The sequence below is a fragment of the Heptranchias perlo genome, chromosome 11 (assembly GCF_035084215.1).
Source record: "Heptranchias perlo isolate sHepPer1 chromosome 11, sHepPer1.hap1, whole genome shotgun sequence".
NCBI classification, from domain to species: Eukaryota; Metazoa; Chordata; class Chondrichthyes; order Hexanchiformes; family Hexanchidae; genus Heptranchias; species Heptranchias perlo.
Genome location: NC_090335.1, coordinates 34,116,343 through 34,260,521, shown reverse-complemented (window position 1 = coordinate 34,260,521; position 144,179 = coordinate 34,116,343). Strand labels below are relative to the sequence as shown.

Here is a 144,179-nt window from a genome sequence, read left to right as displayed (position 1 = left end):
CCGAGTGCAGGTATACTGTTGCTGTTGGATGGTAAAGGCAAACCACGGTTGGACCTCAGGTGCCAATGGCACCGACCAAAATCTGTTGCCCTATCTATAACCGAGAAGCATTTATGTTCCGGCGTGAGGGCATTAAAAATGGTGGAGGGATCCACGACCAACGGGGCCTTCTGATCCATACACTGGTTGGCTTTTCTATACTCAACAGTCAGGCGCCATGTGCCGTTGGGTTTCCGTACTGGCCATACCGGGCTATTGGACGAACTATGGGTTTTGACCAGCACCCCTCGCTTTTCCAGTTTTTGGATGACCGGTAAGATTCCTGCAATGGAGGTGGGATTAATGGGGTATTGTTTAGTGCACGGTGGGGTAATCCCGGTAAATGAGGCGGGTTCCATCTGGAGTAAGCCACAATCGTTCTTATCTTTGGCCCGTATCGGGTGTTCTTTCTACTCCTCTTTCTTCAAAAGTCTAATAGACCATGTCACCCAACCATCCTTAAAATGCAACGAGGAATCCAGTTGAGTCAGAACATCCATTCCCAAAAGGGCTTAGTCCACTGGACCTATCCAGACCGATGTAGTTAATTCGTGTGGGCCAAGTCCAATGAGCACAGGTTGAGTTCTTCTGATTACCAAACCGTGACCCCCAGCCCCACGGGCTGTTCGTGTCCTTCCATCCAGGGGTAAAGATTTTCCATAGCATAGAGGTAAACATGTTAATTCTGCTCCCATATCCAGGAGACAGTCTATATCCTGATCGCCCACCCTCATGATTATATATATCCCATCTCCTCTCTGTTGTATCAATGCCAGGAGGGGTGCTGAGAGGGCGAGGGCGGGCTCTTCTAGTTTTTTACCACAGGTACTTTGAGTAACTCCTCTTGTTGCTCGTGTGTGAGCTGCTTAAATCTCCAAGAGGTCGTCACCATCTGATGATGGGCCGGGCTTCCAATTTGGATGGTATCCCCGCCGTCCTTTCCCTTGTTGTTTTGCCCTGCACGTTTTGGCCCAATGACCTTCCTTTCCACAGTAGTGGCACTTTCCAGGTTTCCTTCCCCAACCCCAGTATATCCTTGACTAGATCCTGGGGTCTTCGATCCGTTGCCTGCAGGGTTCGGACATTAGCTCCCATGTCCCTGTCTAGTTGGTTGCATTATCTACTATTGCTGCGTACTTTGTTCCTGGGCCCTCCCACTCCGGTAGAGTAATTTTCAGCATCTTTGACAATTCCAGTTTTAGACCGGCGACAAAGGCAGCCTTCAAGGGTCCAAGGTTGCTATCATCTATTCCCTCACGTCCATCCTCGGTGTTCATTCCCGAGTATTCCAACCAGACAGTTTTAAATCGTTCGTCGTACTCTAGCACTTCTTCCGTCCCTTTTTGCTGACAGGCTGTAATCTTTCCCCAATCCGTTTTTGCAGGGCTGAATACCTGCAACCAATGTTTGATCGCGTCCCATCCGGTGGCCAAGTTTTGTTCGTCGTCGCCAAGAGCATTTCCCACCTTCTTATCCAGTTTCTTTCCCTCCCGTCTGGGTACCATCACGGTCAGAATTTGGACCCCATCCCATGGGTGGAGATGGTAAATGCCTTTTGGACGTTCCAGCTGTTCCCATGTCTTCATCCCCCCTCTCTTGGGGTGTGGCAGTTCTTTCGACCACTTGTCAATTTTTTCCGGGTCCGCCGGGTTGTGGTATTGATTTTGGGCGTATTGGTTTGTTTTTGTCTTTGTACCGTTCTCGGCGGTCTTTTCTTCAGATTTAATCTTAACTCGCTTTTTCTTCGGTGGGGCGAGCCGCGCCCGAGGAGGTTCCTCATCAGTACAACTTTCCCCACTAGAGTCTCTAAACCAGCTTTGCGCCTCTGCGTTTTCCTTTGTTCTTTTTCTATCTGACTCAGACTGGGATACCCCAGCCAGGACCCTGCACTTTTTCCTTTGGATTCTTCTGACTGTGCTACCGGTTTTTCATGCAACTGTTTTTTCAATTCCTTAATTTTAGTTTGCAGCTCCTTATTTTTAGTTTCTAACTTTTCCGATTTAACTTTTTCCTTTTTCAACTGTTCATAAATCGCATTTTTTTGTTCTTTTGCATTGGTCAAATCACGGTGATGTTGGGAGTGCATCATAGTTTCACTTCGCTGTCGGATCTGGCCCATGACTGCTAGGGACTAGCGGGTTCGTTTTTATCCTTCATATGGGTCATTTTTCCACAGACCCTTTTTATATCTTCCAAGGACCACTGTCCCTTGGAGGTACCATATTTTTGTTCGATCTCGGTAAAGGTTTTGGGGAAGTCAAATTGTTGCTCTATATATTCTTTCAACTGTCGGAGAATTTCACCTTCCAAAACCGTAGGTGGGGCCCGCCCGCCTTGTAGGCAATTCTTTGCTCTTATCTTCTACCATAGTACTGATTTCTTTACTGGGGTCGGTAATTAGTTAAATAATACCGCTAAATTTAGAGCTCTATATGGGACCTCGAGCCGTCTACCAACCGGAGAGATTCGGAATCGAGTGGAGGAAAGACAAATGTAGACAACCAACCGCGGACTTTTTTTTATAAAAGAGGATTCCTTACCTCCGTAGGCCGATGTAGGGCTTAATCTTTTATTCCTTCAGCGATCCTGCCGACTACGCCAAATTGTAAGACCTCATAAAAAAGGCTCTGAGTCCGGTGGTAACTTCAGGTGAACTTTATTACAGTACTTCAGTCATGGTGGCAGTCATCAACAAACGAACAAAAGAAAAGTTTTTAATACAGTATTCACATACCATTGGCTTACCGACATCAGGTGATCTGAGTTGTAATGCTGTGATTGGTCCCCTGGGTTTTACAACAGCTGAGTCATTCGCTATCGCTTCCTGATTGGACGAAGGGCAGACTTTTGCCGAAGCAAGAGGGTCCTGCACATATATAGCTTGACTGCTGACAGTGGTTTCTCCCACTGCTGCACCCTGGCACCATATTAGCCTAACATCTCGTCTAGCAACAATTAGCTTTATTACACATCTCTATCAGTCCCAGTGCAGCTAATGATTCTCCATCACACCACCATAAGCAGTGCTTTCCCAGTTTTGGTTGAAGTTTGAAGTCTGACCAATTTCTGCGCTCTAACATGCTCTGAGTCTATGACTGCAGAAGGCGGCAAAGTTCTGAGGCCGTTTCTCTGATGAAATGCAGGCACCAGTGACAGATCTCCTTAGAGTAATCCGAGTAACTGTGGCAGGATCTGTAGACCTGCTTTCCTGGGTAAGAGCAAATTAATTCTTGTGCTGCTGCATGTATGGCATTGGTGAAGACCAAGTTCTCACACTATTTAGTATTCCATACAGCTACCTGACAACACCACTGAATCCCTAATTCATAGCTAACTGTATCTTGTCTCCAAACTCATTAAAGGTAAGCACCAGCGCATCTTAGAGTTTGTCTTACAGCACTTCAAAAGTAGGGAAAACATCCATGACAGCGATCCCTTTTGTGGTACTTATGTGCATAACAGATTTCCACCTGCAAGTGCCACTAGCATTGTCAGATAATTAATGACAGTGCGCAGGGCAGACAACTGTTTGATCAAGGTCCCACCCTTATTGTTTATCGTAGAACTGATATGACTGGCAGACCCCTCCACACTATCCAGACAAGCTTGCAATAATTGGTGAATGGAGACAAGTGATTATTCCACCTGTCTGATGCCTTAAGTTCCTTTGCTGCGCCAGGCACCATGCAGAACCTCCTTATCAAGACAGCTGACCCTCCCTCAACCTCTGACACTACTCCTTCATCACTGATGTCCAATATAACACTCGATGACCCGAATTCAATATCATGACCAACAACCTCTGGGGTGCATGTCTCTGTGCTGATGCTCGTAGGATATAATACGGTTGCAGCATTGGAAGATCACACTACAACAGCCCTGGATTCAGGCATTTCTGTACGTAAAAAAAAACTCACAGTAACAGTACAAAGGCAGGATAATCTAAATGGCTGCAGTTTAAACAGTGTTTGCAATCATCGTCACTGTTGCTCAGCATATGTACATGCTCACAATATTCCTCCGTTTGTAGCTGTACATTACATTATGTGTAGAAAGCCAGAGGCTGGGAATGTACCGTATGTTATTAAGTTCAGTTAGTAAACTAAAAAAGGCTTCGGAGCTTCAAAGCGTGGTTAACATTGATCAGCTATTTCGGTAGACTGCATGCAGCTGTGAATCATACAGCAGTTTCAGGATCGGATGCAGCAGTCAGGAACTTCCTGTACTTAACTATGTTGCACCAGTGTTGATGCAAGAATCTATCCGCCAACCTTTGCCACACCTCACTGCCAAGAATGTCCATCATTTCCTCCTCATTGTAGGTTAGTGAACACTATTACACCAGGCTACCCCATTGTGTTGGTGCTTCTTCATGTTATCACTTCGATTAGCACTTGGATCCTGTGTAATTTGTCCCCAGCCTCTTGGAACTACATTCAAACATCCCTCCACACGCATCCTAACATGTCACAAGAGCCCGACCTTTGTTGTCTCCATTCCACAAGGTAGGTTATCACGAAATTATACCATTTGCTGTACAATGACCTGCAGACAACATCTAGATGAGAGACGGCTCTCTCTATAGAAGTGAAGTTACCACAGCATGAAGTTTTCATATTAACAGATCCTTCCAAACCACCCCGAGCAACATTCGCCACTTCAAGCAGTCGGCATTTCACACGTGTATCAAGCATATGTCAAATATTATACTTGCAAGAGGCAACACGTGCATCATTTCCTCTGTAGAAAAGAGCCAATGGTTACATCGAGTTACATTGAAACTACAGCACGGAAATAGGCTGTTCGGCCCAACTGGTCTATGCAGGTGTTTATGCTCCACACGAACCTTCTCCCTCCTTACTTCATCTCACACTATCAGCATACCCTTCTATTCCTTTCTCCTTCATGTGCTTATCTAGCTTCCCCTTAAATGTATCTATGCTATTTGCCTCAACTACTCCTTGTGGTAGCATGTTCCACATTCTTACCACTCTTTGGGTAATAACGTTTCTCCTGAATTCCCTATTGGATTTATTAGCGACTATTTTATATTTATGACCTCTAGTTTTGGACTCCCCTACAAGTGGAAACATTTTCTCTACATCTACCCTTTCAAACCCTTTCATTATCTTAAAGACCTCTATCAGGCCACCCTTCAGCCTTCTCTTTTTTCGAGAAAAGAGCCCCAACCTGTTCAGCCTTTCCTGATAAGTATATCCTCTCAGTTCTGGTGTCATCCTTGTGAATCTTTTTTGCACCCTCAGCAGTGCCTCTATGTCCTATCTATAATATGAAGACCGGAACTGTGCGCAGTTATCCAAGTGTTGTTTAACCAAGGTTCTATACAAGCTAAACATACGTTCTCTGCTTTTCAATTCTATCCCTCTCGAAATGAACCCCAGTGCTTGATTTGCATTTTTTATGGCCTCATTAACCTGTATCACTACTTTTAGTGATTTGTGTATCTGTACCCCTAGATTTCTTTGCTCCTCTATCCCATTCAGACTTTTATTATTCAAGCAGCATGTGGTCTCCTTATTCTTCCTACCAAAATGCACCACCTTACACTTACCTATATTGAAATTCATTTGCCAATTACACACCCATTCTGCAAGATTATTAATGTCCTCTTGCATTTTGACGCATTCCTCCTTTGTATTAACTACAACCCCCAATTTGGTGTTGTCCGCAAATTTTGAAATTGTACTTCCAATTCCCGAATCCAAATTGTTCATGTAAATTGTGAACAGTGGTCCCAGCACCAATCCCTGTGGAACACCACTTCCCACCTTTTGCCAATCTGAGTAGTTACTCTTAACCCCTAATCTCGGTTTTCTGTTTTGTAGCCAACTTGTTTTCCATTCTGCTACGAGTACCCTGACTCCACATGCTCTGGCCTTAGTCATGAGTCTACAATGCGGTACCTTATCGAAGGCCTTTTGAAAATCCAAATACATTACATCTACTACATTACCCTTGTTTATAAAGGTGGCAGAAAACACCACTACAATAAACATGGTGGTTTTGAGTCCAGAATGGTGTCCGAGAAGTGGGAGAGAATTAGGAAGGTCAAAGGCCACTCAGTGTAGTGATCCATCAACACTGTTTTGGCAATATTTTGTTATATCACCCGATGACCTGAATTCAATCCGATGTGGGCATACTTGAAATTTTCACCATTGTTCAGCTCACTAATTCCAGCTCTGCCCAGATATAAAATATACATTTTTGATTTCTTTGTGCAGCTATATAATGGTGTGTCAGTTCCTCAGTAATGATCTTAACAAGGAAACATTGGCTTTTTTTCTCACCTTTTCCCATTTTCATAAATCTATTTTTATAGAGGGTGGGAACAGTGACAGCATTGCTAAAGTCAGACGGATAGTCCATGTGTGCTTTCTACCTCTATTCCATTACATTTTGCTCTCACCTTTTTTGCTACAATTAGCAAAGGCAGGAATTTTGGCTCCAAAAGCTCCATCTTTGAATTTTGTTTGATTGCTTAGTGATTTTGTAATATCTTAGAAAAACCAGTGTAAGCATCATGTGAAAAATAATTTACAGTTTATTTTTGGCTGATTCTGAAATGCAAATTCAATTATTTTTATTTCAATTATTGTAACATTTTAACATTTCACACCTGATGCAGGTCAGGTATTACAAGTGCTGCTGATCACTTTTAAAAACATTAACATTGACAGATTAATCGAGCAGCTCAATAGAAAATCCTGTGATTTTCCTAGGATGCTTTAGGAAATAGTTAATGAAACTAGATATGTCCCAGTGGATATCTTTAAGGAATCCTTGGAAACAGGGTCTGTGCCTGAGGATTGGGGGGAAAAGAATGTGACCCCAATCAATGTAAAGGAACAAAAGAGATAATTCCAGGAACTACAGGTCAGTCAGCCTGATAATCCATTGTAGGGAATGTGCTGAAGGATGTCATGAGGAATGAATGATGAGCCACCTGAACAAATGCATAACTATTGCTTTATGAGAAATCATGCTGGAGAATCTCTTGAGTTTTTGAGGAGATAACAAATCTTGTAGTCAGGGGAAATCTCAGTAAACGTATATTTATATTTCAGCAAAGATTTTGATCCAGTCCCACATAGGATTTTTGTCCACAAAGTTAGAAGGTACTGCATTTGGTGTCATTGTGCTTTCTCTTGCAATTTATGGCACATTAGCTGGCTGAATTGAAAGTTGGTTTGACAGTAGAACGCTAAAGGTAATGATAAATGGAAAAATCTGTCTAGGCACAGTGACTGGTGGATTCTACAGGGAGATAGTCCAGTAACTCTGCTGTTCAGACTGTTCATAAATTATGTAGAGGAGGATACTTCTCGAATATTCAAACTATCTGACCACATAACTATGGAAGACGGATTGATTATAAAAGGATCTGACCAAAAAGATGGAATAAGGAATAGCATGTGAATTTTAATGTCGATAAGTATAATATGTATCAGAACAAAAAATACATAAATAATAATCGGCCTCCGTTACTAAAGGTGGAAAAGGAAAGGACTTTGGGTGAGATTATTGACTATTCACTGAGAGCATCCACTCTATTTGAACTGTTATCAACAAAGTTAGGCAAATACTGGGATAGATCTTTAGGGGAATTGATTATAATTCCACATTGCTACACTCCCAGCAAGGACCCATGCTCAAAGGGCGTATGGGTTTTCATTGCATCAAAAAGATCAAGAGACAACATCAACCAGGTTTTTAAAATGCTGAAAGGCAAGGACAATGTAGGTATAACCAAGTGTTATTGTACAAATATAAACCTGGCAAATGTAAGAGGTGCTCAGAATGAAGGGTTAATTCTTACATTACTCCCTAATGCTTTAGTCCTGCCATTGTTCTCCATTACTATGCTGTAACAGGAGGTTGGGTCTGCCATGATCAAAAGAACAAAGGTAGATGTATGTTCCATGGCCCTTGATCTGATACCAAAGCGAACCAGGGGCCTTGAGAGAAGGTTAAGAGTGTTGCATTCCTTCCTGGTGATTTACACACTGGGAGAAAATAAAAAGGAATAAAATAATTGGAAGGGAGATTTTTGTAAAACTAAATCAAATCTGGCAATTGCTGAACTGCTAATTAGAATTGGTCTGATCACCAGAAGTGAGGTTTTCTGCAGTCGTTTAAAATGTTTAAGCTCACCTAAATCAAAAAATGTTTAATGGTGTAAATTTAGAAGGTTTTAGAAAGGTTAGGTTATTTCAGATTAAAGTAGAAGTCATCTATTCTGGCTTCTCTAGAATTTAGAGAAAGTGATCTGAATTTCCTTTCTGAAATTACCATGAAAATGATGTAATATGAGTGAGTAAGGATGGCACTTATATCAGCTTTCTGCCCCTTCTTCCAGCTCTCAACATTTTTTCCATAAGTGGTATAATGCGCCAGTCTATGTATTTCCCGTTATTTGTAGCCCAGCAATGCTTGGCACAAGAGATACCTGTGCCCCTCTGGCATCCAGATTTGCTAAGGGTCTTGGGTGGAATTCAAAATTTAAAAGGCTGTTTTCAGCAATACAATCGATCAAATGGCAATTGATTGCATTACTGGAACCGGCAAAGTAGAGAACTGCAATGTTATCCAATATTTTTTAAAAATTCCCACAAATCATTGAGGCCCACTTATGCCATGGCAAAGTGCTGCAGCAAGTTCTCTTCACTGACCTTAGGTGGGGGTTGAGCGAGCCCTTGGCTTAATGGTAGCATTCCCAACTCTGAGTCAGAAGGCCCTGAACCCAGACAGTCCCAGCGAGTGGAGACCAGAGTTCTGGCTCTGAATTCTGGGTCACTCGAGTCCAGTAGGTGTGGGTGGCCCCCTTCATCGTATGGGTTATGGGAGCCTATGAAATCTTTCCACTGTATAGGACTAACCACCTTATCAGCTGGTATAAAGATGGTTATGGCTATGGAAGGAGCGTTCACATCGCAGCCTGTCAGACTGTTAATCAGCCTGCGAGTCCTTCCACCACTTTACACTTTTCTCCAAGGGAAGAGTGTGCAGATATGAAAACAATAACAACCTGAGATGGGCATCGCAGTGTGCTGTAAATCGTTGCCAGAGCCTATCCTAATGCTCCTGACCCCGAGAAGTGAACCAGGGTTGGGAATGCAAACAAAAAGCATATGGAAGTCTTGCTCCACTACACTTCCTCTGATGGAACTGGAATGTAGGAAATTTGGCCCAAATGTATTCCAACAGTTAATTCAATAGCCTAAGTTTCTATGCGCAGAGAGGAAGTGCAGCATAACAGACAACAGAGAAAGTAAAGTATGTGCAAGAGTAGCTAAAGGAAGATATGGAAGATGAACGAAGAAAGAAGACGATGATCATGTACGTTGACTTATCCCAGAGGCAAAACCAAAGCATCACAGAATAAAGCACAACTGCCCAATGTCGCTACCAGCCTGCTGCCCTAGGAAAGAGGTTGTATAATTTTATGATAATATTATCCAAGGGACAACATTAACACTGGAAGTCAATGGGGGTGATTTTAAACCCCAAGAACAGGTGGGTTGGGGGTGGGTAGGAGTTGAAAATAGTTGTTTTTTTGGGTCGCAACGGCAAAATTTTCAGACTTTGCATTCCCAATGTGAAGCCTGTACTTTTACGCGCCAACGTTAAACCCGGAAATAAAGCTGGGTTGCAGTCACAGCCCAAAAACAACTATTTTCAATTCTCACCACCCCCAACCTACCCGTTCTTGGGGTTTAAAATCACCCCCAATGTAATCTTGGACAGTGAATATTATTGGGCCTGATTTTGCTGTGAAAATAACGATGAGGCTAACGACACTCACTGTTATTTATTCGCAAATCGGATAGCAACTTCTGGCGAGCGCATATGTGCAGTTAAACACGAAAATCCGGAAGTTGCTGTCCGAGATGGGCTGCCCCTCCGTAAGCTGCACCCCGTCTGGTTCCCCATTCAAATGTATTGAACGGTGTGAAGTTCCTGTACTCATATCATAGATACGGACTAAACTCGCCACAAAAAGTTAGGGCTTGTCCATTCCAGTCTAAGTACCCTTTTAACAGCCAAACAACCTCTCTGGCACTGAAAATTAACTTTTACAAGTGTGGAATTTCACTCCTTTAGCATTTAATTATTGTTGGGAGATTTAAAAAAATAAAGAAAATTCTTCCAATCTCACATCTTGCTTGAGTCCTGTGTAGAAAATATGAACACTAGATCCTGCACAAATGTTAAGAAATTCTGTCTATTTTATCTCTCTCTCTCTTAACCCAAACTTTCTTTCCCTCTCTTTATTTCACTTGCTGTATCTGATTTAACACTGAAATCACTATTCGAACTTACACTTCCTGGTTCAGTCCTTGTGCTGCTCATTAACGATTTTTCAATTTGGTTGGTTAAGGAGATACACAGAGTTGCTTGCCTTGTTCACACAGGTCCCAGGTGCCCTGTAGAGGGTGCCACACCATTTGGATGTCTCGTTGACATCAACTTGCGTTCAAAACCCCATAGAAAGTCTATGGGCAAGTGCAAGTCTAATGAACGTCCCAAGCTGTTCGTTCACTGCTCACAGCAAAAACCGGACCATTATGTTTTAATGTGATTGCGATACCCAGCTAAGTGAGACATGGTGATACTTACAATTAAATTTGCTGTTATCAAGATAATTTAGATTATGTTGATTAATGTTAAGCATTAGCTTACTTTTACTATCTGCTACTGAATTTTATGATGGTATTAATTGTATATCACAGATGAGGTCAAATAAAGTAGCATTAGTAATACACCTATGTGTCTGACTCAGTCTTTGATGCTTCTAGCAAATAAGACTTGTAATTCACTTAGTTTTGTACCATGGTCCTGCTATTGACGTTCCTGGCTTAGTCAATAATCATTGGACATTTTCAAATTCACTGCCTGGGCAGTAAGCTGATTGAGCAGATCACCTGCCTATTTTATGGCTCACCCAGTTCTCATCCCATTGATTTCAATAGGATAAAAATCAGGCAGGTTCTACAAAGGGCTGGTGATCCGCTTCACCAGATTACTGCTCAGGCGGCGAATATAATCCCCATTATCTTTTAGACTGCGTAATGTAGGACATTTTGAAGCAAGAGAATTTACATATTGTATCTGAAACAGTAGACATAAATAGTAAATCCCAATTTAATTTTCTAATTTATATTTTGAGAAAATGGGACGTTTCATCTAATTAAGGCTACATTGTGGAATCTTTCATTACAACATTTTTAAAAATTTATGCAGGATCTAGTGTTCAAATTTTCTATACAGGTCTTAAGCAAGACATGAGATTGGAAGAATTTTCTTCTCTAACAGAGCAGTAAGATAGATTCGCAGCAAAAGTATTCAATGATTTCTCAATTAACGCTTTAAAAACAATGGGATTGACGGTTACATCGATAAATATAGACAGAAATCTTCAAATATTCTGTTCAAGCTAAAGTGCTGGGACCATAGAACATCTGTGGGATAAAACCAGTCAAGATTAAATGCTGCAGTTCAAAAAGCTAAAATGATGGGCCGTGGAGTTTCACCAGATTACTTTTGGGAGTCAGGGAGAAATTTCACAAAGCATTAGATGCATGGAGGTTTTACTTACGATTGGTAAATCTCCTTCGGGAGATTGGTAGGGCATGATAGATAAATTGTACATGGCCTGTGGAAGGAACATGTTTGATTAGCCAAATGGTTTATCCCCATGCCATTCTTTCTTATGTCCTTAGAAACAGACCAGTGATTTCATGTTTGGGCACAAGTCCTATAGATATGCACTGCCATGCATTAGAAGAACTGCAATTGAGGCTGAAAAACCGCAACTTGAAAAAATTGCTTGTTTGATTTGCCCACACGTAGCATTGTGGTTCTCTATCGCTATTATTTTCTTTCTGTTACTGAAAGATTATCAAACCCGAAGGGATCAGAATCCTTCAAGCCATATATGTTCTTTCTTTCTCTCAAAACGAACAGAAAAATATTGGAAAACATAATATCAGGGTAATGGCCCTATAACTTATTGGCGCAGTGTGCAGCCGCTCTCCCACAACTCCGCTCTCCGAAATGGAAATTTCAGCATATGAGTCTGGTGGAGGTCAAGTTATCAGCAAAATGAAATATCAAAATGACGTTGCTTAACAGCATGGTGCAAAATAATATCAAATAATACTTTTGTGTCAAGTTAGCACTTGTGCTCAACATTCAAATTAAGTTTGCTGATTTTGAATTACTTGTAGGGATTAAAAAGATTACATTAAAACTATGCATTACTTTGTGCATTGTGGCACAGCACCTGACAAAATCCCTTGAGATCTTTAGATACACCAGCAAATGATGGAAATAGCCAAGATCTGACAGTGGGAATAATGGTAAGATGGTAATAAAAAAATTATATTAAAACAGTTATAATTACCTTCAAAACTTTGTGTATCAGGGAACACAGTGGAAATCAAGATTAGTATCATTTAGCAAACAAATTGTGTAGGAAGGGAGCAGCTACAATATATAGGTGTGGTCGGATATTACATGAATGCTAACTACTGTAGGAGCATGAGATCACTGAAACAAATATAAGTGTTGTATAAGAATATTTCTGTTGCTTCTTATATTTTAGGACTGTCCATAATATATGTATGACAGTAAAAAGAAAGGAGTGTTGAAAATGCATACCAAAGTGTCTGGGGAGAATAGATTGAATGAAAATCCTCTTGTCTCAACCTCTTGCTTATTCTCATAATTAAATAAAGAACATTGACTAGTAAATATCTGTTTATGGCTGACTACCAAGGCTGTTTGGCTGAAGTGTTTAATAAACTAATAAAGTTTTGCTGAAAAAAACATACTACGTTCTCATAGAATAGGACCTGAAAGCTATACTGGAATTGTGAATGTCTTAATGCCATTGTGAAGAAAGGAAAAACTGCATTGATAACTTCTGGTCAAAGCTTCAAGCAAAATCAACTATAGAGCAAATGAGACTGATGTTAAACAGTGAAATTCAAGTTGATGTCAATAAATGAAGGAGAAATGGTGACTGGTCAGGGAGCGTCTGTAAATGAAGGAGAAACGGTGATGGGTCAGGGAGCATCTGTAAATGAAGGACAAGTAATGGCCGGTCCGGGAACATCGGTAAATGAAGGAGAAATAGTGACTGGTCAGGGAGCATCTGTAAATGTAGGAGAAAGATTGACTGGTCAGGGAGCGTCTGTAAATTAAAGGGAAATGGTGACAGGTTAGGGAGCGTCTGTAAATGAAGGAGTGGCATTCCCCAGCAGGTGCTGGGACCACTGCTTTTCTTGATATATATTAATGACTTGGACTTGGGTGTACAGGGCATAATTTCAAAATTTGTAGATGACACAAAACTTGGAAGTGTAGTAAACAGTGAGGAGGATAGTGATAGACTTCAAGAGGATATAGACAGGCTGGTGGCACGGGCGGGCACGTGGCAGAGGAAATTTAAAGCAGAAAAATGCAAAATGTTAAATTTCGGTAGGAAGATTGAGGAGAGGCAATATAAATTAGAGGGCACAACACTAAAAGGGGTACAGGAATAGAGAGATCTGGGGGCATATGTGTGCAAATCATTGAAGGTGGCAGGGCAGGTTGAGAAAGTGGTTAAAAAAGCATACGGGATCCTGGGCTTTATAAATAGAGGCATAGAGTACAAAAGCATGGAAGTCATGATGAATCTTTATAAAACATTGGATCGGCCACAACTGGTGTATTGTGTCCAATTCTGGGCACCGCACTTTAGGAAAGATGTGAAGGCCTTAGAGAGGGTGCAGAAGAGATTTACTAGATTGATTCCAGGGATGAGGGACTTTAGTTACGTGGATAGACTGGAGAAGCTGGGGTTGTTCTTCTTGGAACAGAGAAGGTTGCAAGGAGATTTGATAGAGGTATACAAAATCATGAAGGGTCTAGACAGAATGGATAGAGAGAAACTGTTCCCATTGGCAGAAGGGTCAACAACCAGAGGGCATAGATTTAAGTTGATTGGCAAAAGAACCAAAGGTGACATGAGGAAAAACCTTTTTACACAGCGAGTGGTTAGGATCTGGAATGCACTGCCCGAGGGTGTGATGGAGGCAGATTCAATCATGGCCTTCAAAAGAGAACTGGATAAATACTTGAAAGGAAAAAATTTGCAGGATTACAGGGATCGGGCAGGGGAGTGGGACTAGCTGGATTGCTCTTGCATAGAGCTGGCGCGGACTCGATGGGCCGAATGACCTCCTTCCATTCTGTAACCTTTCTATGATTCTATGGGAGTGATTTTAAACCCCAAGAATGGGTGGGTTGGGGGCGGGTGGGAGTTGAAAATAGTTGTTTTATGAGTTGTGACCGCAACCCGGCTTTATTTCCGGATTTAACGTTGGCGCGTAAAAGTATAGGCTTCCCAATGGGAATGCAAAGTCCGAAAATTTTGCTGTTGCGACCCAAAAAAACAACTATTTTCACCTCCTAACTGCCCCCAAACCACCCGTTCTTTGGGTTTAAAATCACCCCCTATGATTCTATGAAATTGCATGAGAATGGAGTAAAGGCAACAGAAAGCAGCAAAATGACAAAGAAAGTGAAAGCATCGAAGATTGCCATCCAACTACCAAGCAAGCTCAGGTGTCACAAAAGATGAGAACCTAATGTCAAGCTTACTCTAAAAGTACCTGAACGAAAGAGTTGCTGCTTACCTAATGAAGAAAGTAGAAAGAAATTAGTTCTGATCAAAGGTTATCAACTTGAACTGTTAACTCTGTTTCTCTCTTCATTGGTGCTGTCTGACCTGCTGAGTGTTTTCAACATTTTCTCTTTTTATTTTGGAAAGAAAATGAGGTTCAGCAAAAAAAAATGAAACAGAAGAAACTGAAGGGATTGAAGAAAAGACAAAGATTTTAATGATTCATAAATGCAAGTTTAATGAAGTTGCTTGTGAAAATCCTGAAGCTGCAACCAAACTGAAAGCAGTTAAATTGCACCTGAACCTGGCCTGCTTTAGGCTGTCAGCCTTGGCTCAGTGTTAGCACTCTTGCCTCTACATCAAAAGTTTATGAATTCAAAGCTCCACTCCAGAGACTTGAGCACATAATCGAGGCTGACACCTCAGTGTAGTACTGAGGCAGGGCTGCGCTGTCGGAGATGTTAGCCTAGAAATTCGATTGCGTCTGAAAACGATGCACGTGCCTATACGTGTGGTCACAGGGACCACGTGAAATTCATACTGGGTGGCCATGAGGCAGGCGTGCAGCGAGCACTACCTCTACTGCATATTGGGGGGTGGGGGGAGGCAGAAATTTGGCCTTCACTGATGTCTCTTGAAGACATCCTCCACCTCAGCAAATGTGGAAAACTGGCAGACATGGCTGCAAGAGCTGCAGATAGGGCACCCAATTTCTCTGATGCAGCTTTGGAGGCCCTTGTGCAGATGGTTGACAGGAGGAGGGAGACCCTGATCCCTCCGGGGGCAAAAAGCTCTCCAGGCAATAGCTCCAAAGACAGTGGGAATAGGTGGCTGAAGAAATGAATGCCAGGAGCTTAGCTCCCAGGAGCAGGCTGCAGTGGTGAAAGAAGTTTAATGACCTCACCAGGGTTGTCAAGGTAAGAATCCTAGCTCTCAGCTCAATTACTCTTTGCTCACCGACACCACCTGCAACTCATTGAAATCAATGGAAAGTAAAATTGAGATTGAAAGCATGTGTGCTTTGGTGGGGGACGGCATGGAATAGTATCCCATTGGCATGGGAAAGGTAAGTAAATGAAGTTGTAATTTTTGGTGTACATGGTTCATGAGCAGGACTTTATTCAGTTAATACTGAAACGTATCCTCCTAGGTTATTGTTGCATTTAGAATTATGACTGAAATGCTTCAGATCTCTAGGGATCTAATCAGGAAGAAAGGCTTGCGTAATACTGACTTGTAAGATACATTTATCGAAATGAGACATTGAAAGTTATTTTGTAAATTCCATGTGCACCAAATATTGAACTCCTGCAGGGTGCACTGTCAGCATAGGCCAGGCATACAATAGGAGGAACAATATTACTTTGTTTTGAGAAACATTTGAGAAAATCGCTTAATGAAACTTTAATTAAAACTGGAGAGATCTACTTGAGCTGGCAAAATGAAGTGCCTTTTGAGTCATCTTACACTTACAGGGTTTAGATCAGCTACACTTATCACACACGTGTATAGTTGACAAGAATTAGTGAGGAGTAACAGATCATAAAACTGAGGCAAAAATTAATATACTATTACTTTGCTGAAATGTGAATGATAAGGTTAATATCAGGTGAGTGAGTGGGGATCATAATGCATTTGTTTAATTTCTACATTGAGAATCCAAGGAAAATGTTTTCCTCGTTTTCTCGAGAAATAGCTAATACTGTTTTTGGTTGCCTAGTGTAAGAAAAGCACAAAAAAAGCTTTCTATATTATTATAAACCTAAGTTACATTATTATAAATCTTATGTTAAAGTAGAATACATGTTAAGTCAGCTGTGAACAAAGGGCTTGCTGTCTGTATCAAAATAAGTTTCTCACGACCTTGTGAGAAACCAAAAGCCCTTTTGGTTAACTAGCACCTGGGCCATCTTAATGGTGGGATCACTGAAGGAATGCAAAAGGGAGTTAGGATAGGGCTGTGAGAATTAATGTTGGGAATATGGGAGTGGGACTGATAGCTTCCCTTTTGAGACAGAGGAGATGATTGATGGGAAGCACAGACATACAGGCCCCGATAATACCAGGGAGGCGGGATGGCAGCGGGGGAGGGCGACTGGGCGCGTGGGTAACCCACCCAGTAAAATCTGTCCGTTCCCTACACGATCGCGGGTAAATTGAAGGCACTTACTGTGGCTTCCTGCTTTCCCGTCGTCAATCTGTACAGCGGGCGGACTGCGCACCCGCATCAGAGGCTGTCAGCTGGAGGAGCCCGATTTAAAGGTGTTGCAGCCAAAACTTTGTCTGAATTGACAAAGTGCCCTGCTGCAATAAATGAGGTTTTCCCCCCACCTGTCAAATAATCCTTTGCATCTCCCACTGGCTGCTGGCTGAAACACGTCTGCTCCAACAGGGTGTGTTTTCCACAGCATGGGAAACACGCTGAGGATCCTTCAAAATTGCACCCCTGCCAAAATCTCGACTCAATGAGGTCTGTCAAGTACCTCAAGTATCCACCTAACTATGTAAAGTAGCATCCCGCTGTCTTTAATTGCCGGTGGGAGTCCCGCATACGGGAGCTGCGCACGCACCCGAACGCGTCACTGGGGAACCCGGAAGTCAGCAGGTTGGAGCCGGGCTCTGAGCCCGTTCCAGGATTCCGCCATTTAAGGAGCCCCCCCGCCCCCAACGCACCCGCTCGGCCGTCCGAAAATCAGCCCCACAGAGTTGTTTGTCTTTAAGACAAATATAAGTGAGATGCTTTTCGGTAACTAGCTAGAATGTTCTCGGGGCATGGCTGGACTGCTCATAGATCAGGCTGCCAAAGAAGCATTTTGGGGGTCTGCTGTTTTGTGAACAATTAACCAGGTTGTATCAATCTAACCAGCATACTTAATTGTACTATTGTATTTTAAACATCTCTGCTGATTGTTATAAGGCACCAACAGCCTCATGGCCTTTATTCAAGGACAAGAACAGTATAAGTAAAAGGCATATTGGTATATGTATTTTCACTTACACCTAGCAATCAAAATGGTGGGTGCTGCCAATTTTACTTCTGCCATTTTCGTGCAACACAAATTCATTAACATCAACACCAAATAATGGGCCCGATTTTAGCAGGCCTGCGGGTTCCCAGCGGGTGGTCCTTCGGGAGCGTGGAAAACGCGGACGGCTAATTGAGTGCGCCCCCCGCGCGATCGCGGGATAATTGATCACATTAAGCCGTGGTTCATGGTTCTCCGCTCCCAAGCTGCGTGCCGGCGGGCTGCGCATGCGCACTACCGTTTTCGCGATGGAGAAGCTCCACTTAAAGGGGCAGTCCCCCAAAGCCCCTCCTGCTGCAAGCAAGAGGCAACACAGGATGGCACAACCCAGGGGCAAGGCTGCGCCACGCTTCTCCGACCTCGCGCTGCAGCTGGTGCTGGAGGGTGTGAGGAGGAGGAGGGACACGCTGTTCCCGGCGGACGGACACAAGTGCCCTGGCTCCGTCACCAGGAAGGCATGGGCAGAGGTGGCGGCGGAGGTCAGCAGCAGGGCCAACACCCCCAGGACATGGGAGCAGTGCCGCAAGCGGTTCAATGACCTCACTAGGTCCGGCAAGGTGAGTACACCAACGCACCCTCCCACAACCCGTCCCCACCATCACGCCAAACATATTACAACCCCTCCTGCACAGCCACCACAGCGCTCCCGCAGCAATCCTCACAGCCACTCACTCACCATCCTCGCCGTGCCCGCAAGTACCCACCGTCCCTGTCCCCACCCGAACACTACCACACACCCCAATCCCCATGCAATGGGATGGGCATGTGGCACACGCATCCTCCCATCCATCTGCCCCACGCTCAACCCACCCACACCGATGCTTGATGCGTCTCACTATGCAATATGCACTCACTCACGCATCTGTGTTTTGCCTTGACAGGAGAAGAGATGCAAGAATGACCGAGAAAGGGCCCGCACCGGAGGGGGCCCGCCACACGTGGTCAAACTGACGGATGCAGAGGTGGAGGCGCTCGACCTCGTCGGCACGCAACATTGCCTCTCTGTTGCGGATGGCGAGTCTGGCGCTGCAGAAACGGCCGGTAAGGGAAAGCTGACACTCAACACTCATGATCGCGAGTGACCGTATCATCACCTGGCATCAGGCGCACCGTAACGTTTGTGCACATGCCTCATAGTGCCCTCTGTTCTCTTGCAGGGCCGTCTGCGAGCGCTGTGTGTGAGGAGGGCGATTCCTCAGAGGACATGCCGGTCTCTGAGGGTGCATCGTCACATATCAGCCAACCATCCACCAGCGCAGAGACACGCACCTCGGTGGGTCCCCCTCGCCAACTAGTTGGGCTTGCACATGGTGATTCACCGCGCACGTGTGAGCATGAGCAGACCCTGGTGGCAGGGGCAGCCGCGGAGGGTCCACGTCGGTGGGTGCACTCATCTCCAGGCTCTGCTCAGCCGGACCCAGATGCTGAACCCCGGGGGCCACCAGTCAAAAGGAGAGTCGTCGAGGGGCACCAGCACATTGCCGAGGTACTGGGAGAGGTGCCACGCGCATTGTCCACGATCGCGCAGGTGATGGAGGAGTCCAACTCCTGCATGCGGGCATTGGTGGCGCAGGTACAGGAGGGTACCGGCGACACAGTGTCGCGGGTAGGTGCGGGAACGCCTCCGGTGGAGGACAGGCTGGCCTCCCTCGAGCGTCACGCACAGCTGAACATCGAGTCCATGCAGGCCCTGACAACGGCTGTACGGATTCAGGCTGAGCAACATTCCGCCGCCATAAACAGGCTGACGGATACACTAGGGGTGGCGTTGCAAGGCCTCACACATGCCATCCAAACTGTGGTCCAGCAGGGTGGAAGGGGTGATGTAGGCTGAGGCCACGAGAGGGATGATGGTGAACGGGGACATGGAAGCGGGGACGCTACTCAAGGTGCCCCCACGTCCCACCCGTTGCCCCCCTCTCAACCAGTACCCGCAATGGTGCCTCCTCTCCAGGTGGCCGAGTCTGCCCCTGCACAGGTGCAGGAGGAGCAGTCTGTGGAGGTGCCCTCACGGGCACTGAAACCCAGGGGCCGTCGGCCCAAAGCATCTACCCGGTCAGGGCAAGAACAGGAGCAACCTGCCACTACCTCTGCTGGAGCCACAGGGGTAGCACCACGTAGGGGTTCCCGTAAACGAAAGCCAAGGGCGTTATAAGCACAAAGGGAATGCACCAGGGTGTCTGTTCATTTATACACATTTTGTTTATAGTCGTTCACCATGTACATATTAAACACAATCGTTCTCACCACTCCTGCCACCTCTCGTCCATTCTTCTGCGGCCTGTGCAATAGGTGCGTTCCGTGCAGCCCATCATGACGACGAACACCTGCTGGCGCCCATTGGCCACACTACTGTGGGTGCAGGAGTACTGGCGAGACTCTTCTGTGGAGGGGGCTGGTATGGCCCCTCGTATGTGCAGGTGATGAGATGTGAACGCCTCAGACTGTCTGACTCTAGGAGAACCGTTGACGTATGAGTGCCTCCCTGGCCTGGCGACCATCCCGGTGAGCCGGTGTTCGGCGCATGGGTCGTATATCCTCCTCTCGCGTGGCCTCCTCCTCATCCCCCTCCTCCTCCACCTCCTCCTCCTCCTCCACCTCCTCCTCCTCCTCATCGTCGTCCTCAATGTGGGTGGCGGGTGTGGATGGGGCCTCCTCCAGCGGCACCCCTCTCTGTTGGGCCATGTTGTGCAGGGCACAGCCGACAACTATGATTCGTCCCACTCTGAATGGCGTGTATTGGAGCGCTCCCCCAGAACGATCGAGGCACCTGAAGCGCATCTTGAGCAGCCCTATGGTCTGCTCAATTGTAGACCTGGTAGCAGTGTGGCTGTCATTGTATCGACGCTGCGGCTCGGTGATGGGGTTCCTCAGAGGTGTCATGAGCCACGTGTGGAGGGGATACCCCTTGTCGCCGAGGAGCCAGCTGTTGCCGGTGTTGGGTGCGTGGAAGAGGGGCGGGACGGTGGACTCCCTGAGGACGAAGGCATCGTGGCAGCTGCCGGGGTATCTGGCGCACACGTGTAGGAATCTCTGGCGGTGGTCACAGATGAGCTGGGCGTTCATGGAGTGATACCCCTTCCTGTTGATGAACAGCCCTGGCTCATGCGGAGGTACCCGTATTGCGATGTGGGTGCAGTCGATTACGCCCTGCACCCGTGGGAAGCCAGCCATGGCATGGAATCCAACCGCCCTCTCCATCTGGCTGCGTTCGTCCATGGCGAAGTTGATGTAGTGCGAGGCCCTGCGGAGCAACCCATCGGTGACTTGCCTTATGCACTTGTGTGCAGAGGACTGGCAGACCCCGGTGATGTCCCCGGTGGCACCTGGAAGGATCCGGATGCGAGGAAGTTGAGGGCAGTGGTGACCTTGACGGCGACGGGTAGGAAGATGCTGCTTGGTCCATCCGGGAGTAGCTCGTCATTAAGGAGGCTGCAGATGTCGGCGACTACCTGGCGATTGACTCTGAGCCGCCGTATGCACTGCTCCTCGGAGAGATCCATGAAGCTGAGCCTCGGTCTGTACACCCTGTGTGGAGGGTAGTGCCTCCTGCGACGCAGCTCTCTCTGCGGTTGCCCTCCCTCCTGCTGTGCAGGTAGGTGTGCCGCAGCAACGTGTTGGGGGGCTCTATGTCGATGAGGCGGACGGCGTGGACTGCGAGGCTGCTGGGGCTGGTGATGCTGTTCGTCCTCCGAGGATGTCGAAGCGGCCCCCATCTGGCAGGTGTTGGTCTGAGGGGTTGTGCACGGTAGGTAGGTGTTCCCTCGCACTGGGGCTGCGGTTCCACGTCGGGGTTTCCTCTGGCTTGGAGGGGGGTGGTGGAGGGCAGGCGTTGCCCTATGTGACGGAGTGGCCTCCTGCGTGGGTGAGGGGTCTCCCCCCCACTGTGGAGTGCACCTTGGCAGCTGCCACAGGCTGCTGGCTGCAACACGTCCGGTTGGAGTGAGACTGTTTCCCCCAGTATGTGAAACAGTCTGAGTTGAAGGTAAAATCCCACACTTCCTAATAAGACAGCTGAATCAGGTCATTTAATGACCTCAACAAGCAAGGTAAATACACTCAAGTGGCATCCCGCTGGCTTTAATTGCCTGCGGGATTCCCACCAGCAGGGCCTGCGCACGCAGCCCCGCACGTCAGCACGGAACCCGGAAGTGGCCGGGATCGCGGCGCGTTCCGGTCCCGCACCTGGGGATCGGGATTATCGAGGCCCCCCCGCCGAGAACACATACGAAACCCGATGCTAAAATCGGGCCCAATGACCAAACAATAATAATACTCTTCTCACATCTCTCAAGCAGCAAGAGAGTTGTTTCACTAATATAAAAAAGAATGAAAATCTAGTTAATTCAGCTGTGGAGAGCTCAAATGTGACAGTATTTAAAGTGGCTGTCTAAAATATTCATAAACTTGAGTTCACTGAGCAGAATTTGGATGTCTCACTGGACTCCATTATTGAAAAGTGAAATAATTTTTTGGGCCTGAGGAGACAATTCAAAAAACATGCATCGCAGTAGCAGATTAAGCCAAAAGGCAGAGGATGATATCACTCCCAAACTCAACCCAACCCCTGCTGCTGGATCTGACCTGACCCCCTCTGTTAGACCAGGTGTATATCCCTGCTGGCAGATCTGATCTGATTGCCATTGTCAGACCATACCTGATTCTACTTCCCCCCTGACCTTACCTGAATTGGCAGACCCGATCTGACTCAACCCAACCAATCTGATTACTGCTGTTACAATTTTAGCTGGTCTGTCCCAACCCAATTCCTGCTGAATCTAAAGCGTATCAGGTACTGTAATTATTATTCTAGCTCAAATGTCCACCCTCAGAATATAACTCGGATAATGATAATAAACAAACTACTTTCCTTCATCCTGGTATGTGAGTATAACTAGTTAATAAATTCAAGTCAGCCATTCATAATTTGGAGAGGTTAAATTTATATAGCAGATGGTGTTATAAGTGTCAAATTTTTAAAATTGTGAACAAAATACTTACTGACTCAAATGAATCAAACTACTTCATTCATTCATTTATTATCAGAGGAACATATCCCCTTAACAAAAGTACACAAGAGAAGTAACCACAGAATTTGAATTACCTTTTTGCTTCTGTCTGAACTATGTGCGATATAGTCAAATTTAAATATAGTTACAAACCCCCTATGGTCTGGTAGCTCTAATAGTAGAAAATTGTATCATGAATCACAGGGTCCAAAAGTGAACCTGAATCTTGACTCTCATTTTAACACAAGTTCTGCCAGTCAGCAAGTTTGCTAAACAAAACTCAACACTTCACAATTACTAGCACTCGATCTCTGGAAGAACAAACACCAGCAAGAACTAATTCCATAAAAGAAAGGCAGATTTATTGTTAACTGATGGGGATCAAATATTGCCAATGGCCGTGGGATGCCCACATCTCACCTGAAATAGTATCAGATTGCAGTGGTGGAGAACTAATGAGGGTAAAGGAAAGGACAAAATAAATAAATGGAACTAGTGTGTTAAAGCAAAGTTCAACTGCAAATAATATGGGCATCCAGAGATGAACACAGTCCAGTGGCTGGGTGAACTCACTGAACACCTGTCTCGCAACCTGCTGCCTAGATCTTGAAGGAAATATTACACAAGCTTAGGTATTCTCTGTTACTCTATTTATATTGACAAACAGAATGATTGTGGCATAGTTGGTATTCAGAGTAAATTTGGTATTGTAAATCCTCTATACTAGTATAAAAAGTAACGCCCCTGATTATAGCGACATAATACCTGTGTTGACAGAATGTAAATGACTGGCTGACAAGTGTGCACCAAAATATGTGATTGATTTTGCTAAATTCATTGTTCCACGGCTGCACAATTGGAATGAAAAGGTTCAAGGTTTTGGGGTAACAAAAGAGACTCCATCTAATAACTAATGCGAGCTCATTAGAATGATGGAGGTACCTCTACTCTATGTGTATATGTTTAATAATTTTAATTTGATTAAATGCCTATACAACATTACCATGTGCATCAGATTCAGCTCATCATGTTATGTAGGGTATATTTGGAATAATTTTAACATGTGTCCAAACCCTAAGGTAAAATGAAGACTGATTGAGGGCCAGTAAAAAATAGTACTGTATTTGTCCTCTTTCTGTGCTGCAATAATAAGACAGACAAAATGTAAATTGATTGTAACATATTTTAATAGAAAAATGTCCCTCTGTGCACACACAGCACCATTGTCTCTGCCCTGTTATTAGTTTCCCACTATCATCACAGCTGGTGAGCAATGACTGCAGCTTGAGTGTTGTTCAAGATGAAGAGGGAAATGCAAATTTTAAAAAAGGGTCAAATAGGAGAAGGAAGTTATTGAAGAATTAACTAAATGTTTTTATAGCAATGCAAGGAGCATTGGGAATAAACGTTTGGAATTTGAAGTATATGCAGCCATTGAAAATCTTGACATTGAAATTGTTGAAATATGGCTGTGAGTGGAAGATGGGAGAAGATGGAGTTGAAACTGTTTCGCTCCAATAGACCTGGGAAATTACGTGGATAAAGTTATCTGATTTGCAAACTCGGTTTTCCTTGTGTTTCTATGAATCTACCATTTTTAAAATCAATTTTAACTCCTCTTTTCTTCACCCAAAAGTGTTGACTCCTGTTGTGAGGGCAAATTCAGTAATGTTGTGCTGCCGATATGGAGCCTCACTCAATGAGAACTTGGGTCACAGATGGGTCTCTTATCATTATTGCGACAATTCTGTTACACATGTTCTTGTCGAGCAATGCTCGATGCTGGGAGCACTGCACCGCTCAATTAACCCCATGGTTAGCAGGCACTGGAAGCCCTCTTGTACCTCACTCAAATGTCCATTCTTCACATGTGAGCCTAGGTAATGTCAGTAGATATTTGTCTAAGGAGGTCAACCCATCAAAGCTGGACCCTAATTTCATCTGATGTTGAAATAGCTGAGGATGAAAGAGAATGTTGAACTACATAGCCAGACCAGTAAAATATAAATCTGAGGAAGTCATGCTCAAACAGTACAGTGCTCTGGTCAGACTACACAATGAATACCGCGTCCAGTTCTGGTCACCGAGACACAGGAATAATTGAAGTGCTGGAGGCACAGCAGAGAACAGCCACGATGCTGATCCACTGTGATAGGAGCAGATGAAGAAATGGCAGGAAGGAAGCATCGAGGGTACAGCACCAGTGCCAAGACCTATCTGAAACAATTCCAAGCCAGGCACAGCTAAAGACATTGTCCAAGGAGCAGTTCTCGAAGAGGCTCAGGAAAATACAGTCACCAAGTTATAAACGGACATATGAAAAGAAAAAAAATCCAGTCCATCAAAACTGCCCCATCTAGACATGGTGTAAGCATGTACACCATTTATCTAAACCTTCTCCTCTATCAGGCAATCTCCTGGCAGAGGCAAAAAAAATGAGGCTAATTTATTAAAAACTGGGAAGTTCCTCTCTGATTCCCTAAGGCAATCAAGCAAAGCTCCAGGAGACCACGACAATTTATAAATCTTTTTAACCCCAAATAACCAACAACTTAATCTCTATGACTGGAAATGTCCTCCTCTCTCAGGAATCTGTCCAGCTTCATTTTGTAAGGATTCTATACTCACCATGTGCCTTTGTAATTTGTTCTCGAGGGTGATAATGCTCAGCAAAAAGAATTTCTTCCTAACATCTAACCTGACTCTTTGTCTAAGTATTTTATATGCATGCCCTAGTCCTTCCATCCATGTCCATCTCAAACTAGCCTACCCAACTAGACAGAATCAAACCCCTTCATCATTATGCCACTTAGTGTAAGATGATCAGTAGGCAACCTCAACAAGAACAACCACAATCAGTGGAATTGAAGGTAACAACTGCTCTCAATGTCTATGCTATCTGTATCACCCAGGCGTTCATTGGCTATTTCAATGGAATCAACTGTTGTATTGAACACTACTGTAATAGAAACATCACTGAAACCCTGTACAGAAAGGGACACAGTTACATTCACATTTCAGCAGTAATCACCAGCAATACGAGCAAAGGCATCTTGCAGTCAACAGGTGGCCCACTTCCCCAGACTGCAGTGCATTATTGACTATACGACACACACACACATGGAAACACACACACATGGAAACACATTCACAGAGACACACTGACACACACGTACACAGACATTTATACACCTGACATAATTCTGGGCTATACCTCAATCAATGTTTATATGACATATAACCTCAATCTCAAAATTCTGTGTGTCAATGCCCATTACCAGGTATATGCATGGCCCTTTAATCTTGGAGCCAAACGGTTTGAGAGGGAACTTGGGATGGCATAAAGTTGGCTTATGGGAGACAAGGGATATGTAACGCCCTTATGGCCTCTGACAGCTCTGTACAATACTCCTTCCCAAGAACAATGCTACAGTGAGAGCCGCAGAAGGACAAAGATGCTCATACACCAAACTTTCTGGATACTGAAGCAAAACTTCTGATGTTTGGATATCGCTGGGGTGGAAGAGCAGGGGTGGTCAACGATAATCTCCACTAAGTTGGTAAAATTGCTACAGCGTGCTGTAAGCTGCACAGCATTGTGCCGAGAGGAGTATGGAGTTATGCACTGATTAAACAGATTCTGCCAAGCAAGATTATCAGATTCCTGCCACATGAATCAGACTGGAGGAAAGCCAGGGGCACCTGCTGCTTTGATTGCCAGTATCTACTTATGACCAGAAAAGGGAGGACTCGACTACTCATTTCAAAATAAGGAAAATATACCCTCATGTCTTTAAAGTAAAGAAAAGTAAGGATAATACAGGTGTAAGCAATCTATTCAATTTGGATATTTGGAGTACAAAAGTAGAGGATGCTGGTTTAAAATGAGCAAACCTCTTGTCAGATGAAAGATTAAAAGAATTTTCCTAACAGAATACTAGATATGTGGAACAGATCTCAAGCAAAAGTAATTAATGCTGTGTAGATTCAATCCCTCAAAAAGAAGCTGATAACTATCCATCTGAAATTCGATTAGAGGTTAGAGGGATGGGTGCAGACTGAAATGATCAAATACTTTATCAGATGCAATTGTACCTGGGCTACAGGGATGTATGTATGCAGGAAGAAGGTAGTGTGTTGGTGTTGGCTGTGGAGGGCTGTAGGCTAGGGTTCAGTGGTAAGATGTTTGGATAAATATTCTGGAATTTTGCTTGATTACCTTCGGGGATCATGAAGTATTTCAGCAGAATTTCCTGAGGAGATTAAATAGGTGGAGTACTTTATAAATAAATTATACATGAGCTGTGGAAGAAGAGACTTGATAGGCTGAAAGGTCTTTTCTTGTTCCATGATTCTTATGTTCTTAATATCACTGGTAGGTGTATTCTAGCCTACTATTAAAATATTTTATGCCATATCCAGTGATCAATAACTGTAAAAGGAAATATGATAATTGTAGGTAATAAGAATAGTATCTAGACCCAACATTGTCTTATCAAAAGATCTGATCCTGTTTTTGAAACAATTGCAAGTGAGAAAATGATTATATATTTCCAAAGAGGATTGCAAGGCTGACTGCAGAAAGTCAAAGAGCCTGCAACGATAGAAACATAAAGTCATAGAATCTTACAGCACAGAGGGAGGCCATTCGGCCCTTCGTGCCTATGCTGGCTCTTTGAAAGAGCTGTCCAATTTAGTCCCACGCTCCAGCTTTTTCCCTATAACCCTGCAAATTAGTCCTCTTCAAGTACATGTCCAATTGTCTTTTGAAAGTTCCTATGGAATCTGCTTCCGCCACCTTTTCAGGTAGTGCTTTGCAGATCTTAACAACCCTCTGTGTGAAAACATTTCTCCCCATTTCCCCTCTAGTTCTTTTGCCAATTATTTTAAATCTATGATCTCTGGTTACTGACCCACTTGCCAGAGGAAACAATTTCTCCCTAGTTTATCAAAACTCCTCCTTATTTTGAATACCTCTATTAGGTCTCTCCTTAATCTTCTCTGCTCTAAGGAGAACAATCCTAGCTTCTCCAATCTCTCCACATAACTGAAGTCCCTCAACCCTGGTATCATCCTGGTAAACCTCTTCTGCACCCTCTCCAAGCGCTTGTCATCCTTAGAATCATAGAATCATAGAAAGGTTACAGCACGGAGGGAGGCCATTTGGCCCATCGAGTCCATGCCGGCTTTATGCAAGAGGAGGGGAGGAATAAGAGTGGCAGGGCTATAGTGATAGGGGATTCAATTGTAAGGGGAATAGATAGGCATTTCTGTGGTCGCAAACGTGACTCCAGGATGGTATGTTGCCTCCCCGGTGCTAGGGTCAAGGATGTTATGGAGCGGCTGCAGGGCATTCTGGAGGGGGAGGGTGAACAGCCAGTAATCGTGGTCCATATTGGTACCAACGACACAGGTAAAAAAAGGGACGAGGTCCTGCAAGATGAATTTAAGGAGTTAGGAGATAAATTAAAAAGCAGGACCTCAAAGATAGTGATCTCAGGATTACTACCAGTGCTACGAGCTAGTGAGTACAGGAACAGGAGAATAGACCAGATGAATGCGTGGCTGCAGGGATGGTGTAGGAGGGAGGGATTTAGATTTCTGGGACATTGGGACTGGTTCTGGGGAAGGTGGGACCTGTACAAGCGGGACAGGTTACACCCGAGCAGGACCAGGACCGATGTCCTCGCAGGGGTGTTTGCTAGTGCTGTTGGGGAAGGTTTAAACTAGAATGGCAGGGGGATGGGAACCTAAGCAGGGAGACAGAGGAGGGGGAAACAAGGATAGAAAAAAAAGACAGAAAGGGAAGAAGCAATAGTGGAAGACAGAGAAAACAAGGGCGAGAAACAAATAGGGCTATAGTGCAAAGTAAAACTAAGATGACTAGCAATCTTAAAAAGACAAGTCTAAAGGCATTGTGTCTTAATGCACGGAGCATTCGCAATAAGGTAGATGAATTAACAGCGCAGATAGATATTAACGGTTATGATATAGTTGGGATTACGGAGACATGGCTGCAGGGTGACCAAGGATGGGAACTGAACATCCAGGGGCATTCAATATTTAGGAAGGACAGGCAAAAATGGAAAGGAGTTGGGGTAGCGTTGTTAGTAAAGGAGGAAATCAATGCAATACTGAGGAAGGATATTGGCTCGGAAAATCACAATGTGGAATCTGTATGGGTGGAGCTAAGAAACACCAAGGGGCAGAAAACGTTGGTGGAGGTTGTCTATGGGCCCCCAAACAGTAGTGGAGATGTAGGGGAGAGCATTAAACAGGAAATTAGAGACGCATGCAAGAAGGGTACAAATATAGATATGGGTGACTTTAATCTACATATAGATTGGTCAAACCAAATTAGCAATAATACTGTGGGGGAGGAATTCCTGGAGTGTGTACGTGATGGTTTTCTAGACCAATACGTTGAAGAACCAACTAGAGAACAGGTGATCCTAGACTGGATATGGCGCAATGAGAAAGGATTAATTAACAATCTTGTTGTGCGGGGTCCCTGAGGGAAGAGTGACCGTAACATGATAGAATTCCTCATTAAGATGGAGAGTGAAGTAGTTGAATCCAAAACTTGGGTCCTGAATCTAAATAAAGGAAATTACGAAAGTATGAGGTGCGAGTTGGCTGATAGATTGGGGAACTTTACTAAAAGGGATGACGGTGGCTAGGCAATGGCTAATATTTAAAGAACATGTGCAGGAATTACAACAATTATTCATTCTTGTCTGGCGCAAAAATAAAATAGGAAAGGTGGCTCAACCGTAGCTTACAACAGAAATTAGGGATAGTATTAGATCCAAAGAGGAGACATATAAAATTGCCAGAAAAAGCAGCAAGCCTGAGGATTGGGAGCAGTTTAGAATTCAGCAAAGGAGGACAAAGAGATTGATTAAGAGGAAAAAATAGAGTATGAGAGTAAACTAGCAGGGAACATAAATGCTGACTGTAAAAGCTTCTATAAATATGTCAAGAGAAAAAGATTAGTGTAGACAAATGTAGGTCCCTTACAGTCAGAAATGGGGGAAATTATAATGGAGAACAAAGAAATGGCAGAACAATTAAACACATACTTTGGTTCTGTCTTCACAAAGGAGGAAACAAATAACCTCCCAGAAGTGTTAGGGAACCAAGGGTCCAGTGAGAGGGAGGAACTGAAGGAAATCAGTATTTGTAAAATTGAGTACAGGAGCAGGGATGTCTTACTGCAGTTGTACGGGGCCTTGGTGAGACCAGATCTGGAGTATTGTGTTGTTTTTTCTTTATTCGTTCACGGGATGTGGGCGTCGCTGGCAAGGCCAGCATTTATTGCCCATCCCTAATTGCCCTCGAGAAGGTGCAGTTTTGGTCTCCTTATCTGAGGAAGGATGTCCTTGCCATGGAGGGAGTGCAACAAAGGTTTACCAGACTGATTCCTGGGATGGCAGGACTGACGTATGAGGAGAGATTGGGTCGACCAGGCCTATATTCACTAGAGTTTAGAAGAATGAGAGGTGATCTCATCGAAACATATAAAATTCTAACAGGACTGGATAGACTAGATGCAGGGAGGATGTTCCCGATGGCTGGGGGGGGTCCAGAACCAGGGGTCGCAGTCTCAGGATACGGGCTATGCCATTTAGAACCGAGATGAGGAGAAATTTCTTCACTCTGAGGGTGGTGAACCTGTGGAATTCTCTACCACACAAGGCAGTGGAGGCCAAGTCATTAAATATATTCAAGAAGGAGATAGATATATTTCTTAATGCTAAAGTGATCAAGGGGTATGGGGAAAAAGCAAGAACAGGGTACTGAGTTAGACGATCAGCATGATCATTTTGAATGGTGGAGTAGGCCCGAAGGGCCGAATGGCCTACTCTTGCACCTGTTTTCTATGTTTCTATGTTTCTAAGAGCAATCCAGCTAGTCCCGCTCCTGCACCCTATCCCCGGAGCCCTGCAAATTTTTTCCTTTCGAGCACTTATCCAGTTCCCTTTTGAAGGCCGTGATTGAATCTGCCTCCACCACCTTCTTGGGCAGTGCATTCCAGACCCTAACCATTTGCTGTGTAAAAAAGTTTTTCTTCATGTCACCTTTGCTTCTTTTGCCAATCACCTTAAATCTATGTCCTCTAGTTATTGACCCTTCTGCCAATGGGAACAGTTTCTCTCTATCTACTCTGTCTAGATCCTTCATGATTTTGAATACCTCTATCAAATCTCCTCGCAACCGTCTCTGTTCCAAGCAGAACAACCCCAGCTTCTCCAGTCTATCCACGTAACTAAAGCCCCTCAACCCTGGAATCATTCTAGTAAATCTCTTCTGCACCCTCTCTAAGGCTTTCACATCTTTCCTAAAGTGCGGTGTCCAGAACTGGACACAATACTCCAATTGTGGCCGAACCAGTGTTTTATAAAGGTTCATCATGACGTCCATACTTTTGTACTCTATGCCTCTATTTATAAAGCCCAGGATCCTGTATGTTTTTTTAATCGCTTTCTCAACCTGCCCTGACACCTTCAACGATTTGTGTACATATACCTCATATCTCTCTGTTCCTGTACCCCTTTTAGAGTTGTGCCCTCTAGTTTATATTGCCTCTCCTCGTTCTTCCTACCGACATGTATCACTTTGCATTTTTCTGCATTAAATTTCATCTGCCACGTGTGCACCCATGTTACCATCCTGTCTACATCCTCTTGAAGTCCATCACTATCCTGCACACTGTTTACTACCCTTCCAAGTTTTGTGTCATCTGCAAATTTTGAAATTGTGCCCTGTACACCCAAGTCCAAGTCATTAATATATATCAAGAAAAGCAGTGGTCCCAGCACCGACCCCGGGGGAACAGCACTGTACACCTCCCTCCAGTCCGAAAAACAACCGTTCACCACTACTCTCTGTTTCCTGTCCTTCTGTATCCATCTCTGCCTTCTCCCGAGATCCCCACCGTCACAGAAGCCAGTCTACAGTCAATTCAATTCACTCCACGTGATATCAAGAAATGGCTGAGGGCACCGGATATAGTAAAGGCTATGGGCTCCGACTACGTACCGGCTGTAGTGCTGAGGGCTTGTGCTCCAGAACTAGCCACACCTCTAGCCAAGCTGTTCCAGTACAGCTACAACACTAGCATCTACCCGACAATGTGGAAAATTGCCCAAGTATGTCCTGGCCACAAAAAACAGGACAAATCCAATCTGGCCAATTACTGCCCGATCAATCTACTCTCAAACATGAACAAAGTGATGGAAGGTGTCATCGATTGTGCTATTAAGCAGCACGTACTTACCAATAACCTGCTCACTGATGCTCTGTTTGGGTTCCACCAGGAACAATTGGCTCCAGACCTCATTACAGCCTTGGTCCAAACATGGACAAAAGAGCTGGATTCCAGAGGAGAGGTGAGAGTGACTACCCTTGACATCAAGGCAGCATTTGACCGAGTGTTCCATCAAGGAGCCCCAGTAAAATTGAAGTCAATGGGAATCAGGGGGAAAGCTCTCCAGTGGCTGGAGTCACACCTAACACAATGGAAGATGGTAGTGATTGTTGGAAGCCAATCATCTCAGCCCCAGGACATCGCTGCAGGAGTTCCTCAGGGCAGTGTCCTAAGCCCAACTATCTTCAGCTGCTTCATCAATGACCTTCCCTCCATCATAAGGTCAGAAGTGGGGATGTTCGCTGATGATTGCACAGTGTTCAGTTCCATTCTCAGCCCCTCAGATAATGAAGCAGTCCATGCCCGCATGCAGCAAAACCTGGACAACATCCAGGCTTGGGCTGATAAGTGGCAAGTAACTTTCGTGCCAGACAATGACCATCTCCAACAAGAGAAAGTCTAACCACCTCCCCTTGACATTCAATAGCATTACCATCACTGAATCCCCCCCATCACCATACTAGGGGTCACCATTGACCAGAAACATAACTGGACCATCCATATAAATACTGTGGCTACAACAGCAGGTCAGAGGCTGGGTATTTTGGGGTGAGTAACTCACCTCCTGACTCCTCAAAGCCTTTCCACCATCTGCAAGGCATAAGTCAGGAGTGTGACGGAATACTCTCCACTTGCCTGGATGAGTGCAGCTCCAACAACACTCAAGAAGCTCGACACCATCCAGAACAAAGCAACCCGCTTGATTGGCACCCTGTCCACCACCCTAAACATTCACTCCCTTCACCACCGGTGCACCGTGACTGCAGTGTGTACTATCTACAAGATGCACTGTAGCAAGTCACCAAGGCTTCTTCAACAGCACCTCCCAAACCCGCAGCCTCTATCACAATGGCAGCAGGCGCATGGGAACAACACCACCTGCACGTTCCCCTCTAAGTCGCACAACATACTGACTTGGAAATATATCGTCATTCCTTCATCATCGCTGGGTCAAAATCCTGGAACTCCCTACTTAACAGCACTGTGGGAGAACCTTCACCACATGGACTGCAGCGGTTCAAGAAGGCGGCTCACCACCATCTTCTCAAGAGCAATTAGGGATGGGCAATGAATGCTGGCCTTGCCAGCGACACCCACATCCCATGAATGAATTAAAAAAAGACCTGTATCTTATATTTTGCAAATAAGAGGTGCAGGCTGCCTTTAAGAGGTGCAGGCTGCCTTTAAGAGGTGTGCGCTACTCACGCGATATCGGGGCCCCCTTGAATGTGAGAAGCCATTCAACAGCGCAGCCTGGCCTCGCTGCTCGCCTAAATCAGGTAAATGACCAGGCGGCACGAATCTCACGTGCTGCCTGCATTGCATTGACCGGACACGGGTTAATCGCGCACCCCAATCCCCACACCCAAATTCAGGGGTTATCAAATTTAACCCCCAATATACACAACATCTACTACACTACCTTCATCAAGCCTCTCTGATACTTCATCGAAGAACTCAATCAGGCTAGTCAGACACAATTTGCCTTTAATAAACCTGTGCTGGCTGTCCCTTATTAACTCATGCTTCTACAAGTGAGAGTTAATTTTGTCCTTGACAATGATCTCTAATAGTCTCCCCACCACTGATGTCAGATTGACTGGCCTGTAGTTACCAGAGTTATCCCTCTCCCCTTTTTTGAATGGGGGTGTAACATTTGCAATCCTCCAGTCCTCTGGCACCACTCCCATATCCAAGGAGGATTGAGAGATTGTAGTCAGAGCTTCTGCTATCTCCACCCTTGTTTCCCTCAGCAACCTAATATGCATCCCATCTGGACCGGTTGACTTGTTAACTTTGAGTGATGCCTTCCTATTTAGCTCCTCCGTTCTGTCAATTTTCATCCTATCCAATATCTCCAATCCCTCTTCTAATTTGACATTAACTTCATCCTCTTCTTTTGTGAAGACAGATGCAAAGTCCTCATTCAATACCTCAGTCATGCCCTCTGCCTCCACAAGAAGATTTCCTTCTTTGTCCCTAATCAGCCCCAACAGTTCTTTAACTATCCTTTACTTTTTATATGTTTATAAAAGATTTTTGGGTTGACTTTTATATTTCCGACTAATCTTTTCTCATATTCTCTCTTTGCCCTTCTTATATCCTTTTTCAATTCCGCCCTGCACTCTCTGTATTCTGCCTGGTTTTTGACTGTATTCTGTGCCTGACATTTGTCATAAACCTCCTTTTTCAGTTTTATTTTAACTTCTATTCCCTTTGTCATCCAGGGAGCTCTAGCTTTTGATGCTTTATCTTTCCTCCTTATGGGAATATGCTTGGTTTGTACCTGAACTATCTCTGCCTTGAAGACCTGCCATTGCTCATTTACTGTTTTCTTGGCCAATCTTTGTTTCCAGTCCACCTGTGCTAGATCCCTTCTCAAATCTGAAATTAACTCTCTTCTAGTTGGGTATTTTCACCAGTGATTTTTCTTTGTCCCTTTCCGTAACTACTTTAAAGCTAATTATATTCTGATCACTATTACCCAGATGTTCTCCCACTGAAACAGAATGCATTTGCCCTATTTCATTCCCCAGAACTAGATCCAGCAGTGCTTCCTTCCTCATTGGGCTAGAAACATACTGATTTAGAAAGTTCTCCTGTGCACATATTAGGAATTCTTTACCCTCCTTGCCCTTTACACTGTTTCCCCCCTAGTCCATATTGGGTAATTGAAATCCCCTACTATTACTGCTCTATTATTTTTACCTTTCTCTGAAATTTGCCTACAGGTTTGTTCCTCTCTCTCCTTCTCACTATTTGGGGGTCCATAGTGAAAACTCAGCAATGTAACAGCTCCTTTTCTGTTCCTTAACTCCAACCAAATAGATTCAGTCTTCAAACCCTCTAGTATATCAGCCCTCTGTAGAACTGTGATATTATCTTTGATCAATACTGCCACCCACCCCCTCCTTTATTTTTTTCCTTCTCTATTCCTCCTGAATACATTGTAGCCAGGAATGTTTAGTTCCTATTCCTGCCCATATTTAAACCAGGTCTCCTTTATAGCCACCATATCATAACCCCCTGTGGCGACTTGTGCCTGCAGCTCATCAACGTTATTTGTAACACTCCTCGCATTAACACACATGCATTCCAACACCATGCTAGTCGGCTTTGCTTTCTTCCTCCATCTAATTCCTGCTCTTTCTACATAGTATTTATTCTATTGCCATTTGTCCCTTCTAGTTTTCTATGCACCTTGTCCCTCCTCTCTACAGTTACGTCCTGTTTCCCCTCCCCTTGCCAAATTAGTTTATACCCTCCCCCGCAGCACTGGTTAACCTCCCTGCGAGAACATTGGTCCCAGCCCTGTTCAAGTGCAACCCGTCTGTCTTGTACAGGACCGTCCTGCCCCATAACTGGTCCCAATGCCCTAGGAATCTAAAGCCCTCCCTCCTGCACCACTTCTCCAGTCACGCTTTCACCCGCACTATCTTCCTGTTTCTGTACTCACTAGCACGTGGCACTGGGAGTAATCCAGAGATTACCACCTTTGAGGTCCTGTTCTTTAATCTATTTCCTAGCTCCTGAAACTCTGCCTGTAGGACCTCAACCCTTTTCCTACCTGGATAAATTCTGAATATATTTCAGTCCCACATGTGTTTCTGTATCGATAGAATTTTCTATAAATAGACATCTTTATTTTATGTCAGTGAAGTATCTGGGTTGCGCTCCCACTGGTTTGAGGGAATTATATTTCCCAAGGTCAAACTGCTGGGTTAATGTGTTGGATTGCCACCTGAACTAAACTGCTACTGACTTTGTACTATTTTATGTGAAGGCAGTCCTGGTATTATACATCACCTGGAACAACACATGCCAAGGTTTGGGACTAGATGACCCAGTAATGCAAATGTGGGACAAGCTTTTTATAATCATTCTTAAGAAATGGGGCATTGCTCTTGGCAATATAATAGGAAACTGAAGAGGATACGAGGTAGGGAGTAAAAAAAATAATAAAGGCCAACTTTGAAAAAGCATTTTAAAAAGGATACAGAAGAGAGATAACTGGTATAATTATGAAAGGGCACTATCACTTAGGTAGTGAAAAGGTACCTAGTACAAATTTTACAGTAAAGTAGCCATACAAGTGACACAGTTTTGTGGATACATGTTTAGTTCCTCTGTTCACTTTGATACAGGAGATAGTATTCGCAGCATTTTGGCTCTGGCTCTGAACTCCGACCGGTTCACTCATCCCTAACGTGTTTGTATGTTCACATGGCAACAATCATTCAATGATACTGACTCCCCCTTATCAAGCTCAAGATTTGTTGCTGTTATAGCCAAGATTTGCTATATTTTCGCAGTATATTCATATCCCATTCATTGCATTTAATGATGCACTATCATTTATTTCACCATTACTAATGCCCGTGTTGTGAAGCTTGTTTCAAAATCCATTCAATCGATGGCAAAACATGCCCCTTGTGTCTCCTCTTGATATGTAGAGTCTTGCATTATTAAACAAACAACTCGGTAGCATTTCGAACTCTGTGCGCTCTGCAAAAAGTTGATATATTTTATACAATTTTATTAGATTAGTGAAATATCATATACTTAAAAACACACAGGTTTATGACTTTTACATAGAATGTACAACACAGAAACAGGCCATTCGGCCCAATTGGTTCATGCCGGTGTTAATGCTCCACAGGTGCCTCCTCCCACTCCTCTTTATCTAACCCTATCAGCATAACCTTCTATTCCTTTCTCACTCATGTGTTTTCTAGCATCCCCTTAAATGCATCTATGCTATTCACCTTAACTACTCCTTGGTGAACACCTTCACCACATTCTAACCACTCTTTGGGTAAAGAAGTTTCTCCTGAATTCCCTATTGGGTTTATTAGTGACTTTGCATTGTATATATCTCTAGGGCCATGGGCCATCCTTTGAGTTTTATAGAATGATTAATTTTTCTGATATTACATTTTGTCCTGTTGTACACTGTACCCCTTTTAAGTTCATAAGTGATTTTCCATACATGTAAACACATCAAGATAGAAAAAGGACAAGGGGTGTATTTCCTATACAAAGAACCTCCCTTACTCCTTTAAAGAAAAACAATCCCGTCTATTTTTGGCCTCATGGAGACCCAATATATCTTGTCTCCATTTTGCTCGTGAACTGGTCAGCTACCAACAATAAATATGCAGCAGTACTCAGCCTATAGCGATTTTACTCAGATCAGTCCCAGGCTGATCCGAGGCACTGGATCCCTCTGGAATCGATGGCACTCTGCTGGAAGGCAGGAATATTCCTGTGAACTATGGCACCAGACTTGGGAACTGAGTGCAGATCTACATGGTGGTTTTTCAAGAGTTTGAAATTTGACTACAATGGAGGTAGTTCTTTATAAACATGTTTACAATTTTCTACACCTAGGGGTGGATATTCAACATGCGGCCCAGGCATTAATCTGCGATTGTGAACCACCATTCTTTCAAATCGGGTGGTTTCTATAACTGGCGGCCAATCTGCAATACCAGTTTTACACCCGGGCGGCAAGTTGAAGATCTAACCCCAGTGAGTAGAGGGAATCCTTCCCTAAAATGACAAAATCTTCTGAAAGAATCAAGATATCACAGTGATTTTTTTAAGGAGAGGTGAGGGAATAATTTGTACAGAAAATGCTCCTTTAACCTTTTCTATGAGAGGAATAAAGTATGGTGTAGTATCAGCCGCACCGTGTTTACAAAAATGTTTTTTGACATTTACAGTAACAGTACCAAATTAGGATAGTTTATAGAATTTACAGATAATTTTAATACTGGCTGGTCTCTGTTAGTGAATAATGAGGTGTTCAGCTGACCCATTTGGAAGAACAATTAACAGATTAACATTTGCAAAGGTGACATTTAGAGCTATTAATCAAATGCCTAAGTGTGCATTGTGCATGGACTACAGAAGTATGCACTAGGATGAGAATTGTCATTATCTCTGTGGCACAATCTTAGCTGTTTTATGTGCAAGTGAGGAGATGGTGTTTATCTAGTGGCAGCATTTTTTTCTGTCACACTGTTCAGGTATGAAGATTTCTACAAGTTGAACTAATACGTTTGTAATATTGTTTTAGGGGTATGCTGATTTCTGTAAAATGATGACCAACTTTTCAGCAGCACTCAGAATGTGATTTTAAATATTTTGCAGCATGTCTGCCACAGAAGCTAAGGGTTACAGTTGTGTATTTTAAAGCAGGGTCTCAATCTGTGGCCCATGGACCGTAGGACTTCAGTTACATGGATATACTGGAGAAGCTGTGGTTGTTCTCCTTAGAGCAGAGAAGGTTGAGAGGATATTTGATAGAGGTATTCAAAATCATGAAGGGTTTAGTCAGAGTAGATAGAGAGAAACTGTTCCCATTGGCGGAAGGGTCAAGAACCAGAGGACATAGATTTAAGGTGATTGGCAAAAGAACCAAAGGCGACATGAGCAAAAACCTTTTTACACAGCGAGTGGTTATGATCTGGAATGCATTGCCTCAGTGGGTGGTGGAGGCAGATTCAATCATGGCTTTCAAGAGGGAATTGGAAAAGTACATCAAGGGAAAAAATTTGCAGGGCTACAGGGAACGGGCAGAGGAGTGGGACTAGCTGCATTGGTCTTGCGAAGAGCCGGCATGGACTCGTTGGGCCGAATGGCCTCCTTTGGTGCTGTAACCATTCTATGATCCTATGATTCCATGAAGTGGTCCCTGACCCCTGGAAATACAGCCCTCGAAGCCCAGTTCTCTCCATTCTATTTATGCTTATATTTCTTACTCACTGTTTTACTCTGTTTGAATTTTGTGGGATTGGAAAAAGCTGCTCTTAGATTGTTTCCTTGTTGGTCCTAAATCATAACACTAATATCTGTTAGCATCTGTAGCTTGAGAGACATGCAAACAAATGGAAACATTAATTTAAACTTTTAATGTGCTCTGCGAGGCTCAATGATATGCACCTAAGTGGTCCACAGAGACAAAAAGCTTGGACACTCCGACCTAAGAGGGTCTGAGTGCAGTGAGAGACTTTACAGAACAGCCTTATTAAAGATTAAATGAATGGAATAGAGTCCATGATGCATGCTGGTTGATTATCTGAGCAGGCACTCCCAGTGAGTGCTGTTCCTTGCTGAGAGCACTCAGTCGAAAATTCAGCCCTTTGGTCTGATGAAAGAAATAATTTGATGGGTCAAGCAGAATATTTCACATGAAGAAATGGTGCTTTCTGTTAGTATTTAATTTTTTTTATCCCCTCCTCTTTAAGTTAACGTGAGCATCGCCCATCATCCACACTCATGCACTTTCAGCTGGAGTTTGCTGGATAGCAATCAAGAGCAGATTCTTTGGCTCTCCTTAACATGGGATCCTGAGGCCAATGTGGAACCCCCACTGAAAGTGGTTAATTCTGGGATCAAATTTGCAATGTTCCTAGTCTGATTTGTTCACTGCTGTGCCATAGTGCACTTTGCTTTGATCCATTAGCTGGTTAGCAGCCATGACATTTTGGAGAAATATGCAAGCGTGCAAATTATGCTGTAGGAATGTTTGATGCTTTTCTATTAATTTTTAAAAATTCTTGTTTTTTTAATAGAGATTAAAATTTTACATTTAAAATAAACGAATTAAGATCTCTGTCAAAACAGGGGGGTCAGAGCAATTTGGTAGGAATCATATGATAATTTGCAGTCTATGGTATTTTTTTCAAAAGGCACCATTTTGAATCTTTGAGCATGTTCTTTGCACAGATATCAGATGCTATTAACAGATATAAATTCAGTTTGTATTGCTGTGAATGGGTTTAGATGTGCATTGATATAAAAGTGATGACATAACAGCAAGCATCTGCATTAAGGGTCAGGCAGCCGTCAGTGTAAATATAAATACCCACTGTAGTTTCTTTTGGTTTTATGACTGCAGTTTAGTCATATTTCTACTTTAAGCAAACTTTTCTTGTACTCATGAGACCAGCGTAAATGATTGAAAATGCAATGGATTATTTTCTGACTTCGGATTCCCAGTGGGAAACCTCAACCATTTAAAATAATGGAATTTCCAATATGCACTTTTGACAGTTGAGGCTTCCCAAAGTTGGAAAATTACATTAATAATGCATGCGTTTGGAACAATAGATTATCCTGATCATTTTTTGGATTTATTTCTTTATTTTTCCATCACCTTTTCAGAGACAAGCTGCGTCACTTATTTCCCTATAAAAGTGGCCCATTGACGAGGTTTCAATTCCTCTATCTGACACTCCATGTAAATCGCCAAACCTCCCAAGATTGGTGACCTGGATCAATCAGCGACCCACTATTCAAATTATTTGATTGCTCTTCCTGATTCCCTTCAGTTTAGATGTTTCAAGACTCAGGCTGCAGATGGGAAAAGTATCAATTGAGCCTAACAGCCAACAATTTTTGTTTTTATAAAATGTTTCTTTCTTCATGTACATGTATGGTTTTTCCAAGTATACAAGTGAAATTAGATTTCATATAAAAGATCCATTTGGGCTATTATTAATGGCTAATTATCTAATGCTTTGAAAAACGAAGTACACGTTGTTTGGCTAAGAAGTGCCATCTGACTGAGTACTCTGATGAATGGTATGCATAACATACAGATTAAAGTTTAGAGATATTGCTGTATAATTAAGGTATGGCAAAATATTTCCGGCAGTTAGATATACCCAGGCTTAATAAGAATATTTAGCAAGTGGTAAAAAAAGAAAGATTTGCATTTATATAGCGCCTTTCACGACCTCAGGACGTCCCAAAGTGCTTGGGACGTAAGGAAGAAGAGCTGTTAAACAAACTACAGTTTAACACATGATGCTCAACTTGTGACCTGTATTTGTGTCCCTATTCAATGCTTCACAGTTGGAACAGACCAAGAAAGACCTGAATATACTTACAGGCATGTCAATGCAAAATGTCACCAGAAAAAAGACAGCACTCTCCTGCTAATGGTCTGCTTTTTGCACTGCTCGTAGGCCCATTCAGCTGGCCCTCAATACATTTGAGGCTGACAATTTCTGTTCTACTGTACATGCCTTTCAAATCAAGAGCTGTGTTAGGAAGATGTAATGTAACAGCAAGACTCTGAAAACGGCAGCCTGACACTTTCCCTTATAACTGAGAATAGAAGAACATACGGCTTACGTATATTATGTACGATCCTTGCTGTCAGCATTTAGGACACAACAATGTTGGCCATATGACCAGAGAAATACCAATGTAAATGTGCACCTAGACTCACTGAAATTTGTACAATCCCTTTTAGCTCAGTGTTTCTGGTTATCGCACACACAGATTCCAGGAAAAAATTCGTGTAAAGCCCAGCTGCTGATGGGAAACAGAAGCAAACCAGAAAATGCTGGAAATGCAATCCAGATTTTGCAGTCTCTGAAACAGAAAGACAGGCTAACAGAATGAGATCCTTCATTTAATGGGATGGTTGGAGTATAAGAGTAAGGAAGTCCTGCTGCAGTTGTACAGGGCTTTGGTGAGACCACACCTGGAGTAGAATCATAGAATGGTTACAGCATGGAAGAAGGCCATTCAGCCCGTCAAGTCCGAGTACAGTGTACAGTTTTGGTCTCCTTACCAAAGGAAGGATATACTTGCCTTAGAGGCAGTGCAACGAAGGTTTACTAGATTGATTTCTGGGATAAGAGAGTTGTCCTAGGAGGAGAGATTGAGTAGAATGGGCCTATACTCTCTGGAGTTTAGAAGAACGAGAGGTGATCTCATTGAAACATATAAGATTCTGGGAGGGCTTGACAGGGTAGATGCTGAGAGGCTGTTTCCCTTGGCTAGAGAGTCTAGAACTAGGGGACATAGTCTCAAGATAAGGGCTCAGCCATTTAGGACTGAGATGAGGAGAAATTTCTTCACTCAGAGGTTTGTGAATCTTTGGAATTCTCTACCCCAGAGGGCTGTTGATGCTCAGTCATTGAGTATATTCAAGGTTGAGATCAATAGATTTTTGGACTCTAGGGGAATCAAAGGATATGGAAATTGGGCAGGAAAGTGGAGTTGAGGTCGAAGATCAGCCATGATCTTATTGAATGGCGGAACAGGCTTGAGGGGCTGTATGGCCTACTCCTGCTTCTATTTCTTATGTTCTTATGGTTATTTGTCATGCGTATCTCCAGTTCCTTAAAGATCCAAAGCAAGTGATCACCTCTGGATGAGGAGGGGGCAGTGGGGGTGGGGGGGGGGGCAGGGTTCAAAAGAAACTAGATAGAGAATTCTAAAATTCCAGGGTTCTCACTGACATTTATAAGATAGAAGTTACTAACTTTCAATTAGTTAGGCTACACTAATTTAATGGCAATATATACATAAAAATCAACCAACTCAAGCTTAATAGTTGCAAAATTTGAAGGGATTGATACACTAATATGTGCGTAACGATGCACCAGATACATCTACATTGCCTCAGGGCCATCGCAATGCTATATGTAGTATTTATAGGGTGTGGAGGGAGGAGCTCCTGTCAATGTATAGGATTCTAGGGTCAGGTAACACTGTAAAGAGAAAAGATTCAGCCGGAAATAGTACAATTGTCTCCATACAAGTATTATTCAATGAGAGTGACAATTTAGTTAACTGGATTTTAATCAAATCAAATGACTATTCGCCTTGTCCCTTACAAAGTATTACTTAATTTTTTTAACCAATACTTTATTAGCTTGATCGGGTAATTGCATTTTCTGAATCAGTAATTATATGGAATTAAATAATTAAATTCTTTTAGTTCCAATTAAAATAGCATATCAATTTAATATAATTTTTTAATTTTAAAATGGGATTTATTGCAGGCATAAATGTTCCAAAATCTGAATGAGATTTGCTTTTTAATAATTTTACATGTGTTCAATTAATTGTGTGAGTTTGAGTATAATAATTTTTTTTAACATTCTTGAAAACAGTTCTTTTTAACAAATTGATAAATGTTCAATCGAAAATAATCATACCTAATAGAGATACACCATTTGAAAAGAATTGTGTGCTGTAGATTTTATTATGTGAATTGCAAATTATCTAAAATTGTGCAAGAAAAGCATGGAAAAAGCAGAAATATAGGTCATGGTAACAGGAGTACTGTTTGTTTTTTTTTATTCGTTCACGGGATGTGGGCGTCACTGGCGAGGCCAGCATTTATTGCCCATCCCTAATTGCCCTTGAGAAGGTGGTGGTGAGCCGCCTTCTTGAACCGCTGCAGTCCGTGTGGTGACGGTTCTCCCACAGTGCTGTTAGGAAGGGAGTTCCAGGATTTTGACCCAGCGACAATGAAGGAACAGCGATATATTTCCAAGTCGGGATGGTGTGTGACTTGGAGGGGAACGTGCAGGTGGTGTTGTTCCCATGCGCCTGCTGCTCTTGTCCTTCTAGGTGGTAGAGGTCGCGGGTTTGGGAGGTGCTGTCGAAGAAGCCTTGGCGAGTTGCTGCAGTGCATCCTGTGGATGGTGCACACTGCAGCCACGGTGCGCCGGTGGTGAAGGGAGTGAATGTTTAGTGTGGTGGATGGGGTGCCAATCAAGCGGGCTGCTTTGTCCTGGGTGGTGTCGAGCTTCTTGAGTGTTGTTGGAGCTGCACTCATCCAGGCAAGTGGAGAGTATTCCATCACACTCCTGACTTGTGCCTTGTAGATGGTGGAAAGGCTTTGGGGAATCAGGAGGTGAGTCACTCGCCGCAGAATACCCAGCCTCTGACCTGCTCTTGTAGCCACAGTATTTATATGGCTGGTCCAGTTAAGTTTCTGGTCAATGGTGACCCCCAGGATGTTGATGGTGGGGGATTCGGCGATGGTAATGCTGTTGGATGTCAAGGGGAGATGGTTAGACTCTCTCTTGTTGGAGATGGTCATTGCCTGGCACTTGTCTGGCGCAAATGTTACTTGCCACTTATGAGCTCAAGTAGACAGGAAGTACCTGTTTTCCCTAGCAGAGAGTTCAAGAACTAGAGGACATAGATTTAAGCTGATTGGAGGAAGGATTAGAGGGGACATGAGGAAAAACTTTTTTACCCAGAGGGTGGTGGGTGTATGGTATTCACTGCCCGAATTGGTGGTAAAGGCAAGGACCCTTAACTACACTTCCAAGTTTTTTGTCATCTGCAAATTTTGAAATTGTGCCCTGTACACCCAAGTCCAAGTCATTAATATATATCAAGAAAAGCAGTGGTCCCAGTACCGACCCCTGGGGAACACCACTGTACACCTCCCTCCAGTCCGAAAAACAACCGTTCACCGCTACTCTCTATTTTTTGTTAGTTAGCCAATTTCATAATATTTAATTACCTGGGAGAACAGCAGGCCTCACAACGTATCTACAGACCTTGGCACACCTACCTGCCAGTGACTGAGGACAACTGCCTTAGCTTGCTCTGGGTCAGCAGGACAGAACTTTGAAATCCACAGCAAAGACTCCGACAGCCACCTGAGCGTATAGGGGTAGCGCTGCAAGGTCACTGCTGACCCTAACTGTTACCTCTATGGTTCATTTCCGGTTAAAATCAAGCAATCATGGAATGATACAGCACAGAAGGAGACCATTCAGCCCATCGTGCCTGTGCCGGCTCTTTGAAACAGCTATCCGATCAGTCCTACTCCCCTGCTCTTTCCCCGTAGCACTGTAAATTTTTCCCCTTCATGTATTCATACAATTCCCTTTTGAAAGTTATTATTGAATCTGCTTCCACCATCCTTTCAGCTAGTTCATTCCAGATCATAACAACTTGCTGTGTAAAAAAAATTCTCCTCATCTCCCCTCTAGTTCTTTTGCCAATTATCTGAAATCTGTGTCCTCTAGCTACCGATTCTCCTGCCAGTTTCTCCTTATTTACTCTATCAAAACCTTTCATGATTTTGAACACCCCTATTAAATCTCCCCTTAATCTTATCTGCTCTGAGGAGACCAATCCCAGCTTCTCTCGTCTCTCCAAGTAACTGAAATCCTGCATCCCTGGTCCATTCTAGTAAAGCTCCTCTGCACCCTCTCTAAGGCCTTGACATCCTTCCTGAAGTGTGGTGCCCAGAATTGGACACAATATTCCAGCCGGGGCCTAACCAGTGACTTATAAAGTTTTAGTATAATTTCCTTGCTTTTGTACTATATGCTTCTGGTTATAAAGCCAAGGATGCCATATACTTTTTAACAGCCTTATCAACGTTCTGCCACATTAAAGTTTTGTGTACTTACACCTCCAGGTCTCTCTGTTCCTGCATCCCCTTTAAAATTGTACCACAAAATAACATAAGTACATCAGAACATAAGAAATAGGAGCAGGAGTAGGCCATTTGCCTTCCTAATTGTTTGCCGTAATTGCATGTTAACTTTCTGTGATTCATGTACAAGGACACCCAAATCCCTCTGACTAACAACATTTCTTTGTCTCTCACCTTTTAAAAAATATTCTGCTTTTCTATTCTTCCTACCAAAGTGGATAATTTTACATTTCCACACATTATACTCCATCTGCCACCTTCTCGCCCACTCACTTAACCTGTCTATATCCCTTTGCAGCCTCTTTGCGTCCCCCTCACAGCTTACTTTCCCACCTAGCTTTGTATTGCCAGCAAACTTGGATACATTACACTCGGTCCCCTCATCTAAGTCATTGATATAGATTGTAAACAGCTGAGTCCCAAACACTGATCCATGCGGCACCCCGCTAGTTACAACCTGCCAATTTGAAAAAGACCCGTTTATTCCTACTCTCTGTTTTCTGTCCGTTAACCAATCCTCAATCCATGCTAATATATTACCCCCAATCCCATGAGCCGTAATCGTGTGTAATAACCTCTTGTGTGAGCATTGGCCAGCATGACCAGCACTTTCATCTCCTTTCCCACTGAATAGGAAAACATAGCTGTCCAGTGTTACTGCATTGGTACATTTTCCAAAGTATAGAGGTCATTGATGGCTGCCATGTGCCCGTCCCGAAGTCCATCCTGGGTATCAATAAATTATCATGTTTATGTTACAATGTGCGAAGTTCTTGCAAGATGTGAATGTGATTTCATTTGTTCATTGCATCATGGCTGTGTGCCTTCCTAAAACATGGGTAATGCATGAAAAAGTTGTATGGTTATGTGAGGGCTTGGCATGGGTGAGCAGTAAACGTGGGATTGGTTGACAGGCAACACTTTGTGGCTGGAATCTTAGGCCCTCTACTCGATCCATGGCACTGTTCTGTCATCTTACTTTGACAGATTTCTTGGACGGCATCATCTTCTTCTACATCTGTTCCCAGATTCTGCAGCTATTACAGACAGTGCTGAGCCTGATCGCCTCCTTCTGCCAGGTGTGGTGCATGGCATTCTCTGGGGGGTCTACTCTGGAGTGCTAAACAGGGCAACCTTCCTCGCACGCAGCTGCATCTCCACTTCACCAGCCATTAAACAGGAGATCGGGGGCATTGCCACTCCACCATTTGCCCGCAGCAAAAACTGAAAAGATTTTTGTTATGCTTTTAAAATAATATCACATATTTTATATTTCCCCAAAATATTTTCATTCCTTTAAAATAAATGAATGAACACTCGCATTCATATAGGGGATAAAGGAATTTCTATGAATGCTTTAAACATTTGTCTGCTGATATCACCAAAGAGTAATTTCTCAAGTAATATCAGGATCCCATCGTCCTTTTTATCAAGGTTATAAACTGAAGGGATATGTAACTAAATGGCAACAAAATCAGAAAATGGTAGAAATCTACAACAGATGAGCAAGCACCTGAAAGATTAGATTAACTTATCAGACTTCAGTTCTGCTGAAGGATCCCACCTAATCTGTCCTATCTGGTGTGGATTTCCAGCATGTTTTGTTCTTGTTTGAGATTTCCATACTTTATCTTCTAAGCTCTACAAATTAATTGCAATATGCAGACATATTTTCCTCCTTTCACTAACATTAGCTAAAAAGTTAGTGTGAGTATAAAAGTCGATTTCCTCCTACTACACTCATGTTAACTCCTTCTGGAATATTAGAAGACAGAGGAAAATATATTTGAAAATAAACACTAGTATGAAGTGAGTATCAGCAGAGATGAAAAATACGTAGCCTCCAATCGCTAACATGAGTGAAAAAGGGCGGTGTGAGTAAAAAACAGGGGACTCTGTTTATACTTGCAACAACTTTTTCGCTCATGTTAGTGACCGGAGAAACATATACCCAAAGACATGAGTCTTGGCAAAACAAGAAACATTTAATATAAAACACATTTGCTTCCTTCAGGATATATGACAACCGTTGTTGTGTACCTGACCTTTTAATATGAACGAATTCCATTGCAACTGCTGCCATCCCAATAGATTGTCCACTAACCAGAGTGGTTAGTATTATTTGAAGAAGAGTAGGGAGTCACCCTGCTCCCTGATCAATATTCTTCACTCAATATTTAGAACCATATAAGTTTCTAGCACATAAGGAGGCCATTCGGCCCATTGGGGGAGACTTTCAACTGCTGGCTGTCCATTTCTCACTTGAAAAATGGGCGACTGGCTGTTGAAAGTCTGGCGGCGACCTTGTGGACCTACTTGCCCACCTGAATCAACTTTCAGGCAGGCCTTTAAATGGGCACTCAGCAACCCTGCCCAAAACAGGCAGGAGGCTGTTTAGATATACAAATCAAGGTCCTATGTCTGTTGTGGGACCCAGATTGCAACTTTCATAGAGAAATGGTTGAAGCAGGCATGGCACAGGCCAGTCCCATTTCTTCAGGCATTGAGAGACCTAACTGGGGATCCTTGAAGGCCTCTCCAGAAATGTAAGTTTCTTGTTTTTAAGGTGCAGGAATGCTCCTCCGGGTCCCACAAACATCTTCTGACCCACTATCAGTCTGTGCCCCTTACCTGGCATCTGTGCCCTCCACCAACAGGTCTTACTTATCGGCCAGCCATATGTAGTAGCCGGCCAATTTTCCACCAAGTAGGCCCCCGCCAGCCTGAGGCGGGAGCCTTGGCTGACTTGAGAGTCGGCAAAGATGAAATGGCACTCAGTGAGAACGGAGTGACATGAGGCCGGTAAGTCGACTCGGCCAAACCTTAACCCTGCACATGCAACATCCTCACTGGGTGAGGGAGGTTACAATTGAGGTCCTCTTGTTTTTTAAAAAAGAATATATCCTGGCTGCCCTTAATTATCCTATGCATCTCTAAAAGTTCCTCCCTCAAAGTACATTTTGTGCTCTTGCTTTTGTTAGTGTTTTCTTCAAGTGGTGTTCAACATAAAGGAATAGGGATTTAGGGATTTATCAGTTGAGGGAGTGATAGGTGTTAATTAGCAGGAAGTTTCCTTCGCATTGTTTAACCTGAACCCAAGAGATCTCAACTAGTCTGGAATCAATGTTAAGGACTCCCACCTGACTGTATACCATTGTGTCCCCACTTTTGATGGGTCTATCCTGTTGGTGATGCCAAGAATGGTGATAGAAGAATCTGGGACGTTGGCTATAGGATATGATTGCTTGAGTACATTTACTTTTGCCTGTCGCTTAACATGTCTCTGCAGATATTGTATAGGAGGATTTTGCAGGACTGACTAGGCTAGGATTGCTGCATCTGTCCTGATCTGATGTCTGGGTCATGGCTGATAGGCCCATCTGAAATTTCTCTTATTATATTGTCTGAAAATGTGAATTCAATGATACCATTCTGCAACAATTTGAGATTTTTCTTCCTATTGAAAAGTATTTTGGTTCAATTTACGTAATGTTATTGAAATAGCTCAGTTAATAAAGGGTTAACTCCCAGAGATACAGTTTGCATACAGAGGACAGTTTGCCACTTGCCTCGTTCCCTGCCCACCCACCTCACCCGAGCTAAAATTGGGGCTTTTAGGGTCAATTTTAACCCTCCCCGCCCAGCGTTAACCAGGTGTTAGGGCAGTTAAAATTGCCCAGAGGATTCACCTGCCGATATTCTTCTCTCTTCTCTCTTGAGTTAGACGATCAGCCATGATCATTTTGAATGGCGGAGCAGGCCCGAAGGGTCGAATGGCCTACTCTTGCTCCTATTTTCTATGTTTCTATGTTTTTTATGTTTCCCGCAAACTACGATTTTAATCTGCTTTTCTGAGCAGATAAGAAGGATACCCGGCTCTTCCTGGCCCCACAGTAAAAAACAGAAAACGTACCAAGACGGCCTCTTCACCTTCCTGATCTTTTACAACATCTCGTAAAAACCCAGGCAACTGCCCTGCTCAGGCCAAAGTTAAAATCACTGTCAGGACCCAATGACATTATTAGACCCCCATTAGCATGTATAAATTAAAACCCATCGGCTTTGGGCGGGTAGTTTAGCTGCTTGTCTAGAAGCATCAAAAGTGGAAACTGGGATCTGGGCAGCCTTCCGGCGAGTAAGTAACTGCCCACTGCCCAGTTGGCTTAAAATTACCTCCCTCCCAACATATTTATAATTATTATAACTTCATGAAACTAAAATAAAAATGGAAAGGCTTAAAAACACATCAGCCATTAATGAGTAGGTAAAAGAAAACTTATCTGTAAGCAACCAATTATGACATTACTTGAAGATCGTGAGAGTAGCTTGGTTGACTCACAGCCCAGAGGGGAAAGAAAAAACAGAAATCGAATAGACAGATCTGGTCTGAATGCCCACATTTGCTGACTCATATATACAAGGCAGAAACCACTAACTACGTAAAACTAGAGATCAAGAGCAATTGACTGCACATCCTCACAAACAGTATTTCATGAACCACTTACTAAATGATCATGACACTGAATGAATGAAGTACATAAATCAATAAATCCTACCTTTAAAAAAGCTCAGTCAGATGGCCTGGTAATGCAACACATGAACTTGTGCTGTGTACATTTAGGTTTGAATTCTATAGCCTGTAAGTTCCTGGGGCTTCATTCCTTTGGTGCAAGTACAGCAGAGTAGAAGCCCACTTGCCCTAGCTCCAGGCCAGAGATCCAATCCCAAATTCCAGGGATCAATTACCACACCCTGATAAAGCTTTGGAACCTTTTTGCAGGCCTCATCGAGACTAACTCAGCTCTCACCTGGTGTGAGTTCTTCTGTGAGTTATGGAGGTCATAAAGAGCAGAATTCCCAGGATAGCCCAGGAACCCCCCCCTGATACATTCCTTTGATATGGGGGCATGGGCAGAAGAATGGCCCGCCTGAAAAATGGCTGGCTGGAAAATATGGGGCAGAATGCTGGCAGACCCTTGTTCAACCCCATTTTTGATGCCCAATCCGGAGATCAGATAAGATTCCACCTTGGCCATGTGTTTGGTAGCATCTGTTTCCTCCAGATGTTTGTTGCAGTAGCAATACAGTTTGAGCACTTATTGATGTTCCTTATTTCAGAAAGTGTCAAAGGTTTATATCAGTTTGAGTGGGTAAATTAGAGACGTTGCCTTAAAGGAAAGATTAATTTACTGAAATGGCTGCTCGAGCAGCGACCCCATGGAGCAACGAGCTTAGCACTCGCCAATATCACTCTCAGCTGAACTAATGGGATTTTCTGATTAATCATTCATGGAACACTCCCAACCCTCTTAAAGACTGCAGGGGAAAAATTTTACAAGCATAACTTTGTGCAGTAATGATAAATTTAGCAGACTGACTGTCCGCGCCAGACTTGCGTGTGGGCTCGGGTCGCCGCTAAATTTGTCAGGGCTTATTTTAGGCAGCCCTGGCAACCACCTGAAATAATATTGAAATATTGAAATGAGAGTCAATATTGAAATAAGGGCCTGCGTCCATTTCTGGGAAATTTGGTTAAACTAGTCGGAGCTCACGTCAACCACCGCCCTCTAATAACAGTAGATGTGGCAGAAAGCATGTGGGAGCAAACAGCCACCATGGCAACAGACAGGGTGGGGCCATTTCATGACCCAACACAAGGAGGAAGAGTCACCACAATCCCAAGAGGTTCCAATTGATAGCCAGCAGCCAGCCACCTCAATTACTCCTGTCATTCGGACAGCACCGAGAAAGAGCACTAGGATAGGTTCTAGAGCAACCAAAACTGCCATCAAGACGAAGCACCAACACAACAAACATTTGCCACATACACAAATTATTTATAGGGTATTAAATTTTGGTGCACTTTATTTCAACTGTGTCAAGAAAATTTTTTTGGGATGTTGTAAAATAAGGTCATAGCAGATGAAAGGACTCTCTTGCTGGTTGAGTTAGTGCAGAGCCCAGTGTTGGTGAGGGTGCATTTGGCCACTGCATTGTGCACAGATGATGTACTGTTAATGTACCATGTATTAATGAGAGAAAAAAGAAAGACTTGCATTTATATAGTGCCTTTCACAACCTCAGGATGTCGTAAAGTGCTTTACAGCCAATGAAGTAGTTTTGAAGTGTAGTTACTGTTGTAATGTAGGAAATGCGGCAGCCAAATTGCACACAGCAAGATCCCACAAATAGCAATGTGATAATGAATAGATAATCTGTTTTAGTGATATTGGTTGAGGGATAAATATTGGCCACAACATCAAGGAGAATTTCTCGGCTCTTCTTGGAAATAGTGCCATGGGATCTTTTACGTCCACCTGAGATGGCAGACAGGGCCTCGGTTTAATATCTCATTAGAAAGACAGCACCTCCAACAGTGCAGCATTCCCTCATTATTACACTGAAGTGTCAGCCTAGATTATGTGTTCAAGTCTCTGGAGTGGGGCTTGAACACACAACCTTCTGACTCAGAGGTAAAAGTACTACCACTGAGCCACAACTGGTACTGCTGTATGGCTCTTGTTACTTGCAAAGGTGGTCAGCTGGAATTTTTTCTGGCTCCTTGTCTTTGTCAAGCTCTGCTCTTGACTGTGGGTAGGTGTCCTCCCTGTTCACATTGGCAATGCTTATACTTCTTTAGATAGCAATGTTCTGGACCATGCAGCATACTGAGATGATCTTGGAGGTTCTGACAGGGCTGTATAGTATGCCCCCTAATCGGCATCTGAAGTGCCGCTTTAAGGTGCCTATGTTGCGTTCGATAATGGTCCTGGTGACTACGTGCGCCTTGTATTGTGTTCTGGATTTGGGAGGTCACAGGCAACCTATATGTTGATGAAACAGGAGCCCTTATGGTCCATGGAGGGCATGGGATTGTGTGTGATGGCCCCGAGGGCTACATAGATGCCACCAATGATACCCTGGATCTTAGGAACTCCTGCCATATGAAAAAATTGCTCAGCTCTTTCATTCTGCTGCTTGCCCATGTGGTAAGTCGCAAAGTTGTTTGCCCTGGAAAACAGTGCATACGTCACCTGCTTGATGGATCTGTGAATTGCAGATTGACTGATGTTGACAATGTCCCCTGTGGCAGTTTAGAATGAGCCAAATGCATAAATGTTGATGGCCGTGGTGCCTTTGACAGTACTGCAAGTGCTGTCTCTGGGGTGAAGACTAGTTGGAGGTTAGATTCTAGCAGGCGGTACAACACTGCCACTGCCTCACTTGTGAAATGTAGCCGGCAAAGGCAGTTTTCCTTTGACATTCCAAGGTAAATGTGCCTCTGCCTGTAGATACATCTTTGTGTGTAAGGGTGGGTATGGGCAGTTCACTTCTTTTGCAGTCAGACCTGCCTTGCATCCCTCTTTTCATTCTCTTCAAATAATACAAAAAAATTATACTTCCAGCAACTGAAAATTTGGCAGCCTAAATTCTTAGTCAAAAAGGTCAACATATAAATAGACAAAAATAAGTACTGAAAGTAACACCCAGCTCAATGCTAAAGAAAACATGCCTCTTTCTGAGATTCTTCTCAAAACACAGCAGCCTCCCCAACCTGTCTGCTTAAATTAACATTTTCTAAGGGTCAACTCAATGCAAAGCATATTCCTAGTTGCACATTTACTGATACTCTATTCTAATAGAATTAATTATCAAAATTAAACTCTCGCTTGATTTGTGGCAAGATCTCTTTTTGCCAAAGATTACATGTAGTCACACAATGGGCAGCGATCTAGCAAGATTGATTTCCATCTGATATTCTGCCTCATGCCTCCCACAGTGTCCATTCCCTGTAGTGGTTTTAAACCTTTCTGTGTGGGGAAACCCTTTCAAATACTGACACACTCAGAGGGATCACCTGCAAATATTGACATAATTCCAAGGACCCTATCCTAATTTCTGAAAGACAAGCTCAATTATTCAAAGGATCTCTGAATGTGTGTCAATATATGAATAGCGGCCCCTAAACAGAAAGATTCGAAAATGACTGGTTTAGTGATAGTTTAGTTGGTGGCTCACGAAATGTTATCACCACCTCTCTTGACCCCTTCACTGCCTCTGATTTGTTACACTGCTTATCCAACATCCTGTATTGGATGAGCAGAAATTTCCTCCAATTAAATATTGGGAAGACTGAAGCCATTGTCTACGGTCCCCGCCACAAGCTCAGTTCTCTAGCTATCGACTTCATCCCTCTCCCTGGCCACTGTTTGAGGCTGAACCAGACTGTTCTCAAGCTTGGCATCCTATTTGACCCTGAGCTGAGCTTCCGACCCCTTATCCTCTCCATCACCAAGACCGCCTACTTCCATCTCCGTACCATCGTCCGTCTCCGCCCCTGCCTCAACTCATCTGCTGCTGAAACCCTAATCCATGCCTTTCTTACCTCTAGACTCGACTATTCCAATGTTCTCCTGGCCGGCCTCCCACCTTGAACCCTCCATAAACTTGAGCTCATCCAAAACTCTGATGCTCGTATCCTAACTCGCACCAAGTCCCGTTCACCCATCACCCCTGTGCTTGCTGACCTACATTGGCTCCCGGTCTGGGAAAGCCTCGATTTTAAAATCCTCATCCTTGTTTTCAAATTCCTCCATGGCCTCACCGTCTCTATCTCAGTAACATCCTCCATCCTTGCAACCCCCCTAGATCTCTGCACTCCTCCAATTTTGGCCTCTTGCACATCCTCGATTTTCTCCACACCACCATTGGTGGCCTTGCCTTCAGCTGCCTAGTCTCTAAGCTTTAGAATTCCCTCCCTCAACCTCCCAACCTCACCACCTCTTTCCTCCTTTAAAACACTCCTTAAAACCTACTTCCACCTGTTCTAATAGTTCATTATGTGGCTCGGTGTCAAATTTTGTTTGATAATCGCTCCTGTGAAGTGCCTTGGGACGTTTTACTACATTAAAGGCGCTATACAAATACAAGTTGTTGTTGTTGTAAACAATCTTGAACATCAGCAGTGCATTTGAATACATTTAAAATTCATATGCAAGGCAGATATTGAGAGTTTCAGTATGGTATCAAGGATGACTACTTTTTTCCCTCTTCATTTTCTTCTTTTTTTCAGTCAATTTGGTGAATGTGTGAAAACCGATTTAAAAGAAATCAACAAATTTTCTGCTTGAAGCCCCTGTACTTCTGAGTGGTCAGGGTTTAATTGCAAAGTGCAAAATATTGATCCTACTGAAAATTTAACTTTATAAAAAGTTGTATTTCTTCTCAAACTGATTAAATAATAATATCAAGACTAGCAAAAAACCACAGGGTTGATTTTAAGTGGGCACGGGAGTCATGTGAGCGGGGGGCTGAGGCGGACAGCAAAACTATCAGGACCTTCGCAGCGTGAGGCCCGGGAAATTTTAACTCCTCTCTACAGGTGCCGAAAGTCTCCCGCCTGAGCTCAATGAAAAGCAGCTGCTGGCCAGTGGGACGTTGGATGGCAGGAGGCAGAAGCAACGGACCCCAGCACTCAGGTAAGTGGTTGGGAGGGGCTTGGGAGGGCCTCGCGGTTGGGGGAGGGGAGGGGAGCGGGAAGCCCCGGGCAGGGGAGGTCTAAAGTTTTTTTGTGGGGCCTGGAGGAGCACTCCCATTCCTCCGGGCCCCACAAAGCCACATTGACTTCCCCACACAGACCTCCAGTTAAAATGGCAGTCAGGCCCCAGTGAAGTCAAGGGAGCCCAATCTGTATATTTAAAGAAGGGCCCTGCCGGCTTCCGGCAGATGTCTGTCTTGTCTGCTCAAAGGAGCAGGTTGTGATTGCAACCCATGGAAGGCAGCAGAATTGGTGTGGGTAAGTCTCACAGGCCATTTTAACGGCCCGCCCGGTTTCTGCTGGACAGGCAAGGTTTCAATCAGCGTTTTGCAATTTTACATGTGGAGTATAAATTCTTCTCAATGCTTCTCATCCATTTTAAATACTTTATCCTTGAGAACAGCTTAAAACGAGCATCCGATCCTGGGGGACTGCAGCATTTGCAAAGATAAACATCACCATCAAAATAATAGGCTTTCTGATGGGGACGAATCTTCAACCTTCTTTTTATCCCTCTCTTGACAGGGCAGTTCGACATTGCACATTGCTCTTGTTGCCACTGTTCAAGCTGCAATAAAGACACCATCTGATGTTTTCCAGGGACTAGGAACTTCTGTGTGAAGGGCATCAAGAGTATCACAGTATGGTACAGCACAGAAGGAGACCATTCGGCACATTGTGCTGTGCCAGCTCTTTGAAAGAGCTATCCAATTACTCCCGCTCCGCTGCTCTTTCCCCAAAGCCCTGTAAATTTTTTCCCTTCAAGTATTTATCCAATTCCCTTTTGAAAGTTATTATTGGATCTGCTTCCACCACCATTTCAGGCAGTGTATTCCAGATCATAACAACTTGCTGCATAAAAAAATGTTTCCCCATGTCACCTCTGGTTCTTTTGCCAATCACCTCAAGTCTGTGTCTTTTGGTTACCGAGCCTTCTGCCACTGGAAACAATTTCTTCTTATTTGCGCTATCAAAACCGTTTATGATTTTGAACATCTCTATCAAATCTCCCCTTAACCTTCTCTGTTCTAAGGAGAACAACCTCAACTTCTCCAGTCTCTCCACATAACTGAAGTCCCTCATTCTAGTAAATCTCTTCTGCACCCTTTCTAAGGCTTTGACATCCTTCCTAAAGTGTGGTGCCCAGAATTGAACACAATACTCCAGCTGAGGCCTAACCAGTTTTTCATAAATGTTTAGCACAGCTGCCTTGCTATTGTACTCTATGCCTCTATTAATAAATGTTGGGTGTACAGGGCACAATTTCAAAATTTGCAGATGACACAAAACTTGGAAGTGTAGTGAACAGTGAGGAGGATAGTGAAAGACTTCAATAGGACATAGACAGGCTGGTGGAATGGGTGGAAAAGTGGCAGATGAAATTTAATGCAGAGAAGTGCGAAGTGATACATTTTGGTAGGAAGAACGAGGTGAGGCAATAGAAACTAAACGGTACAATTCTAAACGGGGTGCAGGAATAGAGAGACCTGAGGGTATATGTGCACAGGTCGTCTCCATGTTTCCCACCATTAATTTCCCGGTCTCATCCTCTAAGGGACCTACGTTTGCCTTAGCCACCCTTTTTCTTTTTATATAACGATAGAAACTCTTGCTATCTGTTTTTATATTTTTTGCTAATTTATTTTCATAATCTATCTTCCCTTTCTTAATCAATCCTTTAGTTACTTTTTGCTGTCTTTTGAAGACATCCCAATCTTCTATCCTCCCACTAAGTATGGCTACCTTATACCTTGTTTTTAGTCGGATACTATCCTTAATTTCTTTACTTAGCCACGGATGACTGTCATTTCTTTTACACCCTTTTTTCCTCAGTGGAATATATATTTTTTGAAAGTTGTATAATAACTCCTTACATGAACACCACTGCTCATGTACCGTCTTGCCCTTTAATCTATTTTCCCAGTCCACTTTAATCAATTCCGCTCTCATACCATCATAGCCTCCTTTATTCAAGCTCAGTACGCTTGTTCTCCTTGGAGCAGAGGAGGTTGATAGGAGATTTTATAGAGGTGTTCAAGATCATGAGGGGCCTAGACAGAGTAGATAGAGAGAAACTCTTTCCATTGGCGGAAGGGTCGAGAACCAGACGATACAGATTTAAGGTTATTGGCAAAAGAACCAAAGGCGATGTGAGGAAAAACTTTTTTACACAGTGAGTGGTTATGATCTGTAACGCACTGCCTGAAAGGGTGGTGGAGGCAGATTCCAATCGTGGCTTTCAAAAGGGAATTGGATAAGTACTTGAAGGGAAAAAATTTGCAGGGTTACAGGGAAAGGGCGGGGGATTGCTCTTGCAGAGAGCCGGCATGGTCTCGATGGGCTGAAAGGCTTCCTTCTGTGCTGTAACCATTCTATGATTCTAGGTAGCACCTTTAACATAAAGGATAGCCTAAGGCATATCACAACTGTTTCCACAGGCGGCAGGGTCAGTAAACAGAGGTCACTGTTTTAAGAGAATTGGCAAAAGAACCAGAGGGGAGGTGAGGCAAATTTTTTCTAATGCAGCAAGTTTTATGATCTGGAATGCACTGCCTGAAAGGGTGGTGGAAGCAGATTCAATAGTAACTTTCAAGAGGGAATTAGATACACACTTGAAGAGGAAAAAATTTGCAGGGCTATGGGGAAAGAGCAGGGGGAGTGGGACAAATTAGATAGCTCTTTCAACGAGCTGGCAGAAGCACGATGGGCCGAATGGCCTCGTTCTGTGCTATAAGATTCCATGATCTCGTCCATGTTTTTTTAACAGTCTTCTCAACTTGTCCTGTCACCTCAAAGATTTGTATACATACATCCCCAGGTCTCTCTGCTCCTGCATCCTCTATAAAATTGTACCATTTAGTTTATATTGCCTCTCCTTATTCTTTAGTATCTTTAGTAATGTGTGAATAAATTTGAACTAACATTTCCATTTTGATAAAGCAAAGGAAATGTTCCCTAGTAAACATTGATTTATACTTCTTCAATGCCATGCTGTCAATAAAAAACAAGCATGATACCCAACTCAACCAAAAAACTTCAGTCTTTAATGCTCCCAAAGTCAAATATACCTGTTGAGTATTTGATGGACATTGATACTTGTACACAACAAACAGCTAACTTCCGTGTTAATTTTTCTAACCATATCATCATTGGTGAATAATATAACATTGTCATGGATACCACACTTCCCCCTTCCTGTAATGGTAATCTGCCTTGCTGCCACATGTATCATGTGGCCCTGTGCTGAGCTTCACAATATAGCTGTGAGATCATGGTACAGTTTATATACTTTATGATTGAAATATATTTCCAGTAGTTACTTCAGGCACAAAGAGGTAAATACTTTTAATGTATTTATAAAACAAATCCATTGCTATAAAATAGGTCATTTCATATTATAATGTAGGAAAATGTTTCAGCAGACAGTTCCTGCGCTATCAAATAATGTTCACTGCAATGTAAGTGGCTCCCTATAAATCATAGTAATTGTTTCCTTATTTTGCTAAACCATCGCTATCTACAACAGGCTGCAATTAACATGACATCTGGTAAAGTGCTGGGTTTGATCATTGATTATCCCAGTGTTACTCATTATTTAGCAATAATGACTAATGAATAATTCAACCAATCAATGATTAACTTTTGACTTGGAAAGGTCATATTGGCTTTGTTCAAATCAACTTAACACTCATAAGTGACTCAACTGAAATAAGAGAAATATTCACAATTTGATTGAAGTGCTTAAAATCATAAAGAAAGTGCAGTGGAGTTTGAGGGTTTGGGGCAAACCCCCTTGTAGAGATGGTGGAAGTATTGCCCAGTGGCTCCCAGAGGCTGAAAAGTAATTCCAAAATGTTTTCAATCTTCGGGGGTCCAGGCCACAATCGAAAGCTGGACTCGCAGGTGGGGCCCACTTCTGCCAGATGGCTGGCTGGTATGCCTGCTCTCGCTCAGCATACTGGCCCGCTCTTCCCCCAGGCAGGGGATGAAGAAATTGCAGGACTTGGGAGACCTCTCTCCCCCCGGCCACACCCCTTGTTACACTACGGTCCATATTTGAGGTAGGCGGAGGCTCAGCATCAACAAGGTCATGTGGAAACTGGCGGAGAAGCCTAGAACGTGGCATAACTGGGTTCCGGCCTAATTTCTGGCCCTTCACCTGCACTCCCGCTGGTTTTACAGCAGAAGTGTGCTGGAAGGGCTAAGGGTTTTCAGGCCCTGTAAGTTTTCAGCTGACACACCACGATGCTGAAAATGATACTATTACAGTTATAAAACTACTCAAACTTCAGGAATAGCTTAATTACTATTAATATTAACCATAAACTACTGAAATAATGCTAAGAGTACAATCTTACATAAGTAAATAAGATTTATACACTTTATCTGTATTCGTCCTTTTGGTCTTATCTTCCTATTTTCTCTTCTTCCTTATTCTCTCTTGTCTACTTCAAAAATGGACAAACAATTTTACTCTTTTCAGTCAGCCCTAGCTCTAGTCTACATTTTTCAACCCTTTTTGCTTATTTAACTTCTTCTGCCTTCCTGTTTCCATTGGTCGAAAACTGAATTTAAAGGCCAGTTTTACAACCAATGAAAAGCCCGGGTTCTGTAAATCGATATGGTTATATGATGTGACCTTTTCAATCCACGATGTAAAAACTGCTGCCGATGAGCAAACTTACCCAGTGACAGCCAGATAAATGAACTCATTCAAGATGCTGTAAAGTTTAATTAAGATATCAAAGAGAGCACTGTACTATCTATTTATGTTAATCAACCTAAAAGTACATTTATTCGAGGAATAACGAGTGTGCCAAAATGATGATGGTTTAGAAGATGCAGAATGATAACTGAAAGTCAAGTCCACCAATCTTCTGGCTTATCCTCAAATTTAGCAAGAGACTGTATATGAAAAGTTAATTATTGCTACTCAATAAATCTTTAAAGATTTTTTACATTAGACTTCTTACAGCATTTTTGAACTTTGTTTTATCCATATCTATCCTCGCACCACAGTTTTTGTCTGAATCCCAGAAACAGTATGAGGCACGCAGACTATAAATGATAACAACTTGAATTTATATAATGCCTTTAACATGGAAAAATGTCCCAAGGCACTTCATGGAAGCATAACCAGTCAAAAATAGGCACCGAGCCAAAGAATATTAGGAGGGCTGACTAAAACCTTGGTCAAAGAGCTGGGTTTTAAGGAGGGTGTTAAAGGAGAAGGTGGAGGTGGAGAGATTTATGAAGGGGATTCCAGAGCATAGGGCCTAGATGGCTGGAGGCAAGGCCACCTAAGGTTGGGCAAAGGGAAGATACTTGAGAAGCCAGGATCAGCGGAACGGGGAGTGTGGGGGTTTTAAGACTGGAGGAGACGACAGATTATTCCACAAAATGAATGAACAATCCTAATACTGAGGGATGGGGGGAGGTAGAAGATATTCAAAACATTACAACACACATATGTTGTTGAGGATTTCTTGTTATTAATGAGCTTCAGATTTGGATATCATAAACCTTTCGCTTTGAAATCAAGCACAATTAGGTTTCATTTTGATAAATTTTGATTTATGAATATGGAATTTGGTCACAAGAAGTACATTAACTGAAAACACAATTCGCCATTTTTCCTGTGTTCATAATAGCTAATTATATAATTCTCATCAAGTAGCTATATGGAATTTAAATAAAGAAATTTGTATAATATTACAGAAACTACAGTAAGCTGGTGTAAGATGGAATCTTCAATCTGATTAAGAAATTAACCGGAGGAGGGATTTTTTTTCATCACTGAGGCTTAGGTTCAAATCCAGGTCATGATGAAATAAATATCTTCACTTTCTGATGCCTGGAAGGGTACTAAGAGTTCTGTTAGTCTCAATCTAGTTCTAGTTTTAAGTAGACATGAGTCTACAGCACAGAACTGCCTAGAGTTTGGCGCAAATTCAGAATGAATTTGACATTGTTGCTCAGGAAGGCCAAAGGAATGGCTAATATGGGAAATGAATATATTACAACTGTTGTAAGGGTATTTGACTAAAGGTTTGACTAAAGATATTTTGAGGTAGAGTGAAGGAAGCTTTCCTCTGTATCTAACCTGTTTTATAGCTGATCTAGAAGTCCTTGATGATAACATTGCCTTTAAAATGTGGGAAAGTCAACCAGTGTCCAGTACTAAAATTTCCCACTTTTAGAAGCACAATATTTCCCCATTCCCAAAAAAGAAATGAGTTGATGCAAAGTTTGGCTTGCTGTTAACTTTGCTCATGTATAAATTTGAATAATTGATTTTTATATCCATTTTTAAAAAGTTATTTGATTTTTTTAGTATAATGAAATCTGTAATTTCTAATTATCAAAGTTACTTTACAGTAAACATTACTGCAGTTTGAAATTACTTCTGGATGCACATTTCACTCAATTATTAATTTTACAAGTACCTTTAATATTGTGATGTCCTAAATCAGTGGAACATGCTGAATCAACTTAACACTGCTTATTAAATCATTATATTAGATATTGCTGTAACTGTTGAAGAAATTACCAGATTTTTTGCTACTCACTAAAGATATTCTCTATGTAGTAGACAATGAGGATGATTTTCCTCCCTCCTTTGCCTTGGTGCTAGTTAGGCACAGCACATCCGAAGGGCATTACGCCCGACCTGATCCTGTCTAGATATGGAGATGAAAGTCACTTCTTCTGGCTACCCTGCAAAATGGGTGACCCACCAGTGAATGAGGAGGAAAATGCATGAGCGCTGGGAATGCCTCTTTCCAACTCATTTACAAGGTTTCCTGCAGTCTGTACTTACTGTAAGTGCAGGAACTTGGCCCTTTCTCTGGAGAAGCCCCAGAAATCCTGGAGCAGGTAAAGTGCAATAAAACCCGACATAAGTGTTCCCCAGGTACAAATACAGAAACGTTGGCTCCCAAAATAGTTTATTGTGCTGATTGAATAGATGCATGATTTACAGCAGTTAAGTTAGTGCAATTGAAAGGTACTATATCTTAGCCTTGAGATATTTTTCTAACTTCACAACATGTTAGATCATCTCTTATTACCACAAAGTTAAGCACAAAGATTTTCCTTGGATTGTTATATTTTCATTATGGTTATATAATGGATGTGTGACTCCCAGTTGATTTGGGTCCAATTTGAGCAATCATGTTGAATTCACAAGTACAAATATAAGACTGAAGTTAGTGATAGCTGCCATATTGTCCAGATTTTCCAAGGCCTGTCAGAGAAATAGCAAGGTGCGTATTCCACCCGCCCATGTAATCTGACAGCACCTGACCACAGTTTCCTAGGGGGATGTAATTTAGTATGCAGACGGGAGCAGGAATCCTGTTCTTTGCCACTGGGAAGGAGGGCAATCCAGTGTAGCTGCAACAGTTCACAGGCAGTTACAGCTTAAAGGGTCAGAAGCACAGCATTTTGATTAGAAGCATAGAAAAAACCCCAAGATTTTCTGAAGCTGTGGTGGAGGTCATGTTGGCAGAAGTAAGGGAAAGAAGAGAAAAACACTTTGCACCTAGGAAAGGACACCCCAGAAAAAGCAGATTCAGGTAGTTTGGAAGGAGGTGGCTCAGTTGGTAAGTGCCACCTAAATCAACCCAGGAATGGAAATTCAGTGCCACGAACATCTTAATGACCTCACCAGGTTGGTCAAGGTAAGTAGATAAGTGAAAGCACGACTGTCCATGCAGATGTGGAAGCATGACTCACCTCCACACTGTCCAGGACCACACATTGTAAAAGAAGCATAAGATACCCTCATCAACACCCCTTCCCCAGCCACACACCCCTCTCCTACCACTGCACTGTCTCAAATCATATTTCCTGCAGTCTTTGAGTGAAAAGATTGCTATATTGCCTGCACCTGAAAGAATGGAGTGCCTGCAGACACCTGGTTAAAGGTAATTGTAAATTTGTCAGCAGTCTGTCCAAATCATTGTGTGCTTTGCAAAGGAAAAGCATGCACACAACCAAAACAAAGGAATGCCACAGGTGGAGGGATCGCCTTGTCCCTGAAAAGATATCAGAGGTATCGCAGAGATGGGCAAGGCAAGAGATAAACAAGAGGTAATGCACCTTTCCAGTGCAACCGGTTGGTGATGATTTTCTGCCTGATGATGCGTGCCCCTGGCAACAGGTTATCCTGTGCCATCTCCTCTCCTGAGCCTCCTTGTCACGATCAGGGGATTGATTGTCTCCATCTTCTTGCTTTTCACTTTCTGTGGAGGAAGGCCCAATCGCCAGGTAATGACCGAATTAGTGACATTGCAACAAGCTCCCTCATGACCTATCTAGGCAATGGAAACGGAACTTGAGAATCCTGATGGTCTGCTCAACTATTTCTCATGCAGCTCTCAATGCTTCATTGTACCTGTTTTGGGCCTTTGTCATTGGATGATGGAAAGAAGTCATTAGTCATGGTAATCACCCATCTTGACATAACGCTCTGGCTGAGCAGTGTAGGTATTCTGAATCACCTGAGAATAAAAGGGTAGGATGCATTAGCATGCAGAATGAGGTGGCTTGCATGACTCACTATCTGTACATTTAATGAATGAAATTCCTTCCTGTTAATGAAATTGATGGACCTTTCAGATGGGACTTTTATTACCACACGGGTAACATCAATGCCACTGCATTTGAGGGAATCCACCCACTCGAAAGAAGTTGATTGCCCTCTCTCTTGCTTTGCTGGGTCCACAGGGAAGTTAATGAGGCCTGTCTGAACAGAACATTTGTCACCAATGCAATGCACTGATGCACTGATGCACTTCTGATTGACAGATGTAACTAAAGTCACCAGAGATCACTTGGAAATATCTGGATGCACACAAATTTAGAGCAATTATCACTTTTACAGCCACTAACAAGAAGAAAATCCATTACTTTCCTGAATAGAACCCACTTCAAACTGTATGCAAAATTCAACAAATACCTTTCAATACAACATTTTTGCAGCTTTTACATATTGCTGTATACCCTGAAAACTGAACTCTTACTTTGATACATTGTTGATTGTCTCTCACAAACAAAAGTGGTCATTTCTTGTAGTGTGTATATTATGCAAAATAACAGATGATGAGGAGATCAGAGACAGACACATAAGTCTGGATTTTCCTTCCTGAAACGGCCCATTATCAGGTGGTATAAAGGCGTCTGGCAAGTAAAATATTGCCAAAACAATGTTGATGGATCGCTACACTGTGTGGCCTTTGACCTTCCTAATTCTCTCCCACTTCTGGTACACCATACTGGACTCAAAACTGCCTCCTTTATAGTAGTGGTATTTTCTGTTGGCAGTAAACAAGAGTAATGCGGTAGATGTAATATATTTGGATTTTCAAAAGGCCTTCAATAAGGTACCGCATAGTAGACTTATGACTAAGGTCAGAGCATGTAGAGTCAGAGGACAAGTAGCAGAATAGATAAGCAAACTGACAACAAAACAGAAAACAGAGAGTAGGAGTTAAGGGTAGTTACTCAGATCGGTGCTGGGACCACTGTTGCTCAACATTTACATAAACAATTTGGTCCTGGGAATCGGAAGTACAATTTCAAAATTTGCTGTTGACACCAAATTGGGGGTGTAGTTAATACTGAGGAAGGCCGAGACAAAATACAAGAAGGCATTAATAAACTTGCAGAATGGGAGTGTAATTGGCAAATGAATTTCAGTATAGATAAATATGAGGTGTTGCATTTTGGTAGGAAGACTAAGGAGGCCACACATTCCTTGGAAAAGAAGAGTCTAAATAATTGAAGAGGAGAAAATTGCAGGACTATGGGGAAAGAGCAGGGAAGTGGGACTACTTGGTTAGCTCTTTCAAATAGCCGGCACAGGAACGATGGGCTGAATAGCCTCCTTATATGCTGTAAGATTCTATGATTCAATGATATGAGGCAGAGGAGCAAAGGGATCTAGGGGTACAGATACACAAATCACTAAAAGTAGAGACACAGGCTAATAAGGCCATTAAGCAAACAAAGCACTGGGGTTCATTTCTAGAAGGCTAGAATTGAAAAGCAGAGAAGTTATGTTAAACTTGTATAGAACCTTGGTTCGACCACACTTAGAATACTATGAACAGTACTGGTCTCCATATTATTAAAAGGATATAGAGGCACTGGAGAAGGTGCAAAAATATTTACAAGGACGATATCGGAACTGAGAGTTTCCTAGTTTCCTTATCAGGAAAGGTTGAACAGGCTGGGACTCGTTTCTCAAGGAAAGAGAAGGCCAAAGGATGACCTGATAGAGGTCTTTAAGATTATGAAAGAGTTTGATAGGATAGATGTAGAGAAGATGTTTCCACTTGTGGGGAGATCAAAACTAGGGGCCATAAATATAAGATAGTCACTAATAAATCCAATAGAGAATTCAGGAGAAACTTCTTTACCCAGAGAATGGTTACAATGTGGAACGTGCTACCACAAGGAGTAGTTGAGGCAAATAGCATAAATGCATTTAAGGGGAAGGTAGATAAGGACATGAGGGAGAAAGGAATAGAAGGATATGTTGATGGGGTTAGATGAAGTAGGGTGGGAGGAGGCGCGTGTGGAACATAAACACCAGCATGGACCACTTAGGCTGAATGGCCTGTTTCTGTGATGTACATTCTATGTAATTCTATGTAAATGGGTGGAAAGTCAGGGAAATCCTAGGGACGGCTTAGCCACGCTCTCCCCAATTCATCTGCATGCATTGAAGCAAACTTTGGGTGGTTCAGGGTCACAGCTGAGTCATCAGAGGGAATCATTTTTTAGATGGCAGAATTTTGGCACAAGGTCTCTCTACCCCACTTTACTTGCCAGAACGCATCTATAAAACCTGACAATGGACGGCTTCAGGAAGAAAAATGCAGATTTATATGTCTGTCTCCCATCTCCTCATCATCTGTTATTTTGCATGACATATGCGCTATAAAAAATGACCTCTTTTCTTTGTGAAAGACAGTCAGCAATGTTTCAAAGTAAGAGTGCAGTTTACAGGGTGTACAACTTTTTAGGAATTTAGGAAAATATAAAGGATAGGATTTGATACAGTTTAGATCTGAGGGATTAAAAGCAGGATTTGGGCACTCTCAAATGGAAATGCTGGGGATTAAATTAGTTAAAACGGGCATGGGGATCGCGGTGTGCAATTAATCTGCGCCAGGTCGTTGAGATGCAGGCAGCACGTAACATTGGTGCTGCTTGGTGATTTATATGATTGCTGCGTGCAGCCACGCCTACCTGTGTTGTTGAATTGCTGCTCACCAGCAGGGGTCCCAGATATCACGAGTGTCTTGCACCACTTAAAGGCAGCCTGCAACTCTTAAAGGGAAGGTGCATTGTGGCTGCAGGAAATGGTAGGAGTCAATGGTGAAATGAATCTGTGCTGCAATATAGTGAAGCATGGTGATGCTGGGACTCTTATATAAAGTTTGCGGGACTCTTATATTTTCAAAATATAAGATATCGGTTTGAACGGTGTCTGAACGGAGATCAGAAATCGTACATGTAAAACACAGATGCAGGTCCCATCCTTATGTTTACAAACTGTTGAGTTCCTTCAAAACATTGAATAAAGGTTGCTCAGCACTATACCCCCCATCACCCACCTACCAACAAACTCTTTCAATCAGTACTCAACTCTTACAATCAGATGCTTCCTCTTACCCTCACACATTACCACTGTTGCAAGCCACATACCCACAACTCACAGGTCACACACACTGGCAGCTATTTAACCATGACAGCCACATCACCCAAACGTCTTGCAGGACACTCACCATCACACGTATCGCTTTCTTGCAGGAGAATGTGGCGCAGAACAGGAGGCAGCAAGTGGCAGTGGCTCCATGGAACATGAACCTGCTGTCCTCTCTCAGGATGACAGCATTCCTGCCCCACCCCTGCCACTGTGCAGGGCCCTTGCTGTTACCTATCAGCTAGCCAGCCCACTCGCTGTAGAGTATTGACACTTTAATATAGGAACATAGGAACAGGAGTAGGTCATTTAGCTCCTGGTGCCTGTTCTGCCATTCAATGAGATCATGGCTAATCTGTGACCTAACTCCATATACCATCCTTAGCACCATATCCCCTAATACCTTTGCTTAACAAAAATCTATCAATCTCAGATTTAAAATTAACAATTGAGCTAGCATCAACTGCCGTTAGTGGAAGAGAGTTCCAAACTTCTACCACCCCTTGGGTGTAGAAGCATTTCCTAACTTCACTCCTGAAAGTCCTGGCTCTAATTTTTAGACTATGTCCCCTCGTCCTAGTATTCAAATATAGGAGATGTCCAAAAACAGGTACAAATGCATCAGCAGCTGGAAGCAATAATCCAGCAACTAACCTGTAACTCCTGCATGATCCCTTTAAATAGCACTGGTGGGGGGTCCTCCATGCAGTTTAAGAACTGTTCATCTGGGCAAGGTTAAGTCGTTAAGTGAGTTGGCTGGAGCGTGGAGTTCCAAAATCGCATCTGTCCCTTTAAATCAGTGTCGCACACTGATCTACTGTGTAATCTCCCTATGCTGCCGATATTCAATAGGTGTGCGTGCACAAACACCTTTACCAATATGGCGTCCTGCGCATGTCACGACGGAAGTGTGCACGCGCATCTCGGATGCCATATTGGGTCCTTAAGAGTCCATGTGTCACCTACACAACAGGCACTACACGGCTCAATTTAGCCCCCGCGATGTTCGCACCAAGTTTCTGAGGACAGTTCATTAGCCTAGCATATTTCGATGGGTGTAGCGAGTGCACTAATGGTGGGAGCAGAATATTATACATAAGTTGAATTTAAAGGGATGCAAATAATTAAAGGGAAGTGGCACAATATGGGTGACAAAAAATTCTGGAAGCTGTTGGAAAGGCTCAGATGGTACCTAGTACCTGTGTCAAGTCCAAGAATGGTAGGAACTAAGAAGCACTAGGCAAAGATGAAGGGAAAGGAAACCCAAGGAGCAGCCAAGCATCTAAACCCATGGTTGATGGCTGCTGAAATGGAGGTAGTTGTGAGGAGAATCACCACTCCACAGCACCATCTACATAAATCAGCACTTCAGCATGACTTCAAGCAGGTGGACCCAAGTTTCAGGCCATAGCTGGCCATTACTAGCTGTGGGTGTGTCAGACCTGTGCTGCCGGTGTCCTTGCAGCAGATGGTACAGCTCTGAATCAGACTCTTTGCTGACCCGGACCCTATGAAGACAGTTACCTGTCGTTGTTGTCAGGTAGTTGTGCCAGTGCCTATAGATATAGATAATGGTATATTGACAGCTGTGGCTAATCAGAGAATGCTGGCTGTTGACTACCCTGGCACACTCTCTTCCATACAGTGACACTGAAAGTATGACATACTACGATTGGGGTGCTTCCAATTATTACAGTTCACTGGGCATTCACATATCCTAGTGGTGCTATTGGATCTACTGGCACACCTTCTTTTGGGAAGAGGAGCCTCAGCATACACTAAGTGTCAGTCAAAGCAAGGTACGCTCAACTCAATCTGATAATGTGGGTGTGCAGGTACTGGGGAGTGGGCACAGAGCACCCCTTAAGCAACGGGACCAGCCTGACATCCCTCTGTTGGTGTTCCTCGTCTCCTTCCAAATACCTCACATAAGGGGATTCCCATCAAGAATTCTATTGGTAGCAGTAATGGCGCAGGGGATGGCAAAAAAAAAGAGAATAATTGGCAATAAGGTTCGAGTGGAACTAAGTGCCTGGAGAAAAATTACAACAAAAAATTAACAAATGGTTTAAAAACACAGAATTAGTTTATTTGCTGTGCCTTTCCAATCGACTAGCATTCTGAGTTAATTAACTAGCTGCCTTGAATGTCCATTTCACATGGGCGTTATTTGGAACTGATATCCTACATGCCAGCATGCCAGAAAATAAGAGTGCAGGACACCCTGCCCCCAAATTAATATTTCGATTCAGCTCCCTCCTGTTTGAGGTGGGCACTTTCGCTGTCAGCATTCCCTGCCAGTGGGAAATTACGCATGATGCACAGTGGACACAGGTCCATTATGACTTCACCCAATTTTCTAATCGGGCCCTCCAGACTTACAGCCATAAATCCAGCAGTCTCAATTGGAAATTCCAAACTAAGGTATTTTGTATGTAACTGTGATCTTGAAATTACATTTTGACAGTATTGGTATATTAATGCATTCATATACATTTCCTTTCTTCTCGTCTTTCTGAGACATTAGCTCATTTAAAATAAACTCGGTAAATGCTGTCTGTTAAAATAGCGGCCAAAGGAATTACATTCGAGCGTGTTAAGCATTTACATGCTAATATTCACACAGTGCAATATCAGTGCCTATGCTTTTGCTATCAGATTCTGAAGTGGCATTGAGTCATACATGGGCAGAGTCACCCAATTGTTATCCTAGCACATGACAACTGAGGGAGGGAGTAAGTCTGAGAGAATCTTAAATACTGTTATCTATTTCCATTGTTTTGAAATCTTAACAAAATGGTTTTTTCTTCATTTTCTTCCATTTACAAGGCCTTTATATTTCAGAGTAACAATATAATATTTTGTATCAATCATTATAACAGGTTATTTGGATAATCAGATAAATATTGATTTATTTTCTGTTATTGGATTTTAGTACAGTATATTGATTTTTTTCCTGGTTTACATGTGTGGAGAAAAATGCCAAATTACTCTTTTTCTACATGACATTACACCCTGTCAAAGTTTATTGACACATTCTGTTTAAAGAACAGGATGAGTAGGGGGTCTGAACACATCTGTTTCTCACATATATCCATCAATCAGCCTGCTTGATTGTGATTGTGATAGTACACATAATTAATGGAAATAATGGTTTATTTGCTTCTTGAAGAATGTCAAAAAGATATTCAGCCTTTCTACCAAATTAACTTTCTGGAAAAATTTTGTTGATCATGTCACCATTAATGTAGCGTCCCATTTTGTCTTTCCTAAATTTACCTCTTCAAGTCAATGAACAGTCTCATCGGTTCAGTAATAAAGGAAAGAGATTGTGTCACAGCTGCTAGGATAGCCTGATGTGCTACTAGGCTGTCCTTGAACACTTTCAGTGTACTTGGTTTAAATCCAAGTAGGAATTTCCTGAATAGGGGCCACGTCCCGAAATTTTGAAAGCAAATGTGTTTGTTTTGCTACTGATTTGGGGACAAACAAAATAAACACATATATCGGTTTTTATGAACAATTTTATTCTAAATATACATTTTGTTTTGACATGAAGGTCTTATCTTCCTGTAAATGTAAGTCTTCTTGTTCTCTGCTGTCTCAAACTGTTTTTTCAATATTCAAATCAGTCTTTTAGGGGCAGTATCTTGCCACAGCTGCTCAGTTAGCTCAGTGGGCCAGAAGACGAAGGTTAAAAGCTTTCAGAGCACAGGGTTATTTATTTGGAAAACAGAATTTTACATAAAGAAGGTATCATTTTGAAAAAAGCCTTTCTTTCAAAAGGACACCCGCTCGTTAAGTAAAATTTGGAGACCCTAGTTTGGAATGCATACATCTCTTTTAAGGCTATCTGAACTCTTAGCATTAGGATGCACAAAGGAAATTCTTCTCAGCAACCTGTAAACAACTTTGATGCATGTATCATGCTTGTGTAGGGCAGGCTCTACAGGGCTGATATTTGTGTACCTGTGTACATCAGTTCTAACTGATTAAGCACTGTAAATCTCACAAGTTTGTCTCCTTCATCTCTTTGTGCCCCTACCCCATTACTAAAATACACATAGAAAGCTTTTCAATTGCTTATTATATTTTTTTGATAATTTTCTCTCATACTCGCTCTTAGTTTTTCTTATTTATTCAAAATTCCTTGCATCCATTTTGTGAAGTTGCTGTATAGTCTTGTTGTACAGTACTTTCAGGAGAATACAATGACACATTAAGGTTGTTGGTACGGTTAAGAGTACGCTAGGAACACACGCTTTGGGGTCAGGGAAATTTAGTGGAATCCTTCAGGTTCAGCTGAGTCAGGGAGATTTCCAGGGGCCTGCCTGCACAGGGGTCTCATGGGGCTAAGTTGTTGCTCTGTGTAGGGTTTTCAAGGCCCAGTTGAATGGAAGAGAATCCTTGATAGCTTGTGACCCTGTTCTCATTTAAACCAAACTCTTAGCCTTTTTACTCTCCTTTTTTTTAACAGCTTTTGTCCATATTCTTTATATTTGTCTTGTTTTTCTTTACTTATTATTGGTCCTATAAGTGGTTAATGCTTTTTTTAAATTTCAGATCTGATCTAACCACCCAATTCATCCATGGAATTCAAGCCTTTGATGTGCTCCCTTTTTTCCTTACTAGAACATACTTGAATGTGTCCTTTTCTTCTCCAGATTAAATATTTCCCAGTGCTGATCCTGGAATTTTCCAGGCAGCCTTGTAAGGTTTAGGGCTTCTGCCAAGGATGGGGGTGGAGTGAAGGGCAGAAACTCTTTACGTTGGGAGTTTCTTTGGTTCTGCTGGGACCTCACATTAGACTGGAGACCAATACACTGAATGACATGAGATGTATCGGCCTCTAGATAGGTCGTAGTGAGCCTCTCTGGTGGGGTCCAAGCCAGGAAGTGAATTAGAGCTCCCAAAGACTGCCAATTTTTTTTCTAAAATCGAATTGGAATCAGCCCCCCTACACAGGGGTCACCATGGGTTCTAGGGAGGGGGACCTGGGCAGCCCTTCCCCTATGGCAGGCAGGCACCAGATCTTCCAGCCGCATAAGGCAGATGGGCGGCAAAGATGCACCTGTAGTGATGCGGGTACTAGCCGGCCCAGTTGGGTGATCGGTCCTCTGCTGAGGAGGACAGAGGTGAGGACTTCACGGGCCAGTCATGTAAAGAAAACGGCTGGCCTTACACCAGTATTTGTACGAGGTGTTGGATGGCCTGCCTTGGAGTTTAAGCACTCTGGTTGAGAATGCGGAGGAGTCTGCTTCCAGCCTGTGTGGTGTCATCTCACATGGCATCAGCACTCTGCAGTCTATCCTGGAGAGTGTGGCCACCTCCAATTCAGTGATAAAATTGAGACAATCAATTGCAATGTTGTGAGTTTTCATCTCATTCCACCACATAAGTTGCTGCGGTCCTTTGTCCATACGTATTACTGCAGTACTATAGTAGTGAGCTTTTTACTGCAGAGCTGAAGTCCTGCTTCAGGTATGCATTGCTTCCCTAAACCTTATTATCTGCGTTCCCTTCCTGTAAATGAGCACTGAACATTACTCATTCTTCACTATATTCTGCCTTGCAGGCTTGTAGACATACAAGATGTTTTGCACCTTCTAACTCCTGGGTAGTACAAGATGTCCTCATCTGACATGACTATTAAACCATATAAAGCAGAGGATCAAATACCTCCAGCTAATGAGGTTTTCATCAATTGAGTCCACAGAGTCCAGTGTTATATTGGAAATCAGTTTTGGATGTCTCAAGGCTTACTGGAGAATATTGCTGAAGTGCATTGAACTGTGGCATTCGTTTGACAATCATATTATTGCCACTTCTCTGGTCCTGTATAATCTCAGTGATCAATGTGAGATGTCTGCAGTCAAGGATGGCTGAGTGCCGTGCATCACGTTAATTATGTATACCCACAACCAGCTGTGAGATGAGAGCATGGACAACATGATCTGACACCAGGAATACCAAATGTTATTCTCCAGCACTAGTTGGAGGTCTGGGCCACTGTTGAATGGTAAATACTCTAGCCCTAATTTTAACTCGGGGCACAAATCGGATGTGAGGGAGTGGGGGGTAGGGGAAGGGCGGGCGGCAAGCCCCCATGATGTCATTGGCGTGAGGCCGGGGCAATTTTAACTTCCAGGCCTGATTTGAACATGATGAAAGGGCTGCCATTCCGATCTTGTGGCGAATTGGGCAGCCCGGCCACATGATGCATGCAATTTCCGACGTGACTCCCAAGGCCTATTTAAAGTGGCGGTGTACCTCCAAGCGAGATTGCCTCCCTTGCTTCGATTTGTGATTGTATAACTCTGGAAGACTGTTTGGGAAGTCAGATGAGTCTGCCCCCGCTTTTCAGATGCCTTCATGGAGGTCCTAGTGGAGGAAGTCAGGGCAAGGAAGGAGCAACTGGTCCGAAAAATCCACAAGGGCATCTCCAGGGACACAATAAAACAGGCTGGGACAGGTTTGGCTGAAAGGGTCAGTGCCACCAGCATCACCCCCAGGACTTGGGTTCAATGCAGAGAAAGATTCAATAACCTCCCAAGCGCAACAAAGGTGACGGCAGCTCCAGCTTGCCACCTCTCTCAGCAGCACCTGACAATGCTCATGTCACCCCCTCCCCTACCCCTACCTTTCTCATCAATTCCCTCCCCTCAACCACATCCTTCACCATACAATGACAATGACACCCTACCACACCTTTCTCACACTAACCTCTTCTTTTCCTCTGATCACACCACACACTAACACCATTCTCTTCTCACATCCTAACACTTGCACAACCACCAACTCCTCCAGCACTCCTTCCTCACTTCACATTAATCACTTTCCCATCTTCATTCCACCTTGCTTCTTCTCCATCTCTCACCACATCCACTATATGAAAAAGCCCCACATATCTCCACTTACCTTTTCAACAGCCTCTCACACTCTCACCCTTTCCTTCTGCAGGACAAGACTGCACATAATGTCAAGGAGAGGAACAAGAGAGGAGGAGGAGCACACAACATCATCGCCCTCATCCAAGCAGAGCAGGAGATCAGTGGCCCATGCAGAGCCAATAGCATCGGGGAAGAAGAGGCTGGCAGCTTACCTCAGTAGGGCATCTTCATATTACTTCCAGTCCTTCATTCGCCTCAGTACACATGCAGCAAGATTCACAACTTCAAGCTGTATTCTCAAGACTGTCATCTGCAAATGTCCAGCTTTTATCTGCCATCTTAAATTTGTCCATTTTCACTTTCTGCTAGGTCCTCTTGGCAATTAGATGATCCTGCACAGCAAAACACCTCAGAGAAGGACAATCCTGTGAATGCACCGTCACTTGCTTTAACCTCCCAGGCACCAGCTCAGACATTGGAACTCCATGTGCGACTGATAGTGAGCCAGAGCACCCTGCACGTAGTGAAACACCCAGTACCAGTGAGCAGCAGCAGGTACTAGTGGTAAGGAAAGCCCAGGAAAGAGCTCGCCAGAGGGTGAAGTCCTCTCCCAGATCTGCTGTGGAGGATAGAGATGAGGACTTGATGGGCCAGTCATGAGAAGAAAACTGCTGGCCTCACACATGCGATATTGGAAGGCCTGCCTTGGAGTTTAAGCACTATGGTTGAGACTGTGGAGAAGTCAACTTGCAGCCAATGTGGAATCATCTTTCATGGCATCAGCTCTCTGCAGTCTGTCCTGAAGAGTGTGGCCACCTCCAGAGACGCTGCAGCCGGGCCCTCACAACAGAAGTCAATGTTCACACGCCTTGCAGCTTTGCTGGAAGCTCAAACGGCTGCCAAGCAGGCTCTGGGCTTCACAATGGAGAGACAGGTGTCCACTTTAGACAGATTGGTAGACTACATGGATGGGGCCTTTCAAGGAGTCACTCCTGTTCTGCAGCTGCTCTTCTGCAGATCAATGGAAGTGATGGGCCCCAGCCCTACAGGAGTGGCAGTGGCGTGATGGGAGTGGTATGTGTTGGCCTCTCTCAAGATTTCTGCTCCTTCAGCACACATCCAGCCAATACTCACCATGGTGCCAGCAATTCAGCTGGACCAGGCTGCCCCGGCAGCATCTGAGGTGCAGTTATCTTCAGGCCGGGCCTTTGCTAGTGAGAAACACCAACAACAATTCCTACATTTAGAATTTAGATTGTAGCAATCAATAATACAGCTTAAAATCCTTGAGGGTCGGAGTAGTACCAGCTTCTATTGCTCATTTTACGTAGTGAGCTGAGTGTACAGTGCATTCTCAGTGAGATCAGAAAATCCCATGAGCTCTCATTTCTATCTCATTTACATTAAATTTGTCATTTGAAAGAAGCTCATATACTTAAACTTGTCTAAAAGGCTGACTGCAAACTCCCACACAGTGCAATTTGATTTGGGACCAGACAAAATGGACCCCTATCTAATTTCCTGGTCCATGCTAGCCTGAATTACACTGACAGGAAGAATTCCACTGGTTGGAAAATCTATCCTGTTTCCTTTCTTCAGATTATGTATAATTTAATTTTGGGGCACAAGAACTGAAGCACCAAAAGTTGGTTTAAAACTCTGCATGCAAGCACAAAATATGAGGAAAGGGGAAAGGACAGAAATAGGCTGTTTTTCTTCTCTCTTGATTTTTTGAATTGATTTTATTGCTTATTGCTTATTCTATGTTTTGAGAAATGTTGTAAGTTGAAGGAGCGTATGGACAAAGACAGAAATGTTCTCAGGTCTTATGGATACTGTATACAGCATTCACCCTGGCTGACATCTTCTGACAGGCATGCTGCCTGCCCTGCTATCCTTTGGGGAGAATGCCTTGAAGTGGAAATGAAACACTCCTCGATCTATCTAATGCTGCCATATCTCCAATCCGCTAACCACTAGTGCTGCGCTCCTTCATCTTTATCCTATAGATGCTTTTTTCTTGCCTCCACATTTACTGCCATTTGGGTTTTGCCAGCATTTTTTGTTGTTTCCTCAAACAGCATTTGGGAAGGCTGAAATATGCTTTAAAGGCTAACACAAATTTGTCCCCATATGTAATCACTTACCTTTAAATGGCCACATCATTTCAAATTTGCCCTTATGCTTGTTGCCAGCTCATTAAGGACTGTTAACGTGCAATTATGTGTCCTCCTCCACACCTTGCGAACTCTTAGCATTAGACCCAATGTGGGCCAGGAGCTTACTGCAACTATTAATTGTAACAGAGTGGATGAAAATACCCCCCTATGCTTGTCTCCCACCAGAGCTGAAAATTGACCCTTTGATTGATGATACACCACTGTGGTTCCAGTTAGAGTGTCTAAAGCCATTATTTTCCTTCCAATTCTGACAAATGCATATTTCTAACCCACAGGACTCAAATAACAATAGAGGGCTTATTGCACCACCTCCTATTCAAAATCACCCTTCTCCAGTATGCCAACGTCATGGAATTCCTTACCTCTTTCAGTCATCCATACCTCCTACTATATAATTGTAAACAATTTTACAACACCAAGTTATAGTCCAGCAATTTTATTTGAAATTCACAAGCTTTCGGAGGCTTCCTCCTTCCTCAGGTGAATGTTGTGGAAATGAAATCCTCGAACATTTATAAATCACAGAGCAATACTTGGTGATTACAGACAGTCCTTTCAACTGCCCGTTGCCAAGGCAATCAGTGTGCAGACAGACAGGTGTTACCTACAAGGTCTCCGAATAAACCACCAAAAAAAAACAGAGATAGAGAGGCAGAAACATAGAAAAGACAGTAAATGACCCGTTATATTAAAAACAGATAACATTTGTTCACTGGTGGGGTAACGTGTAGCGTGACATGAACCCAAGATCCCGGTTGAGGCCGTCCTCATGGGTGCGGAACTTGGCTATCAATTTCTGCTCGATGATTTTGCGTTGTCGTGGTTTGTATATTCGGAGACCTTGTAGGTAACACCTGTCTGTCTGCACACTGATTGCCTTGGCATCGGGCAGTTGAAAAGACTGTCTGTAATCACCAAGTATTGTTCTGTGATTTATAAATGCGAAGGGTTCGAGGATTTCATTTCCACAACATTCACCTGAGGAAGGAGGAAGCCTCCGAAAGCTTGTGAATTTCAAATAAATTTGCTGGACTATAACTTGGTGTTGTAAAATTGTTTACAATTGTCAACCACAGTCCATCACCGGCATCTCCACATCATCCTACTATATATATCATGGTATCAAAGTAGGTACAGCACAGGAGGAGGCCATTTGTCCCATCATGCCTGTGCCAGCTCTTTGAAAGAGCTATCCATTAGTCCCATTCCCTGCTCTTTCCCCATAGCCTTGTAATTTTTTTGCCTTCAAGCATTTATCCAATGCCCTTTTGAAAGTTACTGTTGAATATGCTTCCACTATCCTTTCAGGCAGCGCATTCCAAATCATTACAACTCGCTGTGTAAAAAAATGTTTCCTCATGTCGCCTCTGGCTTTTTTGCTGTGGGGTTCAAAATCTTTTTAACAAAAGATATTTGAAGGAAAGGGTTAACTGTACCCCTTTTAAATAAAGACATTTGAAAACCTGCAAACACAGTAGTATAGTAAACTTTGTTCTCGCAAATCCTGTTTTTCCCTTACCAATGCTGACGGCATTGGAGAAGTATGAGTTTCTGAATCGAAGATATTGTACTGTGAATAGATATCTAGATTATTAAATAAATAAGTAGATGGATCATATTGAGCTTAAAGCATTGTCAGGCTTTCAAAACACACAGGCTTTTGGAAACACAAGCTTTTCAACACAACAGGGGGTAATGTAAGGAAAGGCAACAAGGGCATACATCAAAGGCTTCGGATTGGGAAAGCAACGATAGGTGTGAAAAGGCATTGGCCCTTTCATTGCTATCTGGTAATCTGTTCAAAGAGCTGGGAGTTGTGAAACATCAAGTGGTGTTGCACCCAGCATATGGTCAAATGGTGTAAGAAATGGATTTGAAACCATTGAAGCAATCAAAATTGGAGACATCAGGACCATTAAGGATGTCTGTGTATTGGCATTAAAGGGGCTATCTCTACATGAAAGGCCATAAACAGAGATAATAAAGGGGCCTTTTACGTTCCATGGTTCAAGCACATGGTCTTTTCTATATCAAAAGGGTCACCGGTCACATGATCAAAGCCTAAACTGTCAATCATTGAAATATGTTAATGATTGAGGCCGCGCAACAGGGAGCAATTGGACAAAAAGAATGACCCGCCCCAATCCTACGTCCTATTGGTAAAAAACAAAATAAAAAGAAGACTTTGAGAGAAAAACAGCCTTTTCTCCTCCCGGCAGTCACAAGGAACGCACACTGCAGTTGAACATCACGCAAGAAAAAGAGGACCTCATGGACTGAAGAACTGATCAACCTTCAGGCCCGATGAGCAAAATCCTTGGTTTAAAGGTTGTATATGTATTAATGATTTGCCTGATGTGTGTATGAAATGTTATGTCATTACATAATAACATAACAAATTATTAAGTGTATAACGGGATTTTATAGAGGAAAGTCATATGTGTGGTTTGATTTTGCTTCATGAATGCTCGTATGAATGATAACATCGTTAAATAATTACTTTTAATTAACAAAACCACCGTGAGTGAGGGTGACTTTCTTCGCTTGACTATTCGGCCAGTGTTCAAGTATCACAGGAAATAAGGAATTCCTTACATTACCAATCACCTTAAATGTGTCCCCTCTGGTTACTGACCCTTCTGCCACTGGAAACAGTTTCTCCTTATTTACTCTATCAAAACCGTTCATGATTTTGAACACCTCTATCAAATCTCCGCATAACCTTCTCTGCTCTAAGGAGAACAACCCCAGCTTCTCCAATCTCTCCACATAACTGAAGTCCCTCTTCCCTGGTACCATTCTAGTCAATCTCTTCTGCACCCTCTCTAAGGCCTTTACATCTTTTCTAAAGTGTGATGCCCAGAATTGAACAGAATACTCCAGCTGAGGCCTAACCAGTGTTATTTCTATTAATAAAGCCCAGGATCCCATATGCTTTTTAAACAGCCTTCTCAACTTGCTCCTGCCACCTTCAAAGATTTGTGTACATACTCCATCAGGTCTCTCTGTTCCTGCACTCTCATTAAAATTGTACCATTTAGTTTATATTATCTTTCCTCATTCTTCCTACCAAAATATATCACTTCACGTTTCTCTGCGTTAAATTTCAACTGCCATGTATCTGCCCATTTTACCAGTCTATCCATGTCCTCCTGAAGTCTGTTACTCTCCTCCACGTATATATGCTTTATAAAGCCGAGCTTCATGTTGCCTAACCATTGCTTCTAGCTTTATTTTCTCTTTTCTCTCACTCTTAGAAATTTGATGGGCCTTAGCCCTTCCCCTGGATTTCTTACCAACAAAAAAAATCCTTAGAATTCTTAAAGAATGAAATGAATCATTACTCTAGTGATAATAAAATAATCGCTAATATCAGCAGGAGTCCTGTGGGAAACCTATGAGCCAGTTGTAAAGGACATGTTATTTACTTCACTTCTTAAATGAGAAAGAGGAAAAAAAAGTCACATTACAAAGGTCCATTAGTGAACTCATCTCACAGTGTGCCCTGAACCACAGTAGATTCATCTTCAGAAAAGCATTGCAAGTACAGATACATTTGACTACCATGAAAGAAGCAGAATCTCTGCTATTTTAAACAATAATCAGGAGAGGAAGCAGACGAACTATGAACATCTCAGCTCCAGATTCCCAGAAAATTCTACTATTTCTTAAAAAGATGCTTACTACTTTGTGGATATTTACACAGATGTTTCATGCAAAAGAAAGATGCTTAACACTTTAGAGTAAGCTATAATCTCAGTGTTTCTGAAATCCAGCAGAGAGTCAGTATATTGTGAGGGAATGTAAGTCTCCCTGTATCCCCACAAACCCTTCTTAATTTAGAACTTTAAAATTTGATCAAGCAGGTTAACACTAAGGGGTATTGAGAGCTACATTTGGTGCAGTTTAGGTGAATTCATTAAGAGACAATGGGGCAAATGTTCACCCATTTTATAAATTTAATGAAATAGTAGAAAATCATAAAATGTGTTGGAATCTATGGAGAAAGCATTAACAGACTTTGTTCTTGATTAATGCTTCTCTAACAAATATAGCATTTCAAAAAACTTAGTGAACTTTAACAAATAGGCAGAAGAGCTGTTTCGTGCTTGTTAAGAACATGTTAAAAATCAATCAAGGGGAACACATTAAAAATTATGCACCGTTGGAGGCTTGTTGAAAAGTGGGTACTTTACATTAGAGGGGCACTTTTACAGATTTATGCTACTATTAGGATAGAAAATTGTACTTAGACTATTTGACAAATTTTTGCGTTTATCTATAAATACATAATGTAATAATATCAATTGTGTTGAAAACAAGTCATTACATCATGTGCTCCTGAGAGCGTGAATTTGTTAAATTACCCCTCAGGCAAATCAACTTAGTGGATGGGAAGATTTTGCATTTATATGGTGCCTTATCAGAGACTCAGGATGTCCAAAAGTGTTTCACAGTCAATTATTTTTTTTGAAATGCAGTCACTATTGTCATGTAAACAAATGCAGTGGCCATTTTGCACACAGGAAGGTCCCATAAACTGGAAATGAGATGAATGTTTGTTTTTTTTTAAATTGTATTTTATTCGATCCCAAGCATCCGACACCAGGCAGGAATTATGTCTGTAACAATTTTCTGGAGACCTGGAGATGTTAAAGGAGACAGCCATTTCATGTTATGGAATTGCTCTTGATACAGCAAGTGTGACAAATAATTTCTATGAAATGGGAGATGCAGTGAATTGTGTAATCCTACAAAACTCTAGTTTGTTTCTGTTAGACTTGTGGCCAGAAATGTTTGTGCTAGATACAGAAGAAAAGGCACCGGGACTGGTAGTTTCCGTAGGCAAACTACGGAGTGATTGGCTTCAATGGAAATAAAAATTGGGAGAGATATAAAATGGGCTGCCGATTCGCCATCACCCGTTTTACAATATCGCACAAATTCAAAATTACCCCCACTGTCTTCACAAAAATGATTTGACAAGCTTTCTTTGTTTATCTATAAATACATAACATTATAATATCAATTGTATGTAAACAAGTCATTACATCATTTGTGCATGAATTCATCTTGATGAAAATGACAATTCACAAAATGGTGCTCCTTTAATGTAATAAATTATTTCCAAGATTTAAAAAAAATTGTAATTCACTTGATGAACAGCAGAGCAACATAAAATTGCTCAGAGAAACACATTCCATTCACTGAACAGTAATTTAATACCATAACGTAGCCTCTGTCTACCCAGGTAGCAAATCAAAAATTATTGGAGAAAATATCCTCTGTCATTTGTAGTAAAATTATAAGCACATTTTGGGAGATTCACCTTCATTTGCTGTTTGCAGTGGAATTGTAAGTGTGGTTTTACTACAAATAGTGAATGGTAGAAACTTTCCACTAACATCATTTTGTTTTGAAATGTTGCATAATAAACAGGAATATCTGTTTGTGGTGAGGTGAGAATATCATGTTATTGGCTCTGAAAAAGAATCATCATGGAGTTTGTTGTTGCAAAAAATAAAACATCAGGTAAACCAGAACTAAAAAGTGTCAATAAATAATGCTCAACCATCTCCATTAATACACAGACAGGTGCAGTGCATTTAAAGATCTTTTGTTCTCAGTTCTTCTCCATGTGGAATCTCAAAGGGCAGTCTGTCCACTACCAGAACCATTACAATCTGCACTCAATTTCAGTGCAATTCACCAATAACACTGAAATGTGTGGTATTAGTATCTGTATTTTTTGCACTTTACTTCAAATCAACTGTCTCTATACAGCTCCTGTAACTACAGCAGTTCTACACGTGACTGTCTGCAGTGAAGTGTTGAGTCGGTACTGCAGCCAATAAATCACACATTTATTGAATGAATCACTTACATTGCTCCTACACATTGTGTGGGATGTCCTAAAAAGAGCCAGCATCTTATGGTCCGAATATTCATTAGTAATCTTGATTACATTGTGCGTCCTTTACATTGCACCAACACATTGTCCTCTAAATAGTCAGTATCTTATAGTTCTAGTGCTTGTTGGTAGGTTTGATTTACATTTTACCATAACAGCATAAAGAATCATGGAAGGGGAAAATGCCATTTGGTCCTTTGAGCCAGTTCTCTCCAATGTATCTTGTATCACGAATTCCACCTAGCCCAATCCAAAAATTCTTAAGGAATGCAATTTAAACATGATAAAACTTCCAGAAAGCCAAAAGCCAGGAAATTCCTGCCATGCACTCAGTAATGTATCACAAGTGCTCCATAAACTATCTAATCACTGGTAGAAATGTTTACAGTATGTCTAGGATTTAGCAACGCTCAAGTTGTTTAATATTAAACCAATCTCAATAACATGTTGTAATAAAAAAATAATGCCAACAGCACGATTAAAGTGTAGTATTAGTGGAAAACCATTTAGCTCTTGGTTTACCAAACAGATGAAGAAATGAATGTTGACACAGAATTGTATGTCTAACACTATTTATTCAGTACTCTATTCATGCAAAGATAATCTGATATCAATGTGTTAATCACATCAGTTAAAATAGTCTGCAGTAACAGCCGTATTTGATAAAATGACATAACTTATTTCAACATTATAGTAGGACACCATTAACATGTCTCAGTTCAGCATTTGGTTTTACAGAATTACAGCATGGCTGTTTTTTAAGGTTTGTATAACTGCATAATAGGTACTATATCTTGTGTTTCTATTCTAGTCTGTGGTACTAGCAGAAAGGTTTATGACCTCTTTGCTCCAGAAGTAATCACATCAAAGATGAATCCTCCTCTGCAGCAAGCTACTTCCATCTCTCTCAGTGACGTGCTAGTTGTGTCTATCTCTGTGATGTGTTGGTTATGGCATCAAGATAATCATCCTTCATTTCTGGTTTATCAGGTATCATCTTCACGGTTTCTTTTCAACTGTTAATCTATAGTTCTTGTACTTTGAGAGCTTTAATTACTAAGTTAACTTCTGATGATCAGTGTTAAACTTCATCCTGAACTGAATTACATTCTTACTTCTTAAAGCAAACTCTCAGCCTGGTCGTTCTCAAATTATGGCCCCATCATCGCTCCCTCATGTCCAAGGGGCACAGACTTGAGTGTATCTGATGCACAACAGGTTTAACCATCCATCACCGGATCTGGCTGGACCACACCAAGCATTATTGGGCCTTTCTCTCCTCTGCAAAAACTGCTTGGTACTCTAGGATCATTCTGGAAAACAAAGTTAACCTTTGGCTTCTTATCTCCACTACCAGCCGTCTCCTAAAACTCCTCTCCCCTTCCCATTATACCCTCAACTCAAACAACAAATGCAAAGAACTCATGGGCTTGTCACTAAGATTGAAACCATCTGTTCAGCTGCCTCAGCTGCATCCCCAACCTTCCCTTTGCCCATGAAGCCCAGCTACGCCGAGGTTCCTCCCTGTCCTAGCCCTGAACCCACATCTTTTTCTAATTTCTCTTCTATCTCCTTTCACACCCTCTCCAAACTCATCTTGTCCATGAGACCCACCTACTGCTCTCATGACCCCATTTCTACTAAACTGCTCATCATTCAACTTCCCATCTTGGTCCCCATGCTAGCAGATATTGTAACTATCAGGCATTGTCTTCCTACCTTCCTACTGCTGTCATCACCCCTCTCCCTCCTCCAAGAAGCCATCCTTGATCTGTCTCTCCTTGTAAACTACCACCCCATCGCCAACCTCCCTTTCCTCTCAAGTCCTTGAACAAGTTGTTGCCTCCTGATCCATGCCCATTTTTACCGTAAGACCATGTTTAATCTCTCAATCATGTTTCTGCCCGTACCACAAACTGAAACGGCCCTAATCAAAGTCGCAAATGACGTCCGCTGTGACTGTTACCATGGTGCACTATCCCCCCTCATCCATCGACTTCTCTGCAGCCTTTGAAACGATCGACCATACCATTCTTCTCCAATGCTTCTCCTACACCGTCGAGCTGAGTGGAACTGCCCTTGCTCAGTTCCACTCTTGCCTATCCATTTGCAGCCAGAGCATCTTCAGCAATAGTTTCTCGTCCTGCCCCTGCACCATGAGTTCTGGAGTCCCCATGACTTAGTCTTGGCCCCCTTCTCTTCCTCATCTACATACTGACCCTTGGCGACATCATCCAAAGACAAGGGGTCTGCTTCCACATGTAAGCTGATGACTCCAGCTCCATCTCTCCACCACGTCTCGACCACTCCATTTCCTCTGTTGTCAGACTGCGTGTCAGACATCCAAATCTGTACGAGCTGCAATTTTTTCCAGTTAACCATTGGGAAGACTGAAGCCACCGTTTTTGTCCCCCACCACAAACTCTGTATCCTTGTCAACATTTCCATCCCCCTCCCTAGCCACCATCTCAGCTTGAACTAGACTGTTTGCAACCTCGGTGTCCTATTCAACCCAGAGCTGTGCTTCCGACCCCATATCCTCTCCATCACAAAGATCGCTTACTTCCACCTCCGAAACATTGCCCATCTCTGTCTCTGCCTCAGCTCATCTGCTGGTGAAACCTTCATCCATGCCTTTGTCACCTCCAGACTTGCGTATTCCAATGCTTTCCTAGCCGGCCTCCCATCTTCTACCCTCCATGAATTTCAGCTCCCAAACCACTGCAATTCAAATACTATCCTGTACCAAGTCCCATTCACCCATCATCTCTGTGCTCACTGACCTATATTGTTTCGCGGTCCCCCAATGCCTCAAATTTAAAAAGCCCATCCTCAGTTCAAATCTCTTCATGACCTCACCTTTCCCTATCTTTAACCTTCTCCAGCCCTACAACCCCACCAGAACTCTGCAATCCATCAATTCAGGGCTCTTGTGCATCCCAAAGTCCTTTCACCCCACCATGCCTCCAGAGGTCCAGGCCCTGAGCTCTGGAATTCCCTCTCCATCCCTCCATCTCCTTCTTTAAGACCCTCCTTAAAACCTACCTCTTTGACCAAGCTTTTAGTCATCCGTCCTAATAACCCCTTCTTTGGCTTGTTGTTGATTTTTGTCTGATTATGCTTTTGTAAAGCGCCTTGGGATGTTTTTCTATGTTAAAGGCGCTATATAAATGCAAGTTGTTGTTTAATTTGCTAGGAGTACAGTTAGCAATTTAACAATAATGCAAATTTGCACAGCATCACAATAGTGGTAAATCTCTAGATTAATACCTGATTTCCAACTCTTCCACCACCTGCCAAAGCACAATCTAACCAATCTTTTGTGTCAGTTCATTAATCTACCTAGGTTTAATGATAAAACAAGATTAATACACTATTTAGGATGAATAACCAGCATACATTTACTCTTTAGAATATTTTAAATAATTTTTGTCTCGTGTGCAAAATATACATTGGCAGTCTACATTTTTAAGTTCTTCCCAAAATAGTCCAGCAATATACACGTGAACAATATCAGCTTAGTTGTCTTTACTGTATTTATTATGGACATTCAGACAGTTAAATACATGATAATTTCACATTTTACCACCCAACTGTTAAAATGCCATTTTTACATACAGCTTTACTACTGGCCGGATGTTAAACCATCCAGTGAAACAATATGGTGTAATAATCCAAATTAAACAGCTTAACAACCAGAAATTACTCAACAGACTTGTGTTAATGAGCTGACTTATTTTCTATTGGTGGTAGCTGTAGAAAAATGTAAGCTATATTTCAGTGATCATCTTTCACACTATCATCAAAATGTACCTAAACAGGAGAGAAAATGATGAGTTTAAAATGCTTGTTACTTACAGTAAGCAAGCATCAAAATACTTATGCTACAGTAATGCAAAAAGTAGTTTAAAAGTGGCCACTAATAGTGTGATATTCTTATGCTTGTATTCTGTGTTAGGGTTCCTCATAATGGAGTTTGGAATGATAAAGTAATAACAACTGGATTTATTATAGTTGAAAACAACTTTACATTCAGCAATTCAACCGTTGCAAACAACTCCCTTCTTGCGGCATGACTTCTGCTTCTGCAAACTGGAAGTAACAGGTTACTTAACTCAAAACATTGAGGGAATGTCTACAAATTCTCATATTCCATATAACTAGACTTCAAAATTCCTTTGACAAAGATCCACATAAAAGAATGACACTTAAGCAAAAGCCACTTTTATATTGCCGTTGTTTTAGTTTGGATTCTGGAAGACTGGTATCCATAAGCCTCCCACTGCTAAATCAAAATCCCTTCTGGTGGCTGCAGTCTCATGAACCTGTGAAAAGCTGGAGGTAAATTTTTGTCTTTAGCACCTTCAGGGCAGAACTCCACACACCTTTTGGGAATTCAGGTGCACTCCCAATGAACTGAATTCCCAATATTCACTCTTGGTGTGGAAAGTTCTGTACCAAGATTGTTAATGATAAGTATTGAGCTCTGAATTTATAGGAAACATTTTAACAATCTCTGCCTGGCAGAAACCGGGTTGAACGCGAGTTAAAATCCAAATGGCACACTTACCACTCATTTCCTTCCCCGCAACAATTTTAATGCCTCAGAAATATATGCAATTTGGAATCCTATCACTCAGATAGGACCCTAATGCAATTTGAACTGCCTACAGAGCGGAGTGCCTGCCACTGATGCCCCACTTTGTAAAACCTGGTGGACACTCAGTGGAGGCCCTATAAAGTAAGTGTAAAACTTATCTTTCTGGGTTCTGGAGGAACAGGAGTGCAAACACAAAGAAAGTTTTAGATACTGCTGTCCTGGCCAATATTAATTCTTCAACTAACACCCCTAAACAGATTATCTGGTCATTTATCTCATTGTTGTTTGTGGGAGCTTGCTGTGCACAGATTGGCAGCTGCGTTTCCTTACATTACAACAGTGACTATACTTCAAAAATACTTCATTGGCTGTAAAGCACTTTGGGACATCCTAAGATCAGGAAAGGTGTTCGATAAATGCAATTTCTTTCTTTCATTGGCCTTCAACAATGTAGCAACCTCTGTTATAATTTGGATAGCCAGCTGATGAAGGATACAATGCTAGAGCCTGGTCTTTAGTTGCTTCCAAGCCTTTGTTCACACAGCTCAACATTACAGACCCTCCTATAAATGAATACAAGAGAATCCCCAATTGATACCCACCACCTGAACACAATTAACACTAATTGATATAAATCACATATATACAATTAACAGCCTCTGACATCTCATCGCATTGCTGGATGCCAAGGATGCACAGGTGTCCCTTGTGTCCCGTGTTGCTAACAACATGAATGGGGAATTATGTTGTATTTTACATTTACTCACCCATTTTTGGGAAAGCATACTGTGTGCCTGATGGGTAGAAACAGCAATGGGAACCCAGCATAATTGAATACCATCCCAATTTCCTCCCGACTAGTCTACATCGTCCCTTAATAAGACACTGTAACACCAGAAAGTCCTATTATTCCTACATCATATTTTTTACAGTCTGCACTAACTTGTCCTCAAGGCCATTTGATTGTAAATAAATCAGATTTGAAGTTCTGTGAATGAAATACCATTCTTTGACAAACTATCTGAACTCAGCATTTACCAACTATGGCTCTTTGTCGCTAAAGACGTCAATAGGTATTTCATACCTGAAGAAAATGGTTTCCATGCATTTCATCACTGTTTTGCTAGTGGCACTGTGTATTGTGCTTACCTCTGGATCTGTTGATTTGTAGACAGTAAATATCAAATAGTCCTTCCCCTCATACATGAACAAATCATGACATGGCTGTTGTGCTACAGAATGAAGCTTCACTGGTTCTACTGTTCATTTAGTTCATAGTTTATGAACAATTTGTTGCCAGTATCATGATTTGTTCTGGGTTAATACATGGGCTGATAATATAGTCCTGTCGAGTAGCACTGGGACTGCACCCAGTCATGTGCTGGTTGTGCCTGCGCCCCACTAACCTCATCTCGCCCAATAATGCAAAATGCGGTACTCCCAGTATGTAGTGCATGACATGCTGGGAGTGCTATAGGGGCCACGCACTGGAATGCTGGACAACAGCAGCAATAGAAGGTTTTCTGGCTACTCATAAAGCATCGCAGTTTATTTTGTAAAAGCACCTTTGCTGTACAAAGACCCTTTTGAAGCATTGGCCAAGCAAACAAAGGTGGTAAATGTTGGGCTGTCCTAATTGCAATGGTGGGAGGGGGGGAACCATCAAGGAGAAAAACTTGAATTTTAAAATTGGGCCTCCTTCTCTGTGTCCATTGTTAATGGGTGTCGAGTGAGTGGTGTGTTGCTCAGGCACTCGTTTTGCATTATGGGGTTTTGACCTTTTTTCAATAAAAATTGGAGCCTTAATGAGCCTTATGCACAGGTAGTTTGCAGGTTCCGAGTACACTGGGTCCTTCCTGACCACATTGCGGTGCTCTGGGTACAGAATAGGCCTCCTATGTCCATGCCTAATATACTTGCTCTGCCATTACATTATCGGCACCATGATGACATGAATCTTTCATGGCATTTCTTCACATAAGCTTTTTTGTATTGTAACCTTATTCTCTTTGTACACTATTCCATTTATCACTGTTTCCTCTTTACAGTTCCATTCCAGTTCCTCTTGAATATCTGGACAGAAATATTTTTTTACTTGTGGCCACTCCTCCATTACTTGAGAATCTCAAAGGTGTCAACGCTTTATGTCTCAATTCTGATTAACATCAGCTTCTGGTCAGATATTTATTGGTTTAGCCATGATAATCATGTCAACATAAGCATGAATACCCTAGTCTGTTTTCCACCGTGTTCTGGTCCACTGCTTTTGCATCAGCAGCGTACATAAATTTGCCAGGTGTAAATGATACCTTCAGATCATACCTCTATTGTCTGATAATCATTCTTTGTATTCACAAATGGCAATCATTCAAAGATTGCACAAACAGTGCAATTAGCGGTTTGTGCTCCATTTAACATTAAGGGTATAGCAATACATGAACTGGTTGAACCTTTCATTAGTAAACGTAATGCTTAACAGCTTTTTTTCAATTGATGCATATTTTGTCTCTGTATCACTCAATGAACGGGATGCATAAGCGACATGTTGCAACCAATCATCACATCTTATCAGCTGCACAGCCTCTAATCCTGTCTGTGATGCATCAGCTGAAATTTTTATTGGTCTTTCAGGACTGTAGTTCTTCAGGACCAGCTCTTGCCTGAACAGTCCTTTCATTTTTTTTCTTGTTTCATTCTGTTTGTGATTCTAGTTTTATTCAGTAGTCTGTTCTAATTGTCTTCTAAGAGATGATACTTTTCCTGATTGATTTTGTATGAATTTACCCAGGTAATTGACTGGGGTTCAAAACCCCTTTAACAAAAGACATTTGAAGGAAAGGGTTAACTGTACCCCTTTTAAACAAAGACATTTGAAAACCTGCAGACACAATAATGTAGCAAACTGTGTTCTCGCAAATCCTGTTTTCCTTCAATGACGCTAATGGCATTTGAAAAGTATGAGTTTCGGGATTGGAGACATTGTATGCATAGATATCTAGATTATTAAATAAATAAGCTAGATGGATAACATTGAGCTTAAAGAGTTGTCAGGCTTTTAAAAGACATAGGCTTTTGGAAACATAAGCGTTTCAACACAGCATGGGGTAATGTAAGAGAAGGCATACATCAAAGGTTGTTTACAAGAAGCTATATATTGGGACAGCAATGATAGGTGTGAAAAGGCATGAGGGCTCTTGTATCTCTTTGGTAATCTGTTCAACGAACTGGCATTTGTAAAACATTAAATGGTGTTGCATCCAGCATAAGGTCAAATGGTATAAGGAACGAATTTGAAACCATTGAAGCAATCAAAATTGAAGACATCAGGACCATTAAGAATGTCTGTGTATAGAAATGAAAGGGGCTATCTCTGCGTGAAAGGCTATAAACAGAGATAGTAAAGGGGCCTTTTGCATTCCATGGTTTGAACACATGGTCATTTTTACATCAAAGGGTCTACACATTCCAGTCACATGACCAAAGCCTAAACTGTCTATCATTGAGGTATGTTAATGATTGAGACATAGCAATAGGGAACGATTGGACAAAAAGAATGACACTCCCCCAAACCTACGTCCTATTGGTAAAAACAATATTAAAGAAGACTTTAAGAGAAGAACAGTCTTCTTCACCACCCGGCAGTCAAAAGGAACGCACACTGCAGTTGTACATCGTGGAAGAAGGGGGCTTTGTGGACTGAAGAGCTGATCATCTTCAGGCCTCGATGAACAAAATGGTTTAAAGGTTGTATACATTATATGATTTGCCTGATGTGTGTATGAATTGTTAAGTCATTACATAATAACGTAACAAATTATTAAGTGTTTAACGGGATTTTATGGAGGAAAGTCATATGTATGGTTTGATTTTACTTCATGAATGCTCATATGAATGATAACATCATTAAATAATTTCTTTTGATTAACGAAACTACCGTGAGTATCTTTGCTTGACTATTCGGTCAGTTCCAAGAATCACAGGAAATAAAGATTACCCTACATGACCAACGGGGTAATTTTCTGGCTTTGCACTCCTGTCTGCGAACTTTGCGTGCTGGGAGTGCACATCTGAAATTTTGGTGCATGCTGCGCATAATTTTCCAATCATTCATTTTACTTCATTTTCTAGATTCCCTTTCAAATTCACTCACTCGTTCACTAGGACTCAAACTCAGCAACTAGACATCAGGAATAGGAAGGGGTAGGTGCGCTTCACCCACTGCCTTCCCATCCTCTGCCTGTAGTTAAAATCGACTTCTTTGTTGGAGCTCTAAAGCAATACCTTGCCACCAATCTATCCAAACAACCTTGGACCCGAAAATCTGTAGGCCTTTGATCCCAGTATAACACATTGAATGTGCCTGACAGTGATCTCCAGTACTGTCCCGACTCAAGATGGCAAGGTTTAGAAGCGGTCTCATCATTTATATAATCCGAACAGATGCCCATGGCATTGAGGGCATATCATGGGTGCCCACCATGTTGGTGAGGCCAACAATCCTGGCAGGGAGTGCTAGGCCTTGTGGGGGGGGATGCTAGCTTCCCCACCGCCCCCCACCCCACCCCAAAATAAGATTGAGCTGCTGGTGAAGATTGTTACACAGCATATCTTGGTCCTGCACTAACTTGTGGCCAGTCCACCAGAGTTATAGCCTGAATGCCCCAGAAGGGCCATGGATTTTCAGCCCCTTGGCATGTTTCACCAGAATTCCAACGGAGGCATGTATTTCATTATATCTGTATTCAACATCTGTTACTGGGTTGCTCCCAGGGTATCATGCATTCACTGGAATGATTTAGTTCTTATGATCCAAGATGACTACATCAATGAAATGGAACCTTTCTTCATTGATATAAGCCATGGGTTGTTTTTAGGGTCCAAATGACTGCATACATGCTCTCAATGAAGTGGCTGTAGTTTTGAGAAACCTGCAACCTGGTAAAAGTGCTCTGCCCTCTCATGCCGTCTGCTTCTTTTCATGGGAAAAATAAGAAGTGTTTCCACTCTTATTTGTAACATTCTGCATAGTGGTTGCTGTTGCCACATTTTATGCATATTTTCCCACAAGCTGGCTAACTTTTGAGTCTATATGTTGTGTTCTAAACTATCCAAACTACTTTCTCTTTCAACCCTCTCCAATTTTGATGTGTAGCATTTCAGATTTCTTATTTTACTGTTTCTTAATCCCTTTCCTAACTGCAGCCTGAACGATTCAATTTTTCCCCTGCCTGACCCTATGGCCAGCTCCTTTATTGTTTCTGCTTCTCTACTTATCTGTACTGTTTTGTCTAAGGTCAGGTCTTACTCCCTTAGCTGCCTTGCTCCTGGAGAATTATTTGGTATTCTGCAAATTAAGCTGTCTTTTATTAGTAATTCTTTCAATTCACTGTATTCACAGATCTTATTGCAAGTCCTTAATTTAGTTTCATACTGATGAATGGCTTCTCCCTTTTTCTGCACACGTGAAAATTTAGTGCCTTTGATTGGATTGCAGTATCTCTCAAACGTATTCATTATCATATCTGGAGCCAGATTCTCTCCTTGAAAGTTGAAATTATTATAAACACTAGTGGATCTGCCATTACACTGTTTTAATAGCACAGGAATGTTATACCATGTAATGCACAATGGAATGTATATTACTTGGTGTGTTACTTTAAGGGTACAAGCTATCATTGCTGTGCTTCATTCAGATCAGTTTGAGAGTGATTGGTTTTAACAGATCCCTGAGTCAGTTAAACGTCAGGCATGTTGTGAGACAGTGCAACAAGTTGGCTTGATGGATTCAGATGTGTACTTGATGTAATGGCTCTGAAAATCCAGAGGGCACAGTCCTTGCAATTACACTGGGATCACATCTGCTGCAAAACACTGACAGTGACCTCACTGGGGTTCACAGGGTCGGGGTGGGGGGCCTCCATGATTCAGCTTTCAGCAATGTGTGGAACATCTTTGCTGACTACCCACTGAAGCCCACAGAAATGTGGATGGAAGCTGGCCAGCTTGAGAATGCAAAGGGGGTCAGTTCCGCTCTCCCCTTGGAAAGCTGTGAATCATGGCCTCAGTGCCCCCCTCTTGTGCCGGGGTAAACTTTAAAAATCGTTTCTACATTCTCGCCCTCCGATATTGTAGTCTAGGCCACCACCCTAATCATGACTCTCATGGTAGGGCAACTTCTGCCCTTCAGAAGGCCAGTACACCTCATCTCACTCGGCATATTGGCTAACAAACATATTCCGGGTCCCTTTGAGGCTATGAAACCAGGAACCCTCCAGTATCGATATTTGTTGTCTGTGTGTTTAGGCTATGGCTTTTTATAGTGAAGGTGAAGAAATATATAAAACTTTAATTTAAGCTTTTTTTATTTTCATCTTTCTTTTTATAAATATCTCTGAGACAGTTCTTAGTATATTTAAACAGAACCTGTTGGTAAAACATTTTAAATTCAGGATTTTTAAATTCAAAGTTCCTTCCACACTTAAATAATAGCATAGTCCTTCCACAAGTTTCCACCTAATTACTTTATATGAACAATCATTATTTTCGAGTTCCCAGTACAAGCAAACAAGAGAAGGGCAGCTGCTCTTATTATTTAGGATACATTACAAAATATAAAGATTCCATTTGGAAATTTGGGATTGTTTAAACTTGCACTTGACACACATGTAACATACTGTAAACAACCATTTGAATATAATAATCTAACATTTTCTTCAGGAGAGTCATAGAATCATAGAAAGTTATGGCACAGGAGGCCATTCGGCCCATTGTGTCCATGCCGGCCTAAAAAGAGCTATCCAGTTTAATCTCACTTTCCAGCACTTGGTCCGTAGCCCTGTAGGTTACGACACTTCAGGTGCACATCCAAGTACTTTTTAAACGAGTTGAGGGTTTCTGCCCCAACCACCCTTTCAGGCAGTGAGTTCCAGACCCCCACCGCCCTCTGGGTGAAAAAGTTTCTCCTCAGCTCCCCTCTAATCCTTCTACCAATTACTTTAAATCTATGCCCCCTGGTCACTTAGCCCTCTGCTAGTCTGATGAGTTCAGCTCCGAAAATGTGCGGGACAGTAGTCGTGACACACTGGGATCTCCCTCACCGTGTCCTCAGCCACTGACCCCATCGAAATATGTAGGTTAATAGGGCAGGACAACTAATTAGTGTACGAGCAGTGAGCTAGAGGTGCATCTTGGATGTCTGCCAGCCCTGGGGTGCTACAAGATGCGACCTTGATCCAAGGCAAGTAAGTTTACCACATCACTCCCCTCCCCCGGAGAAAATAACATGGTTTTCCCCCAGCCCCTTAAAGGCACTACATTTCAATTAAATTAAAGTGAAGGAAGTTAACCATTGGTGGGGAATTCCTCAGAGCCCCTAATTCTCAATGAATATACATTCCCTTGAGGAATAAAAACTCCACAGGAAAAATTATAACTGTGGCTAACTAGAGAAGTTAAGGACAGTATTAGATTAAAAGAAGAGGGTTGCAATGTTGCCAGAAAGGGTAGTAAGCCCTGAGGATTGGGAGGGTTTTAGAAATCAGCAAAGGATGACCAAGAAATTGATAAAGTGGGAGAAAATTGAATATGAGAGTAAACTAGCAAGAAATATATAAACAGATTGTAAGAGCTTCCATAAGTATGTAAAAAGGATGGGGTTAGCAAAAGTAAACATGGGTCCCTTAGAGACAGAGACAGGAGAAATTATAATGGGGAATAAGGAAATGGCAGAGATGTTTAACAAGTATTTCGTATCTGTCTTCACAGTAGAAGACACAAAAAACATACCGGAAATAGTGGGGAACCAAGGGTCTAATGAGAGTGAGGAACTTAAAGCAATTAAGATTAGTAAAGAAAAAGTACTGGAAAAATGAATAGGATCAAAAGCCGACAAATCCCCTGGACCTGATGGCTTAAGTCGTAGGGTTTTAAAAGGGATGGCTGAAGAGATAGTGGATGCATTGGTTTTGATCTTCCAGCATTCCCTAGATTCTGGAACGGTCCCCGTGGATTGGAAGGTAGCAAATGTAACCTCGCTTTTCAAGGAAGGAGAGAGAAAACAGGGAACTATAGGCCAGTTCGCCTGACATCAGTCCTATGGAAAATGCTAGAATTATTAAGGATGTAGCAACAGGGTACTTATAAAATCATATGATTAGGTAAAGTTAACACGGTTGTTTGAAAGGGAAATCGTGTTTGACAAATCTATTAAGAGTTTTTTAAGGGTGTAACTAGCATGGTAGATAAGGGGGAACCAGTGGATGTCATATATTTGGATTTTCAAAAGGCATTCGATAAGGTGCCACACAAGAGGTTGTTTTTTATATGAGATTAGGGTTCATGGGATTGGGGGTAATATATTAGCATGGATTGAGGATTGGTTAACGGGCAGAAAACAGAGAGTAGGAATAAGCGGGTCATTTTTGGGTTGGCTGGTTGTAACTAGTGGTGTGTCGCAAGGATCAGGCTTTGGGCCTCAGCTGTTTACAATATATATCAATGTCTTAGATGAGGGGACCGAGCGTAATGTATTTAAGTTTGTTGACGATACAAAGCTAGGTGGGAAAGTAAACTGTGAGGAGGACGCAAAGAGGCTGCAAAGGGATATAGACAGGTTAAATGAGTGGGCGAGAAGTGGTAGGTGGAGTATCTACTTTGGCAGGAAGAATAGAAAAACAGAATATGTTTTAAAAGGTGAAAGACTAAGAAATGTTGTTAGTCAGAGAGATTTGGGTGTCCTTCTACATGAACCACAGGAGGTTAACATGCAGATACAGCATGCAATTAGGAAGGCAAATGGTATGTTAACCTTTATTGCAAGGGGGATGGAGTATAAGAGTAAAGAGGTCTTGCTGCACTTGCTGGGCTCTGGTGAGACCATGTCTGGAATACTATGTACATTTTTGGTCTCCTTACCTAAGGAAGGATATACTTGCCTTGGAGGGGGTGCAACAAAGGATCACTAGATTGATTCCTGGGACGAGAGGGTTGTCCCATGAGGAGAGATTGAGTAGAATGGGCCTATATTCTCTGGAGTTTGGAAGAATGAGAGGTGATCTCACTGAAACGTATAAAATTCTTAGAGGGCTTGACAGGGTAGATGCTGTTTCCCCTGGCTGGAGAGTCTAGAACTAGAGGTCATAGACTCAAGATAAGGGGTTGGCCATTTAGGAATGAGATGAGGAAAAATTCACTCAGAGGGTTGTGAATCTTTGGAATTCTCTACCCCAGAGAGCTGTGGATGCTCAGTCGCTGAGTATATTCAAGACTGAGATCGATGAATATTTAGACACCAAGGGAATCCAGGGATATAGGGATAGGGCGGGAAAGTGGAGTTGAGGTAGAAGATCACCCATGATCTTACTGAATTGCAGAACAGGCTCGAGTGGCCGTATGGCCTACTCCTGCTCCTATTTCTTATGTTCTTATGTCCTGCTGTGCTGATGTCACTTCACTGGAAATGTGGCAGAAACCAATCAGAATTCAGTGATGAGCATTTATTTCAGTGGGTTACTGCAATAATGGAAGTTAGTATATCAGTTTGATAGGCTGGCTTGTGAAGTGACAGATGAAAGATTACAACAATTTGTCTACCATTGTATATTGTACCGTAAAAAATCTTGATCTCTTCTGGAGCTGTGTGTGTCATAATATGCAGTGCAGGTAAAAAATCTTTGAAATGGAATAAAACTGCCCTACAACTTCCACCTATGTAGAATAACACATGTTGAAATGTGTTGCAAGGCAGTAATGGATTAGGGCGTGCTTGTGACATTGATAAACTAGTTGTATTTCTCTCTCACACTTTATAATGTCACTTCGAGTTCTTGATCTGCTTTTGCCTTGTCAAATACTCTAGCCCACACGTAATCCTATATATACACACAAATACATACAACTTCTTATTTTTTATCCAATGAATAACACATACTTACAACTACTTATGAATATTTGAAAGAGATGAAATGTGTTTTTTCTAACACATTAGTGCATAAAATAAGCCACGTAGTCACAGATGGGAGGGTACAGTTAAATGATTGAATGCATATTCCTTTGTGCTTTAAAATATTACAATAAAACAAAATCACAATTAATGAAAAATTATTACAGAATATAATAATTTCATAACATTTGATGGGGGAGTTCTTTCCATCCAGGCAGAGCTGTCTGGAGCCACCCACACATGATATGGAGTGATGTGAGAGATGATAGGAACAGCTCTGCAGTGTATTAAGGGAGATCAGAGGACATGCTCAGAAAAAAAACTCACTCATCTATTGTTATAACATTTCCTCGTGTGTCCTGTCTCCCCAGCTTAGCGTTCAAAAAAAAATCATGCAAATCTACATGTCTCCAGGTTAAAAAGAAAACAGCAACTATTTTTAACTTTGAGGCTGCCCATTTTCTTTGTTAAGATAATAGATTCATCTGCAGGTCTCTGTAATTTGAGGCTTGTGGCGCACACCAGCAGCCGTCACAGTTTATTATCTAATTAAACGTATGCTTATTAAGTATATATATGATTTCATTTTAACTTGGTTTCAGTTACATTTATTCCTATGGAAGCTTCTCCTGTTAGGTGTATATCAAATATGGTCATTTCTGTATAAATGTATAGCTTTGCTGTTTGTACATAAAAGTATACCTCAGAAGCATCTTAATGGAATTATTTTCACATTTCCAAACCAATCTGTTTAGTATTAATCTGAACAGATAAATTTAACACCTTGTTATCTGCTAAGTATATAGGGGTCGATGATGCAGTGCAGTTGCAATGCTAGAGGGACTGCATCAAATAGCACACACAGCCTGCAATGATTGAGGTGAGTTGATTTTACTTGAGGTCAGTTCATTTAAATAAATAGAATTAGCCCTTTGTACAACATGGACCGAAGCGCACAGAGTGTGACAGATGCCCGGGTGTGATACCCAGAAAATTTAAAGGGATGCAGCCACTTAATAAATGGTAATTTGTTAAATATGGGAGGAAAACTTCTCATAGCCTTTAGAAAAGCTCAAAAAAGGTGTTTAAATATATTAGCCTTTCCAAAGGCTGTATGGGGGAAAAGCAGCAGGACAAAAGTAAGGGAAATGGGTGCAAGGAGGGCTTCCTTGTTAGACACTCTGGGGCCAATTTTCACTTTTGACAGTGGCAGAAAGCTGACTGTAGTGGATCGGCCACCCAGAGTACACCCACCTGATTTTCAAGTTAATGGAAAGGAAAATTAGATGGGAGTATACATACAAACATAGAAAATAGGAGCAGGAGTAGGCCATTCGGCCCTTCGAGCCTGCTCCGCCATTCAATATGATCATGGCTGATCCTCTATCTCAATACCATATTCCCGCTCTCTCCCTATATCCCTTGATGCCTTTTGTGTCGAGAAATCTATCTAGCTCCTACTTAAATATATTCAGTGACTTGGCCTCCACAGCCTTCTGTAGTAGGGAATTCCACAGGTTCACCACCCTCTGAGTGAAGAAATTTCTCCTCATCTCAGTCCTAAATGTCCTACTCCGTATCCTGAGACTGTGACCCCTTGTTCTGGAACCCCCAGCCAGGGGAAATATCCTCCCTGCATCCAGTCTGTCTAGCCCTGTCAGAATTTTATATGTTTCAATGAGATCCCCTCTCATTCTTCTAAACTCGAGTGAATAGAGGCCAAGTCAACCCAATCTCTCCTCATATGACAGTCCTGCCATCCCAGGAATCAGTCTGGTGAACCTTCACTGCACTCCCTCTATGACAAGTATATCCTTTCTTAGGTAAGAAGACCAAAACTACACACAATACTCCAGGTGTGGTCTCACCAAGGCCCTGTATAACTGCAGCAAGATATCCTTGCTCCTGTACTCACATCCTCTTGCAATGAAAGCCAACATACCATTTGTCTTCCTAACTGCTTGGTGCACCTACATGTTTGCTTTCAGTGACTGGTGCACAAGGACACCCAGGTCCCTTTGTACGTCAACATTTCCCAATCTATCACTATTTAAATAATACTCTGCCTTTCTGTTTTTCCTTCCGAAGTGGATAACTTCACATTTATCCACATTATATTGAATCTGCCATGTATTTGCCCACCCAGTCAACTTGTCTAAATCGCCTTGAAGCCTCTTTGCATCCCCCTCCCAACGCACGATCCCACCTAGTTTTGTGTCGTCAGCAAACTTGGAAATATTACATTAGGTTCCCTCATCCAAATCATTGATATATATTGTGAATAGCTGGGGCCCAAGCACTGATCCCTGTGGTACCCCACTAGTCACTGCCTGCCACCCCAAAAAAGACCCATTTATTCCTACTCTCTGTTTCCTGTCTGTTAACCAATTTTCAATCCATGCCAGTATATCATCACCAATCCCATGTGCTTTAATTTTGCACACCTCTTATGTGGGACTTATCAAAGGCCTTCTGAAAATCCAAATAACCACATCCACTGGTTCTCCCTTATCTATTCTACCAGTTACATCCTCAAAAACTCCAGTAGGTTTGTCAAACACGATTTCCTTTTCATAAATCATAGAACCATAGAAAAGATACAGCACAGAAGGGGGCCATTCAGCCCATCATGTCTGCGCTGACTCAAAGAACAACCAGGTGCCCATTCTAATCCCACCTTCCAGCACACGGCCCATAGCCCTGCAGCTTACAGCATTTTAGGTGCAGGTCCAGGTACTTTTTAAAAGAGTTAAGGGTCCTTGCCTTTATCACCAATTCGGGCAGTGAATTCCATACACCCACCACCCTCTGGGTAAAAAAGCTTTTCCTCATGTCCCCTCTAATCCTTCTGCCAATCAGCTTAAATCTATGTCCTCTAGTTCTTGAACTCTCCGCTAGGGAAAACAGGTATTTCCTGTCTACTTCGGCTCATAAGTGACAAGTAACATTCACGCCAGACAAGTGCCAGGCAATGACCATCTCCAACAAGAGAGAGTCTAACCACCTCCCCTTGACATTCAACAGCATTACCATCGCCGAATCCCCCACTATCAACATCCTGGGGGTCACCATTGACCAGAAACTTAACTGGACTAGCCATATAAATACTGTGGCTACAAGAGCAGGTCAGAGGCTGGGTATTCTGCGGCGAGTGACTCACCTCCTGATTCCCCAAAGCCTTTCCACAAGGCACAAATCAGGAGTGTGATGGAATACTCTCCACTTGCCTGGATGAGTGCAGCTCCAACAACACTCAAGAAGCTCGACACCATCCAGGACAAAGCAGCCCGCTTGATTGGCACCCCATCCACCACCCTAAACATTCACTCCCTTCACCACCGGCGCACTGTGGCTGCAGTGTGTACCATCCACAGGATGCACTGCAGCAACTCGCCAAGGCTTCTTCAACAGCACCTCCCAAACCCGCGACCTCTACCACCTAGAAGGACAAGAGCAGCAGGTACATGGGAACAACATCACCTGCACATTCCCCTCCAAGTCACACACCATCCCGACTTGGAAATATATCGCCGTTCCTTCATCGTCGCTGGGTCAAAATCCTGGAACTCCCTACCTAACAGCACTGTGGGAGAACCTTCACCAGATGGACTGCAGTGGTTCAAGAAGGCGGCTCACCACCACCTTCTCAAGGGCAATTAGGGATGGGCAATAAATGCTGGCCTCGCCAGCGACGCCTACATCCCATGAACGAATAAAAAAACTCTATCTAGTCCGCTCATAATTTTGTACACCTCAATCAAGTCTCCCCTCAACCTCCTCTGCTCCAAGGAAAACAACCCCAGCCTATCCAATCTCTCCTCGTAGCTGTAACTTTCAAGCTCTGGCAACATTCTTGTAAATCTTCTCTGCACTCTCTCCAGAGCAATTACGTCCTTCCTGTAATGTGATGACCAGAACTGCGCACAATACTCAAGCTGTTGACTTTGTTTAATCCCGTTGATATTTTCTAATAGACTCTAGCATTTTCCCTACTACTGATGTTAGGCTAACCGGTCTGTAGTTCCCTGTTTTCTCTCTCCCTCCTTTTTTAAATAGTGTGGTTACATTTGCCATCCTCCAATCTGCAGGAACTGTTTCATAATCTATCGAATTTTGGAAGATGACAACAAAGGCATCCACTATTTCCATGGCTACCTCTTTCAGTACTCTGGGATGCAGATTATCAGGCCCTGGGGATTTATCTGCTTTCAGTCCCATTAATTTCTCCAGCACTATTTTTTTACCAATACTAATTTCCTTTCATTCCTCCTTCTCACTAGTCCCTTGGTTCCCTAGCGTTTCTGGGAAGTTATTTGTGTCCTCTTCTGTGAAGACAGAATCAAAGTATTCATATAATTGCTCTGCCATTTCCTTGTTCCCCATTATAAATTCTCACTAATCTTTTTCTTTTTACATACTTGTAGAAGCTTTTACTGTCCACGTTTGTGTTCCCTGCAAGTTTACTCTCATACTCTATTTTTCCCCTCTTTATCAATCTCTTGGTCCTTTTTTGCTGAATTCTAAACTCCCAGATGATAGTGCATGATGCTTGGCAGCCTCAAGTTTGTGTACAATACCTGCAGAAGCCAGGAGCAGATGTAGCAAAGGATGGCATGCTTTAAGAAACTTAGCAAGACTACCCAACAGTACCATTCACTAGGTAGATGGCCCATGATTGCATGTCACAAAGTATTGCCTGTCAACCTGTTCCACATTTTCTGTTCAACCGTGACAAGCCCTCACACAACCTGACAGTTTTTTCACAGCTTGTCATGCATTACCATACTTCAGCGGCACACACATTCAAACTGGAACTTATAATTGAAAACGTTGGCACATTGACATCTTTACACATCAAATCATCGTAACACAACCTAGCTACTTAATACAAGGTCCCTTCTGACACTAGGATGAGCTGCAGGTTGGGAAACTTACAACATCTCAAGAATACTTCTCTACTGGCATGATAAGAGATGGCACACAACTTATATCAACAGACCCAAGCTAGAGAAAGGCTCAGAAGTCATAAGACCTTGACTCCCCTGAAGGACGTTCCCCTGGACCTCCTTGAAGATAAGAGCTTGGAGTGATCAAGGGAAGGTGAAGTTGCTTGCCTGCTCCAAGCTCAGCACTGGTACCATTTGGCATTTATATCTAGTCCCCCTTCACATTCACAGCCAAACAACATCAGTATATTGTGATGCAAGCCCTTCTTAAAGATATCCTTTTTGCCATTAGACCTGGAAGAAGAACTTACCAGTGCTGCCAGCAGCCCAACATATGACAGCACTACACAGCATCCTGTGTCCCTTAATCATAATTTACAAATACCAGCAGAGCTACACACCTTCTGGAGGATGCAGTTAATGAGCTTAAGGAAATAGTACTGGATGAGCCACAGTGTACAGATGGGAAGAAGAAAGTAATGGCATAGGAGGAGCAGGAATCTGGTGGCTGAATGGTCATGTTACTACCATCAATGACCCCTGAAATTTCTCAAATACAATGACACAATGAAATTGGGCAACTATGTCATGTTTCTGTTGCTCTTCAGTGGGAAAGGAACATTTTGGGCATTTACCTATTTGGCAAATGTGTGGCCAACACATTAGCTAATACAGCACTGCTGGCCCGTAATGACCTGGAATAGACATTTTGTGGGAGGTGGTGATCATGACTGGCCACTGGCAGTACTATGCCGAGGTTGAGGTTTAGCTCCAGGTGTCCTTGCAGCAATGGCTAAAGCTCTGGAATTGGCTTCCTGATGGCCAAGAGCCTGTGGAGGCAGTTATGCTCAGTTACTGGCAGGTAGGTGTGCCAAGACCTGAAGATATGGTTGGTAGCATAATAGCAGCTGTGGCCAGTGCAGTTCAGGCTCTACCCAGCCTACCTTCATTCACCTTGTTTCATTTCGATCATGAAATACTGTATTTGGGTTGCATCCAAACTAACTTTATCTTCAGTTGCCACCTGCCACAGGACTTTATAGCTTGTACTTAGATACCTTGTGGCTCCCTACGCTCCTGTAAATGTTGGTATTGGAAGAATTATGATTCATTTGCTCTCTTCTTTATATCTGTTCCAGCTCTGGCAATGCCCTGTAAGTGCTTCACTTACACTCTGCTTTGCAGTGATTCATTGGGCAATAGTGAACTTTTATTGGGATGCTTATAAACAAACATTCAGAAAATAAAAATTGTCCCCTAAAAAGTTATTCCAAAAATGCATAAAGCTTTCTTAAATATTAGGAAAAAATCTGTAATAAAAACATTAAAGTACTCAAATGCACTGTAAACATTATAGCAACATTCAAAGCCTGTTCTTCTGTAAGACCTCGAATGTACATGGAGCTTCCCTTGCACTCATTCAAAATGGACTTAGGATATCCTGACATAAAACTGCATTATCGTACCAGTTACTCATTTCAATATTTTTTCATGCATTCTGAAGCCTTAATGAGCCTATGGCATGAGATGTGCATAAGCACTCTAGCATACAAAATGAGGCCAGCCAGAAAACTGCATTCATAAGGCCTGCTCACTCAATTTTCCGATTCCTCAGCTTCCCATTCTGCGCCTGGACACTCAGCCTCATATAGTAATGGTTTTTTTAAATTTCAAAATATGCTTTATTTCATAAAATTTAAGGATACACAGTTCAATGTAGATATCACAATTACAATTGAAAACAATACAATACAGATCATACACAATATGATTCCATTATTACAATTCAAATCACAGTACATATCTTTTAATACATGGTGAACAATACAAGATGGAATGACCTTACATGGTGGCATTTCCCCACTGAGTCTTTGCGTAAGTCGCACTATGCTTCAATGCGTCCTGCAGCACATACTCCTGGACCTGGGAGTGTACCTGTTGGCAATTCTTGGTCGTGGACAACTCCTACAGCTGGAAGACCAGCAAGTTTTGGGCGGACCAAAGGGCTTCCTTTACCAAGTTGATGGTCTTCCAGCAGCAGTTGATACCTGTCTCGGTGTGTGTCCTGGGGAACAGCCCATAGAGCACAGCGTCCTGTGTTACCGAACTGTTGGGGATGAACCGGGGCAGATACCAACGCATCTCTCTCCACACCTTCTGCGTGAAGGGGCAGTCCACCAGGAGATGGACGGCAGTCTCATCCCCGCTGCAGACTCACGGTGATGCTGAGATGTCGTGCTTGTTGAAAAGACCGCACTGGGAGGGCCCTTCTCACCACCAACCAAGCTACATTCTGCAGCCTGTTGGTCAGTTCCGGGGATGAGACGTTCTGCCGAATGGTTTCGACCGTCTGGTCGGGGAACTGCCCAATCGGGTCCACGCTCTCCTTTCTCTACAGGACCCCCAGAACGTTCCGTGCCGAACACTGTCTGACGGCCTTGTGGTCGAAAGGGTTCCTCTTCAGGGACTTCTCCATCTGGGACAGGTGGTGGGGGATGGTCCAGCTGGATGGGACGTCCTGCGTCTGCTCGGCCAGCGTGGTCAGACCCAGTTTTCTCAGTGTGGTAGAAACTCAGCACATAGTGACACTTGGTGTTTGCATACAGAGGCTCTACACATATCCTGAGGCAGCTACACACAAAGGTGGCCATCGGGAACAGGACAGCATTGGGGACGCCCTTCCTCCTTTTGTCTGGGGACTTGTACATGGCGTCCCTGCAGGTCCATCTTGGACGTCCAAAGTAGAAGATGGCTCGGGTGACTGTGACGGCAGAGCGACTGGGAATGGGCCAGACCTGGGCCTGTAGAGCAACATCGCGAGGACCTCACACCTTATCACCAGATTCCTGCTGGCCTTGGAGAGGGACTGACCCCACCCCCCCGCCCCCCCCCCCCATACCAAGCTTCTGTTTGGCATTGGCAACCCGTTTCTCCCAGTTGTTGGTGCAGGCCTGGGGCCCCCCGAACCAGATCCCTAGCACCTCTAGGTAGTTGGACCTGACGCTGAAGGGGACAAAGGATTAGGTCTCCCACCTGCCAAAGAACATGGCCTCGCTGTTACTGCGGTTCACTCTGGCCCCCGAAACCAGCTCGAACTGGTCGCAGATGCCCATCAGTCTGTGGACTGACTGCTGATTGGAGCAAAAGACGATGATGTCATCCACGTATGGGAAGGCCTTAACCTGAGAGCCTCCGCTGCCTGGGATCGTCACCCCTCATACCTGCGTCCTTCCTGATGGACACGGCAAACGGCTCAATACAACACATGAACAAGACTGCAGAGAAGGGACAGCCCTGCCTGACTCCAGATCTGATCGGAAAGCTCTCTCATTCCCACCCATTGATTAGGACTACGCTATGGATGTCTGCATAGAACAGTCAGATCCAATCGCGGATTCCCTCCCCAAACCGCATTTTGAAGAGCACATCCATCATGTACGCGTGGGATATTCTGTCGCAGGCCTTCTCCTGGTCCAAGCTGATGAGGCAGGTGCTCAACCCCTGTTCTGCATGTAGGCGATCATATCCCTGGTAGCGCAAGGCTATCAGAGATCTTCCTGCCAAGTACAGCACAGGTCTGATCGGGGTGGATCACCAGCTCCAGAACAGACTTGAGCCTGTTGGCGATGACCTTAGACAGAATCTTGTAGTCAACATTTGGCAAGGAAATGGGTCGCCAATTTCTGATTTCTTCCCTCTCTCCCTTCTGCTTGTAGATGAGGGTGATGATGCCTTTCCTCATGGGCTCCGACATGCTGCCTGCCAGAAGCATACCCCCGTACACTTCCAGCAGGTTTGGGCCTATCCAGTCCAACAGAGCCGAGTACAACTCAATCAGCATACAGTCCAGATGGTGTAAATACTATGGAGTAGTGGAGTCTGGTCAGAAAATCAGTTGTGGAGGTCAGCACACCATGAATCGATCATGCTGACCTCCAGGCCCAGTTCTCCGATCGAAGCTCTTGTAAAATGTATCTAAGAATTCTAATTCATTAGCATTATTTGGAACTGTCCTATTTTCGTCAAAATAAAAAATAAAACTTTTCTCAATAAATTAGTTTTGTGACATATTTCTCTATTCCCTTTGAATGATAAGAAACCAGTTATATGCTTAAAGGATTAGTGTATTCTAATTTATTGATTTTGTATCTGAATTTGTGCCAAAAAGTCTAACTTTGTCACTTGACCTTTAATATCCAAATGTCTTTCATTTAAGAAAAGAAAAGTTCTAAACAAAAATCTCTGATTTTCCCTTTATCTCCATTCCATTGATAGCAAAGAACTTCCTTTGGTTAAGGGAGCAGAGGACTTCACTATAACTACCAATTTATGATTATCTGTCAGGAGATGACACTACCGGTTATTCCCTCTGCCTGGAGAATCCCCCTATAGTGAGAGGTGGGGGGGGGGAAGAGGGTGTTGGCTAAGAGTTGAACAAAGCTCACTCCCATTAATGGCAGGTGGACTCAAGTGACAGGAGGGCTGGGACTTAAGCCTGTGACCATCTGGTTTGGAAGCAGGCATTCTACCATTTGTATTATCAAGCTACTTACCCAATTGACATCTGTTGTGATTTTTATTGAACAGTCTCATCTTAACGGGAGAGGGCTTTGCTTTTGTATTTGTGCAGCTCACAGGCCTAGAGTGATTAAAGTGATAGCAGAAATGTGGAAAGATTATTACTATTATAACATTTAATTGTAAACAGTGAAAAATCAATAAAAATTAGCAAAGCGAACACGATAGGCTCGATTTTAACTCCCGCGAGTGGGAATGCTGCAAAGCAAGTGGCGTGCCATCTGGGAATGGCAGCAGGCAGGCTTGGCCAATTAGGCCGGGAAGTCGGCGGGAAGCAGCTGCCCAGCTGTTAAAATTGAGGGGCAGGAGGCCACCGCCAGAGACCCAGGGGAATGGTCCCTGCACAAGGTAAGTGGATCGGTGAGGCTCAGTAGGGGAATCGCGGTCCGGGGATGGGGGGGTAAGCCTGAGGCAGGGGAGACTCAAGGCTTCTTTGTGGCACTCCTGCTCCTCCTGACCCAAAAGGAACCAAATAACATTTTAAAAGTTTACCTTGCTGGGCCTCCTCTTGTGTCCCAGCTGGAAGCTACCACTGCTCCCCCCATCAGTCCTCAGGTTAAAATAGCAGAGTGGGTCTGATGACATTATCTCCAGGTGAGTAGGTTCATTCTGACATATTTCAGTCATTTTTTGACTGGTCTTAATTTTTAAAAAATTGTTGGCATTTAGGTTCTCATGAGCGTTTATGTCAGTTGTTTTAAATTAAACCTCCCAGCATCCAATGGGTTTCCTGATGGGAATCCGCTCTCTGACATGTTTGGAAAAAAGAGGACCACTCATTAGCACTTACAGTCACCTGACAGTGGCAGTAATAGGGAAGGGAATAAACAATCGGATAGTTTCAGGAAACCCCCACCCCCCGCAGCAGATCAAGTGCATTAGCACACAGTGACATGGATGAAGGATGCTACAAATCCTCCATAAACTTGAGCTCATCCAAAAATCTGCCCACATCCTAACTCGCACCAAGTCCCGTTCTCCCATCACCCTTGTGCTCGCTGACCTACATTGACTCCCGGTCCAGGATTGCCTCGATTTTAAAATTCTCATCCTGGTTTTCCTCCATGGTCTCGCCCCTATCTCCGTAACCTCTTCCAGCCCTACAACTATCTGAGATCTCTGTGCCGGTCCAATTCTAGCCTCTTGCGCATCCCCGATTTTAATCGCTCCACTATTGGCAGCCTTGCCTTCAGCTGCCTAGGCCCAAGCTCAGGAATTCCCTCTCTAAACCTTTCTGCCTCTCTCTCCTCCTTTAAGACACTCCTTAAAACCTATTCACAAGCTTTTGGTCACCTGTCCTAATATTTCCTTATGTGACTCGGTATCAAAATCTGTTTGGTAACGCTCCTGTGAAGCATCTTGGGACATTTTACTATGTTAAAGGTGCTACATAAATGCAAGTTGTTGTTGGTGGTGTACAAAGTATCAACAACAGGTGACAATGGCAGCTTGTAGGATTGTCTCAGTGAAGATTAAAAATCCTCTGTACGAGGCTGTAAAACAGTATTTTCTTATTAGACCATCTATGTCTGTAAAACTGAAGCTGCTGATCCATTCTTTCCACCTGGAAATTAAACCAGAACTCATGACCAATTCTCAACAAGAGCAGCAATCGAGTTTCTGGAATTATCTTGCACCAATGTATAATCTGAAATCAGTGCAACTCTCGCCACCACTACCATCACTCACGGGTTAGCAAAAGTGCCTTGATGAACTTATTTTACTAACAGTGAATGTGCTGGCTGAGATTTTCCGTTGTGGCAGCAACATCGCTGTAAGAGTGGTGGGGCATCACCTCGGCCCATCCATGTGACCTTCCTCTGACCTGGGCGAACTTTCCAAGGGTCAATTTTAATTAATTTTGTTCAAGGGGTTTCCAGTGGAATTCTTGCCTTCAGTGGGGAGCTCACCAGTGAAGACAAGGAGTGGGTGGGGGAGTTGTCAGGTGCCTGCTGCAGCTTAAAGGGGCGGGTAACCTGGACGATGAAATAAATTGTTGTGCCTAATGAGGTGGTAAAATGTACCCTTGCAGATTTGCCACTCGTACAGAAATTAATTGGTCATCCTGCCTTTGAATCCGTTTCCATAGCAATACCGGAAGTCTGTTGTACACAGGTGTTTCTCACCTCCAGTATTGCGACTAAAAAGGTCCGTTGTTGAAATTTACTCACCTGGAGGAGCAGGAGGAATCCTCCCGGCCCCACGTTTAAAGAATGTGGGCCGCCCCTACCCTCGACCCCCAGTCTCTGATCACCCCCCACCCCCCCCCCCGGCCTCTGATCTCCCCGATCCGGCCTCCTCATTCCTGACCCCGGCCTCCGATCCTCCCCCCCCCCCCCACGACCCCTCCCGGACCTCGGCCTCCCGCCCCCCTCCTCCTCCCCAGACCCCTCCAGGACCCCGCCCTCCGATCCTCCCCCCCCCCCCCCCCAACGACCCATCCCGGACCTCGGCCTCCGATCCCCCCCCCCCCCCCCCCCCGACCCCTCCCGGACCCCGGCCTCCGATCCTCCCCCCAGCCCCCCTCAGTCCCGGACCCCGGCTTCACTTACCCGGGTGCCGTGTGATGACAGTAGCGGCTCGGCCTTGCCGGCCTTGCCCCGCAGACTCCACTGAATTGCGGCCTCGGGCTCCAGCAACTGGAACACAGGGACAGAACCTGCCGCCGAGTTTGTGGGCCGGAGACCGTGACACGGGCGGTCAGTTTGACTCGGAGAGTCAGGCCCAGCAAGAGCCGAAGTGTCGGCCCGCAGTGTGTGGATATGGCCCAGGGCCTGAAGTACCCCAGACCTCACATTCAGCCCGCTGACCCTGCCTCTCCCACCCCCACCCAGGGTTACAATCGACCCCACAACCTCTGTCTGTGGTTGATTTGTTGCTGCTCAGGTCTCTCTCTCTCTCTCTCTCACACACACAGTAACTTTTACTCACTGTCCTAACCCAACAGAATTATCTGTTAATATCATTGGCTTTGTTCAGGGAAGCCTGAATTACCCACCATCAGGACCAAACCAAACACCCAGAACGAGCCCAGTTTGCTCAGCGCTGTAGTTTCCTGATTGTGAAAAACTATTGTTATGTACAGCAGGATTCATAGCATCTGGCAATGTGCTTCATTTGAGCGGTGATTATTCTGAACATACTAATTATTCTGCATCAACGATTGATGGATAATTTCACCAATTATTGACTGCTGGTGACTGATGAAGGGTTTGTTGGCTATTCGTGGGTGTAGGGGAGTAGTAGGCATGTAAAGGATTGGGCCCTTGTGACAGTGAAAAAAGATAGCTTTTATTAACTGGCCAAAAAATACATAATAAACCACCACTGGACTGCAAGGCTACTTATCAGTTGTCTAAGTCCTAAGGTTTTAACCTTCTAAATTTTATATTAATAGCCCATGCATTCTATACTCTTTAAATCAAAATCACACCACAATTATGCTTTTAAGATAAACTTTAACATCCTTTTGTGGTGTACATTAACTAACATAGCAGGAAGGCTGCAAAAGCAGCTGTCTCAAGATTTTGGCCTTGGTAGATACTGGGAGTACAGGATGATTTGGATCAGTTGCACTCTGGTGTCAACTGGCCAGTCAGAAATCTTTCATAGTCTAATCTATTTTCTAGCAGCTTTTATGCAGCAAGTGATGGTTAACCTATCGTTTGAACTCCTGCACAGAGGGAATGGAGCTCCACAGGCTGCAGCACTATTGGGGAGAAAACGTCTGCACGCAGCAGGTGAGTGCAGCTTCAATGAAGAGTATTGATTTGCAGCTGTAACCCATCTTGTCTTCCTGACATAAATAAGGACGACTTATTAAAATATTATCGATTCTGCTGTGCTGCTGCAGTCATGCTTTCGTGTAGGACGGATAACAGCCGAGACACATGAGCCCCGCAATTCCTGGGCCTGGGTGATTTTGCAGCGTAACCAGGCAAAGAGGCCAGAACTCGGGACTGGACTCAGTTCTATCGGATTTTTTTTAAAACGAAAGAGAAATTCCAGCAGAAGGAGGGAATGGATGATTCTTGCATCTGCCCTCCCCACCATGCTGATGTCAGAAGAGGCAGAACTGGTGGGATAAGGTCATGGCAAAAGTGGAAGCTACAATGGCAGCTTTAAAATTGAGAATTAAAAATGTATTTTTTTACCAATCTTTAGATGACACCTTGACAAAGTAGCAAACCACTGCTGAGAAATCTCTTGAGTTCCCGTGGGGCAGACGTCCAGGGAGCACTGGAATTGGCTGGATGCCTGCCCCCCTTTGTACTACTGACCCTGGAATTTCAGCTGGGGTTGGGGCCAAGGCAGACTTGTGGGCTAAAGTCCCGCTCTGAAGCGGCAGAGCTGAACACCAGGAATTCTAGGCCTTTGTATTTGATGCTGCAGGAGATGGACTCTGGAATAAAGGAGATTATGTTCATCTATTCCACTGGACTGTGTTGCTTTGGACTGCAGAAAGCAAGAGACTTTCTTTTCCTCTTCAGCTTGTCAAACATTCTAGAATGTTCCATCACTGGGAAAATATAAGGGGTAATTTTGTAATCCCGCTCTTCCAATGGTGAGCTAAGCAGACAGGGAGTATGGAATCACAGAATGACCTATATGCTTGTTGGACATTAAAACTGCCAATGGTGATAGGTTAGGCTCAACTTTCTTGATGATTTCTCTCTTTGAACATCTTTTCCAGCTATCTTTGTCACTTTTTTGGTCTAGCATAGCTCAGATGCTTACTAAACAGTTGAATATTTGTGAGTCACAGCAATCCCATCGTATGCAGTACTGATAAGTCTTGACTTGATATGCTAAAATCTAATTTAAAATGGGCTTTTGGGCACTTCTTTAGTCTTCTTATAGTATCGGCAAGCTTTATATAACAGCATAGGAAAGCATGGAACAAGAAAGACCATTTGACCCCTCAAGCTTGCTCTTTCCACAATTTAGCCTACCATCTTCTGAAGGTATGTTTTACATAAATACTCCTTAGCCCAAAAGTAATCTTAACAAAATTCCAGACCTGCTGTCTTTCTCCCCACTATATAAGAAACATCGTGTCCCACGCAGTATTTGAGTATCTTAGTCTACATTGAAACCCATAAGCTCCAATTTTCCTCCAAAGCAGATATTTAATCATCTAATTTTGAAGGAATCATTAAACACAAGGGACGAAAATTCCTGGGGCGGTGGGGGGAGGGGGGACACATCTAGTGTAACTGCTGGGATGCACCCACCTGAGACTTCCGACACTAATTCTGCCAAAGTTCTCAGAGTTAGGGGGAAGATTATTTGGGCTCAATTCTGCAGGGAAGTAGCGGGTGCGTTGGGGACGGGGGGGCTCCAAAAATCGGGGAAATCCCGATCGGGTTCGGAACCCGGCTCCAACCCGCAGACTTCTGGGTTCCCCACTGACGCGTCTGGGTGTGCACGCGCCTCCCAAATGCGGAAGTCCCACTGGCAATTAATGCCGGCGGGATGATACTTTACTCAGTTGCTTAGATAGTTTAAGTACTTGAAATACTTAATTTTCTCCACATTGAGGCAGTGGTCCGATTTTGAAGCAGCCTCAGCATGTCTCCCGTGCTGTGGGAAACACTCCATGTTCTAACAGACATGTTTCAGCCAGCAGCCAGTTGCACATTCAAATGCTTGTTTGACAGATGGGGAGAAAAGGTGAGTTTTTGCAGCAGGGCATTCAGTTCTTTCACACAATCTTTTGGCTGCAAGATCTTTGTGTTTTCACTGAAAATTCTTACTTTCCACTCACAATTCTTCTGTTCACACATATTCAACTACTTTTCAGGCCCCCTCAAACTCACACCATCAGGATGGGGGCGCATGGCTGCACTCATCACTACATCCAAAGACGAGCAACATCACCAGCCTCGCCAGGGTCCACCTCCGCCACTTGGAGCTCCACAACACAGTGCTGCGCCTCAGGGACCTGCACAAAAGCACTGAGGGCAACAACAGGGAGAGCAATGTCGCACAATGACGCTCAGCTTCCTGGACCTCTCTGAGCAGCAGTGCATACGGAGGCTCAAAGTCAGTTGCCAGGTAGTTCCAGACATCTTCAGCCTCCTTCATGCCAAGTTGCGCCCGGCTGGGCCGAGCAGCATCTCCTTACCTGTCGCTGTCAAAGTCACCACTGCCCTCAACTTCTTTGCCGCCAGATTATTCCAGGGTGCCACCGGTGACGTCGCCGGGATCTCTCAGTCATCTGCACACAAGTGCATAGGGCGGATCACCGATGGCCTGTTTTGCAGGGCCTCGTAGTACGTCAACTTCCCCATGGACGACCTCAGCCAGATGGAGAGGGCAGTGGGATCCCACTGTGTGGCTGGCTTCCCACGGGTGCACGGTGCAATTGATGTAGCAATCCAAGCGCCTCCACATGAGCCAGGAGTGTCCAGCAACAGGAAGGGGTATCACTCCATCAACACTCAGCTCATTTGTGATCACCACAAAGGATTCCTTCACATGTGCGCCAGATTCCCTGGCAGCTGCCACGATTCCTTCATCCTTAGGGAATCCAACATCCCGCCCCTCTTCCACGCACCAAACACCCGTAAGGGCTGGCTCCTCGGGGACAAGGGATACCCCCTGCACACGTGGGTCATGACGCCTCTGAGGAACCCTGTCACCGAGCAACATCGTCGATATAATGACAGCCACATCGCCACCAGGTCTGCAATTCAGCATGCTATAGGACCGCTCAAGATGCAATTTAGGTGCCTTGGTCATTCTGGGGGGGCGCTTCAATACGCACCAGACAGAGTGGGACGCATTATAGTAGTGTGTTGTGCCCTGCACATCACGGCATAACAGAGAGCGGTGCTGCTTGAGGAGGCCCCATCCACATCTGCCATCCACATTGAGGCAGAGGAGGAGCAGGAGGAACCCATGGCCAGAGCAGCGGCTCACCCGGCTGCTCGTGAGGCCAGGGAGTCACTGGTATGTGAACGGTTCCCCTAACATCAGACAGTGTGAAGAGTTCAGTCCCCAGACCACCTGGATAGAGCAGCGCCCACACCAGGCTGCCCACCCCTCCCTGCACAAAACAGTCCTGCAACTACACATACACCCACTGTAAAGTGATCCAATCGGTGGCATCAAGTGTCGCCGTTCATGGTGAACCTCATGAAAGGACGCTATTTCAAAAGCCAGTCAAGAATGACCAAGACATGGCAGTAGTGGTGAGAATCATAATATTTAATTTGCTTTTAACAAAAAGCAAATATAAATGAAAAACATGAGCATCTGTCAAACACCCTTGTGCATACCCTTCGTGCTTACAAAACCTTCGCCTTTTATGACTACTTCTACGTGGTGCATCCACTGCGGCTGCAGCAGAGGTAGTGGCAGGTTGCTCATGTTCATCCCTGACTGCTTAGATGCTTTGGGCCTATGCCCTCTGGGTTTTGGAGCCCGTGAGGGCCCCTCCAAAGACTGCTTCACCTGCAACTGTGCAGGGGCAAACTTGGCCACCTGGAGAGGAGGCAGAATTGCGGGTACTGGTTGAGAGGGGGGCAATGGGTGAGACGTGGGAGTGCTTTGAGTGGCATCCCCATTTCCATGTCCCCTTTCGCCATCATCCTTCCCCTGGGCCAGGGCCACATCACTCATACCAATCTGCTGGACAACAGTTTGGAGGACATGCGTGATGCCCTGTAAGGCCAGTGCTAGTGTATCGGTCTGCCTGTTTAAGATGGCAGAATGTTGTTCAATCTGAGTCTGAACGGCCATTGTCAGGGACTGAATGGACTCATTTGTGAGCCGTGTTTGAAGCTCAGTGGAGGCTAGCCTTCTCTCCATCGCAGACATTCCCGCACTTACCTGTGAATTTTATCTCAGAGAGTTGCTCACGTCCCTGTGACACTATCTCAGAGATTCCCTCCTGTACCTGTGCCACCATTCCACTCATTCAGGAGTTGGACTCCTCCACCCTCTGCGCTATTGTGGAGAGTGCGCGTGGCAACTGTTCCAGTACCTCGCAAATGTGCTGCTGTCCCTCGATCATTCTCATTTTAAAGGATGGCTCCTAGGGTTCCGCACCTGCGTCCAGCTGAGCAGAGCCTGGAGAGGAGTGCTCCCACCGACGCGGACTCTCCGCAGCTGCCCCTGCCACCAGTGTCTGCTCGTGCTCACTTGTGTGGTAACTCACCAGGTGCCAACCCAACTAACTGAGGACTAGGACCCACTGAGGTATGAGTATTTGCGCTGGTGGATGGCTCGCTAAGATGTGATGGTGCACCCTCAGAGGTTGGCAGGTCCTCTGAGGAATTGCCCTCTGCCGTCACAGTTGTCGCTGAAGGCCCTGTATGAGAACAGAAGGCAATATTAAGCATGATCAAAGATGTGTCATGTTGCGATGAGCATACTGAGGTGCTGAAGATGGCAAGGCATGTTAGCATCAATTCATATTGTGTGTGATGAATGTTAAAGTTGTGTCATCAGACGTATGTGGGGTGCCAGTCTCGGCATCCCCGACGGACAGGCACTCGAGGGTTTGGCTGAGCTCCAGCGCCTCCTGCTCTGCCTCTGTGAGGATGACAATTTGTTGCAGCCCCCCTCCAGTCCTCACCCTCTCCAGTGCATTTTGTGCTCTCCTCCTAGAAGGGGAGAAAGAACAGACGTGTGAGTGAGTGATGGTGAAGTGGCCAACCGCTGATTGCATTGCTTTGGGTGAGGCTGACCGTGAAAGAGATGCATCAGAGGGTGAGTATGAGACAGGGCCATGAGACAGGATGAGGATTGGGCTGAGTGGTAGTGGTGGGGTGACTAATGGAGAGTTGAGGAAGTGCTGAGGAAGTGCAGGTAAGTTGAGAGTGAGCCTTAAGTGGGTGTTGGCAGTGCAGAATGAGTTGGGGGGAGGGGGTGATGATGTGGAAGAAGGAATGCAGGAGAATGAGTAAGTGTACTCACTTTGGCTGACCTAGTTAGGTCATTGAAGCGCTTCCTGCACTGGACCCAGGTGCGGGAGGTGTTGCTGCTGCTGGTGACCTCCTCCGCCACCTCGAGCCAGGCCTTCTTGGTGGTAGAGGCAGGCCACTCCCTCCCGTCCGCCAGGTAGAACACTTCCCTCCTCCTCCTCCTCACCCCGTCCAGTAGAACCTGGAGTGTGGCATCGTTGAACCTTGGAGCAGCCTTGACCCTGTGCTGCTGCATTGTGGTGTGTGGGTGTTCGCTCCAGGAAAAGCCATTGGAGCAATGGCCCTTTAAATAGAGCTCCTCCAGCTGACAGCCTGTGATGCGGGTGCACAGTCCGCCCGCTACACAGCTTTCGGACGGCAAACCCAGAAGCCACGTTAAGTGGCACCAATTGAATTGCGATCACGTGGGAAACGGACATTTTTTATTGGTCAGGTTACCCACGCACCCATTCACCATCCCGCCTCCACTCTAATATCGGGGCCTTTGTCTTTCATATGATTGGTGGCCATCCATACCAATAAGGGCACATCTAGGACGCCCCTCTGCCCTAATATGGTAGAAAGTCTGGCACTGTCATTTTGGGGGTGGGGTGCCCCCAGAGGCTAGGAAATCAACTGACCATTGCTGGGTCCGGGGTAGGGGGAGTGGTATGTGGGAGAATAACTAAGTGCCTCCATCAAATGGTACATCATTTTTAAAAAATGTGAAACATTTTTAAGCTTTATCTTTGGGTGATCCTGGCCATGACCCAGGTTGGACCTCCAAGTGGGGCTCACATGTGCCATTTGGCAGCCCAGGTACTGGCACCAATGATCAGCCAGGCCTTTGATGGGCCTGGATTGCAGAAAATCCTGGTGTTGGGAGTCACCTCTCCCTCCTATGGCTTTGTTTGGGATGGGCTGAGGCACTACCTCTTAAAGACCCTGCAGAATTCCCAGCGGAGTCTGGGGCTGTGGTTAAATTTGCAGCTCTTCCAGTGCACCTCTGCCAGGATTACAGCAGGAGTGCACTGGAAGCACCATGGATTTTCAGTCCCTTCATGTTTATCATAATTTTCCCAAGTGCGCAGTTGGCCCAGATGCTGGAAGCAGATTTTGGCTGTCTCCACATTTCCTTTGAATCTGCCACAGGTTCTTGGGGGTGTCAATATCTATGTCTTTAACAAGAGAAAAGGATTTATATTAGCAACCTTGCATTCTCAATGGGAAATCTAATTTGACGGGAGTGCAGGTCAGAGAATCAGCACTACTGTCGTGTAGCTCATTATCTGACCCACATTCCAAATAACTAAGGCTTCCTACTGGGAGTACAGGATCGCTTAACTTACACTCTAGTCTTTTCAAATCAAGAATTAGAATAGCGGTACATGTCCCTGTCCTTCTGGATTGCCTGACCTTTCTTATTTACCAGAGCACTTTTACCTTTCGATCAGTGGTGCAGCACATCTTTCAATAAACCAGAGCTACGAACTAATACCTAGACACTCTAAAAGGGTGAGGTCCTCTGCAGCATTAAATATAAGGAGTCATACAACACCAGGTTATAGTCCAACAGCTTCATTTGAAAATAAAGTACCTGGGCTGCCAAATGGCACATGTGAGCCCCACTTGGAGGTCCAACCTGGGTCATGGCCAGGATCACCCAAAGATAAAGCTTAAAGCTCCGAAAGCTTGTGATTTCAAATAAAGCTGTTGGACTATAACCTGGTGTTGTACGACTCCTTACATTTGTCCACCCCAGTCCATCACCGGCATCTCCACATCATGGGCACTAAATATGAGCTGTTTGGTCTGAGCCAAAGTGAAGCCTGAATCTTTTAACTGTTAAAAAAACAGTGCTCATTCCAAGATGGTAATTTCTTTCTTGAGACTATTCCAACCAGCTCAATGAGACCTTGGAGCTGAAAATCCATGGGGCAAGGAGGCTGGGGGAATTGCCTGCAATTTAGTGTAAGGGTTGAGTTTTTACCTGAATCTTCAGTGTCCAGGCCACATTCCAGGCCTGACCACAACCACCATTCCTGAGGCCAATATACTTGATCTTCTGGGCGTATTACCTGCCAATCCCCTCATTGGTATTTCCCAGGCCAGGGACACAGGAACTCCCGGCCTGGGAGTCCCTACCCCCAGTGGCATTGGAAGGGGTGGGCAGACACTCCACCTATTAAAAGGCCTGCAGAAACTCTAACACTAGTCTGGGATCCTGCACACCTATGCCCTAGTCTAATTTCAGGCCCTTCTGCTGCAGTCCTGCCAGAGTTACAGTTGGGATGCGCCAGAAGGAACAAAGATTTTCAGCTCCCTTGTGCTTGGTATTCCTTTCAAGATATTAAATATTGCTGCTTAGATACAAACCAAGTGGTGGTCAGATATAGAATCGCTAAGTGTGAGATCCACTGCCCGCATCAGCTGTGTTTCTTTCCAACTATAATTTCTATTAAATGGTAGTTGGAAAGTAGTGCAGCAGGTTGAGGGCATTAGTGACAGTAAAGGAGAGAACAGCATAGCCATAATTGTCCATTTAACTTATTCGCTCTTCAATCTTCGTGGTGGTAACTGAAGTCCATGTGTAGCTAGCTAGTAGGTGTAAGTAGAATAACCAGCAGATGATGGATTGTAAAGTTGTGGAGGAATTCTGTCCAAAGCATTTCAAAAGGTTCCAAATTCAATCTGTAGGAAATTATCAACCACTGCTTGGACAATTCATAAATGCATAAAAATGGTCCCACTGAAAGAGATGATAGTCAGTGATGTATATTATCTAATTTACAACCTGGCCCATAGGAAATAATTTGCAAATTCCTGATATGTCGGAATCATCAGAAGTTGCAACAACATTGGAAAATGATAAATTGACTGAGCAACTGCAAAGTTAGTGCAATGCAATGTAAATTTATGATCCAGTAATTTGTCAGATGTTGTGATCCCAACACTTCTGAGGCTGGAGAGGGCAGAATGGCCAAATGCCACCCATGGGAAGGCCCGGAATATGCAGGGGGGAGGCCGGGACCAGTTTACCAGAGAGGAAACTTCCATTTGCCCTGGCCTTTTAAGTTTTGCTAGGGACAGCTGTGGGTGGATCTTCTGCTCAGGCCCTCTACTTCAAGGGTATTGTGTTGGAAGGAACTCCTGGAATTCCTTAGGAACTTCCACCCTTTGTGTCCTTAAAGGGCTCAGTGGAACTTACGCCAGTCACTCTGAGGCATTCTGAAGGCCCTAAACCTTTAGTAGACTAAGGTAATGGATCCGAGAGGATCTTGTCTAGTGGCAGAATGTCTCCACTGAGAGCCGAAGAATGAAAATAAAATGTTTTTCTTTAGCTTAATTGGGGCCAGGCTGGAGCAGGTGGCGATGATGAACCCTTGCAGGTGCCGGCGGACTGCTCGACAATGCAAATAACTCCATCCCTGGGGTTTTAGATGTGGGGCATGATTTTAACATGGCGGCAGGAGTCAATGGGTGGGTGATTAGTTGCACGGGAAACCCGGAAAATTTTTTTGTATGTCAGTTCCAGCGATCGCAACTGAATTGAAGGCTCTTAATTTTACTTCCGGGTTTCGCATCTCCAAGCTGCGCAGCGGGCATGCTGCACACCCGCATGACGTGCTGTGAACTGGAGTATTTAAAGGGTCATTGCAAAAATGCATTTTGAAGAAGAAGGAAGGAGCATTCCAGAATGCAGCATCATAGAGACAAGGCAGCATCCTGTTTCAGCAACTCCTCCCTTGAGTTCCTACTGGCTGGTGAAAGGAACAGGAGGGAAGTCCTCTATCCAGCTGACAGGAGGAAGCTTCTGCCACCAAGAATATGTGGTTGGAGGTGGCAGAGGACCTCAGCAGCAGGAGCACGGTGCCCAGATCATGGGTGCAATGCAGGAAGCGATTTAATGACCTAACCAGGTAAGGAAAAGTGAGTACTTTTGTTGATTCACCCACATCCTGTGAAAAGAACCCCCACCCCCACCCTCACTGTGTCTTGCCAAGTCTACTCCATCACATCACTCCTCACACCCATTTAAGTCTCATCATCAACTTATCTTCACATTCTGTGCACTTCCTCACCTCCCCATTTGTAAACCCACCACTCCAACTCACCCCAATCCTGAAGCAATGTCATGAATCTGTCTGATAGTCACCCTCTGATGCATCTGCTTTATTAGTAGCCTCACCCAAAGCAATGCATCCATCGGGTGAACACGTCACCTTCAGTCACTTATACATCTGTTCTACAAGGGGAGAAAGGAGAAGAGAGCGCAAAATGCAAGGGAGAGGAGTAGATCAGGAGGGGGCCGACCACAAATAGTACTCCTGACAAATGCGGAGGAGGAGGCGATGGACATCAGTTGAACAGTTGCATGCCCGGCCATCGGAGATGGAGAGACTGGTGACCTACAGATGGCTGGTGACAGAACTTTAACATCCTTCACACACATGATGAATTGATGTTATCAGTGATTGAACTGTTCCACACCTCAGTATGCTCATTGGAAAGATTGTAACATCTCCAATGATTATTTAATATTGGTTTATGTCGTCTTCCAGGGCCTTCACAGATTGATGAGGAGGCAGCTGCCATGAAAGAAGGCGATTCCTCCAAGGAGATCAATCCTTCTGAGGGCGCACTGTCACATGAATCCATCCATGCACCAGCACAGAAACTCTCACTTTGGTGGGTCCTGTTAGCCAGATAGTTGGGTTGTCACCTGGTCATTCGACACTCACAAGTGAGCACGAGCAGACACTGGTGGCAGGGGCAGTTGTAGAGAGTCCGTGTCGAGGGGCGCACTCCTCTCAAAGCTCTGCTCAGTTGGACACAGACTTCGTTGAGATTGAGAATGGTCGAGGTACAGCTCCACCTTTGCGAAGCAATGGAAAAGATGTCACACACACTCTCCACAATAGCGGAGAGGATGGAGGAGTCCAACAACATTGCTAGTGGATTGGTGGTGCAGGTAAGTGGGGGAATATCTTCATTGGAGAGAATGGTAATCTCCACTGAGGTCATGCAGGCCATGACAACGGCCGTGCAGACTCTGAGTGCCAACATGTCTGTCGCCTTAAACAGGCAGACAGAAACTTCAGCCTTGGCCTTAGAACGTGGCACATCTCCTCACCAGCCTGCTGGCCAGCAGAATGGTGGGAGTGAAGATGGTGAAAGGGGACATGGAAGTGGGGACTCCACTCAAAGCGCTCCCACCTCTCACCTGTTACCCCCCAACCAGTACCAGCAATGCTGCTTCCTCTCCCGATGTCCGAGTCTGCCCCTGCACAGGTGCAGGTGGAGGAGTCTTTGGTGGGGCCCTCACAGGCTCCAAAACCCAGAGGTCGTAGGCCGAGAGCATCTCATCAATCAGGGCATGAATCTGAGCAACCTGCCACTACCTCTGCTGAAGCCATAGGGGATGCACCACATAGAAGCGGTAGGAAGAGGAAGGCTAAGATTTTGTAATCACCAAGGGTATGCACAAGGGAGTCTGACGGTAGGTCATGTTTTGAATTTAGATTTGTTTTTTGTTAACTTCACATTAAATGTTATAATTCTCACCATCACTGCCATGTCTTGCCCATTCTCGAGTCCCTTTTGTGAAATCACCCTTTCATGGCATTCATGATGAAGCACAAGACATGATGCCACCCATTGGGCGTGTGCGCAATGGGTGTATGTGTGGATGAAGGACTGTTTTGTGCAAACAGAGAGGGAGGGGCTGGTGTTGGTGATGGTGGTTGTTCCAGGCGGCCTGAGTAGTTGACATTCCTCAATTTGCAGATCTAAATATGAGAACCTGTTAGATATGAATTAAGCCCTTGCATCACGAGCAGCCATGTGTGCTGCTGCTTTGGCGATGGGTTCCCTATCTTCATCCTCCTCCTCATCTTCTTCATTGTTGCTGGCAGATGAGCATGCTTCATGAGCTCATTCGAGCTCCTCCACCTGCAACCCTCTCTGCCCCACACGACTATTATTCTGCACACCCTCGCTGGTGTGTACTGATGGGCTCCCCCAGATCCATCCAGGCACCTGAAGCACATCTTCAACATTCCTATGGCTTGTTCAATGACAGACCTGGTGGTGATGTGGCTCTGTGTCTCGTTGGTGGAGTTTCTCACAGGTGTCATGAGCCACATCTGCAGGGGGTATCCCATGTCTCCAAGGAGCCAGCCCTTAAGTCTGTCTTGTGTGGGGAAGGGTACGGTAGCGTAGTGGTTATGTTACTGGGCTAGTAATCCAGAGGCCTGGACTAAAATCCAGAGTCATGAGTTCAAATCCCGCCATGGCGGCTGGCGAATTTAAATTCAATTAATTAAAAATAAAAATCTGGAATTAAAATACTAGTATCAGTAATGATAGCCATGAAACTACCGGATTGTCGTAAAAACCCATCTGGTTCACTAATGTCCTTTAGGGAAGGAAACCTGCTGTCCTTACCCGGTCTGGCCTATATGTGACTCCAGACCCACAGCAATGTGGTTGATTCTTAATTGCCCTCTTAGGGATGGGCAATAAATGCCGGCCTTGCCAGCAACGCCCACATCCCGTGAACGAATAAAAAAAAATGTTGGACTCGTGCAAAATGAAAGAATCATGGCAATTGCCAGGGAATCTGGCATACACCTGCAAAAACCTCCTCCGGTGGTCGCACACCAGCTGCACATTAATGGAGTGATATCCTTTTTGGTTTATAAACGGTCCTAGCTCCTGTGGAACTCCTCGTATTGCTATGTGTGCACAATCAATTGTGCACACATAGCCTGCTAGAGAGTTGAAAACCACTGCCCTCTCAGTCTGGCTGATGTCGTCGCAAGAGAAGTTGACGTGGTCGGATGCCCAGGCAAACAAGCCATCTGTTGCCTGTTGTATACACTTATGTGCAGATGACTGAGAGACCCTGGAGATATCACCGGTGACGCCCTGGAAGGATCCAGAGGTGAAGAAATTTTGAGGGCAGCGGTGACTTTAACCATGACAGACAATGCGTGGCCACCAGGCCCAGCCAGGATCAGCTGTTCATGAAGAAGCGTGGAAATGTCTGCGACCACCTGCCGACTCAATCTCAGCCTGCGTAGGCACTACTCCTCAGAGAGGTCCAGGAAGCTCAGCCTCTGCCTCTAGACCCTCTCACATAGGTAGTGCCTCTTGCGGTCTCAGCCCATCCATTGGCCCCCTCTCTGCTCTTCTCCAGGTCCTTGTTGCGCACCTTTGTCTTGTGCACCAGAACTGCACGACATGCCTATTGTGGATGGTGATGTGCCTGCTCCTCAGATGTACAGAGGAATACATCCATTGCACCCCCCATCCTAATCCTGTAATTTTGAGGGGATCCAAAATGTAGGTAAATCTGTCTGAACACAATAATTCTGAGTGTGAACAAAGAAATCTCAGTCTAAACACAAAGAACTCCCAGCCAAAGGTTTGCCTAAAAACCTCACCTTTTATTCAGGTTTGTCAATCACTGGTTTAAAGGTCTAAATGAGGTTCAACTGCAATTCCCCTCCATTTCTACGACGGTGTTTCAGAAGCCACGGGAGACATGTTCAGTACAGGTTAAATTTGTTTCTCCTGCAGAATCCACCAAAAGTTCATCTCCTTAAGTGCTTTAAGTACGTAAATTGGCCCTTTAAATATCAGCCCGCTGGACTTCCGGGTGTCTGATGCACGCTCCTAATATGCCTGGGTCAAACCCAGAAGTGAGCGCGTTGGAGCCGAGTTGCGGTCCCCCTCCAAAAATCTATTATTTTAACTTCTCATCCGCCCCCAACCCACCTGTTCTTGGGGGTTAAAATTACCCCTGTTGTCTCCAGCATGAGGTTAGGACAAGTGGTGTTCCACTCCATTGCACTTGTGCCAGAGCAGCAGACCCCAGGAATGTCAGAGCCCATTGTGTCTGTGGCTAGATCAAAGACTTATCAATTCAGAGCTTCTGGGCCCCCATTCCTGTGCAATATTACAACCTGAGAGATTAAAATAACAGTTAAGTGCATTTAATCAATACAACCAGATTAATTTATACTTTTAATTTGAATCATTAGATGATTGATCTGTTTACATGACAATGTTAACTTGTCTATGTATATTGCTCCCTCTCAGATCTCTAGGATCTGTCTCCAAGGACATTAAAGCTGGCTGTTATTATGTCTGTGTGTGAACCTCAACACCTTGACATTGTAAGTGGGAGTGTTTTTGAAGGATGGTCTAACTTCTGCTTCTGCTGGCATGCCTGAGGTCTTCCCTACTAATGCCAGTGATGCTGCAAGGCAGCCTACTCTTGTTTCATGACAGTGCATAATCAGTTAGTAGGATCTGTGCTGCAGCAAACCCAGTTGTCAATATGGTCTCCAAGGAGACAAGTAACTGGTGCAAGTGTTTGTTGCCATTCAGTATCCTCTATTTCCTAGTTGGCCCTGTGATGTTGGAATTATGAAGCACATTGATAGACTCTGTAGCTATGCTATGGTTCACTCAGCTGCAGTCAGCTCTTCTGCAACCACCTCTGCCCCTTCCACACCTGTGGGAAATAATTCACCATGTTCTTCCTCTTCTATATCACTAAAACTCATTGGAGTGTGTGCTCCTTAGCTTGAAGTGGTGATGACACTGAATACTATGGTCCAGCTCATCTTGATGTCCGCTGGTATGCTTGAGGCCTAATACGACTGGTGGGCACCGCAAGGACTGGAGTGCTTTATGGACACCAGGAATAATATTATCATTTAGTTTTATAAGTTTCCCTTTGTTTTGTTCAAAGTTATTAACGACAAAGAAAAAATATCTGAGAACTTTGATTGGGCAGCTCATTACTGTTGCTCCATGTCAGGCAGCTGATTGTCCTTTTGAGATTTAACCTTGTCTGATGATGACATTCACCTTATAAGGCTGACGGGGCTTGGCTTGCTGGGATTATGGTATACCTATTACAGGAAGAAAAGGACACTTGATTAGTAATGCTCATAATTAGACATGCTGTTACTGCACACACAGTACATGCCACATCTCACAGGGTAACAGACACTGCTGTACATATTGAGAAACACGATTGCAAAGAGTACGTATGTGATTATCATACTAGCCTGAAGCATATTCCTCTCCAATAGTTTACATGTAAGCTTCCCAGCTGCTGACCTCCAGGACAGTATCTTCAAAGGTGGTGAAAGGTTGGACCTGCTGAGTCCCTCACCGTTCTGAACATCTTTCCTTCAACTAAAGGCAGCCCTTTACTCCAAGCAAAGATAAATATACATTGAATGAACAAATATTTTGCTCAGTTTATTTTAGGCAGTAGCAGTTTTATGGCGTTATGCACAGCTTACCTGAATGTAACCCCATATCCTCTCCATCACAAAGACCGTCTACTTCCACCTCCGTAACATTGCCCTTCCCTGTCCCTGCCTCAGCTCATCTGTTGCTGAAACTCTCATCCATGCTTTTGTTAGCTCCAGATTCATGTCAGGAAGAACTTCACATAATGGATGATTAATCCCTGGAATCATGTATGGGTAAAGAACATGGCTGGTGGAGCATCAAGAACTGTTCCCTTAACAAAGAGAGCCTGGGGGTCTTATTGCAGGATGTGGTGGTGAGGGATGTGGCCATATTGGGGGCAGAGAGGAATATTTCTAACAGAGCTAACGTACAGGTGGCAAACTGACTGAATGCAGTCTCCTACACCCATAGGTTGTGACAGCAAATGTGCAAAAAGTTCTCAGGGTGAAGGAAGAATGCTAAGGTAGGCTTCAATAAATTCTCCCCACTGAAAGGAAAGGAATGCACTATACTATGCTTACATTAAGCACTCAGCCCACAGCATATTGATACATCAGCAATTTAGCCTGCAAAGCACTGACCGGTCCTCAAATGTTACACCTCCCGCACAATTATCTCAGTGAAAGTACGCTTGAAATAGGTGGCAAAGACCAGAACTTGATTTCACTCACTATCCTCCTGTATGTTTGTTCACTCACTCACTATGGCTCCTCAAACATCTTGCATACTCTTCACTCCTCCTTTCACGCCAGGTAGAACATAGCCTGGGCATATGGGTGCACCTAGTCTTCAATACTAATGCAGAAATTCTCTGTTTGCTCTGTTTCAGGAAGAGAAGGCTATCAAGTCCGTGGACTCTGGACTGTCCTGAGACGTAAACTGCTTGCACCACCTTTGGAATGTTTCAGGATGATTTTTCTGCACAGAGGAGATGGATTGATGTTGTTATTAGTAGGTACAGCAATGAGGGTGGGGGATTTAGGCCATTATGTTTTTTATGGGATCAGTGTACTGCAGAGAGGACCAGAGTACTGTTCTTGGAGGGGCAAAGGGCCGCCTTTAAGAGGTTTTGCCAAGCAATCCTTGATGCACCAGTCGGCCTAGCTGTGCATCAGTCCCAGCGAGTTTTCTTTCTTCCTCTTCTTTCTCTCCTGCACCCAAGGCTGCAAGCTTGCCACCCAGCCTTTTTGCTGCATGGTGAAGTTGTGAAGCACACAGCAGATGCAGATGATCATGGACACTTTGTCAAGGTTGTAGAATAGGACCCTACCTGATCTCTTCAGACATCGGAAGTGTTGCTTTAACATATCGATCATATGGTCCACTAGAATTTAAATGGAAGTATAAGCCTCATTCTTTTTATCACTATTATAGTGCAAGACTTCCTGGCTGTTGTTTCACGTGATGCAGCAAGGGTATCAGTGGACCCTCAACAATCATCCATCTGGCCAGCTCCTTCAAACAGTTGTGGCATTGTGGACTGTTACAAGATGAAATTATCGTGGCTACTGCTGAAGTATCTTCAGTCATCTGCGTGATTCTGTTGTGGTGATGAGACCATCTGGACATTGATTGAATTCTTTGTGATTCATATAAGCCACTGGATTGTTGTTTGGTGCCCTGATCATAGAATCATGGAATGATACAGCACAGGAGGCCATTTGGCCCATCGTGCCTATGCTAGCTCTTTGAAAGAGCTGTCCAATTAGTCCCACTCCCCTGCTCTTTTCCCATAGCCCTGCAGATTTTTCCACTTCAAGTATTTTGCAATTCCCTTTTGAAAGTTATTATTGACTCTGCTTCCACCATCCTTTCAGGCAGTGCATTCCAGATCATAATAACTCGCTGCATAAAATTTTATTTCCTCATGTTGCCATTGGTTCTTTTGCCAATTACCTTAAAATCTGTGTCCTCTGGTTACCGACCCTTCTGCTACTGGAAACAGTTTCTCCTTATTTACTCGATCAAAACCCTCCATGATTTTGAACACCTCTATCAAACCTCTTCATAACCTTCTCTGCTCTAAGAAGAAGAACCCCAGTTTCCATTTGTCTTTTTTACCTTGTTCACCTTCATTGCTTTCTGTTTCCCTTCTCGTGTTTGATCAGGTATCTACTAAAACTCGCTTTCACAGCCACATCTCTTTCCTCAGCAACTGTCTCCGGCTCTGAATTATTCCACCCTCATGTTTCGGATCCACCCATTATTATAGATATATTCATGATATTCAGCGTTCCTCAAACCACTGCTCTCGCCGCTTCCTGAGATCCATGCTCAACGTCATGTGTCGCCACATGTACGCTCTTAACCTCTCTCTTCAGCAGCATTGATTCACTGTATCTCAGAGTTGTCCTGGTCCACAGTTCCATTTCATCCTTCGCCTCATCCAGCGCTTTAACAAAAAACTTTTTGTCTTCCTTTCAGGTGTCAAGGACCACAAGCTTCAACAATTCTTAGATACCAACACCCCTTCTGATCCTTCTTCCCCTTCACTTTTCTCTGACCCCATCCCTCCTTCCGATCTCTCCATTTGTCTTGTTTTCACTATTCCCTCTGACCTTCCTTTCTCTGTCCCTGAACGATCAGTCCTCAACAAATGTCTCAGCTTCATCCCCTTACCCATCTCAATGAATTTCGAACTCGATACGATGCTGAACTCGTCTTCCATCGTCTTCACCTCCATGCCCACTTCTTTGGCCAGGAGTCTTCCCCCCACACTGCGAATCCTTTCTCATCTTCAGAACTCTTGTTCCTCCTGGACCCCTCCCTCTGGCCTCTTACCCTTTCTTGATCTTTTCATTGGGAACTGCCTGCGTGACATCGGCCGTCTCAATTTCTCTACTCCCCGCACTCACTCTAACCTACCTCCCTCTGAACTTGCAGCACTCCATTCTCTCAGGTCCAACCCTGATATTGTCATTAAACCTGCTGACAAGGGTGGCGTTGTTGTCATTTGGTGAGCAGACCTGTACCTTACGAAGGCTCAACACCAACTCTCCGATACCTCCTCCTACCTCCTTCTGGACGATGACCCCACCACCGAACATCAAGCCATAGTTTCCCAGACCGTCATTGTCCTCATCTCCTCTGGCGTTCTTCCTCCCCCATGTACTCCAACCTCATAGCCCCCAACCCCACACAGCCTGCTTCTACCTCCTTCCCAAGATCCACAAATAGGACTGCCCAGGTAGACCCATTGTTTCAGCCTGTTCTTGCCCCATGGAACTTATTTCTTCCTATCTCGAGTCTATTTTTTCTCCCCGTCCAGTCTCTTTCGACCTATATCCACGACTCTTCTGACGCCCTCCGCCACTTTAACAGTTTCTAGTTTCTCGGCCCCAGTCATCTCCTTTTCACCATGGACATCCAGTCCCTCCACACGTCCATCCCCCACCAGGACGGCCTGAGCGCCCTCCGCTTTTTCCTTGAACGGAGGCCCAACCAGTCCCAAACTGCCACCACCCTCCTCCTCCTGACTGAACTTGTTCTTACATTGAACAATTTCTCCTTTGACTCCACTCACTTCCTCCAAATAAAAGGTGTCGCTAGAGGTCCTAACTATGCCTGCCTTTTTGTGGGATACATGGTACATTCCTTGTTCCAGTCCTATTCACGTCCCCTCCCTCACCTCTGTTTCCGGTATATTGATGACTGTATCGATACCATTTCCTGTTCTCGCCCCGAACTGGAAAATTTAATCAACTTTGCCTCCAATTTCCACCCTTCCCTCGCCTTCACATAGTCCATCTCTGACTCTTCTGTTCTCTTCCCTTCCTCGACTTCTCTATCTCCATTTCTGGGGATAGGTTGTCAACCCATATCTATTATAAGCCCACTGAATCCCACAGCTATCTTGATTACATTTCCTCCCTCCCCGCTTCCTGTAAGGACTCTATTCCATTCTCCCAGTTTCTCCATCTCCATCGCATCTGTTCTGACGATTCCACCTTCTACACCAGTGCTTACGATATGTCTTTTACCTCAACCGAGGATGGCCCTCCACTGTAGTTGCCAGGGCCCTTGACCATGTCCATCCTATTTCCCACACTTCTGCCCTCAGTCCTCCCCCTCCCTCCCAGAACCACGACAGATTCCTCCTTGTTCTCACCTTCCACCCCACCAGCCTCCACATTTAACGGATCATTCTCCGCCATTTTTGCCACCTCCAGCGCGATGCCGCCACCAAACATATCTTCCCCTCCCGTCCCCTTTCAGCATTCCGAAGGGACTGTTCCTTCCGCTACACTCTGGTCCACTCTTCTATTATCCTCCACACCCACTCCCCTTCCCACGGCACCTTCCCGTGCAAAAGCAGGAGATGCACACCTGCCCTTTCACCTCCTCCCTTTCCACCGTCTAAGGCCCCAAACACTCCTTCAAGTGAAACAGTGATTTACTTGTACTTCCTTCAATTTAGTATACTGTATTCGCTGCTCACGATGTGGTCTCCTCTACATAGGGGAGACCAAACGCAGATTGGGTGATCGCTTTGCTGAACACCTCCATTCAGCCTGCAAGTGTGACCCTGACCTTCCAGTCGCTTGCCGTTTTAATTCTCCGTCCTACTCCTACCCTGACTTCTCTGTTCTCAGCCTCTTACACTGTTCCAATGAAGCCCAACAGAAGCCTGAGGAACAGCACCTCATCTTTCGATTAGGCATTTTAAAACCTTCCAGACTCGAGAATGATTTCAATAACTTCAGCTCATAACCACTGCTCCCACTTTTTTCGGACAGTGGGTGCTGGTAATGGTTCTGATGTTGCCATTTACAGCTCCTCTAGACCCATCTTTTGTTTCTTTACTTATCCCATTACCACCCACTTTTGCCTTGCACCATCATCCCTCCACTCTATCACAGACCTTCCCTTTTCTTCTTTTCTCCCCTCCCCTTTCCGACTCTGTACTTGCTTAAAAACTTAAATCTTTAACATCTTCCAGTTCTGATGAAAGTTTCTCGACAGATGCTGCCTGACTTGCTGAGTATTTCCAGAATTTTCTGTTTTTATTCCAGTTTCTCTAGTCTCTCCACCTAACTGACGTCTTTCACCCCTGGTACTATTCTAGTAAATCTCCTCTGCACCTTCTCCAAGGCCTTGACATCCTTCCTAAAATGTGGTGCGCAGAATTGGCTACAATACTCCAGCTGGGGCTTAACCTGTGTTATATAAATGTTTAGCATAACTTCCTTGCTTTTGTACTCTAGGCCTTTATTTATAAAGCCAAGGATCCCATATGCCTTTTTAACAGCCTTCTCAACTTGTCCTGCCACCTTCAAATATTTGTGTACATATACCCTCAGGTCTCCCTGTTCCTGTACTCCCTTTGAAATTGTGCCATTTAGTTTATATTGCCTCCCCTCATTCTTCCTACCAAAATGAATCATTTCACACTTCTCTGCGTTAAATTTCAGCTGCCATGTATCTGCCCATTTCACCAGTCTGTCTATGTCCTCCTGAAGTCTGTTACTATCTTCTTCACTGTTTACTACATTTCAGAGTTTCATGTCATCTGCAAACTTTTATATTATGCCCTGTATACCCAAGTCCAGGTCATTAATAAATATCATGTGAACAACACCACCTGCACGTTCCCCTCCAAGTCACACACCATCCCGACTTGGAAATATATCGCCGTTCCTTCATTGTCGCTGGGTCAAAATCCTGGAACTCCCTTCCTAACAGCGCTGTGGGAGAACCATCACCACACGGACTGCAGCGGTTCAAGAAGGCAGCTCACCACCACCTTCTCGAGGGCAATTAGGGATGGGCAATAAATGCTGGCCTCGCCAGCGACGCCCACATCCCGTGAACGAATTTAAAAAAAAGTACCCTGTTCCTGCTTTTTCCCCATATCCCTTGATCCCTTTAGCATTAAGAAATATATCTATCTCCTTCTTGAATATATTGAATGACTTGGCCTCCACTCCCCATAGAGCCTTTGCTTAGGTCGCACCTCGCTGCAGTGTGTCCCGCAGCACATACCAGTCGGCAACACTCGGTCGTGGACAACTCCTTCAGCTGGAAGACCAGCAGGTTTCGGGTGGACCAAAGAGTCTCCTTCACTGAGTTGATGGTCTTCCAGCCACAGTTGATATCTGTCTCGATGTGTGTCTCGGAGAACAGCCTGTAGAGCACAGCGTCCTGTGTTGCTGAACTGTTGGGGATGAACCTGGACAGATACCAACGCATCTCTCTCCACACCCTCTGTGCAAAGGGGCAGTCCATCAGGAGGTGTACAACAGTCTCCTCCCCACCGCAGCCTCGAGGACAGCTCGCGGTGGCACTGAGATTCTGTGCGTGTTGGAAGGACCGCACTGGAAGGGCCCTTCTCACCACCATCCAGGCTACATCTTAGTGCCTGTTGTGTAAGAAGCACCAGTTGATTTTGACTATGAACTTTGCCCTAATGCTCTATATACATTTATTACTCAAAAACCTGCCCCCCCTTACATGCACAGCCACTCAAACTGTTGTGCCAATATTTGTATGTCGTAAGCTTAGAATTATTCTACACCCACATTACAAGAAACAGTAATAATTTTTGTAACTTTCAAGTTATTAATTGACCTTCACAACTGCAAACAAGATCGAAGGATAATCTCCCCATTCTGAATCTTCTGTTCCTCATTGACACATAGTTATTAGAACTTGGCAATTTAGATGCACAGTACAGTAATTGTTAATCCCAATCAATAGCTCTTCCTGAACAAAAGTCTATCATTTCCAGAGTTGGATGTTTTAGAATTTAATAAATTAATCACATTTTTTCAGTGTGGCTTTTTTCTCGCAAATGTTCAAAGACAGGAAAAATACCTGTCCTCTTAATTTAGGGAGATGTGCACAGATTTCTTTATCTTTCAGAAGTAAGTTTTGGTGTTGCTTAGTAAACAAGATAATGATCAAGCTCCTAGGGGTCGATTTTCACTTTTGGGAGGCTGACCGACAGTCCTAAAACTACACCCAAAATTATTAATATTTAGTCAACTGGAGAAAATGATTTTAATTCATCTGTATCAAAATCTTTACTCAAACCATGCATTATGTGTTTCCTCAGAATGTCATTATTGTTGACAGGAACGGCTGTGTCCTTTTCACCTAAAATTAATGCAACTAGACTGAGTTATGACATAAATAACTATATATATTAATGTCTCAAAATACCAATGCAGGACAAGGAGATCAAGAGAACTGATGTGTAAAACACAACATTTGCTCTAAATCTGAATTTATTTTCATGAAAATCACAATTAGAGCGAAATTAAAATTTCACAGCGTAACATTTTCAACTTCGGGGCGGGGGGGGGGGGGGTTGGTGGTGGTGGGGGCAGAAAACTAATGGTGTTGGAATGACTGCTCGTTATCCATCACCTGATTTACCTTTCCATAAAAAGAAATATCGGGTGGGATGTATAATGAGTGAACAAATCTGTTATTGCCAGTTTTCCACCCCACTGAAGTTGAAAATGACCCCTGATAGTTCCAAATTAAAGTACAGCCTGTTCATGTTATGGTGAATCAGTTCTGGATGTCAACTTTGTATTAAAGGAGTAGAACTACAGGACATCTATTTGGAATAAATGAAATAGATGTCTTGAAGAATATGTATTTGAATTAAATGTAGAATTCTAGATCAATACTTTCCTCCAGTTGTTAATGGAAGCCAGCAAAATAGTATGAATACAAATCACATTTCCCTGGTTCACATTCACACCAACCCATTCACTCACATTATTGACCAAAAGAAAACATCTCTAACAATGGTTTTCATTCCGATGGTATAGATATCCTGATCCAAGCATAGTATTTATTGTCAAATTTCATTAGTGTTAGGATTTCAGTATATTTATTTCACGACAGACAAACTAATGATTTTGAAATTGTCTCACAGGATTGCAGGTCTCCAATAACAATATCGAAAAAAATCTTGTAAGACATAAATTCCCCTAAAGGCAACTTTCCCCCACCCCCACCAATCTTCTCCCTCTCCCTCTCCCTCCCCCTCCCCCTCCCCTCATCCTGAATCTGTTGTTTTTCTGCTAGGATACATTCCCTTGGACTCCAGTAACTCAGCAAATTGCCTATTATTCATCTGCAAGCCTTGATGGTGAATATTGAGAAGTTGTTTAAACAACATGGGCATCACAATCAAGCCCAAACTTGTCCTCACCTGACAGCCAGCCAGGCACTAGTCAAAGAAGAACATAAATGTTTTCAATTGTCCTGACCATTCATCCCTCAACCACTAAACAGATTAACTCACCATTCAACTCATTGTTGCTTATGGGATCATTCTGTGCACAAAGTGTCTGCTGCAAAAATCACATTCACTGAATTTCAAACTGATTCATTATACATGAAGCTCTTTGCAGACATTTCTAAGAAAACACATCAAGGAACTATGGGAACTATATAAAGGCAAGTTTTTCCTTTAATTGTCCCAAATAAAATTAATTTAGACAGTCACAACCCAGATCCCACTGGACAGATGTTCAAAGCACAAAACAACGCCAACTGAGCATTCTCACTAAAAGAAGCCATAAGGGTAGCTGATATTTGAAATGCAGAGGTCAAAATGGGTCTTCAGTACAGTGCCCCTGTTTTTTTCTCAGCTGGTAGTGTTAATACAGCAAAAATAAGTGGTAAATCTGTTTTTCCAATCCTATTTTCCCCTCCAGTGCTGCCAAACATGAAAAAATATTAAATAAATATATTAATGGTTAATTAGTAGGTTTTGCCCATCTTCACAGCCATTGTCCGCCTTTGTGAATGAAGTAGCGTGAGGAAAGAAAGAATTTTATTTGTAAAATTGGTAATTTTTTTCTACTTTATCATAGTCACTGAATTCTGTTTACAATAGAAATAAGTCCATTAAAATGATTAGCATACTTTTGTAAAGTTTTACAAAGAGCAGAGTGTTGGACTGTGAACTGAAATTAAAGACATATTTGCATTTATTTAGTGCCCTATCATGTCATTGAAAATCTTCAGAGCACATTACACAGTGAACGAGTTTGAGTGATTGGTATAAGCAAATACAGTAGTGACCTGTTACTCTGTGTTTTTTAAGTGGTATTTGTTGAAGGAGGACTTCCTGCTCTTCTTTGAATAGTATCATGAGATTTTCAAATAGCCTCTTGAATGATGAAACCTTGGTTTAACATCTAATCCAAAGGTTTGCACCTCTGGCAATGCAACACTCTTGTCAATATTGCAGTGGAGCATCAACCCAGTTTCTACATTGAGGTCCTGATATGGGGCATGAACCCACAACCATCAATTTCAGACGCAAGGGTGCTACCCACAGAGCCAAGTTGGCATTTTAGCCTGCCATAGTTTATTATAATACTGAAAACAGTGCTCTTCCCTTCTCCTACATTGCCCATGTTCCACATAACCTCCTGCCTCCCCCCTCCAACAAAAAAACAGGGAAGCAACTTGCCAGAGATTAATTATTTTTACATTAGGAGCTTAAAAGATTTGCTTCTTTGATGAGATATATTCCACACATGCTTTTGAAAGTTAGTTTAGACCTCGCTCTAAGGTCGCATTGATATAGACATCTGCAAACCATTGTAACACACTAAGGCCAAATTAATACAGACATCTGCAAACTTCTACATCTGTGTTGACACCTCTGTGGGTGTATAGTAAAACGAGAGTGAAATTCATTTTTAGCGGGGGTGGGGAATAGTGTCATTTTAATGCCAATCATTTTGATAAAACACCATTGTTTACAGATGCAGCTTATCCACCTGCTTCTTCTCTGGGTGGTATCACTGGATCACAAGTAGTGATTGCTGATAATTACAGGCTGTGGATATGGGATGCTTGCCCAGAAAAGCATCCGCAGTTTACAAACTGGGAAGCATTAGCAGGATATTGGAGGCGTCAGATCACCACTGAGATAACAGCTGCCAAAAGCAATGAGGCAAGTGAATTTCCAATCTAGCCGACAGTACAAAAAAAAGGCTTGGCTGTGAAGAAATATTTATTTTCTGATAAGTTCTGGAGATTCTAATCAATTATGCAAGAAAAACAGAATCTTTCCTTGCCTTGATGGAAGAGAAACTAGCTGTTGTGTGATAACATCAGCCTGGGTTGAGGGCTTTTCCCTTTGACTACTGCATTTGCGAACACTGTCAGTTTAAGGGCAAAGAATATGCTGCTGGGAAGGAGATGTGCCTCCATTTACCTCAGCAAATGAGCTACTGTGTAACTACAGTCACTTTCACAGGGAGATTGTTGTGCCTGATGAGAGGAGGCTGCAGAGAAATGAATCATCTCCTCTTGGATTGAATGTCATACACTAAATTGATGGGAAAGGGGACAGGGAGGAGAAGCCATCACAATTCTAGGTAGGAAAGGAGGATTTACATTAAAAGCTCACAAATTCGCTATTAATATTAAAAGCCATCATCAGTATAGTAGACCTGTCTAACATGCATTATTGCAGGTAAGGTGTTGTGTTTATATGGTTTATGTTTTAATGAGTGAGATAGACTTATTGTGGCTGAAATTTCTTGGGGACTGCACTGGTCTTTTACAGAAACTCTGTTGCAAGACTGGCAGAACCCATTAGACAATCCAGTCGCGTCGGGTCTTTGCTGTTTTCGGAACTTTCCTCTTTGCCTTGTAAAGGGTTGAACTTCCATCTGCCCCTTCTAAGGCAAATGACTGGAAAAGCGATGGAGCCAGAAGTGGGGAGTCCCTATGCCAGGACACCCCGTTCCTTTGGCTCTGTTGGTACCCAGAGTATCAATAGAGGCCAGTACGCCCAGTGAGATAAGGCATAGCCGTCTCTAGTTTGGCGGATATGGCCCCTGCCAGTGGGATCCAGGCCAGGGAAGTGGCCTGGACCTCTGGAGAAACCTGAGAGTATTGATGGCCTTGCTGAGGGGGCCATAGGGAACATGGCTAAGGAAGGGTGGGGGCAGGGGGGCGGGGGCTGGGTAAACCCTCCTACTCCATGGATAGGCAGAAACCAAAGTTTTCCAGAGCAGGCAAGCACTAGAGATGGACAACGCGGTGATGCCGGATCCCACCTGCCCCATGCTAATTAGATGCCATCCTACTGACCCTACAAACTCCAGGAGAGAACCAGCAGGCACAATCCCAGCATAACTACCAGGATCAGAAGACCCATCAATCAATTAGCAGCCTTTGCCTACATGTACAAATGGAGTGAAGACTTTGCGTTAGACTCCACTGCCCATTTTGGTATGTTACACCCCTTGAACTGATGCATGCGGGGGGTGGGGGGGAACCAACATAATAATCAACACTGTTGTCTTTCATTGAATCCTGGGAATCAACTCTCCTCTCCATTGGTTACCAGCTGGCCTGCAAGGATTCAATGTCCCAACTCACCAGTTGAGGTTTTAGAAAAATTGTTAAAAACTGAAGGTCCAATTTTAACTCCAGACTGGTCATGAGCGGATGGGCAGTAGTGCTGATCAGAAACTCACCCGCTGCTCCAGAAATGGGGCCAAAGGTATTTTACCTCCTGGGCCTCATTTTAATCCTGACGCCCAACTTCCCACCCGTTCTGAGTGGTAATGCTAAGAGGTGCAAAATTACTTGGCCTGGAGGTCACTCACTGACAGCTGGTAGGTGGTGAGATCAGCTGCTCCTTCTGGCTCCACAAGTTAAAAAAAAAAGTACCTGTTTTGGCCTTTTCTGGCTCCTGTAAGGATTTTGGAGATTGGGTCAAACCCCATTTTACTCTTTTGAACTACTGGATGATTCAATATAAAGGGTTAACCAGTCCCTTTAAGGATTTGGACACTCACTTGGATAGTACATTTATCGTACATTTGAAAGCAAGGGTTAACTTGCCCTGGACATTACAGTGTAAATGCACAATTGCAAAACAGCAAAGTGCAGACCGTTTAAACTGGACAGTTGGACATCAGTTTAACACTGCAGGAGCAATACAGTAGAGAAACTTTCAATAACAACTGATAAGGAGAAGCTTCCAGAAAGTTTTCTATGTCAACAACTGCAAAGGACAAAGAACTGATAGGACAGCTGGCTTTGCATAAAGGGGAGGATATAAGGGGTTCATATGGTTTGTGAATGGTCCAACCAGCCAACCATCTTAATGCTATGGACAAATTGGGCCTTCTCGTAACTTGGTTCACACCTATTTCCTCAGAAGCATATAAAGATAAGACATCATAGCAATCAAAAACAACAGACAACATCGAGAGAAGTTGAAAGAAGCTTCAAGAGTTAACGACTGCAGCATGTGTTCCTCCAATGAGACTTAGGGCTCAATTTTCAAAGTGAAAAACAGGTGGGTTGAGGCTAGGGGGGCATTGAAAATTGCCACCATTTCAGACCCGCCTCCAACCTGCCCATTTCCGGTTTTCACCGGGGCAGGAAGAGGGGCAGGCGACGAACCCACTCACAGGAGGCGGGTGGGGCTTTAAAACCCTTCAAGGAGGCTTCGGTCCTCCATTTTTCTGGACTTCCCAATTTCAACCCTGGGGGGTCAGGATTCCCGGGCCTTCTGTTTTACGTCTCGTGAAAGGAGGCAAGAAGGCCTGAGACTAATAGGTAGGTGCCTAGAAGACACAGCTTGTGGGCCTGGAGGAGCAGGACCAACAAGCCTACCTGCACTGATCCACCCAACGATCACAGACACCTGACCCCCGATCGCAGACCCCCCCCCCCCACTGATCATGGATCCCCAATCTCCGACCCCGATCCTCTCCCCGACTCCCGACCCCAATCCTCCCCCTACTCCGCTCCTCCGACCCCGATCCTCCCAACCCCAACCCTCCCCCTCGACGATCGCGGACCCCTGCAATGAACCCCGATCCCTACACCCACCCCCATGACTGACCCCTGATCCCTCCCCCCATGACTCGTGATCCCCGTACCAACCTGTGCCCACCTATACCAACCTATGCCCTTGAGGCCGTTGTTTCTGAACTTTGACAAAAAGACTTTGAGCTCAATTTTAAAATCGAGCCGGGAAGGGGTCAAATTGCGGACGGGAACCCCATTAGTACGGGTTTCCCGAACGTCCTTACGATCTTGACGTAAGGACGTCCTTTATTTTCTTTTGTCGGTTTCCCGTCCAACTGACCGGCCTGATTGACAGGCTGGGTGAGGACGTCCTCAGGAAAGTCTGCAGGTAAGTCTTTGTTTGTATGGATTGGGGGTGGTGGTGGGGGGGGGGGGCACTGGGGGCATGGGTGGGCACAGTTGGCACAGGGGTCGTGAGTCACGGGGAGAGGGATCAGGAATCAGTCACGGTGGGGGGGGTGTTGGGATGGGGAGTCATCGTGTGGGTCCACGATTGTTGAGGGGGAAGATCGGGGGTTGGAGGATCGGGGTCGGGGGTCGGCGATCGGGGGTCGGGAGTGCCCGATCGTTGGTGGGGTCGGGGGTGGGGGGGCGGGGGTGGGAGAGATGGCGACAGCGGCGTGCAGGTAGGCTTGTTGGGCCTGGGAGAAGCACTCCTGCTCCTCCGTGCCCACAAGCTGTGCCTTTCTAGGCACCTACCTGTTAGTCTTGGGCCTTCTCACCTCCTTTCACAAGGCATAAAACAGAAGGCCCGGGAATCCCGGCCCCCCGGGTTGAAATCGGGAAGTCCAGAAAAATGCAGGCCCGAAGCCTCCTTGAAGAGTTTTAAGGCCCAATCCGCCCCCTGTGAGTGGGTTGATCGGCCGCCTCTCTTTCTGCCCCAGTGAAAACCGGAAATGGGCGGGTTGGAGGTGGGCCTGAAATGGTGGCAATTTTCAATGCCCCCCTACCCCCAACCCACCTGTTTTTCACTTTGAGCCCTTTGATTCTGAGCTTTGTCTCTAAACTTTGATGAAAAGACAAACGTTGACCAGAAGAACTTCGACACATCACCTGTTACCACAGTAATCAGCTCCCTACTTTTGGACCTAAACAACTGCTTTGATGCATAAGGTCGAATCTGTTACTTACTAACTTTGTTTTGTGCCTGCTTATGTACTCTTTTAAATCATTAAGTAAGGAACGTTGCGAACCCCCACTTGTAATATTGGGTAGAGTAATTCATGTATTAATTGAGTTGCTTCATACTTGCTATTTGCTCTTTTTAAATTACTAAATAAAGAATCACTTCGATTCACAAAACTACCCCATCAAGTTGCTTTCTTTGCCTGAACTATCGTCCAGATCCATGATTCTCTGGGAAAAACCCTAAATTCCCTACACTCCGGATCCTCTTCCCTGCCGTTTTCAGCTGGTGGGAAAGTCACTGTGGCTCCCTGCTCAGGTCACCAAGTTAAAATTGCCATCGGGTCCCCATGACGTCATTGGCAACCAACATGCATATGTAGAAAAAGTCCCTGTCGACTTTGGGCGGGTTTCCTTGCTGCCTGCTCAGTGCGAGCAGGTTAAAATTGGGAACCGGCAGATCCCAGTGGCTTCAGGGTCAATAAGTAACCTAGTATCGTAGTTTGGTACAGCACAGGAGGAGGCCATTCGTCCCATCGTGCCTGTGCCAGCTCTTTGAAAGAGCTATCCAATTAGTCCCATTCCCCTGCTCTTTCCCCATAGCCCTGTAAATGTTTTCCCTTCAAATATTTATCTAATTCCCTTTTGAAAGTTACTATAGAATTTGCTTCCACCACCCTTTCAAGCAGTGCATTCCAGATCATTACAACTCGCTGCATAAAAAAATGTTTCCTCATGTCGCCTCTGGCTCTTTTGCCAATCACCTTAAATCTGTGTCCTCTGGTTACTGACTGTTCTTCCACTCAAAACAGTTTCTCCTTATTTACTCTGTCAAAACCGTTCATGATTTTGAACACTTCGATCAAATCTCTCCTTAACCTAAGGAGAACAGCCCCAGCTTCTTCCAGTCTCTCCACACAACTGAAGTCCCTCATCCCTGGTACCAATCTAGTAAATCTCTTCTGCACCCTCTCTAAGGCCTTGACATCTTTCCTACTATGCAGTGCCCAGAATTGAACACAATACTCCAGTTGCGGCCAAGCCAGTGTTTTATAAAGGTTTGGCATAACTTCCTTGCTTTTGTACTCTATGCCTTTATTATTAAACCCCAGGATCCCATATGTTTTTTTTAACAGCCTTCTCAATTTGTCCTGCCACCTTCAAAGATTTGTGTACATACACCCCAGGTCTCTCTGTTCCTGCATTCCCTTTAAAATTGTACCAACATTAATCATTCCACACTTGTCTGCACATTTCACCAGTCTGTCTGTGTCCTCCTGAAGTCTGTTACCACCCTCCACATTGTTTACGACTTTTCTGAGTTTTGTGTCATCTGCAAACTTTGAAAGTATTCCCTCTGTACCCAAGTCCAGGTCATTAATATATATCAAAAAGTGCACTGGTCCTAATACTGACCCCTGGGGAACACCACTGTGTACTTCCTTCCAGCCTGGAAAACGACTGTTCACCACTACTCTCTGCTTTCTGTCACCTAGCCAATTTTGTATCCACGCTGCCACTGTCCCTCTAATCCCATGGGCTTTAATTTTACTAACAAGTCTATTATGTGGTACTTTTCCAAATGCCTTTTGAAAGTCCATATACACAACATCAACCATAGTATCCTCATCAACCCTCTCCGTTACTTCATCAAAGAACTCAATCAAGTTAGTCAAACACGATTTTCCTTTAACAAATCCGTGCTGACTTTCATTTATTAGCCCATACTTTTCAAATGGTAATTAATTTTGTCCCGGATTAATGTCTCTAAAAGCTTCCCTACCACCGACGTTAGGCTGACTGGCCTGTAATTGCTGGGTTTATCCATCTCCCCTTTTTTGAACAAAAGTGTAACATTTGCAATCTTCCAGTCTTCTGGCACCGCCCTCATATCTAAGGAGGATTGGAAGATTGTGCCCAGAGCCTTCCCTCAGTAACCTAGGATGCATCCCATCTGGACCGGGTGACTCTTCCACTTTGAGTACTGCCAATCTTTTAGGTACCTCCTCTTTATCTATTTTTATCCTATCCAATATCGCTACTACCTCCTCCTGTACTGCTACAATGGCAGCATTCTTTTCTCTAGTGAAGACCGATGTGACATACTCATTTAGTACCTCAGCCATGCCCTCTGCCTCCACAAGAAGATCTCCATTTTTGTCCCTAATCAGTCCTACCTTTCCTTTGACTACTTTTTAACTACTTATATATTTATAAAAGACTTTTGGGTTCCCTTTTATGTTAGCCGCTAATCTATTCTCGTACTCTCTCTTTGCACCTCTTATTTCTTTTTTAGATCTCCTCTGTACTTTCTGTATTGCCTGCAAATTTGTTTCTCTACCTCCTTCTCACTATTTGATGGCCTCTAATATACACCGAGTATCATAAAAGTTTCTCTATTGTTCCTTAATTCTAACCAAACTAAGTTTTAACAGTGTGATAAGTCTTAATGACTGCCAAACAACTAAAAATTAAATTTTAAAAATGCAGAGTCTCATTACTCCTTATTTTAATAGTATTTGGTCATTAAAACATTTTTTTTAAATTAAAAAAAATTTAAATATTTTTCTTTTTGCCTTTTCCTTCTGTCTCTTAATTAAGTCGATTATTTTTACACTCTGTTTTTTTCACTGTCTATAACTGTTTTTCCAAATGATTTTATTGTTGTAGCTTTCACTTCCTGGCTCTTAGGTTGCAGGTTGTACTTCAAGGTTTTGGGGGAAAAATTGGATAGGGCCTATTTTTGGGCGGGGGTAGCACGATACACTATTACCCCACACCCAATGGCCCCTGCGCAGGCAAGGATGAAACTTTTGTCAGGCCTGAGGACTTACCTGCATTCTGCGTTGGAAATCAGCGTTGAATGAGGATTCCATGCAATTTGCACTTTCCACCAGCAGGGGGAGCTCCAATCTCTTAAAGGTAAGCTGTCTGTTAGAAATCTCTTAAAGGTAGCTGGTACTTGTTACTTGCTGAAAAAAGTCTGCTGACTGCACGGAGTTTTTTTTTTATTCGTTCATGGGATGTGGGCATCGCAGGCAAGGCCAGCATTTATTGCCCATCCCTAATTGCCCTTGAGAAGGTGATAGTGAGCCACCTTCTTGAACCGCTGCAGTCCGTGTGGTGAAAGTTCTCCCACAGTGCTGTTAGGAAGGGAGCTCCAGGATTTTGACCCAGTGACGATGAAGGAAAGGCGATATATTTCCAAGTCAGGATGGTATGTGAGTTGGAGGGGAACGTGCAGGTGATGCTGTTCCCATGTGCCTGCTGCCTTTGTCCTTCCAGGTGGTAGAGGTCGTGGGTTTGGGAGGTGCTGTTGAAGAAGCCTTGGCAAGTTGCTGCAGTGCATCCTGTGGATGGTACACACTGCAGCCACGGTGCGCCAGTGGTGAAAGGAATAAATGTTTAGGGTGGTGGATGGAGTGCCAATCAAGCGGGCTGCTTTATCCTGGATGGTGTCGAGCTTCTTGAGCGTTGTTGGAGCTGCACTCATCCAGGCAAGTGGAGAGTATTCCATCACACTCCTGACTTGTGCCTTGTAGATGGTGGAAAGGCTTTGGGGAGTCAGGAGGTGAGTCACTTGCCGCAGAATACCCAGCCTCTGACCTGCTCTTGTAGCCACAGTATTTATGTGGCTGGTCCAGTTAAGTTTCTGGTCAATGTGTTAACGGAGATCAGACATCGCACACATAAAACACAGATGCAGCCCCCGTTCCTATGTTTACAAAGTGACGAGCTATGTTAAAACATTGAATAAAGGTTGCACACTACGTAATTCCCACATCCTCCAATCTGCATGCCAGGCCTCACCAATCTGCCAATCTGAGTTGGTACCAGGCCTACGAGAGTCCGAGCACCAATGTTCTCTGCTGATGTACTAGAGGCCTTAGTGCAAGAGGTGGACAGAAGGAGGGACATCCTATATCCGCAGGGGGGGGGGGGGGTGGAAAGAGGCCCTCGAGAAATATACCCAAAAGGCAGTGGGAGACAGCGGGGGACAAAGTCAACGACAGGCGCATTGCACCACGAACATGGATGCAGTGCAGAAAGAAGTTCAATGCTTTGACGTAAGTGGTCAAGGTGAGTGAGGTCAACTGTCAAGTGGCATCTGCTACTAACTGCACCACTAGCCACATCCACTGCTCCACACACTACACCCCCATCACCCACATACCAACAAACTCTTCCAATCAGATGCTTCCTCCTGCCCTTACACATTACCATTGTTGCAAGCTGCCCACCCACAACTCACAGGCCACACACACTGGCAGCTATTCCACCATGACAGGCACATCACCCAGACACACGTCCCGCTTTCTTGCAGGAGAAGGTGGCACATAACAGGAGGCAGCAAGTGGCAGTGGCATTTAGCCCCTCGAGCCTGTTCTGTCATTCAATGAGATCATGATAGACTTTTGAAGGCCATGATTGTATCTGCCTCCACCACCCCTCGGGCAGCGCATTCCAGATCCTAAACACTCGCTGTGTAAAAAATTCTTTCCTCATGTCACCTTTGGTTCTTTTGCCAATCACCTTAAATCTATGTCCTCTGGTCCTTGACCCTTCTGCCAATGGGAACAGTTTCTCTCCATCTACTCTGTCTAGACCCTTCATGGTTTTGTATACCTCTATCAAATCTCCTCGCAACCTTCTCTGTTCCAAGGAGAACAACGCCAGCTTCTCCAGTCTATCCACGCAACTAAAATCCCTCATCCCTGGAATCATTCTAGTAAATTTCTTCTGCACCCTCTCTAAGGCGTCACATATTTCCTGAAGTGCAGTGCCCAGAACTGGACACAATACTCCAGTTGTGGCCGAACCAGTGTTTTATAAGGGTTCATCATGACCTCCATACTTTTGTACTCTGTGCCTCTATTTTTAAAGCCCAGGATTCCGTATGCTTTTTTAACCACTTTCTAAACCTGCCCTGCCACCTTCAAAGATCCATGTACATATACCCCCAGATCTCTCTGTTCCTGTACCCCTTTTACAGTTGTGCCCTCTAGTTTATATTGCCTCTCCTCGTTCTTCCTACTAAAAGTATCACTTAGCATTTTTCTGCGTTAAATTTCATCTGCCACGTGTCTGCCCATGCCACCAACCTGTCTGTATCCTTTTGAAGTCTATCACTATCCTCCTCACTATTTACTACCCTTCCAAGTTTTGTGTCATCTGCAAAGTTTGCAATTGTGCCCTGCACACACAAGTCCAAGTCATTACTATATATCAAGAAAAGCAGTGGTCCCAGCACTGACCCCTGGGGAACACCACTGTACACCTCCCTCCAGTCCAAAAAACAACCGTTCATCACTACTTCTGTTTCCTGTCCCTTAGCCAATTCTGTATCCATGTTGCTACTGCCCCCTTTATTCCATGGGCCGCAATCTTGATGATAAGCCTACCGTGCGGCACTTTATCAAACGCCTTTTGAAAATCCATGTACACCACATCAACTGCATTGCCCTCATCTACCCTCCCGGTTACCTCATCAAAAAACTCTATATCAGTTTAGTTAAACACGATTTGCCTTTAACAAATCCGTGCTGGCTTTCCCAATCAATCCACACTCGTCCAAGTGACTGTTAATTCTATCCTGGATTATCGTTTCTAACAGTTTCCCCACCACTGAGATTAAATTGACTGGCCTATAGTTGCTGGGTTTATCCTTACACCCTTTTTTGAACAAGGGTGTAACATTTGCCACTCTCCAGTCCTCTGGGACCACCCCCGTATCTATGGATGCTTGGAAGATTATGGCCAGTACCTCTCCAATTTCCACCCTTACTTCCCTCAGCAGCCTAGGATGCATCCCATTCGGACCGGGTGACATATCTACTTTAAGTACAGCTAGCCTTTCAAATACCTCTTCTTTATCAATTTTTAGCCCATCCAGTATCTCAACTATATCTTCCTTTACTGAGACTGTAGCAGCATCTTCTTCCTTGGTAAAGACAGATGCAAAGTAGTTATTTAGTATCTCAGCCATCCCCTCTGGCTCCATGAGTAGATCTTCTTTATGGTCCCTGATTGGCCCCACCCCTCCTCTTACTACCTGTTTACTGTTAGGCCATGTCCCCTAGTCTAAGTATTCAAGTACAGGAGATCTCCAAAAATAGTTACAAATGTCTCAGCAGCCAGAAGCAATAATCCAGCCACTAACCTGTAAATCCTGCATGGTCCCTTTAAATAGCATTGGTGGGGGTCCTCCAGGCATTCTAAGACATGTTCAAATGATCGGGATTAAGACTGTGTGTTAAGTTGAGCATTATGTCCCAAAATGGTGTCTATCACTTTAAATCAGCGTTGTACACTGATTGTATCCTTTTTTTTCTT

General features: G+C 43.8%; 1 long non-coding RNA gene across 2 annotated transcripts; it reads left to right on the top strand.

The window, feature by feature from the left end:
• Positions 1 to 108,220: 108,220 nt before the first annotated feature.
• Positions 108,221 to 110,161, top strand: LOC137326929 (uncharacterized). 2 transcript variants are annotated; one of them, XR_010964299.1, is made up of 3 exons: positions 108,221 to 108,841; positions 109,350 to 109,457; positions 109,882 to 110,161. It is a non-coding gene; the product is annotated as an uncharacterized lncRNA (long non-coding RNA). The 2 variants fall into 2 exon arrangements; XR_010964298.1 differs by having other exon boundaries at positions 109,347 to 109,457.
• The last annotated feature ends 34,018 nt before the right edge of the window (positions 110,162 to 144,179 follow it).